This window comes from Leucoraja erinacea, chromosome 29, assembly GCF_028641065.1.
Source record: "Leucoraja erinacea ecotype New England chromosome 29, Leri_hhj_1, whole genome shotgun sequence".
Lineage (NCBI taxonomy): Eukaryota > Metazoa > Chordata > Chondrichthyes > Rajiformes > Rajidae > Leucoraja > Leucoraja erinaceus.
Genome location: NC_073405.1, coordinates 4,248,548 through 4,369,526, shown reverse-complemented (window position 1 = coordinate 4,369,526; position 120,979 = coordinate 4,248,548). Strand labels below are relative to the sequence as shown.

At 42.4% G+C, this 120,979-nt stretch overlaps 2 protein-coding genes across 2 annotated transcripts; both read left to right on the top strand.

Moving 5' to 3' along the window:
* Window positions 1-6,155: 6,155 nt before the first annotated feature.
* Window positions 6,156-38,908, top strand: LOC129711021 (heterogeneous nuclear ribonucleoprotein M-like). The gene is made up of 18 exons (XM_055658368.1): window positions 6,156-6,355; window positions 7,444-7,628; window positions 12,462-12,514; window positions 14,461-14,468; window positions 18,466-18,559; window positions 18,876-19,076; window positions 20,484-20,637; window positions 20,928-20,977; window positions 21,566-21,626; window positions 23,755-23,871; window positions 26,443-26,496; window positions 27,208-27,303; window positions 27,893-27,955; window positions 32,488-32,619; window positions 33,305-33,367; window positions 35,379-35,737; window positions 36,990-37,041; window positions 38,317-38,908. The coding sequence occupies exons 1-18, from the start codon at window positions 6,246-6,248 to the stop codon at window positions 38,478-38,480; spliced, it is 2,016 nt and encodes a 671-aa protein (XP_055514343.1). The 5' UTR covers window positions 6,156-6,245; the 3' UTR covers window positions 38,481-38,908.
* Window positions 38,909-42,048: 3,140 nt separating this feature from the next.
* Window positions 42,049-110,315, top strand: timm44 (translocase of inner mitochondrial membrane 44 homolog (yeast)). The gene is made up of 13 exons (XM_055658367.1): window positions 42,049-42,206; window positions 52,355-52,462; window positions 54,984-55,154; window positions 55,233-55,313; window positions 58,632-58,772; window positions 67,657-67,796; window positions 70,253-70,338; window positions 70,450-70,542; window positions 77,804-77,928; window positions 87,206-87,256; window positions 92,282-92,371; window positions 104,697-104,807; window positions 109,942-110,315. Exons 1-13 carry the CDS (start codon window positions 42,051-42,053, stop codon window positions 110,059-110,061), a joined length of 1,473 nt encoding a protein of 490 aa, XP_055514342.1. The 5' UTR covers window positions 42,049-42,050; the 3' UTR covers window positions 110,062-110,315.
* Window positions 110,316-120,979: the final 10,664 nt, after the last annotated feature.

The window sequence follows — 120,979 nt, the reverse complement described above, 5'->3', positions numbered from 1 at the left end:
TGGAGGCCAAGTCTTTGGCTATTTTTAAAGCAGAGATCGACAGGTTCTTGATCAGTAAGGGTGTCAAAGGTTATAGGGAATGGGGTTGTAATGGAAAGATAGATGCCACAGTATACACAATGGGCCAAATACCCTAATTGTGCTCCCATGACTTATGACTTCTTAATCTTTTGCAATATCCTGGCATCAACTTCTCTAAGTAGATAGTTTTAGTTTATTATTGTCACGTGTACCAAAATACAGTGACAAGCTTTTGTTTGCTTGCTATCCAGTCAAATACTATCCGTGATAACAATCAAACTCTCCACAGTGCACAGCTAATGGATAAATCTAACTCTCTCTTGATACTTTCAAGGGAGAGTTAGATAGAGCTCTTAAAGATATGGGGAGAAGGCAGGGACGGGGTACTGATTGTGGATGATCAGACGTGATCACAGTGAATGGCGGTGCTGGCTCGACGGGCCGAATGGCCTACTCCTGAACCTATTGTCTACAAGACCAAGTGGGACCCGTTGGGCCCCATCCCCTAACGCGGGGGGACGTCGACACGGCGTCACACAGGTCTGGTCCCCGAATGCGGCATCGGCGCTCACCCCGGAGACAGGCGCCCCCCGGAGCCAATCACCCCCATTACCCACTCCTCCAACGTAACCCGTTCGCCTAACGCAATATTCCATCATTCATCCATAAGCCCCAACTGTGCAGGCGCGGCTCATTTCCCCATATCCTCCAACACTCCCTCCCCCTCTTCACGGTCACTCTTCTCTCCCCTCACCTCCTCCACTCCTTCGTCTCTCCCTCCCTCTCCTTTCCCCTACCCTCAGTCAGCATTGGCATCGGTGCTCCCTTGAGCTAACAAATCCTTCCCAGGGGGGGCTTCCCGGAGCCAATGAATGGACTTGACTTTTGGGTTGGCATTCCCTGGAGCCAATCAACCCTTCCCACGTGGAGGTGTGGGGGGCAAAAATCTCACTCTATCCTTACTCCCCTTGAAGCTGCTGTTCCCATTGTCTCTCTCCCTCCTTCTCCTTTTCACTACCATCAGTCACTCCCTCTGTCACCTCTCCCCTTTCGCACTCCCCCATTAAAGACAATGTTTAAATAACATTTCTTCTCTTTCCATCCCTCTTTCCGTCAACTCTTATAGCTTCTGTATTGGCAGCAGAGATCACATTGTGATGTAATTTTTGTTTTTTAGAATCTTCATGGCAGCTTGTCTGAGATCCCATTGAGATTGGACGACTGTGAGATGCCATGGTGACATCACCACTGGAAGCTGCTAGAAAAGTCTCACTCTCACAGGCAGTTATTATTTTCAAAGATGGCTTTTTAAAAACTTTAAATATCAATAACTTGTGAAATATAACGTAAAATATGAAGAAACTTGATACTAACAACCATGAGAAAAAGTTGAGTAAGGTTCTGCAAACATTTTTGCGCTATTGTGTACCGTTTTGGAGTCGTTCCTTGATCTCAGACAGACAGACAGACAGGCAAACAAGCCAAAACATTTAGTATAATATAGATTGTCTTTAAAGTCAGATTGAGGATCGTTGAAAGGGCCCCAATGAGGTATATGGGTCAGGGCCACACTACAACTGATGAGGGGACCATTTAGTTTCCTGATTTTTATGGCGCATCTTTACAGGTTGGTGAGGGTTGTTGGGGACATGTTGAACTTCCTAAGCCTTCTAAGGAAGTAGAGGCATTGGTGTGCTTTTTTGGTCATTACTTCGATATGGCTGGTTCCGGACAAATTGCTGGTGATATATATTACTCAGAACTTGAAGCTTTTGAACATCTCTTTTGACCGTTTTTTAATCGCTGGGTGGCACAGTGGTGCAGCAGTAGAGTTGCCAGAGACCCAGGTTCGATCCAGGTGCTATCTGTATGGACTTTGCACATTGTCCCTATGGGTTTTCTCCAGGTGCTCCGGTTTCCTCCCACACTCCAAAGACGTGCAAGGTTAATTGGCTTCTGTAATATTGCCCCTAGTGTGTAGGATGCTATCTGGGATGACAAAGAACTCGTGTGTTGGTCGGCATGGACTCGGTGGGCCGCAGGGTCTGTTCCCACGTTGTATCTCTAAACTAAACTTTGGCGCCAAGAATTTGTTCTTCGTGAGGGGAGGTAAACAGCCGTAAGTAGTTGTGCATGTAGGCACAAATGACGTAAGAAGAGGAAGGAGGTTCTGCAGCGTGAGCATAGAGAACTAGGTAGGAGGCTGAAAAGCATGACTTCTAGGGTGGTTATCTCTGGGTTGCTTCCAGTACCCCTTGCCAGTGCGTGTAGGAACAGGGAATTAGGGAATCTGAATGTGTGGCTGAGAAGTTGGTGCAGGGGGCAGGGTTTTGGATTTCTAGAACACTGGAATCTCTTCTGGGATAGGGGTGACGTACAAAAGGGATGGGTTGCACCTTAATCGGAAATGGACCGACATTCTGGCAGGCACGTTTGCTGGTGCTACACAGGTGGGTTTAAACTAAAAAGTGGGGAGGCCGAGTCAAAAATGTGGACGCGCATCCGTGCAGCTAACGGGAAAGAGAGTGTAGGAAAGGTCACGTTTAAACTAACAGGGCAGGGGGGTGGGACCAAATACAAGGAGATAGAGGGCCATAAAAGGAGAACAGAAACAAAAGGTAGAAGGGAGATAATTGGGCTAACCAAATTGGTAAACGTGCTGAGGAGGATTTCCTGGAATGTATACGGGATGGGTTTTTAAACCAATATGTAGAAGAATCGATCAGAGGGCAGGCCATCCTAGACTGGGTATTGTGTAATGAGGAAAGATTAGTTAGCAATCATGTTGTCAAGGCCCCTTGGGTAACAGTGACCATAATATGGTGGAATTCATATGGAGAGTGACACGGTTCTGAACTTGAATAAAGGAGACTTTGAAGGTATGAGACGGGAATTGACTAGGAGTGACTGGCAAATTATTTTTATTTTATTTACTTAAAGGGTTGACAGTGGCGATGCAATGGCGAATATTTAAAGACCACATGGATGAACTCCAGAAATTGTTCATCCCTGTCTGGCAAAAAAATAAAACTGGGAAGGCAACTCAACCGTGGCTGATGAGAGAAGTCAAGGATAGTGTTAAAGCCAAGCCAGAAGCATATAAATTGGCCAAAAAAAGTGGCGAACCAGAGGACTGGGAGAAATTTAGAACGCAACAGAGGAGGGTAAAGGGAGTTAATTAAGAGAGGGAAAAAAGCATGAAAGAAAGCTTGCGGGCAATATAAAAACCTGACTAAAAGTATCTTTAGGTATGTAAAAAGGAAAAGATTAGTGAAGACGAATGTACTGTAGGTCCCTTAGTCAGAGACAGGTGAATTTATATTGGGAAACAAGGAAATGGCAGAACAGTTAAACAAATATATTGGTTCTGTCTTCACCAAGGAAGACACAAACAATCTCCTGGAAATACTAGGGGACCGAGGATCTAGTGGGAGGGAGGAACTGAAGGGAATCTATTAGTCCAGAAATGGTGTTAGGTAAACTGTTGGGACTGAAGGCAGATAAATCCGCAGGGCCTGATGGTCTGCATCCCAGAGTACTCAAGGACGTGGCCCTAGAAATTGTGGATGCATTGGTGATCATTTTTCAATGTTCTCTCGACTCTGGATCAGTTCCTGTGGACTGGAGGGTAGCCAATGTAACTACACTTTTTAAGAAAGGAGGGAGGGAGAGAGGAAACGGGGGATTATAGGCCAGTTAGCCTTACATCGGTGGTGGGGAAGATACTGGAACTGATTATTAAAGATGTTATAGCAGCTCATTTGGAAAGTAGTGACGGGATCGGTCAAAGTTAGCATGGATGTATGAAGGGGAAATCATGCTTGACTAATCTTTTGGAATTTTTTTGAGGATGTAACAAGTAGAATGGATAAGGGAGAGCCAATGGATGTGATGTATCTAGACTTTCAAAAAGCCTTTGACAAGGTCCCACACAAGAGATTAGCGTGCAAAATTAGAGCACATGGTATTGGGGGTAGTTTATTGACATGGATTGAGAACTGGTTGGTTGACAGGAAGCAAAGAGTAGGAATTAACAGGTCCTTTTCAGAATAGCAGGCAGTGACACAAGACTCGGTGCTGGGACCCGATGTTTACAATATATATTAATGATTTAGACGAGGGAATTAAATGTAACATCTCTAAGTTTGCAGATGACACAAAGCTAGGTGGATTTGTGAGCTGCAAGGAGGATGTTATGGGGCTGCAGGGTGACTTGGATAGGTTGGGCAGAAGCATGGCAGATGCAGTAAAATGTGAATAAATGTGAGGTTATCCATTTTGGTGGCATGAACAGCAAGGCAAATTATTATTTGAATGGTATCAGATTAGGAGAGGTGCAATGAGACCTGGGTGTGCTTGTACATCAGTCACTGAGAGTAAACATGCAGGTACAACGGGCAGTGAAGAAAGCCTTCATTGCGAGAGGATTTGAGTTTAGGAGCAAGGAGGTCCTACTGGGGGTGTACAGGGCCCTGGTGAGACCGCATTGGAGTATTGTGTGTAATTTTGGTCTCCTAATTTGAGGAAGGACATTTTTGCTATTGAGGGAGTACAGCGTAGGTTCACCAGGTTAATCCCCGGGATGGCGGGACTGACGTATGATGAAAGAATGGATCGACTGGGCTTGTATTCGCTGGAATTTGGAAGGATGAGAGGGAATCTTATAGAAACATATAAAATTATTTGAGGATTGGACTGGGCAGATGAGGAAAAATGTTCCAGATGTTGGGGAAGTCCAGAACCAGGGGTCACAGTTTAAGAATAAGGGGTAGGCCATTTAGGAATGAGTTGAGGAAAAACGTTTTCACCCAGGGAGTTATGAATCTGTGGAATTCTCTGCCACAGAAGGCAGTGGAGGCCAATTCACTGGATGTTTTCAAGAGAGTTAGATTTAGGTCTTTGGGTTAAGGGCTACAATAGTCCATTGGTTAATACAATAGTTGGCTGGGGACGAGGTGGTAAAAAAGGAATACAAACAGTTAAATTAGCAAGAGGACTAGGGGAGGGACAGAGAAAGAGGGAATGCAAGGGTTACCTGAAGTTAGAGAAACCAAAATCAAGGCGGAGGTTGATAGATTCTTGATTAGTAAGGGTGTCGGGGTTATGGGGAGAAGGCAGTGGGTTAAGAGGGGAAGATAGATCAACCATGATTGAATGGAGTTGACTTGATAGGCCGAAGTAATTCTACTCCTATCACTTATGAACGTTCACACACATACCAAACAAGTTATGGTTGTGTAGGATGCTGGGTTACACCAAAGATAGACACTCTGATAGTTACTCTGGCAAAAATGCCAGAGTAAATCAGTGGGACAGGCTGGAGAGAATGGGTGACGTTTCGCGGCGAGACCCTTCTTCAGACTGTTGTGTCATGTTACCAGTCTCAAAATCCTCAGCTATGTCCCTCCGCAAAGGAAGAAAGCAACTCCGTGATAATTCTAAAGGTATAGACACAAAATGCTGGACTAACTGGGACTGGTACCATCTCTGGAGCAAAGGAATGGGTGATGTTTTGGGTCTAGACCCTCCTTCAGACTTAATTCTACCTACGGGAAGCCTGCTTCAGTTGACTACATCTGAATCATCCTACCACAACCAGTGAGCAGTGCTCAACTATCTATCTCTTTGGTGACCCTCGGACTATCCTTGATTGGCCTTTGCTGGCTTTGCCTTGCACTAAACGATATTTGCTTATCATGTATCTATCTATACACTGTAAATGGGTCGATAGTAATCATGTATTGTCTTTCAGCAGATTGGTTAGCACGCAACAAAGGCTTTTCACTGTACCTCGGTACACGTGACAATAAACTAAACAGTTCAAGAAGGAACTGCAGATGCTGGAAAATGGAAGGTGCACAAAAATGCTGGAGAAACTCAGCAGGTGCAGCAGCATCTAAGATGCTGCTGCACCCGCTGAGTTTCTCCAGCATTTTTGTGTACCTTCAATAAACTAAACTGAACAGACTGCGTGGCGGTGCACTGTGGAATCCGCACCTGGTGCCTCCCCTCCGGCCCCCTCAGATCGACAGCGGGCGGGCGGACGGACGCCCATAAGATGGACGACGCGGCGGTTTGGCGCCCAAACCCCACCCCTGTGTGTCGTCACGTGGGTGACGGCGGGGCGGTGCTTGTGGCAATACCCAGGATCCTTCACGCGTCACTACGCGGCGGCCATTTGCACTTCAGTGGACAGGCGCCCGTTTAGTCGTTTCACTGCACCCATGGCGGATTTGGAGCCCACGTCCCAGGAGCCGGCGATCACAAACCTCGAGCTGGAGGAGAAGCAAGAGGATAATATCCCAAGCGGCGGCGATGAAGATCAGAACCAGAGGTGCGGGGGTGTGAGGGAGTTTTAGGTGGGAGAAGGCCGTGTGTCTATGGCAACGCAGTAGGCTTCAACAGGCCTGTAGGCCGCAGCCTGCGCGCCGAACAAAAGGGCGGCGCGGCCGGCTCGGAGTACACCGCAGGCCGGCCTTCGGAGCCAGATAAATTGTTTATTTTATTCTTAATGGGCATGGTATTGGAAACAAATAGATTGGGGATCGCCAGAAGGATTTAGTTTTATATATTTATTTGCTAGTCTGATTGTTAAGAATATTTTATTTTTTGAGCACTTTTAGTCCGGATTATCGAGACACATCTACTTTTTAAGCAATTAAATATAAATCCCTAATTCGAAGTATAATCATATTACTGCTTTATTCTTTGCCCTGTCGGATCTTATTTTTTGCCTCAAAATTCTCGCTTAAACCAAGACGGTACCACCACACGCTAAATGTTCTGTTTTTAGCATTCAATTTGTATTTCTTGGTCGATTCCTATATTCCAAATTCGGTGTGTGTTCACTTTCCAAACAACAAATGGTAGCACGCGATATTTTTTCACCTTGGTGACTTGTGCCTGTTCGCACGCCATCCCTGCATATCTCTCGTGAGAATCCATCTCATTCCCACTCTATTTAGAACCATTCCACCTCACCAGGACTGTGGCATCTTATCTCGCACTCCCAAGGAGCACTGTTGCCCCCTTTCCCACTGCAAAACATTCTCTACTCGCCTTTCTTTCACTGAGCTGTTTCCATTCAAACATGCCTATACCCACACTGGATATAAAATCCTTGACGCTTGTCATGGCACTGTCAATCAGTCAATATTTTAAAGATAATTCAACTTTTCTGTTTAAATATAACGTCAAAAAGCTTTTTGTCAAAAACCTTTATGCACTACAATGGCTCGATTGTAATCAGATATTGTCTGTCTGTTGACTGGTTGGCATGCAACAAAAGCCTTTCACTACCTCGGTACATGTAACAATAATACACTAAACTAAACTTTTTTGTAAACATTTTTTGGAGGCTGGATGGAGCTGTACCTAAGCATGTAAATTGAATTATTAACATTGAAACTCATTTCTTTACAGTGAAACAAATGAAGCTCCAGTTAAGAATGAGAAAAATGATAAACTAAAAGAAAAAAGCAGCAAGCGTGGAGGAAACCGTTTTGAGCCTTATTCAACAAACCGAAATGCAAGATTCCGGGTTTTTGTGAGCAATATTCCATTTGAAATGAAATGGCAGACCCTTAAAGATTTAATGAGAGAGAAAGGTAAAGTTAGGTGTAATTGTGCTCATTGGAAATTAAACTACTGTTGAGTTACTTCATTGCCCAATATGATACGTACTAACTAAACTTGTTTTCACCTTCAATCCCTGGCGCCAAGTATGGATCATCTTGAAGAATAGCCTTTTCTACTGAAGAAATGACGTGCAGAATTTTGATTGAAGAATTTTTAATTACATGTCTTCACAGCAATTCTGAAGTATATTTGTGAACAAATTTGATATAATATTATTGGGGGCAAATGATCTGGGATCAGGAGTATGTGACCTGACGAGCCAAGCCTCCTCTGCCATGTGTGTAAAATCATCGCAGATCTTGTTATCAATTCACTATTCCGGAAGGGAAGAACAGGACTTTGAGTCGAATTTGTAATGTCACTGAAAGTTTAGGATTTTCCAAAAGGGAAGAAATGATCTGGTCAAACATCACAATATTTTTAGTAGTGTGGACACAGATTTGTAGGCCATACATGCATGTAGGATGCATGCTCTCCTGTTTTCATCTGAGTGCTCCTGTCACAGTTATTATGATTGAGGGAGAGCATGGAAACCAGATGTCATCACTGTTGTGTGAGCAGGCCAATTTCTTAACCATGAAGGAATACTCGTTAACGTCTCGCATTTCTTCTGCATGGATTTGCATTTAATAAACGATTTGTATCCTTGGTATAAATTAGATGCAAAATTTGCCGTCTTTTGCCAGCCAGGAAAAATAAAATTTAGAGCTCCGGCCAATAGTAATTAGTTGAGCGATTGAGAATTAGTAATTGAAATCGGGGACCACAATGTTTGTGAGTTTTAAGGACTGCTGCCCAAATTGGCCGCAGTTTACCTCATGGTAGTAACCAACTCCGAGGTACCTTCTGATGCTGCTGTTTTGGATGTGTACAGCAATTTTATGTCAAATGTTTTTGTGAGTACAGAAAATCTTGATTTTTCTGTATAAATGTAACTTTACTGTGAGAAAATTACATTCAATACTTGACTGAAAATAATCAAACGTTGATAGAACTCAAACTGTTCTAATATTTGATGTTTTTATTTGTGCATTGTAATGCCGGCGTGACAAAACTATTGGAAACTTAAAAGAAAACAGGTGAAGCATGACAATCCGTATCTGCAGAGAAGACACACTTATGAGATTATCCTGTTTCTTCAACCACTCATTCTGTTACTTCTTGTGTTCAATATCATTTAGTTTTGAAGGTGCACACCTTCTGTCCTGACTTAATACACCTGACAGTTGGTGTTTTTAAGTTAAGAGGGTTTGATATCTTTGTTCCATGTAATGCCCTATAATATTCCACTTACTGTTCAATAACAGTGTTTGGATAGAACCACAATTTTGCAATCTTGTTTTAATGCCAGTGGGCTAGATTGTGGTTTGAAAGTTGTGCATTGAAAGTGAGATGTGGCAAGCCTGGACAGAAGCCTTCAAGAATTGAATCACGACCACTCACTATAACTTGGCACGCAAAATGACTACTTGTGCATATATTGCAGCAAGATGCAATTTAACAATCTTACTACCGTTCCACAATTTTTATTTTTTAAGGCTGGCTGTATAAACGAAATACTGGAAATAACCCCCAGGACTCAATCTTTTTCCATTACTTTGGGGAAATAATGTGGAGTTGATAGAGACGTTTCCACTTTTTAAGGAATTAGTCCTTTAAAGAACATTTCACACAATGGTCTTTGTACTGTCACACACGCACACATGGCTGTACCTTGTTGGAGTACTAGTGTTGAATTGTAACTCCAGAATAAGTTTATTCTGGTATGGCTTAGGAATTTCAATCCTGTAAGTGCAAACACCTTGAAGGCTGTGTTATGAAATTGTTAGGGTTAGATTATAATGGAAGAAATCGCACCCTATGTCTGTTAGAATGTTCAAAGTTGATTGGTTGGGATCTTTTATCCTGCAAAAGTTGATTCTCAATCCCCATTAACAGCGAGGATCAGTGATGGCAAAGTGCCTTTCAATAACTTTATTGTTAAAATTATCATTACTTTAAGAGTAAACTGGCTACACATCCTAATTACGTGATTGTTTTGCACATTTGGAGTTTTGTTAACTTGCAACTTTTCTGAAACAATAGCAATGTTGAAGAAAATATTTTGTCTTTTTTTCAATTGAGTTGAAGGTCAGTGAGAAATGCCAGCATTTCGTAAATTCGCAAATTTGGTAAGGAGTTGGTGTGTTATATACAAAGTGATGCATTGAATGCTTGGTAACCTGACTAGCCTGACACAACGGATATTGTCTTTAAATTGGTGAAGACATGTTTTAGATCTGAATATCTGAAACTGTTTGAAATTAAGTTGGACATATTTCTGAGCATATGTCCTTAAATTGAGGGAAGATCGTGGAAACATGGCTCATTAAGGTATGAGTTATCACTACAGCAAGAACTTTAATTATGTGAAACCGCATTACTGCACCCATACAAGAGATAGACAATTTCTATTGTCTCCTCTACCACAACCACACTTTATTCCCTGTCCTACCAACCCAATTAACATCCGATCTTTCACACAAGAGGTAGATAGTGCACGCTTACTAAATTGTGGACAGAAGTCCATTTACTAGATTATGCAAAGTTTTCTACTATAACTTTTTTAAAAATCTGTAAATTAATTGCCTAATTTTTGGTGACAATTCTATCATCTGATTCACTTGACTCTGGAAAACCATTCTTGATAAACTTTCCTAGAGATTGGCATTCAATTGTGTGTTCAGTATCTGAGTGAAAAAGGATTATTGGTCTTTCAGAACAGAAGTGAACAGTCCACCATGGTGCATGCTGCTGCTGCTGAATAGGACTACTTGATGTTACCAGTATTTAGTAGTCTGACAGGAAAGAAACATCAGCAGACATTGTTTTACATGTGAAACCACTAAGTGTCATTTTTAGGTTTGTGTACGCTCCTGCCTTTCTTGATGTAGTGATGGCTTCAAGCGGTAAGACTCAAAAGTTGGTGGTTTAAAATTAGTGTAATACTGGGAATGTGCCCATGCAGATTCACATGTCTTTGGTTTTGTAGAATACTGACGATGTCTTTAAATGATTTAGATAGTAGAATGCTGGGATTATTGTGGTACAGGTGTGTAGGGAACCAAACTCGGTATTCAGCCTAAATGTAGTCTTTGTGTTGCACTAAGCCAAGTTAAGAACAGTTGAAACTCACTGCCCAGGGCTGAAGAGTTATAGAGTACAAGCAGTTCTCCTTAAGAGCAAGTTTTACCCCACACATTTTCTCAGATGAGAAATATTTCTAAAATTTTATCTTTACTGCATTGTGGTGCAGAGTGGGATTTTGCTTGAGACTCAGCTCCACTATATTGGTACGAGTACACTAATTATAGATGTTTATCAAAAAGAAAGTGAAATTGAAGAAAAGTCACTTCAGGAAATGTTTTGCTATTTAGTGCCCAAATACTCTTTACACCAAACATTAAGATGTTTAAAAAAAAAAAAAAGCCTTTTGGTTACATATATACCATCCTACGTACCCAACACTATCATCTTTCTCTCCCATTCTTGCTCCTGCCTCTTTCTCCTGCTCCCCTCACTCCATGTTAAGTTCTGTTCCCTTTTAAGAGTGACAAACATTGCATGTGTAACAATTAATATAATACCAACAAAATTATGCCACACAATTGTGAGCCAGTGCTGAAAATATGCTGTGAGTAGTATCTCAATTGGGTGTACAATGTAGACAATGCAAATTACTTATTCCAAGTTTTAAAATTTGCAAATCAGAATTCTTATCTTACACAAACAGAAAAAAATCATTTTTCATCTGTCTTAAAACAGAAGAAACCCTGACAGTACCAATTGTTTGCACAATTGAGCTTAAAGTTTGATTGTAGCAATGTTTCATCTCCGAGTTTTTTTCTGCACAAGCAAAAGATTGGCTTCCTTTTTTTTGTTAGAATAACAATTTTGAACTATAATGAAATTGGAAAGTCTTTTTTGAAATCCTGTGGAGCAAAGAAAAAAAAATCACTTGAGTGTTAGCTATGGGGTTAGAGGTAAAGGACCTTGATGGCAGCAAACATGAATCTTCAGCTTGCTATTAACGAGGACTGACTGTTAAAATTGTCTTGGCTGATGGCTTAGTGTTTTGTATATGTAAATGGATACTAGTCATGTAGTAGGTGGGAACTCAAGATCAGATCTAATTTGTTTTTTTTTAAAAAGAACTTGGTCATATAATGGTTTGATTCATTCACAGTTGATTAACCGGTACATGGTGATCTTAACTGAAGCAGACTCTGCTGCTTATGGTGGTTGCTGGTGGGGATGTCACAATATATAATGCAATAGCTTGTTTAACAACATTATAAATCTTAATTTGTAGAATGTTTATGGTTTTCATGTTTGATTTTTTGATCACTTTGTTTTGTAATTTAATTGGTTGTGGTCCAGGGAGAGAGGAAGATGTGAATTTTGCATATTATAAAGTGACATCCTTATTGGCTGGGAACACTTGAGAAGCGCTCCAGTTTGGGAAGTACATGTTCAGTACACTGGGTAGATGTAAAAGGGCTGTTGTATGTAACATTGTTAGTAACTGGTAACAATGATTTTAAGGGTTGTGGTTTAATATGACCATTCTAGGTTGGGTTAGACTTGGGATCACTGCACACCTGTACATAGCATAGTAAGAAGGTTTAGGAATGTGGAATGATATTCTGGGCTTTTAGAGGGCTCAGGTTACTACATAACGTTGTCAATGTTTTTGCTGAATTCCAATTGTTTTCTTGGCTTTTCTCCTTCCGTGTATGTTTCGTCTGGGATCTGGTTTGTAGTTGGTGAGGTTACTTACGTGGAACTCTTTATGGATGCGGATGGAAAGTCGAGGGTAAGTGATAAAGAATGAGTTCTTCTGTGGTTTCATTGCAAATGTAAAATACACAGGATGTGGAATACTGGAAGTGGGCCTTGTTAGACTTTGAAATTTGAAGCTTAGAAATGTGGATGTGGCTAGGTGGGGTGGGGGGAGAGAAGAGGATTGAATGTAAAGTTATAGATTATAGCAGGCATATTTGGTGCTATTTTGTCAAAGTTAATCTAATTGGTGAATTTTAATATTTTTGTTGTCTTTGACATGGGTGTCCCATGTTTTTTCAAAAGTACATGAAAATGTTGTACAGTATGTTAAGTAGTCAGAAGTTTATGCATTGGATTTCATTTTTTTCTCAGCCCCACATTTGCTCCTGTGCCTCCTGAACGTAGTGACCAGTAGGATACAATTTTGTTGATGCTGACACTGATCTGGTGCATGCCAAAATTGTACACAAGTACACCTTAAAGAACCAGCCATTTGATTGGGAAGCATCACGATGGAGTCTGAAACAGGCATTGTATCATGTCTACACTTTTCAGCTGAGATTGCTCTAGTTATCAAGAATTGACTACTTTTTTTCCTAACTTTTTTGACACGCTCCCCTCAATATTGCTCCTCCAGTTCAGTTCAACACTGATCAGAATCTGGACGTTCATGTCTGTATGGCAGTATTGTGCCATATTCACCTTTTTAACCCACCACAGAGTATGTGGTTTATGTACCATACTGATCTTGTAATTCTAGGTTTGATTTCATCCTTTGTATGCTTTCATAGAAGACCCCTGTGCCTTAAATTGTAATGTGAATGAATTATCCAAAATGTTGGTTCTTGCCCTCTGATTCAGGCACGTGATTTGATGCTCTGCTTTAGATTGGGACGATTAGAGGATGTTCACTTTGTAAAAATAATGTCAAAAAATAAACTTTACCAAATATATCTGCTATATAACTTAACCAAGCAACTGTTCGGGGGTAGTAAATATTTTTGTCTTTCCTAAAGCTCTGCCAGGCAGGGTTGTAATTGTCAAAAGGGGGAGAATATTTTGATTCTTAATGGTGTTAAACATTGTAAAGGACGTTGAATAAGTTGTCAATGGAAATGTGAAAGTGGATGGATTTTAGAAGCATGGTTGAAGTGATTAAGTTGCTGTAAGGTTTCTGAAAAACGTAGATTTATTTTGGTCAGTTAAATGGTATAGAGCTGCCACGTTAGTAGCGTTCTCCCTATATTATCCAAAGTGGGTGAAGTCTTGGAATAATTTTAAAAGCATGTTAGTTTGACAAGATGTAATCTGGATTTTTTGTCTACAGTCCCCATATTGAAATAGCTTCTGGGTTTAGATGGGAAAAACCACGACAATATTATTTTATTTCAATCGGTAATTTTATACACACAATACTGCACTTGTTCTCTGAATTTACCCACAGGTCCTAGTAAATTGCAGGTTGGAATGGTCAAAGAGCCTGGCAGTGAACCATGATTTATTTTTGGAGAGATCATTTAGCATCTCGCTTTCTGAGCTGCATGCAAATATTAGCATGTGACCTACACTCAGGCCTCTTGAATCAGCCGCTGGCTGCTTTAAAGAATGGCCTGTGGCAGTCACTTTACAAGATTCCAGCTCTGAGTGGTGATGTCCAGCTTCTTTGGTATGTCCCACTTGCTATGCCCAATGTTGGGAATTCAATAGGGTTGTATCGGTTCTCTGGAACCTCTGTTCCTTGTGCATTGTTACTGGCTCATGATCCTTCATTTGCGCTATTCCATGCAAGGACAAATTTTTAGAGGGTAATGTGTAATACAAACAGTTAGAGGACTGATACTTAATCATAAATGGGGAAAGCATTGTACTTTCCTTGAAATGTAAATATTACTATTTCAATTTTGGTATTGATCTCAAAATTCTTTAATTAATTTTTACGTTTTCTTCTTCTTTACATGCTACCAACTATGACCAAAGGGATGTGGGTAAGTTTCTTTACCGTTCACTAAAATTCTATTTTTGCGTTAGATTAAGGTGTAGCAATAGCGTTCCAGATAACAGGAATACTCAAACCAAGTTTATTGCATATTTTGTGCGAGTGCCTTTGAACTATGTGGGGGGAGGGGAGGGGTTGGCTTCAATTAGTCTCCACAGTCCCGTTTTTATGATTTTCTAGTGTTGGTGCCTTTTCATTGATTGCTGCCTAAAGTGCATGTTTATATAGACATTGCAAATGGGTGTGATTTGGGCTTTGGTATGAAGCTCCCAGTATATAATTCATCACAAAACGTAATTTGATGTGAATGGGGATTTGGCAGATGTGAAAGTAACAGATATCCATGGAAGTTTAATCTTAACGTAGCGTGGTGAGTAACTTGGCTTTAGAAATAGAAAACGGCTGGACAAGATGGAAAAGTGACTGCAGAGGCTGGAATTTAGAGCAAAACAAACTGCTGCAAGAACTTTGGGTCAAGCAGCATCTATAGAGGTAAAGGGATAGTTGTCGTTTTGGGTCAAAACTTGTATAAAGATTGAGAATTGAGGGAAGATGGGCATCATAGAGGGAAGGTACAGAGACTGATATGTGGAACCAGATTTTGGAAGGATGATGGGTAGATGCAACCAGGTTTGTAGGAAGCAGGAAAGGTGAATCATGGGAGAAGTAACTTTGGTGGATAGGTATATGTGTGGTGGGCAGCAGGAACCAGGTGGGGTAGGGTAATGAGTCTGGTTAATGAGGGGGGATGGAATAGAAAATATAACATAAAGGAGGGAGAAGCTGAGTGGGACTGGCAAAGGAACAGGGAGTGTGGCATATTTGAAATTGGAAAATGTAACGTTCACTCGATCAGGTTACAACAAACGCAATTGGCATTTGAGGTTGCCCAGTTTATGTTGGTCTTGCAAATCTAGAGGAGGTGCAATGGCACCTTTGCTTTGCCTAGAAGGGCTGCTTGGGTGGAGGAACAAGTCTTGCACCACTTGTGGTTACAAGGGATGGGGAGTAATGAGTAGGAAAGGATGAGTGGAACAGGGAGCCACAGAGTACAATCTCTGGAAAGAGGGGGGGGAGGGGGGAGGGCTGTGTATGTCTCACTTGATTGTACAGTTGTACTATCATGCCCTCCACAATCTTGATAATTTTAATTTTTTTTTAAGCTCGGACAGAAATCCACCCCTTCCTGGTTTTCCGCTTTCTGCAAGATCCACTTTCTTCATGACTCTGGTTTGCTTGCCCTTTCTTGACTCCCCTGACCCCTCCTCTTCCCTCTTCACATTCCCCAGCGACTGGAGGGAGATGCAACACCCGTCCCTTCACTTCCTCTGTCACCATCGTCCAAAGACCTGAGCAGGCCTTCCAGGTTAGGCAATGGCTTGCGTGCACTTTCCCAACCTCATCTATTCCATTCAGCGCTGTGATTTGACTGATCATTTTGTAAAGACATCTTGAGTTTCCAGTTACAAGCCTTGCAACTCTCCATTCCCATATCAATTTGTCTGTTCTCTGCCTTAATTACCAAGATGAGGCCACACATTAGCAGTATACCACCTCATGCTTTTCTTTTGTAACATTCTATTGGATAATATTCAATGGATATTAAATTATCTAAATTTAGTTAAACCACGTTTTTTAACTCCTCAATCCATCCAAGTTCTTTTGTTCATCTTTTCCATTATCTCTCAAATAGCTCTCTTCTGCCTTGTTCCTTTTTCCTTCATCCATGTACCTAACCACCTGGGGTTTTCCCTTGGTTTACCTTTGCTATCTTCTGGACCTCCTTTGTCATCTTGTTTCACCAATGACCTTCCAGCCTCTGCCTTACCCCTTCCTATAACTTCTACCTAATGGCAATCTTCGACGCTCTCTTGATGCAGGGTAACCAACCAAAACATCGACCATCTCTTTGCCAGAGCTGCCAAGTAGTACGGATTTTCAGTATTTTGTATGCGATAAGAATAGGGATGTATGGATTTGCTTTGTAAAATATGGATTTTTTTAAAAATCGGCCCGACTCTGTTTCAACTTGCTGCCTAAAAAATGCAAGGATATAAAAAGTCATACTGTAACTCTAAAGATTATAGCAGATTAAATCTATTAGTATTAAAAAAATCTCAAAATCCAATGATTATTTTTGTAAGCTTTGATCGGCCTGTCCCGCTAATGGTTTAAACAACGCTGTCAGTTTAATGCGTGGGAATTTAAACGGACAACTATGGGTTCTAATTATAGCGCTACCAGCTGGGGCGCTATTGCCTTTGCACATAGCGCAATGGGTTTTACACGTAGTGCTATGGCCACAGCGCTATGGGTCACAGACTGTTCAGGGGAGGGAGGGAGAAAAAAGGAAGGAAAGGGAGAGCAAGCGGGAGGCTTCCAAAATGGCTTCTATGATATGATATGCCATTTATTGTCACTATACATGTACAGTGAAACTGAAAGCTGCTCGTACTCAGTGCATACATACAATTTTACACAAAAAACAAGAAACAGAAAAACAAAACAGAAGGGAGATGGGGGGGGGGGGGGAAAATAGGTGCACAAATTCTACGGCGCTACATACATATATACATATATACAGATGGAAGTCCGTGTTGGGCGGTGTAGTCAGTGCATGTGTGGATTTGAATTTATGGTAGATATAATTCTCGGGAAGCAGCTATTCCTGAGTCTGTTTGTCCTGGATTTGATGCACCTATAGCGCCTTCCAGAGGGCAGCAGGTCGAACAGTCCAAACGCAGGATGGGAGCTGTCTTTGGTGATCTTCTTTGCCCTGCTAAGGCAGCGGGAGGTGTAGATGTCCATCAGGGAGGGGAGAGGGCAACCAATGATCCTCTGCGCTGTCCTGGTTACCCTCTGAAGCCTCTCCCTGTCTGCCATGGTGCAGCTGCCATACCATGCTGTAATGCAGTATGTCAGCAGGCTCTCGATGGACGAGCGGTAGAAGGTCAGCAGCAGGTTAGAGTCCAGGTTGTGCTTCCTGAGGACCCTCAGGAAGTGCAGCCGCTGCTGAGCCTTCTTGATGACCGCCGTCGTGTTGTCCGTCCAGGAGATGTCAGCAGCGATATGGACGCCGAGAAACCGGAAGGTGTTGACCCTCTCCACACACTCGCCGTTAATGTGTAGGGGGACTAAGTCGGTGCTGTGCCTCCTGAAGTCGACAATGAGCTCTTTTGTTTTCCTGGTGTTCAGAGCCAGATTGTTTTCTGAGCACCAGGTTGTCAACTTCAGGACTTCCTCTCTGTAGGCTGCCTCGTCTCCCTTTGAAATAAGTCCGACCACAGTAGTGTCGTCAGCAAATTTGACGATGCGGTTGTTGTTGTGGGCCGGACTACAGTCGTAGGTGTAGAGACAGTATAAGAGGGGGCTTAGCACACAGCCCTGTGGGGAACCGGTACTCAACCTGCGAGTGGAGGAGAGGTGGGGGCCGAGTCTCACAGTCTGGGGCCGGTTTGTGAGGAAATCCTTAATCCAGGCACATGTGACAGTGGGGAGGCCGAGAGTGACCAGTTTACCAATGAGGATGTCCGGGATGATTGTATTCTACATCATCATCTGGTGCTAAAAGCAGGAAGCAGCCGTTCAAACAGAAGTATGGCAATGAATGCACTGTCAAGTAACGTGTGTAGAAGACGTGTCTTATGGTATGCATTCTTGTACTCTTACATGGGTATGGCTGTACATTTTCAGAAAAAGCACCGTGTAAAAATACTGATTTCCTCGGCAAAATACTGAGGTACTAGAATACTGAAATGCTCTGACAAAACTTGGCAGCTCTGCTTTGCCTTCATAGATGCTGCTTGTATTTTTTTTTTTAACCACATTAAAGAAAAAAAAAGATACTGCTGCATATTGTATTGTTAGAACAATACGGGTCAAAAACACTGCATTAACAGGCAGTGATGGGATGAAAGGTTGGTTGGATGTACAACTTCAAACAAAGTATTACCTGGAGGTAATTGTGTAATGTGCATTTATTTTAGTGTTGTGGAGTTCAAAAGTGAAGAAAATATGAAGAAGGCTGTGGAGGTTATGGACAAGCAGAGTTTTAGCGGAAGGCCTCTCAAAGTAAAAGAGGTAAGACAAATTAATTATGCAGTAGATTGATTAACTTTTAATTTATTTTATAGAAAACTATGCTGTTTACCTGTTCTACCTAAAATGAACCAATCATTGGAGCCTTCAACTCATTGCTTTGAAACTGATTGGCCATTTTTGTGTGCAGAATAGTACTGCAGTATATCTATTTATTTGCCTTGATTATCAATTTCATGCGAATATTGTAATACAACTCAAGGCCGTGGTGGTCTAAAATGACATAACAATCTGTTAATTGGCTATCTTTTAGATGAATATTGACAGTATTTATATCTGGAATTATAACTTTGTGTAGGATCTTGATGGTGAACATGCAAGACGGATGATGCAGAAGTTTGGTGGCTTTGACAGGATGGGCATGGGTGGTGGAGGTGGTATTGGTGGTGGTCCTGGAATGAATATCCCTCCTGCTCTCATGAATAATCAAAATGTCCCAAGGGATGTCCTCAATGCTCTACAAGCTGGCAGGCTCGGAAGCACCATCTTCATTGTTAACGTGAGTTTATAACTACTATGAAAATCTGTATCTGCTAAAATAAATTGTAGGTACAAACAGTAAAATGAATTTTAGAAATGATTAGCCTTAAGTGAAATGCGTACAGAAGTTAAAGCAGAATTGGTTATTTCACGTAACTTAAGCACAATGCAGTAAAATGATTAGAAGAAAAAGGCACTATTTGTGATTGCATTTTGTAAATGGTAGAGTTAAATATAGATTGTAATTGTATTGTATTGTATATCTTTATTGTCATTTCCTGAGTATTCGCATATCCAGAGGAAACAAAAACGTTGCTCAACCAGTGTCCATTCTATGTCCATAGATTGTAATTAACACTAACATAAAAACAGTAATCTATCTTTTAAAAACGTTGCATGTAATTTGAAATGTTTGAAGAAATGTTGGGAGGCCTTATTATTTCCTAAAGTGTGATAATTGGCTTTCTTTGGCATTAAAGAGATTATTTCCATTAGACATAAGATTTTCAGAATCTTATGTCTAATCTCCATGAATCTAGTTTGTGAAAGGTTGAAATGGTTTCCTTTGTGGCTGAGGAGGTGGGAGCATAATCAATCTGACATCAGATTCATATTTCAAAGTTGTAGACATTTTAACGATTCTGTTAACTTTGATATTGATTTGCTGTCTGCATGAAAACTAAGCCATGGAAGATAAAAATACAGTAATTTGCAGGGAAATTTTGCTGGCTTGATTGTCTTCATAATTTAAGCATATAAAATATATGGTAGTATATTGCATATACTGTACTAACAATGAAGATTGAAAAGCAGATGATTACTTATTGTTAACTGAGTATCATACCATGCTGTTCAAGATTGACTTTTAAAAATTATTGGGTGCGTTAGAATCTAGGGAACATTTATTCACATGGGTTTTGTCTGTCGACTGAAATGACTCCCTGGCTAAATCGTATCAAATTCTTGTGGCATTTCAATATAATTTACTTTTTCAGTCAGACTAATCCTCTCACTTTGAATTTCTACTAAAATGAAATCAGAATTGGCTTAAGTCATTGTGATGTTTCGGGGTAAAAGCTGCATCATTAATTAGGTTCCGTGTTCTGCTTCTATAATACTGAACCCTATTCAGTGAAACCTTTGTGAATGCGCTGTTTAGTTTTCCAATAATCTTTGTATTAGTGTTGCTGGTGGAAAAAAAAAAACATGTTTTTGATATTGTTTAGATTGCATCCAATTAAAATGTTGATTTATAATTTTTCAGACTACACCATCCTCCCCCCCCCCCACCCCCCCCCCCCCCCCCCCCCCCCCCCCCCCCCCCCCATGCTTTTGCTATGGGACAGAAAACTGATCTAGGTGGGAAATGTGCAATTTATAGAGTGCCTGCAGAGAGGTATAATAATTTAATGATATGTTTTTACAGCTTGATTTCAAAGTGGGATGGAAGAAGTTGAAAGAGGTTTTCTCCATGGCGGGCGTTGTGGCACGGGCTGATATTGTAGAAGACAAAGATGGAAAGAGTCGTGGAATGGGAACAGTAACCTTTGACCGTCCGATTGAATCAGTTCAAGCTCTTTGTATCCTTTATGAATCAAAATAGGTCGTCAGTTAATCAGATTTATTAGGGTTTTAGAGAAGGGCATCATTTGAAATGATTTCAATAACGTGTTCTGCTTTCGCATTCCTGGTTTCTTTAAAAAAAAAGATATATCTATGTGCTGCAATCTCAGTTCACAGGGTCTTAATTCTTTACCAAGGAACAGTCTTCATTTTTAGTAAATGGTTCTCATTTTGGAAATCCTTTTTGGTCAAACCAGAGTATTCTCAAGGCATATGAAATGTTGAAGATTCCTTAATTGTTTTCCAGCAATGTTCAATGGACAGCTTTTGTTTGATAGACCAATGCATATTAAAATGGTAAGTTTGATTATGTATAAATAGGAATTATTAATTTTGCTTTTCACAGTATTGAAATTAGACCTGACTTTTGGGTTATCTATGAAGGTTGTTTTTAAAATGTCACAGATTAATAATTAATTTAAACAAAATTAACCATGTTTCTTGATGTTTGATTTCGTTTTATTCATTGTTTTCAAACATAAGGGGTTACATTTGCTTGTAAAAACTTGATGGACCCTGGTAAACTGAAGTGTTGCAATTAGGCTTGCTCCTTGCCTTGTCTGATCTCTGGTGCCAAACATAGAAGGAAGAACTGGTCCAATTTATCTGCATTAAGAAGCTGCAATTTTGTTAGGGTTAGGGCCTAGCTTGTGGAAACAATCATTTGTGCTTTATAACGTGTTTTACTGAGTTGGGCAGATCAGCATAGTTCAGTAGTTAATTCCTGATCATAGAGCAGCACTGTCTTGTGTGGCAGGACTGCATACATGGATTCTGGCAGTTGAATCCATTTCAATTTATTGTTTTGAAGCTTAATTAAATGCTGGCAAAAACCACCTGATGTTAAAATTGATTTCTTAATTTGACACTTTTTTTCCCCTACAGGATGACAAGTCAATGCCCAAGAATAACTTCTATGCTGCAGATCGTTCTGCGCAACTTCCTAGTATGTAATAATCTTCTTAATGTATGCAATAACTGCAATTTTAGCATGTTCAGCTGCTAACAAGCTAAACAATTAGTTTTTAAATATATATAAAAATTGCAACTTATAAACAGTTTCCCCACTTAGGCCATAGCCAAAAACAAAGCAAAATGACCTATTATTATTTTCCTTCAAATATTCCCACTCCCGTAATATTGGCATGTCTTACTCGGGTCAATCTTGGAAGTGATTTCATAGGGCCGACCAGATCCTACAGCCCATCGTGTCTGCCAATCACGGTGCCATATTAAACTAATCCCTACTGCCTGCATACAATCCATAATTGCTCACGTCACACATGATAGCTCTAGAATCTCGGGTTGCCACACTTGAGATTATAGTGATTTTAAAATTGAGATCTTGGTTGGATATAGTCCTTGCATGTGTTAATTAATTCTTAATGTAATGATCATGACTGAATTGCACATGTCTGTAATTCTATGTGCAGTAACTTGGACATAAATGGGGTGCATATCAAAGGGTTTACAAAGACTGATACAATTGTCCAAACACTTGGGTTCAATAACTGAAGTATAACTGAATAACATATTCTAGCATGCACTACACCTTCAAGGAGAGAGTGTGCAATATGGGCTTAAAATGAGTATGTTGTTGTTCCCTTACAGATCTTTTGTGTTATTTTCTAAAATGGTCCCATTGCCCTAAGCTAAAGGGACTAATTTGTAGGGTAAGAACAAAATAATGTAGACTGAATTCCAAATCTTGGTTTAAATTTTAAACATTAGGTTCACTTTAATGTTTGCAATTATGAAACACCAGTGAATGTGAAATTGGGGAAAAATAGAATCTCTTAATTAGCAAATGCTGTTAGTGGCCTCATACATATATATGGAATTCATCAATAATCCAATGTGTCACTGTTGGGCAATGCAATTAGTAGTTTAGTGAAAAACAATTTGGCAAAATGTATCAGAGTAGCAGAGCTGCCAAGTAGTACGGATTTTCCGTATTTTGTAAGGAAATGCGATTAGAATCCGGATGTACGGTTTTGTGTTGTTAAATACGGATTTTAAATACGGAGTTCAGTTCAGTCTGAAGAAGGGTCTCGACCAGAAATCTCACCCATTTCACCCTTCTCTCCAGGCTGCCTGTCCCGCTCCAGGTTTAAACAGAGCGCTGGTAGTTTGGCGCGTGGGAATTTAAACGAGGAGCTGTTGACTGCGCGCTGTGGGTTCTAAAAAATAGTGCTACCAGCTGGAGCGCTATGGGCTTTAAAAATAGTACTATGGGTCACAGACTTCAGGAAAATTCTCGTATAACAATGAGTCTTTGGAATTCTCTGAGCTTTTTCGGGCAGTGGTAGAATTCTGGATAAGTCTAGTGGTGAAAGGTTACCAGTGGGATTGCAGTTACATTGGGATTAGCCTTGATTTTACAGAACAGTGGGTGGGCTCAAGGGGGAGAGGGAGGGGTGGAGAGGGAGAGGATGGAGAAGGGATGGAGAGAGGGAGATGGAGGGAGAAAAGAAGGGAGGGTGGAGGGAGGGAGGGAAGGAGGGAGAGGGAGGCTTCCAAAATGGCTTCTACATCATCTGGTGCTAAAAGCAGGAAGCAGCCGTTCAAACAGCAGTATACAAAAAGATGGCAATGAATGCACTGTCAAGTAAGGCGTGTGGAAGACATGTCAATTGGTAGCAAAGTTATGCATTCTTGTACTCTTACATGGGTATGACTGCACATAAAACAACATTTTTTTCAGCAGAATGGCACCGCGTAAAAATACTTGGCAGCTCTGGAGAAGGTGCTTGGATCTTATACGTCAGCGAAGCTGTAAAATATATTGCAGCAAAGAATTTAAAATGCATAAATTAAACATGTTTAAGTCAAATGCTGCTACGTAAGACATGATTTGGCAAATAATAAACATACAGATTTTAAGTGTTGTGAATCATGTAAGTAATAGGATTTGCATTTTTGCTAACAGCAGAATATCCTAATACAGAGGTGCTGTTATTGTTTCACATTTGCAATACTTAAATCTGATGGTTAAGGTTTCCATAAGATTAGTCAGTTACTGTATATTGTATTTGAAAAATAAATTGTGTTCTTTTCTTTTAAACCAAATGTAGAGGGACTTGGTGGGGTTGGTATGGGCCTGGGACCAGGTGGCCAGCCTATTGATGCCAGAGAAATTAATACAGGAATGGGAAATGCTCGATCAAGAGAAATGGGTCCCGGAATGGGAGGTAAGAACAAGTTTACGTTTGTAGAGGTAATTGAAATTGAACATGGTGCTGATCTTTTTGAACCTTTTTAAATGGATAGGTATGATTTAACCCCCCCCAAAAAAAAACTACTTGTCATTCCTGAGATGTACTGTTAAATTATGGGAAGTGGAGAATTGGGTGGGACAAATTTGTAATTGTATAAGCGTGCCTATACACAAAGCTGAAAGGGTAGGCCAAGAATAATTTGTTCTGCAGTCTCTACAACATCATCGGGGCTACTTTTGCCCAACACCCAAGGGTCCATCGAAGATAGACACAAAATGCTGCAGTAACTCAGCGGGACAGGCAGCATCTCTGGAGAGAAGGAATGGGTAACATTTTGTGTCGAGACCCTTCTTCAGCCACATTCACAACTTTGATTTATTTCTATTGTGTGAGATGGTTGGAGACACTTGTTTGTAATGGATGGACACTTCGAAGCAGGGATTGGATGTCAGCAATATTTGGAGCTCTGGAGAAAATTGGTGTTGCAAGCAGAATTTAAGGACAAATGACTACTTTCACTAAACACCTGGCTTGTAACAACTCCACTGGACTATGTCAACTGCAGACATAGCTGAAAAATAATATAATGTCTCAATTTTAATCTTGTTAAACTTGCATTTTCCTTCATCATTCCAAGTCCAGACTATTGACTTAATAAAATAGAAATTTCTTCCACACGATGACAAAAAATAATTTTATTTTCTTGACCCGAAACGTCATCCATTCCTTCTCTCCAGAGATGCTGCCTGTCTCGCTAAGTTATTCCAACATTTTGTGTCTATCTTCGATTTAAACCTGCATCTGTAGTTCCTTCCTACACACAAGGGTCCATAATCTGCAGACTGATTTTGAAAAAAATGAATGCACACCCTAATCAAAAATAAATCCAGGAGATCAGATACGGTGTCGCCTAGTGATCCAGCTATCTTTTAACACTTAAAATGTGCTCTTTCATGGGTGGTTAATTTTCACAAAAGGATCAAATTTGATTCTACTTTCAGATGTATGATTTCCTTGTTCTGCTCCTTTATGTTAAATTACAGCTCCATTTTATCTAATTTAATTTCGGCAATCTAGTCACATTTTTTCTAATCTGTTGGGTTGAATCAACTTGTGTTCCTTCAAACCTCTTCTAGATGGACTATCACGCTCCTTATGAGGGGCCTAAAATGTAATATGGCATAAGCGATATTATCCAAGGATATAATAAACCTTCAGGTTTAACTTCCCACATTGCTTTAATAATAGTCTTAAAGTCATAGTCATGCCGCATGGAAACTGATGATGTCTATCCAGCTAGCTCCATTTTTATCCAAACTTTTTCAATCCATGTTCCAGTTCAAATGTCTTTTAAACATTGTAAATGTACCTCATTCTATGTACCCACCACGTTTCTGTTTGGGGGAAAATGTTGCCCTTCGTCCTTTTAAAATCTCTCCTCTCTTCCTCCCCCCACCCGCGTTTTAAATCTGTTCTTTAGTTTGGAATTTTCCTACCCACCCTGGGAAAGGCCTGGCTATCCATCTTATCTGCTCCCCTTTTGATTTTGAATACCTCTGTATAGTTCCTCTTCAACATCTTGCGCACCAAGGAGAAATGATGCGTCAATAGGTCAGCCTATAACATCCTGATATCTTTTCTGCATCCTTTCAAGCTTGATGACATCCTTCACCAGCTGAGTGATCAGAATTGCATACAATACTGCTGCCGTCTCACCAACCACATTTACACTTGCAAAGTTATATCTTAACACTGTACTCGAGCCCCTGACAGATTGAAATACCTGTCCTGTGTCTCATTGTGTTGCCATATTTGGAGCACTCTGTATCTGTATTCATGGCTCTGTTGTACTACAAGACTCTTCAGGGCCCTCTGACATTACGGTGCAATTTTTTGCAGCCATTGGAGATGTGCCGAATTCCCTCGAATCTCCTGTGGAAGGGTGCCTTCTTGGCTGTTGTACTAATTAGTTGTGTTTTTGTAGTTTTTCTTTGGGGACAAAAATTAAATAATAATAAATACTTTATTGATCCCCTCGGGGAAATTCAGATGTCCAGAAGCCCCCAACCAACAAACCCACATTCAAAACGAACGCAGACAGAAAATACATAGAATACACTGTGAACACTACCTGAGAGCAATAAATACTTAAAAAGACCAATAATTAACAATTAAAAATTGCAAAAATGCATCCCCCTACAACCTAGCGGTCTGAATTATAAAATCTAATGGCTCCAGGGGTGAAGGATCTCCTGAACCGCTCCGTTCTACAGGGCAGGGAGAGGAGCCGGTTGTTGTTCTGAGTGCTCTTTTGACTCTCCAGAATTACATGGAGGGGATGCCTGGGGTTTTTCAGGATGACCTGCACCTTGTGCCTCATATGCCTCTCAAGCACATCCATCCCAGAGTCTACTGTCGCCTCCAGCACTGAGCTAGCTCGTTAACCAGTTTGACCAGCTGGTTAGATCTTTACGGTAAAATGAGTAAGCCTTTAAAAATATAAAGTTTTCATTGATCATTAGAATCTTTCTTCCTTCTTGACAGGCATGGGAATGGATGGAATGGGATTTGGAGGAATGAACCGTATGGGAGGAGGCGGTAAGTGTCCATATACCTAAGGGATAACTACTTTGTGATCTGGAAATCTGAAATGGTTAATTGGCAACATTTTGTAGAGTTAAGAATTCTTGCAGATATTAAGAGCAATTCTTAAGTCTGCTTCAGTTATTTTAAATAACCTGAGATTTATATGCATTTTGTAGTCAATAGCTCCCAATTTATCAAAGCTGCCACTGAGCAATTTAAGCATGAATTACATGCAGAACTCATGTCGCAACTGGTTGATTTGATTTAGAATATAACCTTTTAATCTGTTAGTCTATGTTCAAACCCCATTTAAAGCCAGTTTTTAACATTTCATTTGATATATCATGTAATGTGTTTTAAGCATCTATTGTACCACTTTGAATTTGTGTGTCGCTTTAAGGAAAAACTATCATTCTTGAGTTTTTCTTCTTGGCTTTTTACCGAGTGCTGTGGTGACCTATTTGTACCTAATACTCTTTCTTCATATTCAATTGTTAGGTTGTATTTTGTGATGCCTATCTTTTAGCCCCATAAGCAAATTAATGGCGATGCTGGAATTTGTATCCATTGGGAAGAAATTGGGCTGCGATTGGTGTTTTTTTTAATTGATTTGTAGGCCTGCTGTGAACAATACTAGAGGTAGCCTACTGTTTGCTGAATTATTATGGCTGTATAAATAATCCAAAACCTAAAAAATCCTTAAAATCTGGACCTAACTTTCAGGCATGGATGGTCCATTTGGTGGTGGCGGAGGTGGGATGGACAGGATGGATAACATGGGGAGATTTGGCCCAGGAATGAACATGGGGAGAATGGGAGGTAAGAATTTTAGTGTATTCATTTGAATTTTGAGCAAAGTAAAGTTCCTTTCTACCTGGCTATGCTGGCCTGTAAGGATTATATGCAGAAAGAGATGCGAAGTTGCCATATAATCATTAATGCTTCAAAATGGCACAGCCGACACTTGGCAGTAGGGTCCTGTCCATCCTGATGCTTTGGGGAAGTTTTTTCCAGAATCCTTTTTGCAGATTTTGAAGCTTGCCCATCAGGCTGTAGGAGAGTAAATATAGGATATGATTATCACAATTGAAAGATGTCTGACGTGAAAGGGGTTACCATTAGTGGTTTTAATTCATCCTTCAGCTTTAAGTTTAGCTTCCAGAAGTAGGTTTTTATTTATGAGCCAGAGCTCTAGTGTGTTACCTTGACTAGCAATGAAATAGGATTCGCACTGGAGATTGCCATTACATTTTTGACCAAGTGATCCTGTATGTGAGGCTCTGTAATGGTGAACAGCTCCATCTTGGGGATGGGAAACCGTGGACAAGTTCGGACTCTTGGCCATAATATAGATTTGAATGTTTTGAAAAAGCCTCCAATGCACGTCTTCATGTAACTTTCTGCCCAGGATCAGGAGGCATGGATGATTACAGAGGAGCTGGTGGAGGAGGAATGGGTGGTGGCATGGGAGGTAAGTTGAACTGGGCTATAAAATCTGTGAAATATACATTTATTGACGTCTTTGCGGCAGACATGGGATTCGTATGCAATACATGGTTAGCCTGTTGCAATAAGCTACTTCAGTATTTCAACTGCACATGCCCAGGTCATAGGTCATTCCGGATAAACATTCTCGCCAGCTGAGCTGTGTGTGTACGGACCTGCGTATTCATTTCAAACACTCACACTCTGGAAAACTACTGCTTACGTTTTTATTTCCCAAAGAGCCAATGAAATTCACCGGTCAGCATCGGCTACGACCTTCGACCCCCTGGCAACTCACTACTCTCCATGGCGGCTTCGTTCTGGTCGCCGCTCATTTTTCAACATGTTAAAAAATTTGTGGCAACCATAATGAAGCCGCGACTAGTTCCCACAATGCGGGAACTCTTCACGAACATGAAGGCGATTACCCGGCAACGACCTGCAAACGTGACCGCCTAGTGTACTGCAGTCGTCTAAACGCTCAGGCCCATTAGTGTCCATCAGATCTGTCAGCAGTAGGCCACAGTGTACTGCAGGCTGCACAAATCCACAATTGTATCTATTTAAATTATTGACTCAGTACAGCACCAGCCCTGAAAACACAAGAATGCCTCGAACGAACCGTGTCTATTATATCCCTGGCAATAGCCTGAGTCGCATTCAAATTCAATATTAATTTACATGAATTGCAAGTTGTGTGGTCAACCAATTTCAGACATTCCTTGCATTCCTATCTAAAAAACCTTCCTGGATTGAAGAAAACTAGAATGTGCTGTGTGGGGGTTTAGTTGGAAAGTTCAGATTGGGTTTGAACAGGCTGGTTAAACTTTCAAAGTGGGTTGGCTTAAATAAAGATGCTGTCGCTTTAACCTCTGGTGTTGGTCCCAATCTGTCAGGGCACACAGTTGGGAGCCAGGTCCGGGTGACTGGGTGGTGATAATTATGGGAATTTGCAGCCATTTCAACCGCAGCCAAACTAGAAGCTTCATTCAGGAGTGGGTCGCAGCTCCCCAGCTGACGGGACCTGTTCTCACTCTCTTTGAAGGAGGTGCCGCCCACCCCAGCGAGTGAGCAAACGTGGAGCCAACCTGTAATATGAGTGGGAGTATTTTCTCAGTCAGACTTTGTCAACAGTTGGGGGATCTGGGAGAGAGAGAGAGAGAGAGCTGGCGATGCCTCACAGACGGAGCATAGAAACATAGAAAATAGGTGCAGGAGTAGGCCATTCGGCCCTTCGAGCCTGCACCGCCATTCAATATGATCATGGCTGATCATCCAACTTGGTATCCCATCCCTGCCTTCTCTCCATACCCCCTGATCCCTTTAGCCACAAAGGCCACATCTAACTCCCTCTTAAATATAGCCAATGAACTGACCTCAACTACCTTCTGCAGGAGAAAATTCCAGAGATTCACCACTCTGAAAAAAGTTCTCCTCATCTCGGTCCTAAAAGATTTCCCCCTTATCCTTAAACTGTGACCCCTTGTTCTGGACTTCCCCAACATCGGGAACGATCTTCCTGCATCTAGCCTGTCCAACCCCTTAAGAATTTTGTAATTTTCTATAAGATCCCCCCTCAATCTTCTAAATTCTAGCAAGTACAAACCGAGTCTATCCAGTCTTTCTTCATATGAAAGTCCTGACATCCCAGGAATCAGTCTGGTGAACCTTCTCTGAACTCCCTCTTACTCCCAGCCTGCAGTACGCTGTGGAACAGTTTAAACACAACCCATTAAAATCTGCCCTTCGGCCACTCGGCAACCTGGGCTGATCTGATCTGACAGCCCTCTCGCCAGCTCGCTGCATGCCGATCCTAACGCAGAACCTCCACAAACCCTTTGGGCTTCGGGTAACACCTGCACAAAGAGCCTCTCTCCTTCAAAGTACCCCGAGATGGCTGGGGGAAATGCACCGCAACCGCCGCAAACTTGGAACAGCACAGACCCTCCACTCACCCAATCTATCCAATACTAAAGGGCAGGCATTTCGCAGTTAAATATCTTATATTGGATTAGCAGCTCCGTCACAGGGCCAACCCTGTACTCCGTTTTCCTCGGAAATGGATCTTTGCCTTAACCAGAGCTGCCAAGTAGTACGGATTTTCCGTATTTTGTACGGAACGCGATCAGGGTACGGATTTGCTTTTTAAAATACTGATTTTTTAAAAAATCAGTCCGACTTCCTCTTTCATCTTGCTGCTTAAATGCAAGTATATAAAAAGTCATACTGTACCTCTAAAAATTATAGCAGATCAAATCTATTTGTATATTAAATTTCAAGATCTGGAAGCTTTAATCTGCCTGTCCCGCTCCCGGTTTAAACAACGCTGTTAGTTTAATGCGTGGGAATTTGAACGAATAACGCTATGGGTTCTAAAAATAGCGCCCCCGGCTGGAGTGCTATTGCCTTTACACATATCGCTATGGGCTTTACACATAGCACTCTGGGTCGCAGTCTGTTAGGGGAGGGAGGGTGGCTTCCAAAATGGCTTCTACATCTGGTGCTGGAAGCAGCCGTTCAAACAGCAGTATACAAAGAGATGGCAATGAATGTACTGTCAAGTAAGGTGCGTAGAAGACATGTCAATTGGTAGCAAAGTTATGCATTCTTGTACTCTTACATGGGTATGCCCGCACATAAAAAAAAAGAACACTTTTTTCAGCAAAATGTAAAAATACTGATTTCCTCAGCAAAATACTGATTTTCAGGTACTAGAATACTGAAATGCTCTGACAAAACTTGTCAGCTCAGTTTAACATTACATTCACACCGCTTGTAGGTAAGCATCAGCCCACATCACACTGATACAGTCGCTGCCTGCCTCAGATTAAACATTTTTAGACATAAATTATGAATAAAGATAAGAAAATGTTTCAAACACAAGTAATATTTTCTTATTCCAGTAGCAAACTCATTAAGGATTAAATGAAAATAATAAATTCTTTAACTTTTTGAATATCTCATAATTGCAGATTAATGAACTGAACTAGAACTGGGACTAAGTAATGTGTAAACAGCAGAACAAGAAAGGAAGCTATTGAGTTGATAGAACTCTAGATTAATTCCTTGGTAGAATAGTTAACAATTTGTACACAGTTTATACAGTGCTGCGTTCGCTTTTTTTTTTAATAATCGTGAATGACCTTTGACAAATCCCATGATTCCTTGCGTTTATCGGAATACCGAACTCGCATATTGACCTCTAACTAATTACATCTTGATGTAGATGACTGACCAAACGCGTGTTCATGTGTTAACATACGTCCAGCAATGAAAGATAACTTTTAAGTGTGGATCTGGAACAATGTATGAGTATTATTCTTGAAATGAGTCTACGCTACGTCCAATTGTGTGAAAGAAGAGCTGTTTTTTAGGTGTTATAATGTATTTGAAGAGATGTATCGAATATTGCAGCATGGTTTACTTCCAAAACAATTGCATGAGAATTAATTTGATAGTTTCTCCTACACTTAAATATATGGGAATAGTAAGACCTTTTAATATTAGTTGGTGGGGGTGTGATTCATCACAGCCTAATTAGGAATTGTAATTAGATCAGTTTTTGGAGCCCTGAGTAACCCATACTAATTAAAGCAACTTGCTACCTTGGCTGAGATCACCTAGTTCTCCTCTTTTAAAGCTTTTAAAAGCTTTTACTTTTACTCGGCACACTAGGGGCTTTGGTGCTGGGCGGCAAATTTTCAAGATTATTGGATGTCACTATTAAACCCCCAATGATTTATTTTTTTTCTGCTGTGAACTTGGTGTGTCTTGGTCGAGTGGAGGGACAAGTCAAACTTGGGTGACTGGGGAAACTGCCTGCTGAGCCAGATATTGGGCCATCAGGATTTCAAAATAATTGGATGGTGGATTCTCATGGATTTGCTGTGCTTGGAAACCTATCAAAATCTATTGCAAACTTGTAAATAAACTAGATTAGCAAATGTATAAAGGTCTGGGTTAATGTTTGTACTGAGAAGACCTTAATGTACGATAGGGAAATTGTGAAGACTTGCATATTAATGTTCAGTTACATTCATTTGTAGATGCACACAACTAAGGACTAGCTGGGATAACAATATTGGTGTTAAAGGGATTCTATGATAGGCCTTGAGTGTATAAGATGAATTAGTGGATTGTGGGTGTGAAAAATTAGAGCATTGATGTGATACCAGCTTATGTTGAAAATATACTGATTAACAATTGGCCTTTTACCTGGATAAAATGTTAAATTAACAAGCTGGTGTATAGAATGTATATCCTCTAACCCATTATAGTTACCAGAAAGCACTGGAGTTAGAATAGAAACACCACACTAGAAACACTCAGGAGGCTAGACAGCATAATCAACAGGGAATGTCTTTCCACACATGCTGCCTGGTTTGTTTTGCGCTTCCAGTATTTTCTGTTTTTGTTTCAGATTTCCAGCATCTGCAGTTTTGTTTTCCAGTATAGAGGTTGATAATTCAAAAATGTGTACCCTTTCACCTCGTCATCATTTTAAAAATCTTATTACAGATATGTACCAAGGCGGAATGTACGGGGCTGGCAGCGGTGGAGGAATGGGTGGCAGTGGCTTTGATCGAGAGTTTGGTGGCAGAAATGATATGGGGATGTCACGTGGTTATGGCGATTCTTTTGGAGGAATGGGTAAGTTGCATTCTTTGCAAAGCAGTGCAGATACTTTAAGGTTTAATTGTTGCACCCTTAAACGTGCCAACGTGCTTATAGAATCAGGCTTGTTCTGAAAATCCAGCCCAAAAATTGTTTAAATTCATTTGTAGCACCTGTTATAAGGTCTATGTTTTCTAACTCAGCATTAAACACTCATTCCTTTTTTAATTGCATACATTCAAATTGCTGAGGGAAATAATTCTATGCTTCAACAGTTTAAATAGTGCTTTGTTATAAATACCCTTAAATTACTTTAAACCATTTTTACATTCATTGTCACCTTTTGATTTCTGCTTTTGTACACGTAACTTGTATAACGCATAATTACACATAACTGCCAGATTTCTGAAAACGTGCCCTTGAAATTTTACAGATTTTTACCATGAGTGAAGTTGGGTCACTTAGAGATGCTTGAATTTATCTGATTCTTGCAGATCACTTTTATTACAAATGTTATGCACTCTTGATTAGATTCCCAATTTTAGATGCATTGATTTGATTTAAAAAAAAATAAAAAATTAGGCAGTTCCAAGTCAAAGTAAACTTGTGGGATATTTCCAACATAAATCTTGTAGATTTAAAACTCCAAATAGGTTCCTAAAGTAGCACTTAATTTGGAGAATAGTGTACATTAATTCTAATTTGCACATAATCTATTTAGCTGGCGGAATGAGCGCTGGTGGTGGAATGGCTGCTGGTACGCCAGGCATGGCATCCGGAATGGGTAAGAACATTTGTGGTATTTGTTAGTCCGTGTATTCGAGAGGGAGTTAGATACAGCTCTTGGGGCTAACGGAATCAATGGATATGGGGAGAAAGCAGGAATGGGGTACTGATTTTGGATGATCAGCCATGATCATATTGAATGGTGGTGCTGGCTCGAAGGGCCAAATGGCCTACTCCTGCGCCTATTTTCTGTTTGAAAATTCAAACTAGGTAAGCAGCTATATGATTTGGTCCCCTTTTTTTTTATGTTAGTATTGCAAATATCGTGATATGGATAGTGTAGAATAAAAATTGGATACATACCAGCTTTTCAAAATGAGAAATTAATAAGTGTGCAAGTCCAAGTGTTTTTCCAGGCTTCTATTTCAGTCAAAGAAGGGCTTGTAATATCTGATTTTTTAAAAAAAACCTTGAATTGAAGTAATTTGGATGCCAGTAGCAGATCAGGATGGTGATAGAAACCCTGTAGGCGCTTTTATTTGAACTATGCAGTTAACATTGTTGACAAATGTTATGCCATCATGCAGAGTTGTAGAGGTTGGCTTGGGTGCAGAATTAAAACCTGATCCCTTTCCTGATCTGAAATGATTATGGTGACTTTTTCCAAGAAACCCTCACACATACTGTGAAACCATTTGGTTGAGTCACCCCAACATTTAAAATCAGATTCTACAACTCATGATCACGAGTTTGTTTCTAAAGAACCAGCAACTTCCAGTCTGAGGACGAAGATCCCGCCCACCGCTGACAAAGTTGACTCATTTGAACCTGATGAGCTAACTAACACATTGGGTTAGACAAAATGCTGGAGTAATTCAGCGGGACAGGCAGCATCTCTGGAGAGAAGGAATGGGTGACATTTTGGGTCAAGACCATCCTCACATTGGGGTTGACATCTGTAGTCTGGCTCTACAGTACAGTATTAGTGATGCATTAAATATTGATTTTCTGCTTTGTTATGGATTAATGTTACATGTTTGTAGGAATTATATTCTTGTATTATATTATTGTGAAATGCTAGAATTCAGGATGTGAAATGTCAGATTATGTAACTACATTCATCTTCCGCTTGGTGGAGCTTCAAGCTCCAAAACCTACAGCAGGGGTCAGCAGCCTGTTCTGCATGGGGGCCAGGACCCGTGTCTGAACAGATGGCGGGCCACATCCGCGCTGTGATTAGCTGTTTAGTGAAAGAGGGGGGTTTTGGTTGGAGGATGGCAGAGAGGGGGCGGGAGAGTAGGGACAGAGCCGACAGGCGCATGTGCGCGCACACACAGTTGATACAAATACTAGAAACACTATGAAGCAACTGTACATGCTTATCACTCAACACTCACCCAAATCTGCGGAATCTGAAAATGGCAAGAGCACCAGTGGCTGAGGAGAACGTGCAGATGAGCCAGCCGCAGGTCGTGAAATATTGAGAAGCGCGCCACTCTTGTATAATATTTTGAGCGGCTGATGCAACGCGAGCTGTGGTGTCACATACAGAAAACAGGAGCTATGGAATATCTGAACTAACAAACACGCATTGGGGGAACAGACCCAATGGGTCTGCACTTGGTCTAGTAACTAATAAAAAGCACCACTGATTACCAAATATATTAGTATTCTAAATGTTTCTTTTAGTTCTTTTGTTTTGGATATTTCTTTGTGTTTAACATATAAATACATTTGTAGACTTTTATAAGGTTTTTTTATAACATTTTTGATTGACTGCCTTGTAACACCGCTGATACAAAAAAAAGTAAGCGATCGTAGTTTTGCTGCGCTCACTGTCTGCGCTTGCTCTAGGATTCTAGATGACTGAAGTCCTCAGAAAATAGATAATACGCCGTGGCCCGTGGGCTGTAGGTTGCCGACTCCTGACCTAAAGGTTTCCATTTGGATACCAACAGTATAATTGTGCTTCATCCTGACATTTTGTGGCCCAAATCATTTAAGAGCAGACATTTACACCCAAATTCCCTTTTCAAGTTAGGTTTTTTACCCTGTTTTTCCCTTTTTAGGTATTGGAATGGGTGCAATGAATAAAATGGGTGGAGGTATTGGCATGGATAACATGGATCGCATGGGACCCGGTATGGATCGTGCTGGTCTGGGAATGGACAGGATTGGATCCAATATGTCTTCTGGGATGACATCAAATATTGATCGCATGGGAGCTGGAATGGAATGGATGGGCCAAAGTGCTGAAAGAATGGGTGGTGGTGGTGGTATGGATCGCATGGGTACTGGAATGGGCGGCGGTTTCGACAAGTCAACAGATATGGATCGCAATCGTTTCAGTGGGAACTATGGAGGTTCCATGGGCAGTGCTGCAGGAAATATTAATTCCAGGAGAATCTGTCAAATATTTGTTCGAAATGTGAGTATCCTATCCATTTTTAAGAATGTTGAAAGTAACATCATGGTAAAGAAGCTTGTTTCAGTTGTGTAACTTGGTCAGATTGGAAAGTTATAAAGTGCTTTAAAAGTGGAGAAGGCTGAAGAGATTTCAGTTGGGAATAGGATTTTAATAAATTGATTGACTACCTGGTACCTCCTGGGTTTTGACACTCCTATCCAACCCAACATGAAGTCATTTCACACACCAATGACTGGTTATGGAATGGTTCTCTGAGCTGTGAAGTTAAACATCCTCTTCCCCAAGTCAATGGCTTCTATTTATTGGTTCACTTCTGCCTGTTATGTTTCACCCAGATCCATAATCTAAACTATTTTCTCTCCATCTCTTCACCACACCCCAGTGATTTAAACAACATGACCGACCGGTAATTCCTGGTCTGCTAGCCTTATCCTTCCAATTTGAACAGGAATATGAAATGAGGGACTGTCTAGTCCAGTAATCACTATTTTTCAAGTGCGGTCCACTTTCACTGCACATGTTTACATACTTAAGGCTGCACTCGAAGGCTCATCTTGCTTAGTGCCTTTCTCCTTGCGTCCCACCCTGCAATCCATGCAGTGCTGAACCCCTTGACATAATTTTCTCGCATTTCCTCATCGTTCTCCAAGATCTCCTGCACTTCTGGACACGCCTGCCTGAATTCCAAGCCACAGTTTGATCTCTTGTTCCCAGCAACACACCCCATATTCTCAGGTGTGCTTTAGCTTTCAATACTCATGGCCCTATTAGTGTTTCATCAATATACTTCACTTCATTCCCAGCTGCACATTTGGCCCTTTGATTAGTTATAGGTACATGGCCCCAAAATGTTGCTTTGATGACTTTCATTTGAGCCAATTAATTTCATAACTGTAATCTTTATAGTATTGAATCAAGAAGGTTCTCTTAAATGCTTCAACATTTCCCACCTTTCTGACTTTAGCACAATCACTGCCCCTGTGTTGGGATAATTAAACTCCTGACACTTGGATAATTTCCGTGTTGATTTTCTCCCAACTCCTTCCATTTGTAAAATGTAACCAGATATTATGTAGCACTTTTGTTTCCCCTAGAGCGTAAAGTGTATATAAAATTAGATGAGATATTCTGGCTAGTCTAATGTTGGGACCCTTTTCCAAACTTTTAATTGTTCAAGTTATGTGATAAAATCAAGGGCAAACTATACAAACTCATTTATTTTTCTTCTCTCCTTTCACTTTATTTTCTTTAGCTCCCATATGACATCACTTGGCAAATGCTGAAGGACAAATTCAGTGAATTTGGTAAGTTCATTGATTTTTAACTTTAAAAACACAGTGACCTTGTGGGAAATCAGTTAATTGAATAACCCCTTTTAATTCACCCTCGACTCTGATGAGGGATTCAACTGGTTAAGGAGACGGGAAGTGTCTATAATCTTATGGATTGTTGGAGGTTATCGCATTTGTCAGTATTAGTTTTTGTACTAAATCCAAAGTGTTTCAAACAAAGTGCCCAAGTGGTGCCTATGTTTGCCAAAAAAACAGTCAAAATATTTGAACTCCAGTTTCACTCCAGAATTTGAGAAACTTGATTGCTAAATTCTCCTCATGGGGAAAAAAGACAGTAACTAAGCGGGTCAGGCAGCATCTCTAGAGGAGGTGAATAGATGGCGTTTTGGGTCATGACCCTTCAGATTGATTGTAGTAGGGCAAGAAAGCTGTCAGGGAGGTGGGGGCAGGACAAAACTAGGCAAATTATAGCTGAATACAGGTGAGGGGGGTTTGATTTGCCAGATGGTTGGACAAAGGCCAGAGATGAAATGGGTAAAGGGTGCTATGTAACAAGATTAGAGGTGTGAAAATGTGAGACCAATAGAAGGGAATGAGTAAACATAGGTGCAGGAGTAGGCCATTCGACCCTTCGAGCTAGCACTGCCATTCAATATGATCATGACTGATCATCCAAAATCAGTACCCCATTCCTTCTTTCTCCCCATATCCCTTAATTCCGTTAGCCCTAAGAGCTATATCTAACTCTATATCTAACTCTTGCATACATCTAACGAATTGGCCTCCACTGCCTTCTGTGGCAGATAATTCCATAGATTCACAACTCTCTGGGTGAAAAAGGTTTTTCCTCATCTCAGTCTTAAATGGCCTGTGTCTTAAACGATGACCCCTGGTTCTGGACTCGCCCAACATGGGGAATATTTTTCTTGCATCTAGCCTGTCCACTCCCTTAAGAATTTTGCATGTTTCTATAAGACACCCCTCTCATCCTTCTAAATTCCAGTAAATACAAGCCCAGTTGACCAATTCTTTCATCATATGTCAGTCCCACCATCCTGGAAATTAACCTGGTGAACCTACGCTGTGCTCCCTCAATAGCAAGCATGTCCTTCCTCAAATTAGGAGACCAAAACTGCACACAACACTAGGTGCGGTCTCACCAGGGCCCTGTACAACTGCAGCAGGACATCCTTGCTCCTATACTCAAATACTCTCGCTATGAAATCTTCACTGCCTGCTGTATTGACCTTTTACTTATGTTTTTTTTTTGTTTTTTTTTAAATCTAGGATATGTACATTATGCAGACATCAAGATGGAAAATGGCAAGTCAAAGGGCTGTGGTGTGGTTCGTTTTGAGAGTACAGATTCTGCCGAGCGTGCCTGCCGGATGATGAATGGAATCCGACTTTATGGCAGAGAAATTGATGTTCGACTTGATAGAAATGTTTAGAATCCATTTTTAGTAGAATTTTAAAGACCAAACAATAAAACTCCCTTTTTAGTGTTTTTTTTGTTCCATTCATAAAACAATTGAATGGACAGTTTAACAATGTGCACATTGCATTTTGTTTTTTTTAGGTGGAAATACACATTTGCTTCTGTATTAGTGATTCATTAATAAATGTGATTTGAGGAAAATTTGAGTTTTGTGATTTACATTTTAGTACAAATTAAATGTGAAAGTTCCTGCCAAGTATTTTGCAGTAGTTAATGAGTGTATATTTTGAAGTGCATCACATTTAAACTTTACACTAATTGAAGTCTCCGCAGTTAAATTTGTACAGCACGTTTAAATTCCATTTACGATGTCTTTAAAATCCATACATTTTGGCATCAATTATAGGATTCATGGATCTTTAAATAAATTCTGTTCAGCTACATCTTGTATGATGCGAGTGATGTTTTATTTTTCCTTTTGCTGTTAGAGTTTATTAAGTGGGGTTTTGTGGAGAGAGAGCTTGCTCTAATCCAAAATCAGTGGGAACAAGCCGCAGAGAAACTGCAGTGGTTCCAATACACAGTGGCTCGAAACTGCCTTTTAGGAATGCTGGCGGGTCAATGGGTTTAATGTTAGGTTGACAGCATGTATGGATAGTGTAAATTGTACATTTGCTACTTTAAGGCAATGTTGAGATTAAACTGATTTTCCCCACTACAACAGTATCTCTAATATAGTGCAGTTATGGCATAAAAACTGGTGTATTCTGAGGGTACTGGAGTCAGTGGACATTAGGCTCAATTTTGAAGCATTTTATTTCCTTGGAAATATTGGGAACTTTTCCTATGTTCCTCGAGTTTTTGCAAAATAACTTATTATAGAAGCAAGCATCCACTCAACATTGAAATGTCTACTTGACAATGTGGAGAATATTGTTGGGGATTGGTACCACCTGCTCCAAATGCTTCCTCACTTCCTTTTGAATGTGATGGAAAGAGTTAACAGCCCATGCTTACCAGAATGCTTACCGACTCACCGGATATTAAACTTGTTATTGCGGAGAAATCACTTGGCTATGGGGGGGGAACTACAGCAATGAAGGAGACACAGTGAGAACATTTCCAATCGGAGAAGATGAGAGAATAGGATCCAATATGATCCGTCACCATGTGGTGCAGTCGTTGTTCAGAAACACACTGTCGGTCAGAATGTAACAATCACAATGATAACCCTGGCGTGTTTGGTACCAGCTTTAATGAGCAAGACTAGGGCATGGGCAATTTATTGCTGTAGGAATGTGAACGGGGAATATTTGCGCCTTTATTGTATTGTGGTTCCTATTAGCAGCAATTACTTTGCTCGCTTTACCTGAAAATATTGTGACTAAAAACAAATGATAATGGAAACACTCGATATCTCGAGAAAGGAACAGAGTTCTGACTGATTTATCGAAACCTGGAGGAACTGCACCTGCTGGAATCTTTGGTGAAACACAAAGTGCTGTAGTAACTCAGCCGCTCAGACATGGATAGGTGACCCTTTAAGTCTGAAAGTAGTCTGTAGGGTCCCAACCTGAAGTCACAGATCTACATCCTCCACAGATGCTTCATGACCCGCCGAGTTACTCCAGCACTTTGTGTTTTATCATCAGGATCTGTTAAATTTTGTTTCCCTGCCACCATTAAATAAAATTTGTCTTTGTGTATACACCCTTTCATAACTTTCTCTGATATTTGAAAGCGTTAGAATGCAGTTAGTAGATAAAATATTTAGGTGGCATGTCTTTCATAGTTTAACGTTAGTTCTGTGCATGAGCAAACAATCTTGAACCAAAAGATCACCAATCTATATTCCCCAGATATGCGACCTGCTGAGTTACTCCAGCACTGAGTGTCTTTTTTTGTAAAGCAGCATCTGCAGTGCCTTATGAATAATCCAGGATACGCATCCTGGATGCGTTTCATTTACGGTCATTCCCTTTTCTGTCCTTTCCCATCAGGCAAGAGATACAACAGTCGGAAAACGCCTAGCTCCAGCTTCGGGGAGTTTCTTCACTGATGTTATCAGGCAACTGAACCATCCTACCAACAACTAGAGAATAGTCCCGAGTCACCATCTACCTCATTGGAGGCACTCAGACCATCTTTAATCTGACTTTATCTTGCACTAAACTTTATTCCCATTATCCTGTATTTCTATATTTTTGTTAGATGAGGCAGAGGTTCAATTGCATTTCAGGTGAGGTAATGGTTCGCTTGCACCTCCTCCAACCTCATCTACTGTATCTTCTGCAGGGGTGAGACCAAGCGCAGGCTCGGCAATCGTTGCTCTGAACACCTCCCCTCAGTCCATCTAAATCTACTTGATCTCCCGGTTGCTAAACACTTTAACTTCCCCACACTGACCTTTCTGTCCTGGGCTTCCTCCATTGTCAGTGTGTGGCCCAGCGCAAATTGGAGGAACAGTACCTCATATTTTCGCGTAGGCAGCTTACACCCCCGACGGTATGAACATTGACTTCTCTCTAACTTCATAGAAAATAGGTGCAGGAGTAGGCCTTTTGACCCTTTGAGCCAGCACCACCATTCAATATGACCATGGCTGATCATCTAAATTATCGCGTTTGCTCACTGCATTTCATCAAAACATCAATGATGCCTTAGTTTTGATGAAATGCAGTGAGCAAACGCGATAATTCCCGATATTTTCGATCTTTATATCTGCACGGCCAACAACTTCCGCTGTTATTTTCCCTTCAGCTCTCTCTTGTCTTTCTGGACTCTAAAGTAAGATAGCTGTGTCTCACGGTCACCCCGACTGGCACAGTTATTTACAGCTCAAAAACGGGCCGTTTTCGCGGTTTTTAACAGGTTTGAAAGTTCGCGTTTCTAGCATCAATAACATGTACTGGAAGTGACGTTTGTACCCCAGTTAAATGTTGCGGTCACGTGGGTGAGGATCTATGATCCAGTAACCTTTCGTGAAATCACCCTAATATGCTTCGTTGTCACCTGCTCCTGGATAAGAATGATTTTCTCAATATCTCCACCCCCTTTTGATGTTTCGTTCTTGCACCTTACACTTCCTTATCTCTGTATCTCCCTCTCCCCTGACTCAGTCTGAAGCATAGAAACATAGAAATTAGGTGCAGGAGTAGGCCATTCGGCCCTTCGAGCCTGCACCGCCATTCAATATAATCATGGCTGATCATCCAACTCAGTTGGGGTGGAAGATTGCAACCTTCACGTGGTCCGCCCTGTTTCGACTAATGCAATCAACTAGACGTGCACAAACAGAAGATCAAAGAGAACACGTTGTCCTACAACTTTAAGCTGTGTAATGCCACACGAAAGAAGATCCAACTCAGTATCCCGTACCTGCCTTCTCTCCATACCCCCCGATCTCTTTAGCCACAAGGGCCACATCTAACTCCCTCTTAAATATAGTCTGAAGAAGGGTCTCGACGCGACCCGTCACCCATTCCTTCTCTCCAGAGACGCTGCCAAACGCGCTGAGTTGCTCCAGCATTCTCGTGTCTGGATATCTGCAATACGAGGTACTGTAGCAACCTTTGGTTGCAACATGGGAGATTTGGCGCCAACCCGTGACGTCACGTCGAATTCGAACACGCCCCAACCCCCCCCCCCTCCCTCTGCTGACGTCACGCGGCTGCGTCATTTCCGCTGTGGAAGGTCATTCATCGGTAACATGGCGGCGTCCGGGAGCCGCAGCTACCGGGTAAGATGAGAGCGTTTCCCCAGCGTGGTTCCATCTCCCCTTCAGCCGCCACAGGCCAGCGCCCCCCGCATTCCCTCACAGGCAGCCTGACCGTGGACATGAGGCCGATGGCAGGCAGGGCCAGCGCCGGGGGGGTCGGGGACAGAGAGGAAAGAACTGCAGATGCTGCTTTAAATCGAAGGTAGACACAGAATGCTGGAGTGACTCAGCGGGACAGGCAGCAGCAGCAGCAGCATCATCTCTGGAGATACTCTCTGCCACAGAAGGTAGTTTGAGGCCACAGTTCATTGGCTATATTTAAGAGGGAGTTAAGTCAAGTCAAGTTTATTTGTCACATACACATACGAGATGTGCAGTGAAATGAAAGTGGCAATGCTCGCTAGTTAGATGTGGCCCTTGTGGCTAAAGGGATAGAAATTAGGTGCAGGAGTAGGCCATTCGGCCCTTCGAGCCTGCACCGGATCAGGGGGTATGGAGAGAAGGCAGGTACAGGATACTGAGGTTACACAGAAAAGCTGGAGAAACTCAGCGGGTGCAGCAGCATCTATGGAGCGAAGGAAATAGGCAACGTTTCGGGCCGAAACCCTTCTTCAGACGGGTTTCAGTCTGAAGAAGGGTTTCGGCCCGAAACGTTGCCTATTTCCTTCGCTCCATAGATGCTGCTGCACCCGCTGAGTTTCTCCAGCTTTTCTGTGTAACCTTCGATTCTCCAGCATCTGCAGTTCCCTCTTTAACACAGGATACTGAGTTGGATCTTCTTTCGTGTGGCATTACACAGCTTAAAGTTGTAGGACAACTTGTTCTCTTTGATCTTCTGTTTGTCCACGTCTAGTTGATTGCATTAGTCGAAACAGGGCGGACCACGTGAAGGTTTCAATCTTCCACCCCAACTGAGTTGGATGATCAGCCATTATTATATTGAATGGCGGTGCAATCTCGAAGGGCCGAATGGCCTACTCCTGCACCTATTTTCTATGTATCTATGTATACTGCATGCCCCGCTGAGTTACTCCAGCATTCTGTGTCCATCGTCGGAGCAGAGAGATACGGGAAGGTACATCACAAGGGTCTGAACATGACAGCCGGAGGTTGTCTCGCTTCCATTCCAGGGCCCAGACCATCTACTGTCTCGGTCATAGAGTGATACAGCATGGAAACAGGCCCAACTTGCCCCCCACCGCCCACATGCCCCATCTACACTAGTCCCACCTGCCTGCATTTGGCCCATATCACTCTAAACCTGTCCTAGCCATGTACCAGTCTAATTGTTCTTAAACTTTGTGCTTGTCCCTGCCTCAACATACCTCCTCTGGTAGCTCATTCCATACACCCACCACTTTTTGGTGTGGAAAAAGTTACCACTCAGATTCCTATTAAATCTTCCCCTTAAACCAATGTCCTCTGGTTCTCGATTCTCCCTTTAGGGCAAAAGATTTGGTGTCCATCCGATCTATTCCTCTCATGATTTTATACAGGGTGGTCATGTGTTTCTATCGGTGTGGGTCTGAACATCACCACTGAAGAGTGGCGCACTTCCTTTCCAGGGCCCCGACCATTTACTGTTTCAATCATAGGGTCATACAGCGTGGAAACAGGTCCTCCAGCTCAACTTGCCCACACTGACCAACATGTCCCATCTACACTAGTCCTACCTGCCTGCATTTCGCCTGTATCCCACAGTTCGGGTCACTGTTGGTATCAAAAAAGCCCATGTCAGCCTGCAGGATCAAACATCCTACTGATTCGGTAACTACATTCAAACATCAAGAGAGTAATAATGTACAGTATTGACAATAGACAATAGGTGCAGGAGTAGACCATTTGGCCCTTCGAAAAAGCACCGCCATTCAGTGTGATCATGGCTGATCATCCCCAATCAGTACTCTGTTCCTGCCTTCCCCCCATATCCCCTGACTGCTATTTTTAAGAGCCCTATCTAGCTCTCTCTTGAAAGCATCCAGAGAACCTGCCTCCACCGCCCTCAGAGGCAGAGAATTCCACAGACTCGCCACTCTCTGTGAGGAAAAAAAAGTGTTTTCTCGTCACCGTTCTAAATGGCTTACTCCTTTTTCTTAAACTGTGGCCCCTGGTTATGGACTCCCCCAACATTGGGAACACGTTTCCTGCCTCTAGCGTGTCCTTGTGAAATAAGCTCTTTCTAATTTAATCAAGCACACTCACCCAGCATTTCAACAAAGTACTTGAGGTTAATTTTGCTGGCAAGTTGGTTCACTGCATTTTTCAAAGTAACTTGTATTGACCACTGGTTGGACATTTTGATCAGCAGTAAGAACTGTGGTGTTAAGGCCAGTGGTATGCTATCACTTTTCCTTCAGTTTAGTTTACGGATACAGCTTGGAAACAGGCTACTAGAAACTTGTGATTTGCATTGGTGACCATTAACTTGGGCACAATTGGTATCCAAAATTAGAGTAGTTGGTTCTCATCTGCTCCATGAAAAACAAACCCAGTCTCCCCTCATAAAGGCAAAGCTCCATTCAAACCAACATTCTAATGGTACTCTCCGTATTAATTGACAGAACTAGCTCAAGGAACTGTGTAACTTGCTCTTGCTCTTATAGTTTATTTGTCGGTGTGTATTTACCTTTGGTGCTGATTTTGATGTCGCTTGCAATTTTTTTTTAATTGTACCCTTTGGTAACTCATAGCGTATGTTGTTACTTTTTGTCCTTTGTATATCTCCCAGTCACCAGGATCTTTGTTAAAGTTTATCCCCCATAAAGAGAACTCTTCGTTTGTGTATATCCCATAGATGCATACGAATGCCAAGTTTACTGTCTGTGTCTATGTGTCATTTAGCCTTTAAAGTTAGCCTGGAATAGAACTAGTGTGAATGAGTGATTTCTGGTTGGCATAGGCTCAGTGATCTGAATTAGATGATTAATTTCTTCTAAACTGGAACAGTACATTACAAGTACCTACCAATCATCATGCAGATTTCACCAATAATTGACCTTGGGGATGTGCAACTATTAGAATAATTGAAATAAAAAGAAACATGGCAACTTAAGTACAGCTATGCTTTAGCACAGAACAATACACTATAGGACATAGAAGAGTACAGCACAGGAACAGGCCCTTCGTCTCACAATGTCTGTGCCAATTATGATGCCAAGTCAACCTCTGCCATTACATGAACCATATCTTTCCATTCCTTGCAAATCCACGTACCTATCTAAAAACCTCTTAAACGCCACTGTTATATCTGCCTCCCCCAGCCAGCGTGCTCTAGGCACCCACCACTCTCTGAGTAAAAGAAAAACTGGCCCCGCACACCTCCTTTAAACTTTCTCCCTTTGACCTTAAAGTGATGCCCTCTAGTATTTGACCCTGGTGTTCTTTCCTCTTGCATTTGATTTTCCAAGGGGCAACACCTCACACAGTTCAGATTAAACTGCATCTGCCATTTCTCTGCTATATCTGTAAATGATCTAAATCACGATGTATCCTTTGACAACCTTCCTCACTGTCTGCAACTCCACCAATTCTGTTTTTTTTTTTTCCAGCAAATTTCCAACCAACTCATCTACATTTACATCCATATCGTTTATATATCACAACCAATAGAGGTTCTAGTAGTCTGAAGAAGGGTTTTGGCCTGAAACGTTGCCTATTTCCTTCGCTAGATGCTGCTTTTCTCCGGCACTTTTGTCTACCTGAGGTTCTAATACAGATCTCTTCGCAACACCACTGGTCAGAGACCAGCAGTCAGAATAACACCCCTCCACCACAAGCCTCTGTCTTCTATGGGTAAGCCCACAATCCAAATTACTAAATCACCAATGATCCAATGCATCATCATCTGCTGGATCAGCTTACCAGGAAAAGGACTTTATCAAATGCCTTTCTAAAATCCATGGAGACAGCATCCACTGCCATATCGATCACATTGGTCATCTCTTCAAAAAATCTCAGTTAAATTAGTAAGACATGATTTGCCGCAACAAAGTGGTGAAGGCAAGCATGCCACCTTACTGCACATCTCATCAGGCCCTGTGGGATTTATCCACTTTTATGGTTTTCAAGAGTCCCACATGATCTCAAACTGCCCTAGCCTATTATTATACCCCCACTGATATCACTGCCATCCATGTCACTTGGCAAGGCACGAGCATGAATAGATGGGCAGTCACGGTGGCACAGCGGTAGAGTTGCTGCTGCCTTACAGCCTTTGCAGCGTCTGAGACCCGGGTTCGATCCCGACTACGGGTGTTGTCTGTATGGAGTTTGTACGTTCTCCCCGTGATCTGTGTGGGTTTTCGCCGAGATCTTCGGTTTCCTCCCACACGTCAAAGATGTACAGGTTTGTAGGTTAATTGGCTTGATAAAATGTTTTAAAAAATTGTCCAACTTCCCGTGCTTCTAGCTTTTCAGCGTATTACATCCAGATCCAGATGGATAGAAGATTGGCTGACTGACAAAAAGTATGAAATTAAGGGGCCTTTTCTGGTTGCCTGCCAGTGACAAGTGAAGCTTGCAGGGGTCGTTGTCGTGTCTGTTACTTTTCACGTTATATGATAACAAACTGGATGATGGAATTGATGACCTTGTGGCCAAGTTTGCAGATGATACAAATATAGGTGATGGGGCAGGTAGTTTTGAGGAAGTATGGAGTCTGCAGAAGGACTTGGGCATTTTGGGAAAGTGGGCAAAAAAGTGGCAGATGTAAAATACAGCATAGCAAAGTGTAGGGTAGAAGGAATAAAGTCGTCAAGTCAGTTTTATTTCTATAGCACATTTAAAAAAAACAACTCTCGTTGACCGAAATGCTTTACATTGATGGAGGTACTAACGTTATACAACATCGGTTCATAGATTAAGTACATACATAAATGCATACATATAGCCCTCCCTCAGAGGACGTCACGAAAGGCTTGAGAGTAAAGATGAGTTTTAAGTCTCGACTTAAAGAGTCGATCGAGAGAGCAGTTCTGATGGGAAGAGGGATGCTGTTCCACAGTCTAGGAGCTGCAACCGCAAAGGCACGGTCACCCCTGAGCTTATGCCTAGACTGCAGGATGTTCAGTAACCCCAAGTCGGCCTTGAGGTGGTGTGGTGGGCAAGGACTATTTTCTAAATGGGGAGAGGATTTAGTAATCAGAGGTGCAAAGGGAATTAGGAGTGCTGGTGCAGGATTCCCAAAAAGTAAATTTGCAGGTTGAGATGGTAAGAAGAAAGGCAAAAGCAATGTTAGCATTCATTTCGAGAAGGCTAGAATATAAAAGCAAGGATGTAATGCTGTGGCTTTGAGAGGCACTGGTCTGACTACATTTGAAATATTGTGAGCAGTTTTGGGCCCTTCATATCTGAGGAAGGATGTGCTGGCGTTGGGGAAGGTCCAGAGGAGGTTTGTGAGAATGAACCCGGGGATAATTGGGTTTACATATGAGGAGTGTTTGATGGCACTGGGCCTGCACTGGCTGGAGTTTAGAAAGATGATGGGAGATCAGCCATGATCATATTGAATGGCGGTGCAGGCTCAAAGGGCCGAATGGCCTACTCCTGCACCTAATTTCTATGTTTCTATCTCATTGAACCCTACCGAATAATGAAAGACCTAGATAGAATGGATGTGGAGGGAATGATTCCAGTAGTGGGAGAGCCCAGGACCAGACAGCACAGCCTCAGAATAAAGTAACCTAGCTTATGATCAGCCATGATCATATTGAATGGCGGTGCAGGCTCGAAAGGCCGAATGGCCTGCTCCTGCACCTAATTTCTATGTTTCTATGTTTAGAATGGAGATGAGGAATTTCATTAGCCAATGGATGGTGAATCTGTGGATTTCATTGCCACAGATGGCTGCAGCGGCCAAGTCTTTGGGTATTTTAAAGCGGAGATAGAAAGGTTCTTGATTAGTAAGGGTGTCAAAGGTTCAGGTGAAAAGTCAGGTGAATGGGGTTGACAGGGAGGAATGGACCAGCCATGATTGAATGGCAGAGCAGTCTCGATTGGCTGAACAGCCTAATTCTGCTCCTATGCCATAGAAACATAGAAAATAGGTGCAGGAGTAGGCCATTCGGCCCATCGAGCCTGCACCGCCATTCAATATGATCATGGCTGATGATCCAGCTCAGTATCCTGTACCTGCCTTCTCTCCATGCCCCCTGATCCCTCTAGCTACAAGGGCCGCATCTAACTCTGTCTTAAATATAGCCAATGAACTGGCCTCAACTACTTTCTGTGGCAGAGAATTCCACAGATTCACCACTCTCTGTGTGAAAAAAAATATTCTCATCTCGGTCCTAAAAGACTTCCCCCTTATCCTTAAACTGTGCCCCTTGTTCTGGACTTCCCCAACTTCGGGAACAACCTTCTTGCATCCAGCCTGTCCAACCCCTTAAGAATTTTGTAAGTTTCTATAAGATCCCCCCTCAATCTTCTAAATTCTAGCGAGTACAAGCCGAGTCTATCCAGTCTGTCTTCATATGAAAGTCCTGCCATCCCAGGAATCAGTCTGGTGAACCTTCTCTGTACTCCCTCTGACAAGAATGTCTTTCCACTGATTAGGAGACCAAAACTGTACGCAATACTCTAGGTGTGGTCTCACCAAGGCCCTGTACAACTGCAGTAGAATCTCCCTGCTCCTGAACCATATGGTCTTATATTCTTTTCCTTGGGGAACACAGATGCAAGGTAGTTTAGTTCCTTGCCAACATCCTCTGACACCTAGCATAAAGTACCCTCCTTTATCTTAGAGTGGCCCTCCCTTTTCTCTCGTTACCCTCTTGTTTTTCCTGTATTTATAAAAAGCCTTGGGATTTTCTTTAGTCCTACATGTGGAAACATACTTCTTTCCTCTGGTTGGTAAACATTGTTATCTTTGAACTCTCAGTCAACAACATAATGAAACATTGCTGGTTCATTAAATAAGCCTTTATTCCTCCAAATAAATTATATATATTTATTTATATATCCTTCCTGTTTTGGAGTTTTGCAGATACTTCAGTGCAGTGAAAAAAAAAAAGACAAAGTGCTGGAGTAACTTAGCAGGTCAGGCAGCATGTATGGAAAACATGGTTAGGTGAAGTTTCGAGTCGGGACCCTTCATCAGAATGATCCACGCTATGATTTATGCTAATTCAGTTTGCAGAAGAGTCCCAATCCGAACATTGCCTATCCGTGTTCTCCAGAGATGCTGCCTGACCTGCTGAGTTATTCCAGTACTTTGTGCCTTTTTTTTGTTGTAAACTAGCACCTGCAGTTCCTTTTGTGCTGTTGCCCATTCTTGATCCTAAACGATATGAATTTAATAAGTAATACATATAAGACAGAGGAAGCATTACCACCAAACCTGATCTTGTCCATGTTTGATGTTCACAAAGATGCATTTTGGATTTCAGTTGGATATCTCCTCACTTGATTTCTGATAAGAAGACTTGTTTCATGCTCATTGAACAGAGTAATTCAATTCTGACTCCATTGGTATGAAGTTGACTTTCTAGGCGATGAAAATGCCACAATGCTGTTAAAATAGATTTTAGAGTCATGCAGCACAGATACATACCCTCTGGTCCAACCCTTTCACGCTGACCACAATGGTCCCATATGCCTGCGTTTGGCCCGTATCCTTCTAAATCTTCTTAGAAATGAGGAACTGCAGATACTCGTTTACAAAAAAGACATAGAGAGCTGGAGTGATCCATTGAGTTACTCCAGCACTTTCTGCCCCTTCTAAATCTTTTCGATTCATGTACCTGTCCAAGTGTCTTTTATGTGGAGTGTTAATTAGAGTGAGTCACAGCTAATAGATTTAATGAAAAGTGATGTGTTTTCACAGGGCATGCTGAACGGTTTAAAATGTTAAAATGTCTTTGAGAAGTGCAGCTTTTCATCACGCCATGTTCTTTGTCCCTTAATGAACTTGGTGAGGTCTTGAAAGTAAATATGTTATTGAAAAATTCAGAGCAGTAGCGCAGTCCTGAAGAAATCGATTGAACGTTAAGATTTTCTGTCAGCGTTTTGGCATCTGGCCATCTCGTCTCGCCTTCCAAATCCATTTGTGTGAATTACATTCAGATCTGGCATTCAGTTGTGGTCAGCCATGTCCACCATGGCATTGATGAATGATACAAGTTTGAGGGAAGGATTGACGACAAAATTTGATTATACTGTTGCAATAAAATAAAATAAATTCTCTTCAGCAAAAGGATTATATATGATTTTTTTTTCATTAGCCAGAACAAACGATGAAAAGGCTTCAAATATATTAGGCTGCCAGGGAATAAGACCCCTTTAAAAAAATAAAATGCCATAAATGGATCATACCAATTTAACTTTGGATCATTAATGGAGGTACAAAACTTTTCAGCCTGCCCATGCAAGAAAATATAGGTGACTGATGAACAAGGACTCCCAGATCTTGTCGTACTTCCTCTTTTCCCAACTTGGCACCATTCAGATAATAATCTGCCTTCCTGTTTTTGCCACCAAAATGGATAACCTCACATTTATCCACATTAAACTGCATCTGCCATGCATCTGCCCACTCACCCAACCTGTTCAAGTCACCTTGCATCCTCATAGCATCCTCATCACAGTTTACATTGCCACCCAGCTTTGTGTCATCTACAAATTTGCTAATGTTACTTTTAATCCCTTCATCTAAATCATTAATGTATATTGTAAACACTGAGCCTTGCGGTAACCCACTAGTCACTGCTAGCCATTCTGAAAGGGACCCGTTAATCCATACTCTTTGTTTTTACTGTCTGCCAACCAATTTTCTATCTATGTCAGCATCCTACCCCCAATACCATGTGCTCAAATTTTGCCCACTAATCTCCTAGGTGGGACCTTATCAAAGGCTTTCTGAAAGTCCAGGTATACTACATCCACTGGCTCTCCCTTGTCCATTTTCCTAGTTACATCCTCAAAAAAATCCAGAAGATTAGTCAAGCATGATTTCCCCTTCGTAAATCCATGCTGCTGACTGCTATTCAAATGTGCCGCTATTTCATCTTTTATAAATGACTCCAGCATTTTCCCCACCACCGATGTCAGGTTAACTGTTCTATAATTCCCTGTGTTCTCTCTTCCGCCCTTCTTAAAAAGTGGGATAACACTAGCCACCATCCAATCCACAGGAAATGATCCTGAATCTATAGAACATTGGAAAATGATCACCAAAGCGTCCACGGGTTCTAGAGCCACTTCCTTAAGTACCCTGGGATGCAGACCATCAGCCCTGAGGATTTATCAGCATTCAGTCCCATCAGTCTACCCCACACCATTTCCTGCCTAATGTGAATTTCCTTAAGTTCCTCCGTCACCCTAGGTCCTCTGGCCACTAGTACATCTGGGAGATTGTTTGTGTCCCGGCCTGAAACGTCATCTATCCTTTTTCTCCAGAGGTATTGCAGGACCCGCTGAGTTACTCCTGCATTTTGTGTCTATCTTTGCTATAAACCAACATCTGCAGTTCTTTGTTTCTACAGACTTGGACTTCTGAGTGATTTGTAATGTGACTCTATCCTTGCTGTTTGGGTAGGAGTATGTGCAGGATCAAGCTCTACATTGCAAAAGAACAGTCTATTTTAAAATAACTAAAAACCCAATGAAAAAACACTGCAAGCCACAATGTACAGATATTTAATGTTCTAGAACCAAATTGTCAGGAAATGAAATGTGTTTCTAACATCTGAATTGACAGTAAAATGTTTAGTTACAAAATAGTTGCTGCATTTCTCTGCAGAATACGGGTAATTGAAACTAATGATAATTCAGTTGCAAAGCTTTTGATACATTTTAGCATCATAAGAATATGTGTGCCTTCTTTAGGTTTGTCTTGCATTTCCAAGGTTTATTTATTGGGACACTTCCTCCATAGTAAACACAGTGGAAGTAGGAGTTTCCTCAGTGTCATGAGGTCATTAGTGATAGGTGCAGAATTAGGCCATTTGGCTCATTGTCTATTCCGCCATTCAATGACCCACTGAGTTACTCCAGCAATTTGTATCTATATTATGCTCTTTTACGAGCATAACCAGTTTCCATGTTTTTTTTCACGTGACAGTGATTAGAAATCTAGTAATTCAATAAAAGTTAAATACTTTTGGGTGTCTTGAGGGATATAAGATGCTGTGACATGAAACCATTCGTTTTTATTATAAATCTTTTATTTGCAGATATGTCTATCAACGAGTATTAAACTATTATCCACAAGATCTCAAGTGCCAGTGCCCAACAGAACACGTATTTACAGGATATGCAATCGTTCTGCAGAGCAGTGTCAGGTAATGTAAACATACATCAATACCAACGCTTAAAATGTGGATTGCAAATATGTTGGACACCGCACATCTTGGGGAAATGCAATTCCTCCTAATGGATAAATCAGCCCAATTCGTAACGAGTTGGTCTCCATTTGTCGTCTTCTTGGAATCATATGGTGCAACACAATTGTAAAAACTAACTGTTTCAGGACTGGACGAGGGTCGGTCAAGATTATAAACAATGATCTTTTTTTTCTTTTCTTTCTTTTTTTTTTCTTTATGTCTTATTCTCTTTTTTCTATTTTCTTTTCCTCAACTTTCTTCACTCATTCGTCTTTCTTCTTTTTCTTCACACACAATATATCTCACGCTTTTCTATCCTTTACTATCCAATTTATTTTTCTTATTCTAATCTTTCTTTAATATAACAAAAAAAAAAGAAGCTGTACATAAAATGTATTATGCAAATATATATTAGGCACTTTGGTGCCATATGATTGTACTTACTTCTAATAAAATAAAACATTAAAAGTAAAAGGTGATGTAAACATTGAAACCAAAGAAGGAAGGTGTAATAAAATTCATGTTGTATCGTGTGCAACCCGAGAGTGGCCAGTTATAACTGGGCAATCGGTGGTCATGCTGGGGAAATGGTCGGTGTCCCGATAGCTCACTTGGAATATACTGTTCAGCTGCTCCTAGACCTACGATGGGGTTACGTTTTCCGATAAACCCATCGTAAATCGAAAATACCGTGTCGAAAACACATTTGATACCATTTGGTCACGTGACCGGAAGTGACGTGCGTGCGGCTCGCTGCCATTGCAGAGCGTTTTCACCATCGCAAAGTCGAAATATCGTAAGTCGAAGCATCGTAAATCGGGGAGCATCTGTATAGAAAAACCAAGTCACGTCTTTTGTATTACCGGCAATGGGTTGTCTCTCACCTGTTCTCTTTCTTGCTGCACCAATTTGCACCGAAAACTCCACGAGTCATAACCCTGAACCAGTGAGGGGATTACCTGCCATTTACAGACTCTTCATCTCCATTCCTTTTACAATTACTAATGCTTTTGCCTCTTCCACGGTAGGAGTGCCGGATTGGAAACACATATATCTCGTTGAGCTTGTTCCAGTATTTTGTTTGATAAGGTCTGTTCTGTGCCTTTGGTTACCAATTTTCCATCTTTAAACCTTGATAGCCTTGTTTTAAGAAGGGTCTTAACCCAAAACGTCTCCCCTTCCTTCTCTCCTGAGATGCTGCCTGTCCCGCTGAGTTACTCCAGCATTTTGTGTCTACCTTCAATTTAAACCAGCATCTGCAGTTCTTTCCTACACATGGCCTTGTTTTATAATCCATCTTGAAAATTGCAACCAATTCAAACTCCTAACAATTTATTTTTGATAAATAATAATTCCTTTACTTGCATTCTAAATTCGAAAAGATACTCTCATTACATTTTTTAAATGCCTAGTTTTTATGATGGTGCCTTATTCTGGATTCTCCCCTCCAGTTGAAACATCTGCTTTATATTCTGTCTCTCTGATGCTATTACCACTTTAGTTTAATTAGATGGATCTACAAAATTCTAAATGCAAGCTAATATATGTCAGGGTTATGCATCTGCTCTCCGAATTTAATCCTTGGTATTATTCTGATCATCTCTGTGTACATTGCTCTAGTAGTCACTAAAACCAGATGATGTTTCAGAGTTTAAACAAGACTATGGTAGTTCAGTAGAAGGTTTTCCTCCACTGTATTGATTATTTGCCTGTGCATTGTTAATTCTTGCCTTAATATTCTTGCCTTAGAGGGAGTATTCTTGCCCTAGAGGGAGGACAGAGAAGTTCACCAGACTGATTCCTGGGATGTCAGGACTTTCATATGAAGAAAGACTGGATAGACTCGGCTTGTACTCGCTAGAATTTAGAAGATTGAGGGGGGATCTTATACAAACTTACAAAATTCTTAAGGGGTTGGACAGGCTAGGTGCAGGAAGATTGTTCCCGATGTTGGGGAAGTCCAGGACAAGGGGTCACATTTTAAGGATAATGGGGAAATCCTTTAGGACCGAGATGAGAAAAACATTTTTCACACAGTGAGTGGTGAGTCTCTGGAATTCTCTGCCACAGAAGGTAGTTGAAGCCACAGTTCATTGGCTATATTTAAGAGGGAGTTAGATGTGGCCCTTGTGGCTAAGGGGATCAGGGGGTATGGAGAGAAGGCAGGTACAGGATACTGAGTTGGATGATCAGCCACGATCATATTGAATGGCGGTGCAGGCTCGAAGGGACGAACGGCCTACTCCTGCACCTATTTTCTATGTTTCTATTATTGGTAATATCCAATATGAACAGATTCTCAAATGGCAAAGTCTTCATATCAGTCCCAGGTTCTGTAGCTGCCTCCACACCATCCCTGTACCTTTAAGAGAAGCAAATGAGAGATGGATGCCACCGGTGGCAAGACTGAGTGTCCAAGCTGATTGTCCAAAAAGCTAAGGCAGTGGAGTTTGTTTCAAACTATCTCATTTCTTTACAGGTTCGAAGCTATGCATCAGAAGGGAGAAGGGGTTTTCTCGGTGGTTTATTGGACAATATCAAACAAGAACTAGCAAAAAACAAAGAAATGAAAGATAGTATTAAGAAATTTCGAGACGAAGCAAAAAGGTTAGAAGAATCAGACGCTTTACAAAGCGCAAGGAAAAAATATGTAAGTTTTTTTTAATTCTTCATATGTTAGGCACAGTCATAAATTTTACTGTGATTAAGTATTGTTTATTTTTTTCAGAAAACCATTGAATCTGAAACAGTAAAAACCTCAGAAGTTTTAAAGAAAAAACTGGAAGAGTTTTCAGAAACAGTAAAAGAGGTGAGTTTAGCTCATGAGCTAACTGACAATATCAGAGAACTGTTTTCAAAGTTGGTAATTTTCTCAATTACTGCTTCTCAACTGTAAACATTTACAGCACACGTTCTGTTGTATCGGGTAGCATGGCACTGATACCACTAGTGTTTCTTGCCTTACAACCAATGGCATATCATGCTGCATCTTGACTCTTGCCAATTCCTAGTTATGGGAACAAAGGAGCAGGCAGCCAGCCATTTACGTTCTTCATTTAATTCTATCAGATGATGGCTAATCTGGGATCTAAATCTCCAAATCCAATATTGGTTAATAAAAAAAATCATCAGCCTCAATTTTAAAATTAACAATTGATGTACCATTAGTTGCCATTCACAGAAGCAAGTTGCAAATTGTGACCACCTTCTTTCTGTGGTTGTTTCTAACTGTTTATGATGAAAGACCAGCTTCTAATTTCTAAACCATGCCCTTTAGCTTAGGTACTTCAACTAGCATAAATAATATCTCCCTGTGCCCAAGAGAAGGCATTTTATTAAATTAAATTATAAGATTTAAATAAAACACAACTAACCATTGTATCATCTTACTCTACATCAAATACTAGCCCAAAGTATTTATTAATTTAATGTCCCTTGCTTGTTTTCACTTTTACTCTATTTTCAAGTGTCTACTTTTGCATTTATTTTGAAATCTCTCGCAAGAGGTCAAAAGCCAGGGACTTTGATTTTGAAGTAATTATTGAAAAGATTAGAAGGGATTTCAACAGAATTTATTCTCGGCAAAAGATCTGGGCCTTGCAGCCTGAAAAGTAGCGGTGGAAACTTTCATGGTGTTTAGTAGCGCAGGGATATAGGCCAAACCTAGGCAGGTGAGACTAGTGCAGTTGGGACATGATAGTCGGTCTGGGCAAGTTGGGCCGAAGGGCCTGTTTCCACGCTGTACTGACTCTATGACTCTTGTATGTGCAGTTGAAGAGCCACGACCTTGATTCATGATCTAAAGGCCTGTGTTGGAAGGTAGCGTTGGAATGGATAATTTATTTTTGTCTGTTGCAGATTTGACCGACCAAATTTCTACCTGTACATTTCCTGAGCCTCTATTCTCCTTTATATATCTCATAGTCAGCAGGATCCATTTAAGTTTTTACTTTGAAGGTAGACTGTAAAATGCTGGAGTAACTCAGCAGGACAGGCAGCAACTCTGTAGAGAAGGAATAGGTGATATTTCGGGTCAAGGCCCTTCTTCAGACTTGGTCAGAGTCTGAAGAAGGGTCTCGACAGGAAACATCACCCATTCATTCTCCCTAGAGTTGTACCTGCCGCTGAGTTACTTGCGCATTTTGTGTCTACCTTCGATTTAAACCAGCATCTGCAGTTCTTGCCTAAAGATAGGTTTTTACTTTACCGTATGCACTGGTTTTAACTTATCATCCATTCAAGTCGATCTTATCTTGCCCTTAAAGGATAGAAGTTGGTTTTTATGCTTTAACAGAATTGCCCCGTGTACCGTGAAGATTCTGTATTTCATTCCTTTGAAACTAGGCTTATTTAAATATACAATAGAGTAAACCATCGCAGTAGCAGACCGGGTGGGGGAGATGGTGTCCGTTTTGCCGATTGTCCACCATAACTGAGAGAGGGGTGTAAACTTTAACCCAAGGCCAGGAGGGAAGAAACGTGGCGTTGTGGAGGGGAGGGATAAACAATTCACAGGCCAGGGAGCTGCAGAGTCCCGGCTACACACGCGGTGTGCAGGGGACGGGCTCAGTACTCACGCCCCTTCATGCTGCTCGCTCTCTCCACTCCCCCCAAACTTGTAGCTCCTGTCACGTGGTGCCAGCGGAAGTGGGTAACTGGCGGAGGTGGGGAGAGGGCGTTGCGACGGAAGCTTCGGTCCGCTGTAACCGAAATTTGTTGTATAGAGGTCCGTTAATGCGAGGGTTAATGTCTTTGTAGTTCATTTCACGTTTCTCCTTTTTGAGCGCGATGTTGAATTCAAGTATATTATGCAATTATATAAAGGACCACTCACCTTTGGGCTGTTAACTACATAAGTCCTTTTAATGGGACAAATGGCCTAATTTCTGCAGAATTGCTTGGTATCAGTGTTGAAACTCAGGAAACCCATGCAAAGCAGAGGTCCCTAATTTCCATGTAGCTGATTGCCAAGGGTTTCCTGCGTGCGTTCTGATGTTGAACACTCCATTGTCCCTTCCAGCAGCATTTACCTGGTAACTCAGGCGCGCACACAACATTCAACTATTCCAAGGGAGAAACATGCTTTTTCTGCTTTAATTGAAGGAGTGTTTATCGCTAAAAATATTCGATACCTAAAACACATGAAACAGCAAAAAGTATTTTCTTGTAAACCCTCCAGTCCCAGTAACATCTCCTGAATCTTCTCTGCGCCCTTGCAGCTTAATGACATCCTCCTTTTAGTTAGACAAAAATGCTGGAGAAACTCAGCGAGTGAGGCAGCATCTATGGAGCGAAGGAAATAGGCAACGTTTCGGGTCGTGACCCTTCTTCAGTCTGAATGACATCACGAATAAAGATACGAGACAACATTAAAGAATTTAACAACAAACATAAAAACCTTAACAACAATTTAACTTAATTAACAATTTAACAACAAACATAAAAACCTAAAATATCCATTGACTTGGCCGCCACAGCTTTCTGTGGCAAAGAACTCCACAGATTCACCACCCTCTGACTAACGAAATTCCTTCCCATCTCCTTCCTAAAGGAATGTCCTTTAATTCTGAGGCTATAACCTCTAGTCCTAGACTCTCCCACTAGTGGAAACACCCTCTCCACAACCACTCTATCCAAGCCTTTCACTATTCGACACATTTCAATGAGGTTCCCCCTCATTCTTCTTAACTCCGGTGAGTACAGGCCCAGTGCTGTCAAACGCTCATCATAAGTTAACCCACTCATTCCTGGGATCATTCTTGTAAACCTTCTCCAGGGCCAGCACATCCTTCCTCAGATATGATGCCCAAAATTGCTCACAATACTCCAAATGCAGCCTGACCAGCGCCTTATAGAGCCCCAGCATTGCATCCCTGTTTTTGTAATCTAGCCCTCTTGAAATAAATGCTAGCATTGCATTTGCCTTCTTTTTTGAGACCAGTAAAGTGAACACAGAGCTTTCAGCACCTACAGAACCGTATCTCTGCACGTGTCAGCACTGGGAAGAGAATTAATCTGCCCGGTTCACATGCGTCTGACGTTAGTGGAGTTTGACTCTTTACCTCATGAGCTTTTGAAGATTGTTGATTATCATATGTTTACTCACGTGTTGTTTTCTGCACCACAGAGCCTCGATGAAGTTGGCAAATCTGATATCGGTAAAAAAATCAGGGAAGGAGTGGAAGAAGCAGCGAAACAGTCTGCAGAAACTGTCAGCAGGAGCGGGGAGAAAATTGGGAAAACGACTGCTTTCAAAGCAATTTCTCAGGTAAATAATTCTAGCTACAGCAAATTGCTGCAATGAATCTGTTGACTGCAAGATACACCCATGTTCAAACTCAACATAGAAAATAGGTGCAGGAGTAGGCCAACGGCCCTTCAAGCCAGCACCTACCGCTATTCAATGTGATCATGGCTGATCATCCAAAATCAGTACCCCGTTCCTGCTTCCTCCCCATATCCCTTGATTCCGTTAGCCCTTAGAGCTAACTCTCTCTTGAATACATCATAGAATTTATACATTATAGAATTTATCTATATAAAATGAAATTTAGGCCATGTAGGTTAATTGTATACATGTTAATAGTAGGAAACTGCTTGGGTTTCCTCCGGTTGCTCTGGTTTGTCCCACATCCCAAAAACAAGCAGGTTTGTAGGTTCATCGCCCTCTGTAAATTGCCCCCAGTGTGTTGAGGGTGGAAGATGTGAAAGCTGGATAACATAGAACTAGTGTGAATGATGGCTGGAGTGGACTCGGTGGGCCATAGGGCCTGTTTCTATGCTGGGTCTCTAACTAAACTAGGATATTGCTGCTGAAAAGCTTAATCTTGTAATAATTTGGTTACCACAGCTGTCTTTGTGGCCCATATAGAAGTGGAGTGTGGAGTCTTATGACACCTACAAAGTTTAAATCCATCTTTGCTTTACTTGTAGTTCATTTCCTGAAATAGTTCATTTAAGATGAATCTATAATTGGATTCTTAGGCCCCCTTCGGTCATGGGCTGACCATGGGTGTCTCCAGGGTGCTATTCCCTATATGGAGGACGCCTGTGCGTGACTTTGGTTAACGTGGGGAGACTGGTGTACAGACAGCCACCACACGGTCCTTGACAGATCTGGGTCAGGATCCAGTGGCATGGAGTCCAAGACGACCGGAGACCCTTTTCTGCTGCAGCCTTCATCCGCCTTCCCAGCCGTTGTGACGCTCCACTGAGGTCAGCCATCGTCCTCCGCCTGTTCCACCGTTGAGGTCTTGGTTGGATTGCTCTTTGTCAGGGACCTCCCCCTCGACCGTACCGCCATGGGTGGCCCTACCAGGAGCATCGATAGCTCCAGACGGCATCACTCTCAGGATCTCAGGTCCACACAAGCTTCTCCACCACGACAAGGTGACAGTCCACGGAATAATGATAAATGCAGTCTTCCCCAATTCTGACAACAAACCAGAGATCAAGATATTGAGATCAAGATCTTGATCTCTGGTTCGTTGTGGTAAATTGCAAAAGCTGATATGCTTTATCCATAAGCACAGTGTTAAACAGAAACAGGCCCAAGGTTAGATTGGCACAGAAGAAATGCAACTTGTGTTTCACAGATGAGAAAACAAAATCAATGACCAAAAAATACCAACTAGGAAAAAATTGCTTTTAATACTCTTCCACTTCTCCTCCACACCATACTCTTGTTAGATCACTACTCTTTAGTTGTAATGTACCTCTAACATTTCATTGCCCATCCAGTATAGATAACCTATGCTAAAGAACATGACAGATATTTAGACTATGGATCATCATAAATGAATTATTGTTCACACAAGGATATTGATTAGTACGGGCATGAGGGGTTATGGGGAGAAGGCCGGAGAATGGGGTTAGGAGGGCGTGATAGATCAGCCATGATTGGCTGGCGGAGTAGACTTGATGGGCCGAGTGGCCTAATTCAGCTCCTATCACATATGACCTTATGGTATTTGATCGGAACCACAGAAAAGGAAGTTCCTAAATTGCAATCTTGATGATTTAGGCAGTGTTTGTGTTAAAACAAATACATCAATGTACTGGATTAAGACAAAAAAAAAGTATTTCCCTTAATCCAGCATATTGAAATATTAATGTTAACGCCAACAGCACTGCCTAAATCGTCCAGAATGGAATTTAGGAACTTCCCATTCTGTGGTTCCGTTCAATGTCGAGTGGTTCAGCACACACTGTGCACCAGGGGGCACTAATGCTCTCTTTAATTGCGAGATTTAGTTTTCATTTTGAACCGTCGAACTAATATATAAGATGCTTCAGTCTGAAGAAGGATTTCGGCCCGAAACGTTGCCTATTTCCTTCGCTCCATAGATGCTGCTGCACCCGCTGAGTTTCTCCAGCTTTTTTGTGTAACCTATAAGATGCTGTTTCTTGCCATTATTCCTAAACTTCACCACTGTGTGGTTTAAATCCATTCTCCGCTCTGCATTTGTTGGGTGTGCCTTGTGTTGATATATTTGTTGCCACGGCAAGTTCTTGTGACTCTAAGTGGAGATAGATGTGTTGAAGCACATGCCCAGTTCAGGGGTTAATAATGTAGCTGTTTCATTGCTGTGGAAGTGTGCTCTCCTCAACATCGAGCATGAGATGGTGATGGAAACCTTCAATTTGATGTGTGTAGGAAGGAACTGCAGATGCTGGTTTACACCAAAGATAGACACACAAAATGCTGGAGTAGCTCAGCGGGACAGGCAGCATCTCTGAGTAGAAGGAACGGGTCGAGATCCTTCTCCAGTCTGAAGAATTACTCCAGCTTTTTGTGTCAGATTTGAAATAGGGTATCGACCCGATATGTCACCCATTCCTTCTACCCAGAGATGCTGCCTGTCCCGCTGAGTTACTCCGGCATTTTGTGTCTATCTTCAACTTGATTTGCATCTCGTCGGTGCCACTTGTGAAATTTGTTGTGTAGCCTCCTCCTCCTCCCCTTTCACCACCATCATTAAAAGGCACGACTTCCTGGGATATGGGTTCCAGAATTGACAACTCCAAAAGAAGCTATTTCAATTTGTAAAGTACCTATAAAGTAGCAATATGACCTACAGCACCATGTCTCAATTTAGGCAGCAGCAATAGACCTGTGGCTTTGCGCTGTCCACGGGCGCCCTGGGGGATTTCCGGGACCGCTGGGTACCGCGGGGGGTTGAACGTATAAAATAGTTGTATAATAATTTATCGTTCGTCGTGTATTATGGTGGTGGGTTCTGTTTTGTTTTTTTCTGTATTGTATCATTTTAATTTTTGAATACATATTTTTGATTAAAAAAAAATAGAGCTGTGGCTCCAGCTTCTGTCCTGAACTGAGGGAAACACAAATATGATATTTCTCCTGCTTTAGAACATGTTAACACACTGAAAAGACTCACTGTGATAAAACAGTGATTGTGGAATCAGACTCAATATATGGATAGGACAAGTTTGGTGGGATATGGACCAAGCGCAGGCAGGTGGGACTAGTGTAGCTGGGACATGTTGGCCGGTGTGGGAAAATCGGGCCGAAGGGCCTGTTTCAACACTGTATAATTCTATGAATCGATATTGTCACTGTGTAAACAAAATCCTGGCAATTGCATTAAACAGAAAATAAATGGGATTTTCGCCTAGGCCGTGGACAATTTATTTCCCCTGCATTTTTCAGTAGGAGAACACAAATTGCAGCTTCAATCAAAGATAAAAATTGGAAAGGTCCAATTATCCAGCAGTGAATTTATCCTGACAGTGGTGTGTTGACCTTTCCTGTTTGAGCATTTCAGCTGCGCAATTTTTTAAAATATAAGAAATCATCTTTAGTATTCAGTTGACTGGGGCTGCAGGCTCTTGGAAAGACATGAAGTCTATTTAAATGAGGATTACCTCCCACAGATACAGAAGCAATAACTTGTTGACTTTATATACCACTTTATGGTTTCTGTACTTGTTGGTTTGTGCAGCCACAGGTGTTCAGGGGAATTGGTCATTAATGGTTTTGCCAAGGCTGCAGATAAATCTGCCGATCACACAGAAGTAGTTTCCGCGGAAGAAGAGATTGATTCATTGAAATGATGTGCTGAGATTTCGTGCAATAGTTTTTCTTACTGTGAAGTTGACTCGCATGACAGAACAATTGATAGATGGATTAGATATTGTCTCAGTTACCAGGGGAAACGTCCCAATTTTGGGAAAGTCTCATGGAATCTTTTATTCCCATCTGAAAGGGCAATCAAGCGTCAGTATGTAGAAGGTTCTCGACCCGAAACGTCACCCATTCCTTCTCTCCAGAGACGCTGCCTGTCCCGCTGAGTTACTCCAGCAACTTGTGCCTATCTACGATTTAAACCAGATCTTGCAGTTCTTTCCTACACAGGGCAATCAAGGACAGCATCTTGGGTAGTGCATCATTCCCCCATTACTGTGAGGAGGTGATTGTCTGGTTTGTGTGCTCATCTTTGAAGAGAGCATAAATCCACCTTCGACACAAACTATCCCAACAGCACAACTTGCGAGTTGAGCTAAATAATGATTCTCCTAAATAGACACAAAATGCTGAAGTAACCCAGTGGGTCAAGCAGCATCTCTGGATAAAAGAAGTAGGCGACGTTTCGGGTTGAGACCCTTCTACAGACTGTGTGTCTGGGGAGAGAGAAACCAGAGGTATGAAAAGGTGCAAAGAACTAATGAATGAAAGAATAAATTAATATCTTTCATTCATTTGCATCGACTACATCACAGTATGGTATGGCAACTGCTCTGTCTCCGACCGGAAGGCATTGCAGAGGGTGGTGAAAATTGCCCAACGCATCACCGGTTCCTTGCTCCCCTCCATTGAGTCTGTCCAAAGCAAGCGCTGTCTGCGGAGGGCGCTCAGCATCGCCAAGAACTGCTCTCACCCCAACCATGGACTGTTTACCCTCCTACCATCCGGGAGGCGCTACAGGTCTCTCCGTTGCCGAACCAGCAGGTCGAGGAACAGCTTCTTTCCGGCGGCTGTCACTCTACTCAACAACGTACCTCGGTGACTGCCAATCACCCCCCCCCCCCCCCCGGACACTTATTATTATTTATTCAAATCGTTTGCTATGTCGCTCTTCCAGGGAGATGCTAAATGCATTTCGTTGTCTCTGTACTGTACACTGACAATGACAATTAAAATTGAATCTGAATCTGAATCATTTGTTCCGAACCGTTTCATACCTCTAAGCTCCCTCTCCCGTGTCTCTCTGTCTGAAGAAGTGTCCCGGCCCGGATCATCACCTACTTTTCTCCAGAGATGCTGCCTGACCGGCTGAGTTGCTCCAGCATTTTGTGTCTATCACCGGTGTAAGCCAGAATCTACACCTCCTTCCTGCACATAATTATTCTCTCTTTCTTTCCTGACACACTCCAGTCTTTGTGGCTGCCGTGATTACTGTGCCTGACTGGAACCAAGTAGCCAATAGTCTGGGCATTTTGGGTAAACTGCAATGTTTGATAAAAGTAATGTGCAACCAAGATTGAGTGTAATAGCATTTAAGAAGGAACTGCAGATGCTGGAAAATCGGAAGGTACACAAAAATGCTGGAGAAACTCAGCGGGTGCAGCAGCATCTATGGAGCGAAGGAAATAGGCGACGTTTCGGGACGAAACGTCGCCTATTTCCTTCGCTCCATAGATGCTGCTGCGCCCGCTGAGTTTCTCCAGCATTTTTGTCTACGTTCTTATTTATTTGTCAGTTTGTACCGTGCTTTCTTAAAATATGTGCAGAATTATGTGTGATGTTTTTTCAACCGAAGGAGAGTAAACAAATATGTGAACATAAAGTTTAGTTTACTGTCACGTGTACCGAGGTACAGCGAAAAGCTTTTGTTGCGTGCTACCCAGTCTGCAGAAAGATAATACAATGGTTACAATCGAGCCATTCACAAGTGTACAGATACATGATAAGGGAATAACGTTCAGTGCAAGATAAAGCCTTTGCTCCATAGATGCTGCTGCACCCGCTGAGTTTCTCCAGCATTGTTGTGTACCTTTTAAGTGTAATAGCAAATGACCACAACCCAAAACTATCAGCAAAAAGAAATTAACATTTTGCAACCATCTGATAGACTTTAGAGATACAGCACGGAAACAGGCCCTACGGCCCACCAAGTCCGTGCTGACCAGCGATCACCCTACACACACCTACACACTAGGGACAATTTACAATTTTACCAAAGCCAATTAACCTAAAAAAAAAACTGTATATCTTTGGAGTGTGGGAGGAAACCGACGAAAACCCACGTGGTCACAGGGAGAATGTACAGACAATGTCCATAGTCAGGATCGAACCTGGGTCTCCGAAGCCATGCAGCAACTCAGGGCGCCACAGTGCTGCTCATTTGCCATTCTGTGCCCCCGCGCTTCAGCTGAGGCAGTGTTCCAGAAATGAAAGTGACAGTGAGACTTTACAGCAGATTTGTGCGACTGCTCCTTCAGAAATCACACCAAAGATGTTGAGGCAAGTAAATCTGGATAAGTCTCACAGGAAACATGAGTGCCGGGACATTTAATCGCCTCTGGGAATCATTGCTATTATCTGAGTTGGCTGAGTATCAATGCCTGGATTTGAAGTACTTATGGAAATTGGGACTTGAGTCACATAGTCAGAAGTTAGCCTTCCTGGGAAAAGTACCTGGGCAGGCAAAAGTAAATGGAAATTCAGTTCAGCTATTATATTTAAATCAAGGGTGTTTTAGAAGTCTTTAAGTATAGGAGCAGGGAGATTCTACTGCAGTTGTACAGGGTCTTGGTGAGACTACTTGATTGCCACTTTCATTTCACTGCACATCTCGTATGTGTATGTGACAAATAAACTTGACTTGACTTGACCACACCTGGAGTATTGCGTACAGTTTTGGTCTCCTAATCTGAGGAATGACATTCTTGCCATAGAGGGAGTACAGAGAAGGTTCACCAGACTGATTCCTGGGATGTCAGGACTTTCATATGAAGAAAGACTGGATAGACTCGGTTTGTACTCGCTAGAATTTAGAAGATTGAGGGGGGATCTTATAGAAATTTACAAAATTCTTAAGGGGTTGGACAGGCTAGATGCAGGAAGATTATTCCCGATGTTGGGGAAGTCCAGAACAAGGGGTCACAGTTTAAGGATAAGGGGGAAATCTTTTAGGACCGAGATGAGGAAAACATTTTTCACACAGAGAGTGGTGAATCTCTGGAATTCTCTGCCACAGAAGGTAGTTGAGGCCAGTTCATTGGCTATATTTAAGAGGGAGTTAGATGTGGCCCTTGTGGCTAAAGGGATCAGGGGGTATGGAGAGAAGGCAGGTACAGGATACTGAGTTGGATGATCAGCCATGATCATATTGAATGGCGGTGCAGGCTCGAAGGGCCGAATGGCCTACTCCTGCACCTATTTTCTATGTTTCTAGAGGTCTTTATGGTGCAATAGTTTTGAAATCATTTACTATAATACTCATACGGTATGACTGATTTTTGTCCAAGTGTTGGAGCAGTAAATAAGTATGTAAATGTTATTGAAACTGACTCCATCTAATGATTTTCTATTCACTAGTGCACGTTTCTTAAAGTCAATAAGCATTACAGAATTAAACACACTGATGCCGCCACTTGCCTCAATGCAGTGTATAAAGACGCCATCTGGCAAGGAGGCTAAATAACTGAAGAGAGACACTAGACACATTAAGACAGAATTGATGTTTAACGCTTTGCTCCATCTCCTCGAGGCAATCGACTTGCATGAGATCTGTGTGGGACGTGATTCTGTAGGGACTCGCGACACAGAATTACTTCACTCGTTGCCATTCATCATGCTCACTTTAAGTATCATTAATTTGTTCAAAAATGGGTAAACCGCGCTTGTCCAGTTCACTCGGATATTGACTTAAATATTCCAGAATCTTGGGGCAGCAACCAGTCGTCGGAGCAGACACTAATTTTCTTTCTCTTTTGTTCACCCTGGGGAACTGCAGGCAAGTGACCTTCTCCTACTTTAGATTCATGAACTAATCACTTGGTTTAGAACATAAATAAATTGATATCTATTATGAAACACATTTTTGATAAGCTGTGATGGAGTTTTGAATTATTTACTGTGAGACATGGTGCATTGGAGCATCTGCTAACACTCCAAATCTAACTCATTAATGTTCAATGAGAACAGGCAAGGGATCACCTGACGCAGTGTCGTATCATTTATTTAAAATCCAGTTTGCAAGCAAGGAGGAAGGAACCTTCATCGACATTCTAACCCCTCGAGTAGAGCAAAAACGATTTGAAACTTTCTTTCAAATTGTGTAATTTCATTCCACAATGTCATAAATACCACAATTCATCACTATCACTAAATAATAGTTGCTTATCACTAAATCATAGAACAGAATCTCATAGTCTAGTATCAAATATTGTTTTGCTTGTTTCTTGAGCTGCCTGAAGGTTTGTGTACTCATATTCAGCCGTGGATATCAATAGTTTCTCACTGAATAAGATGCATCTGAGCAGAAGAATGATTGTTCCGAAATTTGACTTTACAATATAAGTATTGACTGACGTATGGGTTGGATATAGCCTGTGTGTATTTAATAGCTGAGGGTGAGGCTAAGATAGCTTCTTATCATGCATACTGAGGTACAGGGAAAAGCTTTTTTGCTGCATGCTATCCAGTCAGCGGAAAGACTATACATGATTCGTCCACAGAGTACAAATACAAGATATGGAAATAATGTTTAGTGCGAGATAAAGTCCAGTGAAGTGAAGTCCGATTAAAGATAGTCCGAGGGTCTCCAATGAGGTAAATGAGAGGTCAGGTTGGTGATAGGAGAGCGATCATGACCTACCATCTACCTCATTGGAGACTCTTGGTTTATCTTTGATGCAGCTGGTCCAGTTTGCTCTACCATAGTGCCCTGCTACTGTGTTGTCACTTCTTCACATTCAATATCATTAATTTAGGTAAAATGTTGGTAAACCCAGATAACATGCACCTAATTCCCGTTGATGCCTTGCTTTCTTATGCTGCTATTTTTTATTTATTGATGAGACTAGAAGGGAGGGACATGGCATGGAAAATTGTGACAGTGAAATGTTTTTTCTGCTGCGATTGTTTCGCACCATCATCAGTTTTACTCCTTTGCTTCCTGCAGAGTGTTGAATCTGTGAAGAAGGAACTAGATGAGAGTGTCCTTGGCCAGAGTGGGACCTACCGGTCACCGTCATTGCTGAGGAAAAGAAGTGACTTTTTAAAAGATAAAGACAAGGAGGAAAAAATATTTGAACCAAATGAGTATGTGATGCTTTGTCCACCTTTATCTCTCGACGATTTTCACTATGTGCTGCTCAACCTCTGGTAACTCATCCATGTGATCATTGTTAAAGTTTGAGCCATGGAAGTTTGAACAACCCTTTCACCCGCACAACAAAACAAGATCACCAGCTTTTATAAGCCTCACCAGTTCAGTTTAGTTTATTGTCACGTGTACCGAGGTACAGTGAAAAGCTTTTTGTTGCGTGCTAACCAGTGAGCAGAAAGACAATACATGATTACAATCGATCCATCTACAGCAGTGGTTCCCAACCTTTTTTTGGCCATGCCCCACCTAATCACCTCTAAAATCCTGATGCCCCCCCCATGTGGTGATATATAATTCTTATCATTTAAAATAAAGACCTTTTTTACCCAAAAAAAATTATTTACTCAAAATAACATCTGAAACATAAACTACCTGATGGAAAATCCAAAAAAATAAAAATCGAAAATTTGGACCCAGACCTCCTCAGTCGCGCTCAATTGCCCCCCCTTAAAAATCAAATTGCCCCCCTGTGGGGCGTACGCCCCACGTTGGGAACCACTGATCTACAGTGTATAGATACATGATACAAGACTTTTTGCATTCCATCACAGTGAGGAGGTGCCTGGTGAACTCACTGTGGTGGATGTTAATTTGTGTTTATTGTGTGTTTTTGTCAATTTTATTATATGTATGACTGCAAGGCAACGAAATTTCGTTCAAACCGAAAGGTCTGAAAGACAATAAAGGCTACTTTGCCTTTGAAGGGAATCAGGTTTAGTGCAAGGTAAAGCCAGCAATGTCCCATCAAGGATAGTCTAAGGGTCATCAAAGAGGTAGGTAGTAGTTCAGCACTACTCTCTGGTTATGGTAGGATGATTCAGTTGCCATATCAGCCCTGCATCTTAAGAGTAATCGGGGCTATTTTTTTACTCGTGGACCTTTTTCATCATGCTGAAAAATCGTCCCGACTTACCTGATGCCCTGAGTACCTAAGGCTGGCATAACGAGCCGCTACGATATATCCACGGACTCCTACGGACTCGTTACGAACATTCTGCGAATTTGAAAACTCGGGAGAATTCGTGAATAACAGGAGAATTTGTGAATACATTTCATTTTCATTTTCATTCAATTCATCATACAAATTCATTTCACTTGCACTTTATGTGCAATGTGACGAATAAAACTGATTGATTGATTGATTGAATAACTCGGGAAAGTGGGACAGGCCCTTTAGCAAAAGGATTGGGAGTAGGGATGAGGGTGAATTGGGAGATCCGTGGGTAAGACTGAACAAATGATTTCAGAGGATTTTTTTAATGGGTTATAAATAGGGAAGAGCAGGTAGGTTTCATTATCATTCCCAACAAAAGCGCTGCGATGAAAAGAATAGTTGCGAATAGTGGGTCAAAGTTTTCAGATAACCTGAAACTCGGAAACGTCGCGACTGATAAAGATCTTAACAACTGACTTCACAAGGAAATTGACTCGGTGAAGTGGGGAAAGATGTGGCAAATGAAGTTGAACAAAGCTTATGATGCGATTCATTTTGGAAGAAGTAATGAGAGTTGCAATATAATCTCAGTAACATGGATTGAATGTGGTAAGTGCAGAAAATGGGTGTTTATACACAGCAATCTTAGAAGATGGTATCGTAGGAGGAAATCAATGACCATATCTCAAAGTGGAGGTGATAATGATGAAAAGAAAAACAAATACAGCCATTGTGGATTTTATTTGTAATCTTGAACACAGCAGACCCAAACATTTGTGATCATTAGATGCCAAGGACTCATTAGGAAAAATGGCAAGGAAGGCTGGGTCAACAATTTGTTTCGGAACTCCTGAAGGAAGCGAACCGCCTCTATTGCAGAAAGTACGGTCAATGGATTATTAATTCAAAATATTATTTTGTTTAACTGAACTGACTTTCAGCAAACCAATGCGTAGGAAGTAACTGCAGATGCTGATTTAAACCAAAGAGAGACACAAAATGCTGGAGTAACTCAGCAGGACAATCAGCATCGCTGGAGAGAATGAATGGGTGATGTTTCGGGTCTAGACCCTTCTTCATACAGTCACCCATTCCTTCTCTCCAGAGATGCTGCTTGTCCTGCTGAGTTACACCAGCATTTTGTGTCTATGTTCAGCAAACCATTGCTCAGTATCAAAGGGCACCATCCTTAATGCTGTGGCTAACTGGTTGCACCGACTAGCGTCTAGCTGACATCAGCTAGTTCAGCACAGGCGGGCACCTACACATTGCAACCGTGTAAAAACCTAACCCTAATCCTTTCAATCTACACAGAGACTTTTATAGACCAATCCATCCCAATTGTGAAGAATTTGCTATTCAGATGTTGAATTGAATTTATAGAGTTAAATAGTTATTTGTCATCATTAACCACACTCCAAGCAAAAATGTTAAATGTTAATGATTGTTTTACAGAGAAGCGATGGGAATGGTGCTGCACAAAGACTCAAAATGGTACCAGCAATGGATGGAATTCAAGGATAATAACGTTGTCTTTAACAGTTAAGACCAATTTCTTTGTGTTCACTTATTTTCTCCTGACACTATTTGGATTTATCAAGCTATCAGTTACTTACAGCGATATAAATGTAATGTTCTCTCTTCCCTTATAGGGTTCTTTGAAATGAAAATGAAATACGATGAAAGTGATAACACTTTTATTCGAGCATCGCGAGCCTTAACTGACAAAGTGTCTGATTTGATTGGTAAGTGGGATGATGTGGGAGCTAACTCTGGTGTGGAGGTGGGAGCTGAAAGAAATATATCAGACCTAGAGATTTCAAAAATAAAGGTCCCTGTCTAAGATCAACAAGGAAGACCGTACCAGACTATAGGGCGCACAGAGGTAGAGCTGCTGCTCTAGAAATCCAGGGTTCAACCCTGACCTTGGGTGCCGTCTGTGTAGATTTTCCACGTTCTCCCTTTGGTTGTGTCCAGATACTCCAGTTTCGTCCCACTTCCCAAATATGTGTTGGGGTGTATATTAATTGGCCACTGTAAATAAAAATGCCCCTAGTAGACACAAAATGCTGGAGTAACTCAGCGGGTCAGGCAGCATCTCTGGAGAGAAGGGATGGGTGACCTTTCGGGTCGAGATCCTTCTTCAGACTGATCAGTCTCGACCCGAAACGTCACCAATTCCTTCTCTCCAGAGATGCTGCCTGTCCCGCTGTGTTACTGCAGCATTGTGTGTCTACCTTCGATTCAAGCCAGCATCTGCAATTCTTTCCTACACAAAATGCCCCTAGTGTAGGGTATAAATGTAAAAGTGGGATAACATAGAACTAGTGTGAACGGGTGAACAATTGTTGGCATGGACTCGAAAGGGATGAAGGCATGTTTTATCTCTAAACTAAACTAAATGTGTAGCAATTCTTCTCAAAACACCAGAATGTAATAACATTTATCTTGGAATTTGCAACCTTCATTCCGCTCCATTACATCATTTCCTAGTAATAGATATTTAAATAGTTTGCCGTTGTATATTAAGATACCATTTGTTCTGGGAAATGGATAAAAACAGACTGGAGATGTGACTGAAGAAATGGTGTTGTTGCTAGATTTCAGGCAGGATTTTGAAGTTAGAAATTAGAAAATGCATCTGCGAACTATTTTAGTTTCAGTTCAGTTTATTGTCACGTGACCAAGGTCACAGTGAAAAGTGTTTTGTTGCGTGCTAACCAGTCAGCAAAAAGACAATACATGATTGCAATCCATTGATTTGCAGTGTTTAGATACCCGATGAGGGAATAACGTTTAGTGCAAGGTAAAGCCAGCAAAGTCCGATCAAGGATTGTCCGAGGGTCATCAAAGAGGTAGATAGTCGTTCAGCACTGCTCTCTGGTTGTGGTAGGATGATTCCGTTTCTTGATAACAGCTGGAAAGAAACTGTCCCCGAAACTGGTAATGTGCGTATTTACACTTCTATACCTTTTGCCCGATGGGAGAGGGGAGAAGAGGGAATGGACGGGGTGCGACTCGTCCTTGATTACGCTGCTGGCCTTGTCGAGGCAGCGTGCAGTACGAATGGAGTCAATAGAAGGGAGGTTGGCTTGTGTGGTGGTCTGGGCTGCTGCGTCCACAGCCCACTGCAATTTATTGCTGTCTTGGGTGGAGCTGTTCGCAAACCAAGCTGTGATGGATCCTGATAAAATGCTTTGTGTGGTGCATCTGTAGAAGTTGGTGAGAGTTGCAGGGGACATGCCAAACTTCCTAAGCCTTCTAAGGAAGTAGAGACGCTGGTGTGCTTTCATGGTCATTGCTTCAATTGGGATCTATGTTGTAGATATAGCAGGGGACGTTGACAGAAAGTGTTTTGGGTGCTGGGAGAGTTGTAGGGGGACTTTTGATTATGACCATGGTTGAACAAGGGAAGCGGAGGAGGAGGACTGTCTGAACTGTATTGCCTGCCACTACAGTGGAGAATGCTGTGGTGGATGTCTGTGTTGAATTATGTTGTGTATTATGTCCTTTTTTTAATTGTAATGCAGCATGGTAAATTACATTTCACTGCACCTTATGATGAAAGTGACAAATAAATTTGAACTTGAACTTGGATAAGTGATCCTGAAGTTGATGTTTTTTTGGATCAGGAGTTGGTGATTTTTGAGAAAATTAATGACAAAGTTGTGAAGGTATGTTGCAGTTAATATATCTTTTGATAGGGTGTTGTCGGATGCAATTTAATAGGCTGAAGTGGAAGATATGTCAGCCTTTACAAAGTACTGTATACATCTTTTTATTGTGATCGGTATCGTGGCCAAGGCCACGTCACGAGTCCTTAAATAATATTACGCCAGAGATGAAAGGTTTGAGATGATGCCACACTTAACTTTGTGACGTGCGATCTATGAATAATTGATCAAAGAGCCCATTGATTTTCTTGGTGGAATACTGGTTGTACAGTTTTTAATCGACACATTGATTGAGCTGAAGCAGTTCTGAAGACTGAGATGCCTTAACCAGAAAGGAAGGAAGGAAGGAAGTCCTGATGCAGTTCACACTATGACTGGAGTCCTAACATGGAACTCATCCCTCAGCAAGCAAAGCAAGAATTTCATTGTCCTGCCAGGGACACATGACAATAAACTCTCTTAACTCTAGTAGGCCTTTCCCTTGACATTTCCCACCACTTTGTCATACAGTAGTCGTTTTCTTCATCTGCTGGCATGGTGTATGTTACTGGTTGTCTCCCGTGTCCCAGCGAGACGTTTATCAACAACATTGGATAAAGAAAGGATTTTTTTGTTGAAGTGACTTGTATTTCACTGTCTGTTGCTCCTCTCAATCATCTTTTTTTATAGTCCACTGGTTGCCACTTGATGCTGTTTGCTTTTGTTTCTCAAATGTTCTCTCTCTCTCCCCTCTGTTCCATCTGTAAACTGACCTCATCCACTCGGTGTTCTGCTATTCTACTGATTATTTCACCCTACTGCACATTACTTGCTCTTAGTGTTGACAGAACTTCAGCCAGCGTGCAGCTCTGTGCCTACATCACTATGTCCTGATTTCCTCTGTAGATTGATCAAATCAAATCAAATCCAATCTTATAGAAACGTACAAAATTCTTAAGGGGTTGGACAGGCTAGATGCAGGAAGATTGTTCCCGATGTTAGGGAAGTCCAGGACAAGGGGTCACAGCTTAAGGATAAGGGGGAAACCCTTTAAAACCGAGATGAGAAGAACTTTTTTCACACAGAGAGTGGTGAATCTCTGGAACTCTCTGCCACAGAGGGTAGTTGAGGCCAGTTCATTGGCTATATTTAAGAGGGAGTTAGATGTGGCCCTTGTTGCGAAGGGGATCAGGGGGTATGGAGAGAAGGCAGGTACTGGGTACTGAGTTGGATGATCAGCCATGATCATATTGAATGGCGGTGCAGGCTCGAAGGGCCGAATGGCCTACTCCTGCACCTAATTTCTATGTTTCTATGTTTATTGTCATCTTGCAAAGCAACAGTTGTACAGTGTAAAATGAGAAGACGTTTCCCAGGGAATACCGGAGCATCGCACATGAAAGTTAAAACATTTCACACATAATAACACTAAAAACAATCCAGTCCCTGATGAAAGTATAAATAGTTAAAAGCAGGTAAAACAGCAACATTAAAATACAGTAAAACCAATCATTAAAATGCCCAGGGCAGCTGATTTGAGTGGCCAGTGCCAGAGTTATTAAAATGTCAGTGCAAAGCCGCAGAATCAGGTGACTGAGTACAGAGTGACTGTTTAGCAGCCTCTCAGCCTGTGGCAGGAAGCTGTTTAGCACGTAGCCCGCCCGGGCTTTGATGCTACGGTATCTCTTGCCTGATGGTAGGAGATCCAGGTGTGTGTGGAGGGGGTGCAGTTTGTCCTTAGCTATTCTCAAGAGCTTTTTTCAGACAGCGGCTCAGATGATGGCAGTTTTCCATCATCATTTACAACCTCTTCCCTTCGATTAATTTACCTTTAGTGGTTCATTAATTAATATTCATGATATTATTGTTTCCCTTATATCTATTAAAGTTCTCACTTCCCTGTTTAGTTTAGAGATACAGTGTGGAAACAGGCGCTTCGGCCCACCGACTCCACTCCGACCTGCGATCCCCGCACACGAACACTATCCTATACACACAATTTACAATTTTTAACAAGCCAATTAATCTACAAACCCGTACATCTTTGCAGTGTGGGAGGAAACCGTTGCTTCCGGAGAAAATCCACGCAGGTCACGGGGAGGAATTCCATACAGGCAGCACCCATAGTCAGGATCGAATCTGGGTCTCTGGCGCTGTCAGGTGGTAGCTCGACCGCTGCGCCACCGCGCCTCCCACTTCTTCAGAATGCTTCCAAGAAGCTTTGCCTCTTCCCCTGTGCCAAACAACTTTTGCTTTGTCTTAATTTCATGTAAACACTGCTTACATCGGGAAGCTGCTCTTGCACGTTTTGTCCATCCACGTCTATGATTCAGTCACTGAATGAACTCCAGGAAATTACCATTGAGCCTACAATTTCGTTTTTAATTCTCACACCATGTGAAAAGTTTCTAAAGTAATTATCTTTCACTGGCAGGTTGTTCTCTCATTTACTTTCCCCTCACCTTTAAATCCGCAGGATATTTTTGATTCAATGTTTTAGCACTGTGCGAGTTGGATTCCTCTTGCTGGTGAAATAAATCTTTTGTAATCCTTTTGGATGATCTCCACTTCCCTATTACTATAAACTAAGCTTCATAATTCTGTATAATCAGCAAATGGAGTTTTATTGTAGTTAATAAAGAATGAAAATAAGGGCTTGAGAAATGAGTCTCCGAGGAATTCTGAGTCAGCATTACAATACGCGAGTCACTTCAAATTAATGGGACTCAAAAATGCAATGTCTATATTCATTTTGTCATTCAGAAGGGGTAAGGATTCTTTTGTTTATGGATGGTGTGATACAAGATGTGATAAGATGGTGTGATGTGGTTGGCACCGTGGCTCAGCAGTAGAGTTGATGCCTTGTAGTGCCAGTGACCCGGACTATGGGTGCTGTCTATATGGAGTTTATACGTTCTCCCCGTGATCTTGTGGGTTTTCCCTGGGTGCTCTGGTTTCCTCCTACACTCCAAGGACGTACAGGTTTGTAGGTTAATTGGCTTCGGTACAAGTGTAAAGTGCTAGCAAATAGGGATCGCTGGTCGGCGCAGACTCAAAGGGCTGAAGGGCCTATTTCCGTGCTGTATCTCTAAACAATACTAAACTAAATAACACCTTGAAATTCACAATTTTAAGTTGACATGAGCATCCTGGAGTTAGAGATTAACACTGTGACGTACATTTTCACTCTCGTGAAAGTCCGGGGAAAACATAATTATACACAATTGAGCTACCCTCCAGTAGCAAGTGACTGGAAAACACAAGCTAGTTGTATTCATGAGGAATGACTGCTTAGGTAGACTGTTATGTGAAACTGTCCCAGTTTCACACAACAGGAGGAGAGTTCGTAAGTCATAGGAGCCGAATTAGACCATTCGGCCCATCGAGTCTACTAGGGTTGTGGGGAGAAGGCAGGAGAATAGGGTTGAGAGCGAAAGGTACATGAACCACGATTGAGTGGGGGAGTAAACTTGATGGGCCGAACGGCCTAATTCTGCTCCTACAACCTATGAATAGTTAAACCAGTCCTCAAACAGTTAAAAAGTAATTTAACTTCACAGCTGAACCCTTGGCTTTGCATTATCTCCGCAAAGAGGTAGCAGACCACATTTTGATTTACTTACATTATTTTGTGCTTTCTGAGAATTTATTTCTCCATTCCTGCTTGTGACCTTTTAAAAGACATGTCCCTGCTGTGCCACTTTATTTGTGTGTTATTTCCGACCAGCTTTAAAAATGATGTAGTCTCAACCCAGCCCTTCCCTTTGATAGCTCCCGGTGTTTTGTGTGATTAATCAGCAGACAAGTACTGCTGTCTGAATCGAGCGCTGCTTCATTTAATCTCGGAATGATTGAATGTTTATATGTTTAAAAATGCTTACAGTATATTAACCTCTGGAGAAGACTAAGCTAAGTAAAAAACAAACCAACAAAATAATCTGTTTTAATTCTGTAGGGTAGTGGTTGTTACTACTGATGAGTGGAAGGACATGATCACAAGATCATAAGTTATAGGAGCAGGATTTGGCCTTTTGGCCCATCAAGTCTACTTTGTCATTCAATCATGGCTGATCTATCCTTTCCACTCAACCCCATGCACCTGCCCTCTCCCCACTAACCACTGACACCCTTACTAATGAAGAATCTGCCAATTTCTGCCTTAAAACACCCATTGATTCCTCCACAGCTGTCTGTGGCAATGAATTCCACAGATTCGCCATCCTCTGATTAAAGAATTTCCTCCTCATCTCCTTTCTAAAAGTATGTCCTTTTATTCTGAGATGATTGCCTCTGGTCCTAGACGCCCCCACTTTTCATATCCACTCTATCCAGCCATTTCACTGTTTGGTAACTTTCAATGAGCTCCCCCTCATCCTTCTGAACTCCAGCGAGTACAAGCCCAGTGCCATCAAACGCTCATCATTTGTTACCCCAATCATTCCTGGGACCATTCCCGTAAACCTCCTCCGGACCCTCTCCAACACCAGCACATCCTTCCTCAGATATGATGGAGGGAGTGTGGTCAAGCTTGTGATGCAGCCTGACAAAAGATGTTTTATGTAATTATTTGCCTCTGTACTCCACAATTTGAGATTTGTAATAGAAAATATCACACGTGGTTAAAGTCCACAAAGTCAGATTTTATTAAAGGCCATTTTTATACATTTTGGTTTCACCATGTAGAAATTACAGCAGTGTTTATACATAGCTCCTCCATTTCAGGGCACCATAATGTTTGGGACACAGCAATGTCATGTGAATGAAAGTAGTCATGTTTAGTATTTTGTTGCATATCCTTCGCATGACACTGCTGTGTCCCAAACATTATGGTGCCCTGAAATGGGGGGGGGCTATGTATAAACTGCTGAAATTTCTACATGGTGAAACCAAAATGTATAAAAATGGCCTTTATTAAAATCTGACAATGTGCACTTTAACCACATGTGATTTATTTCTAATAAAAATTCTCAAATTGTGGAGTACTGAGACAAATAAATGAATGACGGGTCTTTGTCCCAAACATTATGGAGGGCACTGTATAACGAGGATACCAATGGGATTATTTATCAATTCATTTTGAATTAGTCCATACTGTGTTGGATAGAACTAGTGTACGGGAGTAATAGTTAGTCAGCATGGACTCGGTTGGCCGAAGGGCCGGTTCCATTCTGCATCTCTAAGCTAAATAAAAATTGCAGCGATATCTGTAGATGAAGCTGTGAGACACCTTGTTTTTGGCGTTTAGTTCGTGAAAGGTTGCAGTCTAGACATCTGTGCTCATTTGCTCGATTTAGAAATAATCTTGTTTTGATCAAGTAAATCTTTGCTGATTTTGAGTTTGTTCTTTTCCCAGGGGGGCTGTTTTCTAAGACTGAAATGTCAGAGGTGCTGACAGAGATTCTGAAAGTGGACCCCAGCTTTGATAAAGACACGTTTCTAAAGCAGTGTGAGAGGGACATTATTCCCAATGTTCTGGAGGTACCTGAAGACCTTTCATTTATTGTTTATAACTAGAGGGGGGGGGGGGGGGGGGGTGACTCTGCAGAAAATGTAATAAGAATTATAAAAGATCAGTAAATTAAAATGTAGAAATGTTATGACACTGAATATCACTCAGGCACTTACTTACTGTCTTTGGGGGTTTTTTTTTAATACCAAATATGTTTCATTTTCATGTAATTCATTTTATTTCATATTGCACTGATGGTTATGACTATATTGCTCCTTGGCAGTCATGTCACACAACATTGAAATAGGCCCTTCGGCCCAATTTGTCCATGCTGAGCAAATCGGCATTCTGGGCTAGTCTCATTTGCCCGCAATAGAGCCATGTCCTCTGGCGTATAGAGCAGCATCCAGCATGGTCCTGAGCCAAATGGACACACTTGATCCCTGGTATGTAGTGAAGTGGCTAATTGTAGCAAGAGAAGTTCTTCCATCCTGGATGTAAAAAATACCCAACCAGTGCCTGATGCTTCTTTCAGTACCTGTTGTTTTAAAAAAAAGTCAGTCATGTCCTGCTGTTCTTAAAACGTATCCTGAACACACTTTGATTTATTCCTATTTTTACAGTCGACAAGTAGAATAAAATCCCCTGTGATTAATGCTGTACTTTTCCGACAAGCTCCCATCGATTCTTCTATTATACGTTGTGTGGTTATTGCTTGTACATCACTCCTCACAGACACAAATTCTTGCCGTTACTATTTCTCGGCTCCACCCGTATAGCCTCTGCAATCTGGATCCCTGAACCAGGATTATCCATCTTCATGGTACTACGACAATAATTAATTAACAGCTACTCCTCTACCTTTTGCCAGCATTCGGTCCTGTCTTAATATACTTTGCGTGGCGCAATGGTGCCGTGGTAGAGTTGCTGTCTTACAGCGGAAGAGATCCGGGTTCAATCCCGACTAAAGGGGTGTTGTCTGCACGGAATTTGTACATTCTCCCTGTGACCAGATTGCAAAGACATACGGGTTTGAAGGTTAATTGGCTTCAGTAAACAAAATTGTAAAAAGTCCCTAGTGTATAAGATAGCGCTGGTGTACAGGATGATCGCCGGTCGGCACGGGCTCGGTGGGCTGAAGGGCCTGTTTCTGCGCTGTATGTCTAAAGATACTTTTCATAGTTCAGATACAAATCTTTGTCACCTTGCACCCATATCTTTACAGTGACTATCAGATCATATTTATTTATAATTGTGTTCTTTCATGTGCTGGTATATAAATGCTACATGCTTGTTGATAAAGAGCCTTTCAATTTTGTTATTTTATTTTTATAGCATTTAGCCTCATCAACTGATATAGATTCATGCTCTCCATCACTTCCTGTCATAGCCTGTTAATCACTTCCCCTTTTAATATGTTTCTCTTTAGCCTCGTCTCTGGTCTTTGATTTATAACATCTTCATTTGTCTCTACTAGTTAATTTAAAATCTTTATTTCCCTAGCTATGTGGTTTATTTGGACTCTGGTCCCAGCATGGTTCATAGAAACATAGAAATTAGGTGCAGGAGTAGGCCATTCGGCCCTTCGAGCCTGCACCGCCATTCAATATGATCATGGCTGATCATCCAACTCAGTATCCCGTACCTGCCTTCTCTCCATACCGCCTGATCCCCTTAGCCACAAGGGCCACATCTAACTCCCTCTTAAATATAGCCAATGAACTGGCCTCAACTACCCTCTGTGGCAGAGAGTTCCAGAGATTCACCACTCTCTCTGTGAAAAAAGTTCTTCTCATCTCGGTTTTAAAGGATTTCCCCCTTATCCTTAAGCTGGGACCCCTTGTCCTGGTTCATGTCTAGACATTCCTAAAGGTAAAATTCCCACTCCCAGTGCCCCTTTAATTGAAACCCACTTCTACCTTCAGTCTTTGAGACACATGTTTTTATTTCTCCTGTGTGCATTGTTCAGGTAAATATCCAGAGGTTATTATTGTAGAGATACAGCATGGAAACAGACACTTTGGCCCACCAAGTCTGCGCCGACCAGCAATCACCCATACATTAGATCCATCCTATACACCAGGGACGATTTACAGAAGCCAATTAACCTAACAAACATGCACGTCTTTGGAATGCAGGAGGAAGCCGGAGCGCCCGGAGAAAAACACACGATCACAGGGAGAATGTACAAACTCCGTCCAAACAGCACCCATGGCCAGTCAGGATTAAACCCAGGTCTCTGTCGCTGTGAGGCAGCAACTTTACTGCTGTGCCACTGGGCCACCCACTAAACTAAACAAAACATGCTTCAAGTATTAATAACTAAATTATTTCAAATGATCAGTTATTTCCTGTTTTATGTATTTCGTTACCTTGCCACCTAAACATTTGAGAGTGAAGAGACCCTCTTACCAGACAAACACCAACAAATATTTCACTAACTCCTGTACTGAGAGCTTGTAAGCAAGGATTTATCAACAAGACAAGAACCTCTTCAGCTCCTCTGCGATTACTCCGACTTTCCAGCTGATGCCTGCATTGAGCCATTGTTACTGTCCCTGCTCCATATCGCTATCCACAACCTCCCACAAAGCTGCTTTGTTGAAACTATGCTGTGCTTTAGGGGCCTCCGTTTTTAATCGCCGAAGCTGAAATTGTCAATTAACTGGTCCCTAACGATAACAGTGGAATTCCTAATTACGATGGGGCCACCTTCCAAGCTTACTCGGCTAGCTAAACTAAAAAACCACAGCTAAAAACAGTAAGTGAAAAGAAATAATTCTAGAAAATAACTCGATGCAAACTTTTGCAAGCAACGTTCTGAGGTTCCAATCATAAAATCTAATACAAAGGGCAAGTGCTGAAAACACTTAACCGGTCAGGCAGCATCGGTGTAAAGCAAAACAGAGTTAATGTTTCTGACAAGCATCTTTGACCTGAAACATTAATTCTCTTTCTCTTTGCACATGAGCTGCCTGACCTGCTGAGTGCTGCATCATCCACCTTTATTTCAGACTTCCAGCACCATCAGTTTTTACTTTTGTTTACGGCTGTTTATTTAAAAAATTCCATTTGGGATCATACGATGTCAAGAATATAATATATTTTCCAAGTCAATGCATTGCAGAGGTCTCTCATTCTCAGTTACAGTGACCCAGTACACACAGAATAAAGGGCAGTTAATGTTATTTCAAAATGTTCTCATTGGATGTGGACCAATGCAGGAAAGGTCAACGTTTAGTGCCCGTTCAATAATGGCCCTGAGCAGATTCTCCGCAGCGGTGAATCTTTGTACAGCGTTTGCACGTTCTCCATGTGACTGCGTGGATTTTCTCCAGGTGCTCTGATTTAACTTCCACACTCCAAAGCAGGTTGTCGGTTAATTGGCCTCTGTAAATCGTCCCTAGTGTGTAAGATAGAACTAGTGCACAGGTGATGGTTGGCAGGCATAGACTCAGATGGGCCGAAGGGTCTGTTTCCACACTGTATCTCAAATGTAAACTAATGCAATGTAAATCATATGATGTCAAGAATCTAATATATTTTCCAAGTCAATGCATTGCAGCGGTCACTCATTCTCAGATGGGAGAGAGTGGCTGTAGCTTCATGGTGACAATTTGCTGACCCACCCTAGGATTACAGCATTTATTTCCAATCTTTGCAGGTGTCTTTTTGTCTGTCGCCCACCTAGCCTAGAACTCTACAGTTCACAGGCTGGTAATGAACTCTTATAGTCTTATAGTCTTGTGTAGCACGATACAGAAAACTGCTTTTGTTTGCATGCTATCCAGTCATGTCACATCATACTACACAAGAGTACAATCAAGCCAACAGATAGTGCAAAGAGGAAAATGCCAGAGTACAGAATATTGTTTCATAGTATTGTCCTGTTACTGTGACGGAGAAAAATTCCCACCTCATATGTCTGGAATGAGGTCGGCTGGTAGATCAGGACTGCACCCTAGCTTATTGGAGGATTGTTCACTAGTCTGATAATGGAGGGGAAGAAGCTGTTGGTAGGAATTGTTGTAGACATACCAAACCTCATTAGTCTGCTGAGGAAGTAGAGGAGTTGCTCTGCTTTTTGCTGTAGCTTCGATATTTAAGTCTGGGTACTTGAAGCTTTCGACATGCCCACTTCGGCTCCATTAATGCTGATTGGGACACGTATTGCACCACGCTTTCTGAAGTCGACAACTAACTCCTTCGTCTTGTTGACATTGAGGGGGAAGTTATTGACACCATGTTACTAAGGTCCCTATTTCCTTCCGGTCTCTCCGTTTCGTAATAGTTTGAGATCCGACCCACTACATCTGCAAACTCATAGACGGAGGTAGAGCTCAGTTTGGTCACATATTCGGGATTGTTTGTGGAGTACAGTTGGGGGCTAACAACACATCCGTGCAGGGCTCCCAGTAGGGGGCTAAGAACACATCCGTGCAGGGCACCCTTGTTGTGAATTATTGTGGAGGTTGTTCTGTCGCCTAGCCTCACTGATTGTGATTACATGTCAGATCCTGCAATCTGTCGGATTCCTTCACAGCTCAGAACTGCTCGAAATAGTCCTCCACGGGGCGGCACGGTGGCGCAGGGGTAGAGTTGCTGCCTTACAGAGACCCGTGTTCGATCCTGACCACGGGTGCTGTCTGCATGGAGTTTGTACGTTCTCCCCGTGACCTGCGTGGGTTTTCTCCAGGTGCTCCGGTTTCTTCCCACGCTCCAAAGAGACGTACAGATTTGCAGGTTAATTGGCTTTGGTAAAATTGTAAATTGTCCCCATGTGTAGGATGTGCTAGTGTGTGGGGGATCGCTGGTGGGCACGGACTCGGTGGGTCGAAGGGCCTGTTTCCGCGGTGTATCTCTAAACTAAGAGCGTGCAGACGGGGTCACTGAAAGTCAATATCTTCCAGCACCCATTACTATCGTTGAAGGATTTGTGTATTTAACCATGGTCTGCCACTTTGGCATTACCAGTAAACTGTAATTGTTCTCCTATAATTCCTAATTGTAAATGTTTTATTTGCATAGTAAACAAAAGCAGTGACAGAAGAATCCAGCGATGGCCTTCTCAAGGGTGCATGCATTTCACATTAGAAGATATATTTCGTAGTCAATTTTGTGTGAGATGAAGATAAATGTGTCTACTTTCTAAATGATGTAACAGTTATTTGGATGCTAAAGGGCAGCTGAGTGAAAATGATAAAGAACTCTGCGTAAATTGTGCAAAATTGCACGTCTCAAGGAGGGGGCAATGAGACGGCAAAAATGTTACATTTATCACATAAAAATGTAAATGGTGGTATTCTGAGTACGAGCTGCACTGAGTACGAGCTGCTTTTAATCTCATTGTACATGTATAGTGACAATAAATGGCATATCTATCTATATCTATTCTGAGGTGAAGCTGTTGTAAAAACCCTGCAATTTCCTTTGAAAATGTATTCCAGGAGCATGCCTTTATCCTTCATTTTACATTTCCAAAGCATTTTTCCTTCCAAGGGCCAATTTTCTACTTACCCTACATGGCACTTTCTTTACAAATAGTATCTTATGAAACAATACTTGAAAATCCATACAAAGCATACAACCATTACATTTTTATCATCGCTTAATTAACTTTTTTAAATCTGCGCTGTGCTTTTATGGGGTCTAAATGTATCCATTAAAAACTATAAAATTAATTGGTTGCTTGCTCCTCAAAGGTAATCCTTGTGATAGAGGCAGGTGTGATTTCTGTCCAGCAAGCACACCAACTGTAGCATTTGCAATATAATTATTCTTGTTGTAGAGTTGCAGTGACATCAATATGTACATGTGTATGCACACTGAATGTACATTGATTCTGTACATTGAGGTGGATTTGAGGCCATGTGTCTGTTTTCATGTTTCTTGTTGAACGCCAGGTTAGTCAAAGTTCATATGTATTTAAGAAGGAACTGCAGATGCTGGAAAATCGAAGGTAGACAAAAATGCTGGAGAAACTCAGCGGGTGCAGCAGCATCTATGGAGCGAAGGAAATAGGCGACGTTTCGGGTTGAGACCCTCCTTCAGTCTGAACGACACCACGAATAAAGATAAGAGACAACATTAAAGAATTTAACAACAAATATAAAAACCGTAACAACAATTTAACTTAATTAACAATTTAACAACAAACATAAAAACCTAAAATATCCATTGACTTGGCCTCCACAACATTCTGTGGCAAACAACTCCACAGATTCACCACCCTCTGACTATCAGAATTCCTTCTCATCTCCTTCCTAAAGGATCGTCCTTTAATTCTGAGGCTATAACCTCTAGTCCAAGACTCAACCACTAGTGGAAACATCCTCTCCACCAACCACTCCTTTCACTATTCGACACATTTCAATGAGGTTCCCCCTCATTCTTCTTAACTCCGGTGAGTACAGGCCCAGTGCTGCCAAACGCTCATCATAAGTTAACCCACTCATTCCTGGGATCATTCTTGTAAACCTTCTCCAGGGCCAGCACATCCTTCCTCAGATATGATGCCTAAAATTGTTCACAATACTCCAAATGCAGCCTGACCAGTGCCTTATAGAGCCCCAGCATTGCATCCCTGTTTTTGTAATCTAGCCCTCTTGAACTAAATGCCGAAACTTTGCCTATTTCTTTCGCTCCATAGATGCTGCTCCACCCGCTGAGTTTCTCCAGCATTTTTGTCTACGTTCATATTTATTTGCCAGTTTGCACCTTGCTTTCTTGAAATTTGTGCAGAATTATGTGTGATTTTTCAACCGAAGGAGAGTAAACAAACATGGGAACATAAAGTTTAGTTTACTGTCACGTGTACCGAGGTACAGCGAAAAGCTTTTGTTGCGTGCCACCCAGTCTGCAGAAAGATAATACAATGGTTACAATCGAGCCATTCACAAGTGTACAGATACATGATAAGGGAATAACGTTCAGTGCAAGATAAAGCCAGTAAAGTCCGATCAAAGATATTCCGAGGGTCTCCAAATGAGGTGGATAGTAGTTCAAGACTGCGTTCTAGTTGTGGTAGGATAGTTCAGTTCAAGGCAGAAGTTGGCAGAATCATATATAAAAATATGACACATTCTTTGCCACAGAAGGCTGTGGAGGCTAAGTCAATGGATATTTTTGTGGCAGAGATAGATTCTTGATTAGTCGGATGTCAGGGGTTAAGGGGAGAAGGCAGGAGATGGGGTTAGGAGGGAGAGATAGATCAGCCATGATTGAATGACAGAGTAGAGTTGATGAGCCAAATGGCCTAACTCTGCTCCTACCACTTATGACGCTCTTAAAAATAGCAGTGAGAGGATATGGAGGAGAAGGCAGGAACGGGGTACTGATTGGGGATGATCAGCCATGATCACATTGAATGGCGGTGCTGGCTCGAAGGGCCGAATGGCCTACTCCTGCACCTATTGTCTATTGACCTTAAAATAAGCAGTAATTTGGGCACCCTCGTTTTCTTTGAATCATTGGGTGATTTATGTTGCAGTGTAGCATTTTGGAATGACCAGCAGATTGGGGATAACAAGTGGTGCCCTTTGTTAACCCCAGGGGCACCGTCATCATTATTTTAACTGCTGCCTGAAAATTATTCTCAAGTTTGCCATTTCTATTTTGATATAAATAAAAATGTTTGCACTGTGAAGTTATTTGGGAACAGTTGTCTCTGTGTGCTTTAGTCAGGCTGCTGGGGCTGTGATTGTACACCACTGCCCTTCCTGATGCTTCACAGTTCTGGATTAAAAACAGAAATGCTGGAGACATTTAGCAGGTCAGGCAACTCCTGTCAAAGAGAGACACAAAATACTGGAGTAGCTCAGCGGGACAGGCAGATTCGCTTGAAAGAAGGAATGCGTGACTTTTCGGGTCTTCTTCTTCTTGCGTATAGCGTGCACAGCCTAAAGTTGTAGGACAACTTGTTCTATTTGATCTTATTTGATTGAGCACGCCAGGTTGATTGCATTGGATGAAACAGGGCGGACCACGTGAAGGTTGCAATCTCCCACCCCACTTTTCGGGTCGAGAAGTGGGGTGGGGAGACGAGTCAGGGGAGAGAGAGCAATACAGAGATAAGGAAGTGGAAGGTGTGAAGACGAGACAAAGGGGGCGGAGATCCAAGTACAACGTACCTCGGTGACTGCCAATCACCACTCCCACCCCCCCCCCCCCCCCCCCGGACACTTATTATTATTTATTCAAATCATGTGCTATGTCGCTCTTCCAGGGAGATGCTAAATGCATTTCGTTGTCTCTGTACACTGACAATGACAATTAAAATTGAATCTGAATCTGAAGTAAAAATGTAGAATAGATCATTGTTAGCTCGGAGAAGCTGACAACAAAGCAAACAGCGATAAAATGTAATCGAGGACAGTCAGACTGGCCGGAGAACAGGGAAGTGGAGAGAGGATGGAGAACAAGGGTTTCTTGAAGTTAGAGAAGTCACCCATTTCTTCTATCCAGAGATGCTATCTGTCCCGCTGAGTTACTCCAGCATTTTGTGTCTGTGGTTTAAACCAGCATCTGCAATTCCTTCCTACACACCTGTCAAAAGAGAAACGGTTAACATTTCAGGTCAAATTCCACTTCCCTTTCCACAGATATGCACTGATACCAATATTTTATACTCTATTTAAAAAATCCCATCATCTTACAAAATTTACATAATTATAAACTTAAAAAAATCTTAAGGGGTTGGACGGGCTAGATGCAGGAATATTATTCCCGATGTTGGGGAAGTCCAGAACTAGGGGTCACAGTTTAAGGATAAGAGGGAAGTCTTTTAGGACCAAGATGAGAAAATCATTTATTACACAGAGAATGGTGAATCTGTGGAATTCTCTACCACAGAAGGTAGTTGAGGCCAGTTCATTGGGTATATTTAAGAGGGAGTTAGATGTGGCCCTTGTGGCTAAAGGGATCAGGAGGTATGGAGAGAAGGCAGGGATGGGATACTGTGTTGGATGATCAGCCATGGTCATATCGAATGGCGGTGCAGGCTCGAAGGGCCGAATGGCCTACTCCTGCACCTATTTTCTATGTTTCTATCTGCATTTCATATTATTTTCCTTTACATTCATGAGATCAGTGAGCATTTTCTATGGATGACAACATAATATTAGAACACAGAACAGTACAGCACGGTATAGACATAATCTTCAAGTACAGGTCATAAATTTGAAATCATTTATTGGAGCAGATTTACGAGGAGCATGTTCCAGGTCTGATTGCATTGATTTTACTAATTGAGAAACTCTTAATATTGATGCAAAGAGAATGTAACCGGAAATCTCCTTTGTCTTGCAGGCTATGATGAGAGGTGAACTCGATGTTCTGAAGGATTGGTGTTACGAAGCGGTACGTATTTTAGTCAACCAAACCCCTTTTGTTCTACATAATAAGAAGGAGCTCCAGATGCTGGTTTATACCAAAGAAAGTGGTGGAGTTATTCAGGGGGGTCAGGCAGCACCTTTGGAGACAATGGACAGGTGACGTTTTGGGTCGGGACCCTTTTTTCAGACGAGGTGACATTTTGGGTTGGGTTCCATATCCATTTTTTCCAAAGATGCTGCCTGATCCCCCTGAGTAACTCCACCACTTTATTTGGTATAAACCAGCATCTACAGTTACTCCAGCAATTTGTGTCTATCCCTTTTGTTATATAATGTGGTGAACACACGCACACACACTCACACTCATACTGACACTCACTCACACTCACGCATGCGCACACACTCACTCACACATACGCGCATACACACACACACTCTCACCTACAGGAATGAGGAAATGAGGAAAACATTTTTCACACAGAGAGTGGTGAATCTCTGGAATTCTCTGCCACAGAAGGTAGTTGAGGCCACAGTTCATTGGCTACATTTAAGAGGGAGTTAGATGTGGCCCTTGAGGCTAAAGGGATCAGGGGGTATGGAGAGAAGGCAGGATACCGAGTTGGATGATCAGCCATGATCATATTGAATGGCGGTGCAGGCTCGAAGGGCCGAATGGCCTACTCCTGCACCTATTTTCTATGTACACACACACACACACACACACACACACACACACACACACACACACACACACACACACACACACACGGGCACACACACACACACACACACACACACACTCACACACACACACACACACACACACACACACACACACACACACACACACATTCAACAGAAGAGGTTTATGATTTAATCCTTGGACTAAAATGGTTCAACTGATCACAACTAGGACAACACAAAGGGTTCCCCAATTGACTCCAGAGGAAGTTAAAACTAAATAACACCTTGAAATTCACAATTTTAAGTTGACATGAGCATCCTGGAGTTAGAGATTAACACTGTGACGTACGTTTTCACTCTCGTGAAAGTCCGGGGAAAACATAATTATACACAATTGAGCTACCCTCCAGTAACAAGTGACTGGAAAACACAAGCTAGTTGTATTCATGAGGAATGACTGCTTAGGTGGACTGTTATGTGAAACTGCCCCAGTGTTACTTAAGAGAGTTCATAAGTCATAGGAGCCGAATTAGACCATTCGGCCCATCGAGTCTACCAGGGTTGTGGGGAGAAGGCAGGAGAATAGGGTTGAAAGCGAAAGGTACAATGAACCACGATTGAGTGGGGGAGTAAACTTGATGGGCCGAACGGCCTAATTCTGCTCCTACAACCTATGAATAGTTAAACCAGTCCTCAAACAGTTAAAAAGTAATTTAACTTCACAGCTGAACCCTTGGCTTTGCATTATCTCCGCAAAGAGGTAGCAGGCCACATTTTGATTTACTTACATTATTTTGTGCTTTCTGAGAATTTATTTCTCCATTCCTGCTTGTGACCTTTTAAAAGACATGTCCCTGCTGTGCCACTTTATGTGTGTGTTATTTCCGACCAGCTTTAAAAATGATGTAGAAATGACTAAAATGATTCAACTGATCACAACTTGGACAACACAAAGGGTTCCCCAATTGACTCCAGTGGAAGTTAAAAAATCAGACAAACACCCTTCCATCCCAGGATCACAAACGGTGACTCCCTGTAATGTAAAGGCAAAAACAGGAAAGCAGACTATTATCTAAATGGTGGCCGACTAGGAAAAGGGGAGATGCAGCAAGACCTGGGTGTCATGGTACACCAGTCATTGAAGGTAGGCATGCAGGTGCAGCAGGCAGTGAAGAAAGGGAATGGTATGTTAGCTTTCATAGCAAAAGGATTTGAGTATAGGAGCAGGGAGGTTCTACTGCAGTTGTACAGGGTCTTGGTGAGACCACACCTGGAGTACTGCGTACAGTTTTGGTCTCCAAATCTGAGGAAGGACATTATTGCCATAGAGGGAGTACAGAGAAGGTTCACCAGACTGATTCCTGGGATGTCAGGACTGTCTTATGAAGAAAGACTGGATAGACTTGGTTTATACTCTCTAGAATTTAGGCGATTGAGAGGGGATCTTATAGAAACTTACAAAATTCTTAAGGGGTTGGACAGGCTAGATGCAGGAAGATTGCTCCCGATGTTGGGGAAGTCCAGGACAAGGGGTCACAGCTTAAGGATAAGGGGGAAATCCTTTAAAACTGAGATGAGAAGAACTTTTTTCACACAGAGAGTGGTGAATCTCTGGAACTCTGCCACAGAGGGTAGTCGAGGCCAGTTCATTGGTTATATTTAAGAGGGAGTTAGATGTGGCCCTTGTGGCTAAAGGGATCAGAGGGTATGGAGAGAAGGCAGGTACGGGATACTGAGTTGGATGATCTGCCATGATCATATTGAATGGCGGTGCAGGTTTGAAGGGCCGAATGGCCTACTCCTGCACCTATTGTCTATGTTTCTATGTCATCTTTTGTGGGTGTTGTGTGAGAAAGGGATTAGACTCGGGGGGGATGCTCCTCTTTGTCAATGAGCTGGTTCGATGTACTTGGTCAAAATGCCAGTCGAGACAAAATGCTCACGGGAGTCACCTTCAGAAGGGGTGAAGAGGGGAGAGGATTTTTTTTTTTTAAAGCATGTAAGCCTTTAGTTATTTATCCCATATTTGGAATGTTTATGAAGATTTATTTTTAGTGCATTGGCACTTGAGTTGTTAGCTGATGCATATCATCAATTGAATGCAGTTTGTGTGAACGTAAAAACTGAAATACAGTTTGCACAATGAGCTTGTCAATTGTGAATCATTTTTGCTAACAAGATGCATGTTTCTGGTCCCTGCGGAGAGAGGAACTGTTCTGTGTTTTCGAGAGTGAGCCTGATGTAAGAGAGTTTGTGATTACTTCTTGATAGCAAGTTGGTCTCCAGGGAATGTTGACAGTTAAGATCACGCATCACTGTTGGCTGGGACTGTGCGATGGGATTTGATAATGAGGGGAAATGCTTAAAAGTAATTTACTTTTTACAGCTCATTTATTGTTACTCAACACTGAAACTCTGGAATATGCATTTATATCCCCATAATTAATTGGCTTGAGCTGTGCAGTTGTCTCTGGTCTGCTGTTGGGGATTATTTAAGGAAGCTGAGCAAATGGATTTTTCAAAAAAAAATATTAAGGGTTTTAAAAATCAGATTATTTTTAAATTTGAAACTAAACTAAACTTTTTCTTTAATGTGAGCAGTGAAAATGCAAGAAAAGCAAAAAGCTGCGTTCATATCATGCCTTTCATATTTTCTTGGCAAATTTCAACGTCCTTTCTTCTGAGACACTGAGGGGGGATTATATTTGAAGATATGAACAGCCAATTAGTTACAATAAAGCCTCACAAAAAAGAAATGGGTAAATAAATTGACCAATCTGTCTATGGGTAAAGATTTGATCTGATGAGGTATTGCTTGAGAAGGCTACATCGACCAACTCTACCAACTAGAATGTCCGTATGGTAGACCTACTTGTCATCTTAGCATTTCACCCAATCTCACAATGGCATCTAACTAGGTACATCCCTTCACATCGACAAAGCTGCCTTCTCACTGTGTAGTCTGAAGAAGGGTGTCGACCCGAAACGTCACCCATTCCTTCTCTCCAGAGATGCTGCCTGTTACTCCAGCATTTTGGAGTAACAGATACTGAGTTACTCCAGCATTTTGTGTCTCTCTTCACTGTATTCATAGATCCCTCCTAACCACTTTGATTTTTTTTTTCCTCCAGAAATCCAATCAGTTGTTAGGTTTCCTGGATTTGTGACCATTTAAAATTTAGGTCTGGTGGGTATTCATGCCTACGATATCCTGTTGTGCTGAAGCAAAGCAAGAATTTCATTGTCCTGTCTGGGACACATGACAATCAACTCTCTTGAATCTTGAATCTCTTAAATCATTGACTCTACCTCTTCCACAAACATCACCAATTCCTTACATATTTTAACTCCACACCCTCCAACTGATAAGATGCTGGCCTTCAGTCAACCAACAATTATCAACTAATCTGTTATTTGTGCTCTGTTGTCCTGCTCTGTCTGGCCACACTGCAGTGGCAATCCTTCATGGCCAATCTTATTCCATAACAAACCTAATGCAAACTGACCTCTTGTTTAGCACCTGGTCGAGGGAGAGCATGAGATGAACTGGATTCAGAGCGAATGTACCAGTTGAAGCTTGCCAAACATAATGGGAAGCAAAGAAGTGGTAGACATTGAAACATTACTGTTGTATCACACATTGCTGCTGCATCAATTGAATCGCATGTTATCCATCTGCATGTCTTTTATCACTTTTCCCTACCTAATGGGGTGTGGAAGAATTTAATTTTATTCAACAGAAACAATAAATCTAAAACCATGTCAACAGCACAACTAACTACTGATAACACTTGGGGCGTGACTGAATCCATTCTCTCTGACATTTATGGGTTTTGTTTTTCCCATGACTGAATAGGGAATAAACAGACAAATTGCGTTACGTACTGCAAGCAGTGAATGACATTGAGGGTGAGTGGTGTAGACAATGGTCTGAGTTAAAGCAGGGACAGAATGGTTCCAGTTTTGCTATCATGCTGATAGACACGAGGAATTGTTGGTGATGAGGGAAGAGATATTTTAGTTGACACATGAATTAAACTTTATGCCTAAAGTGTGAATGCTTGATAATGCGAAAACTGTTGGAAGCCTTAGCCTTCATTTAATTCAGGTTGTTAGCAGATCTGGGAATATTTAATGCTGACACTGAGTACTTGTTACTTGAATGATACATTTACAAATATATCTGTATATTTGTGCGCGTGTGTGTGTGCGCGTGTGCGAGCATGCGTGTGCGCGTGTGCAAGCGTGCGTGTGTGTGTGTGTGCGCGTGTGTGTGTGTGCGCGTGTGCGTGCGTGTGTATAGAGAGAGAGTTAAATGGATTGATATGTAACAATAACTGTTGCTATTTATTTTTCTCCCATACAGACTTACAGCCAGCTTGCACAACCTATTCAACAAGCCAAGGGCATGAACCTTCAGTTCCGATCCAAAATACTTGACATTGACAATATTGATGTAAGTTCCTGCCTTCATTAGCAATCTCTACCAGCACACTGTGCAGCAGTAGATCCATTGAGTATTGTCTAGCTTGCTGCTAGTGATCTGGTTATTGGATGTCTGGAATAAAAAGTACTTAATTTTGCTGTACAAAATCATGAGAGGGATAGATCGGGTAGACGTACTCTTGCCCAGAGTAGAGGAATCGGGAACCAGAGGGCGTGGGTTTAAGGTGAGGGGGGGGGAGATTTAATAGGAACCTGAGGGGTAACTTTTTCACGCAAGGACTGGTAGGTGTATGGGATGAGCTACCAGAGGGGGCAGTTGAGGCAGGTACTATGGCAGCGTTTAAGAAACAATTAGACAGGTACATGGATAGGACTGCTTTGGAGGGATATGAACCAAATGCAAGCAGGTGGGACTAGTGTAGATGGGACATGTTGGACAAGTTGGGCCGAAGGACCTGTTTCCACGCTGTAAGACTCTATGACCAAACTATAATTTCTCCCAGTTATAATTTTATTATAACATAGGGGGACAATTTAGGAAATACACAACAGATGATTTAGCTCCTAAAATAAAATTATAGTGGCTTATTGCATGGGACCTGAGTTACAAGTCAGTGAAGGGATGCATCCAACTAAATCTCTCAATGCACCTCTCTTGGTCAATCTATAGACCATCACTGAATTAATATCAACTGCCACCGTTTTTAAGATCTATTCTGAAAACCCCGTTTATGTCCTTGAGATTTGGCAATTGAGGTCATTTGTCATTGTCATCTAAACACAAATAGCATACAAGGATTGGGGCACAATTTATGTATGATGGCTGTTAAATTATTTCTGTCACTTGGCTGCTGATATTTATTACTTTAAGACAGTTGACTCGGGAGCATCCCCAGCTGCCTGTGACAAGACAGTAAAATGATTTCCAGGAATCAGGCTTCACCAGCACTGAAGTTACTGTGCATAGTAATTGAAAGTCAGACCCATTTTAAATGAATAACAAGCACGCCTTCACCGAATACTTGGCCACTTGGTGGCCGTAAAAGCAGACAATCTTTAATTGAATATTTTGTACTTAACTGAAAACATTTCAGTGGTAAATCTGTGGAATTAATTGCCTCAGAAGGTTGTGGAGGCCAAGTCAGGTTAATTCTCTGCCTCAGAGGACGGTGGAGGCCGGTTCTCTGGATGCTTTCAAGAGAGAGTTAGATAGAGCTCTTATAAGATAGCGGAGTCAAGGGATATGGGGAGAAGGCAGGAATGGGGTACTGATTGTGGATGATCAGCCATGATCACACTAAATGGCAGTGCTGGCTCGGAGGGTCGAATGGCCTACTCCTGCACCTATTGTCGATTGTCTATTGTCAGTGGATATTTTTAAGGCAGAGATAGATGAATTCTTAATTCGTACGGGTGTCAAAGGTTATGGGGAGAAGGCAGGAGAATGGGGTTAGGAGGGAGAGATAGATCAGCCATGATTGAATGGCGCAGTAGACTTGATGGGCCAAATGGCCTAATTCTACTCCTATCACTTATGACCTTATGAACATGAACAACTTTTCATCCAACATTCAAACATTCCATGACAGATTTTTTTAATGTACCTTGACCATATTCTAATTATTGACCAAATGCTCGGCTACATTTACTAAATCTTCAGTCATGCCTTAACTGAATGTCCTGCGCATGATTTGTATTGTCCCGTGTTTGGAAACCAACCTCTGATCATTATCTGACGTCTTTTGAAAGAAAGGCATTGGTGCACATTTATCTGATTGTATTGTCATGTTGTTGTGATAGATTTTTTTTTTAAACCACAGTAAACCACGAGAAAAAGAAGAAAGAGAACATCCATAATAAATGAAAGGAATAGTAACGGCCTGTCCCACCTGGGTGTCATTTGCACGTCACGTAGGTGGCGAGCGAAGATTTTGTGAATCCCAAAATCCTGGGGCGCCGCGCGTCACTGCCTACGTCACCACGCATCATGCGCGCGTAATGTCGTGCATTGTGACGCGTAAATGATGCCGCGTAAATGACGCGCACATGACGCCCAAGCGGGACAGTCCCTGTAAAGTAATGATAGACACAAGGAACTGCAGATGCAGACTTACAAAAAAAAGATACCGAGTGCTGGAGTAACTCATCGGGTCCGGCAGCATCTCTGGAGAACACGGACAGACGATGTTGTGGGCTAGGAGTCTTCTTCAGACCTGTTATAGTGGGGACAGAAAGCTGGAAGAGAGGTGGGGGTGGGACAAAGGCTGGCAAGTGACAGGTGGAAGATAGACACAAAACGCTGGAGTAACTCAGCGGCTCAGGCAGTATCTCCGCAGAAAAGGAATGGGTGACGTTTCGGGTCGAGACCCTTCTTCTGACTGGAAACAGGGGAGGGGAGAGATTTGATTGGTGGATGGTTGGACAATGGCCAGAGATGAAAAGACAACGAGTGTGAGATAAGGATCGAAGCGACGTGGAATGTGAAGCCAGAGGAGGGAATACTTTGAAGGAGATGGAGGGAAGGGGAAAGGGAGAAATGGGTGCACGTCTGGGTGGGGCATGGGGAAGAGAGGGGGGCGACGGGGTGGGGGATTAATTATCTAAAATTGGAGGATTCAATGTTCACGGCCTCAGTTTGCAAACTGCCAAAGCAGAATATAAGGCGCGGTTTGTAAAGCAATGATGATGTGTAAACCTGAATTTTTAAAATCTGGTCAGTCAGCGTGCGGTGGGAAATGAACAGGCGACGTTAGAGGTCGGGACCCTTCATCTGGAAGGAGCACAAACAATCCATCAGACTGTGTAGGAAGGAACTGCAGATGCCGGTTTAAACTGAAGGTAGACACAAAAAGCTGGAGTAACTCAGCGGGACAGCCTGCATCTCTGGAGAGAAGGAATGGGTGACGTTTTGGGTCGAGACCCTTCTCCAGTCTGAATAGTTATTCCAACTTTTTGTGTCTATCTTGATTCCATCAGATTGTTTGCTGGTTCAGTCTCCATGATCTATACTACAGTCTCTTGTACCTCCCTTATGTACACAGAGTTGATTAACAGGGTCTCAATTGCAATTAGAGTGGGAGCAAGAGAATGATATTGCTTTATTGTACATGCTAGTTGTCTTGTAAATATATGACCAGCAAGTGGTTTTGGATATTTATTTCTTCCAGTGTTTTAACTCAATATTTCTAACATAGTGCTTAAAAGATTAAACCAGAGGCTGTTTCTCCAGAGTACATTGTGTCTTGAAAAACATTATTGCCTAACCTTTAGACTCGTAAAGCAGTACAATTTATAAGGGCAGAATAGACAGGACTTTAGACTAACCAGCAATACTATGTGAAAAAGTTATGAATAAGAAAGGGCATTGTTTGCAGAAATGTGGAATTAGAGGATGTTAATAGTAAAATAAACAAGGAATTTAGAAGATAGACACAAAATGCTGGAGTAACTCAATGGGACCGGCAGTCTGAAGAAGGGCCTCGACCCGAAACATCACCCATTCCTTCTCTCCGGAGATGCTGCCTGTCCCGCTGAGTTGCTCCAGCATTTTGTGTCTGTCTTTGACTTAAACCACCATCTGCAGATCTTCCCTACGCAAGGAATTTAGAAGAATGGCGTGAACGAAAAATAATTGAAAAATAATTAGATGTATGAATTAAACTGCATTATAGTTAGCAACAAAAAAAGGCAATAAAAAGCAACTGCAGATGCTGGTTTACACCAAAGATAGGCAGAGAATGCTGGAGTAACTCAGCAGGTCAGGCAGCATCTCTGGAGAAAATGGAGATGCTGCCTTACATGCTGAGTTACTGCAGCATTTTGTGTCTATCTTAAGACGGGAAAAAAAAAGGATTTTGCTCTTACTGAACAAGGACTCAAATTTATGAAAAGGATGTTATTCAGCCCATCATGTCTGTGTTAGTGACAGCTCTTTATATATGCTGCCTACTTTAACATCATTTGTTGATTGATTGGTGACTGCATCCCTATTTTATTTTTGTGTGGAACAGTTTTTTTGATTGACTACTTCCTGCGTTTAATATAATGGATGGACAGAATTCTCAAGGGCCTGTCCCACTTACTCGATGTTGAAAATCCATGTTGAAAATCCAGCGGCGACCAGAAAAAGGAACGACATGTCGACACGTGACGCCTGTATGGTCATGAGTAGTCGGCCAAAGAGTCGTACCTTTTCCTGGTCGCCTCTGGATTTTCAACATGCTGGAAATGTTCGGTGACCTGCTGCGATTATGCCGGGGGCCGGCAGTAGCCGAAAAAATCGCGTAAGCGGGACAGGCCCCACATTATCAAAGGCAGGTTCATAGAAACATAGAAAATAGGTGCAGGAGTAGAGGCCATTCGGCCCTTCGAGCCAGCACCGTCATTCGATAAGATCATGGCTGATCATCCAACTCAGTATCCTTTACCTGCCTTCTCTCCATACCCCCTGATCCCTTTAGTCACAAGGGCCACATCTAACTCCCTCTTAAATATAGCCTCAATGTGGCCTCAACTACTTTCTGTGGCAGAGAGTTCCAGAGATTCACCACTCTCTGTGTAAAAAATGATTTTCTCATCTCGGTCCTAAAAGATTTCCCCCTTATCCTTAAACTGTGACCCCTTGTTCTGGATTTCCCCCACATCGGGAATAATCTTCCTGCATCTAGCCTGTCCAACCCCTTAAGAATTTTGTAAGTTTCTACAAGTTCCTATTTATTAAATCAAACTTGCCGCTTGCCCTATGGAGACTCCCAGCTCCCATCTCTCTCAAGGGCAAAAAAATGGGAATCCTCCCCTGTCTGACATGGAAGCTCACAAACTCTCTGCTGGGTATGTTGGGGGGGTGTCACAGTGGATTTCTTTCCCCTCCCCCCCCCCCCCCCTCACCCCCTAATCCTCCCCACATGACTACGACAACTTTTTTGCTTTCTCTATCTTTCACTAACAACCTTGGCAAGGCCAGCAGCATAATCAAGGACCAGTCGCACCCTGGCCACTCCCTCTTCTCCCCTCTCCCATCAGTCAAAAGGTACAGAAGTGTGAATACGCACACCTCCAGATTCAGGGCCAGTTTCTTCCCAGCTGTTAGCAGGCAACTGAACCATCCTACCACAACCAGAGAGCAGAGCTGAACTCATGCTGTGAAAACGGAGAGGATGAGAAGGAGTTTCTTCCCAGAGGACTGTAAACTCCTATCTCACCAGGGACTAACTTTACTGTACCTATTTACTGTTTTGTGGTGTCTTTTTAAAATTGCTATGGGGGGTTTTCCTCCCACAAATATGTAATATGTGAATATGTGATTCTGTTCCATTCTGTTTTGTAGTTATTTTGCACAATCAGCAAGCATTGCCACTTTTCATTTCACTGCACATCTCGTATGTGTACGTGACGAATAAACTTGACTTGACTTGAACTACTATCTACTTCGGACTATCCTTGACCGGACTTTGCTGGCTTTACCCCGCACTAAACGTTATTCCCTTATCATGTATCTTTACACTGTAAGTGGATTGATTGTAATCATGTTTTGTCTTTCTGTTGACTGGTTAGCGCGCAACAAAAGCTTTTCACTGACCCTCGGTACACGTGACAATAAACTAAACTGAGCCTCTGCTTCTCTTCTACGGGAAGTCATTTTATTTATAAAATGGGCTGCAGAAGACGAACATCAATGTTATTCTTACACCATCTCCTCCGAGGAAGATAAGTTGATTATTTTGCTACAGAGCGGCAGATGTGATTGACAAAATTAAGATCCCTGATTTATTTTCTGAGGTGACTTTTATTCAGTTTAGCGGTCACATTTCTCTTTTAATCTTCTTAATGGCCAATCTCCCTAGGTGCTTAGAATTAATGCTTTGCTTTAAAAGTGCTTTGGGAGGAAGCCTTAAAGGAATTTATCCATCAAGATTCAACCTTGAAGGCAGTGTCAAGCACTTATGGCGATCCAAAAGAAAGGGGTAGACAAAAATGCTGGAGAAACTCAGCGGGTGAGGCAGCATCTGTGGAGCGAAGGAAATAGGTGACGTTTCGGGTTGAGACCCTTCTTCAGACTGAAGTTGTGGTGGGGGGGGCGGGAAGGAGAAAGGAAGAGGCGGAAACTGGGCTGTGGGAGAGCTGTGGGAGTCCTTGCTTTCTCCCTCTTTCCCCTCCCCTTCCCTGCTCTCCCACAGCCCACTGTCTCCGCCTCTTTTCTTCTTCCAGCCACCCCCCCCCCCCCCCCCCACACCACTGAAGAAGGGCCTCGACCCGAAACGTCGCCTATTTCCTTCGCTCCATAGATGCTGCCTCACCCGCTGAGTTTCTCCAGCATTTTTGTCTACCTTCGATTTTCCAGCATCTGCAGTTCCTTCTTAAACAAAAGTAAGAGGTGGTGGTTTCTGCAGTACACCATTCACTGCAATATAGCCCCTCCAGCACCCAACCCCCGTCTGCCACATTAGAATCCCCTTCCATTGACTCCACCTTTACGCCTCCTCGGCAAGGCCACCAGCAAAATCAAGGACCAGTCTCACTCTGGCCACTCCCTCCTCCCCTCTTCCATCAGGCAAGAGGTACAGAAGTGTGAAAACGCACACCTCCAGATTCAGGAACAGTTTCTTCCCAGCTGTCATCAGGCAACTGAACCATCCTGTCAACAGCTGGAGAGCAGTCCAGAGCTGCTATCTACTTAATTGGAGACCCTTGGACTATGTTTAATTGGAATAATCTTGCACTAAACGTTTTTCCCTCTACCATGTATTTGCACACTGTGAATGGCTCGATTGTAATCCTGTACAGTCTTTCTACTGAATGGTTAGCGCGCAACAAAAAGCTTTTCACTGTGCCTCGGCACATGTGACGATAAGCTAAAGTAATTAACTAGAAGTCGGTTCCCAAAATGAAGCCAAGTAAAAATAAATTAAAAAAGAAAACGTTAAGGCCAAAGGGCACTCAACTGGTAAAGTCCCATCTGCAGAAATTCAGAAGTTGGTTCTTCAGCATTGAAGGGAGGGTCTTCGAGAATCACTGACCTAGATTTATGCAGATAATAATTTACACTTGTACATAAACCTGCTCAGCATGTGGAGCCTTTTTGGTTTCAAATCTTCAGTATTTTTAGTGTTTTGATTTTTATTTAGTAACCACATTGAAGTAGGGAGCTGTGAGCATTATGTGTATTTATAAGCTCATTGTTAATTAGCTATTTTAAAGTAATTGCAGTTTTCCCAGTGCCTTTGTTAAACCCTGGCTTACTGTGCGCGATCAATCAGAAGTTTACTCAGCGTATAATTGTCCTTTGACTCTGTTGTCTTTATTTTGTTCAGGTTATTGTTTTCCCTGGCTGAAAATAGTTTCCCTCTCCTTCTCTCCTTCTACCGCTTTCACCCACCATAAACAATGTTAGCTCACTAAATCTGACACATTCTGGAATTATTTATCCTCAAATTCTTCTCTATTAATTAAACATAAGTATTTCATTCTTCAATCAGAGTACAAATTGCTGACAATCCAAGTTATGTCAGCTTCCTCTTTCAAAGGCAATGATATCCTGCAGCACTGTGTGCCGAATACTAGTCGGTGGTTCAGAGTAATATCTTTTGTAGAGTAATTCAGATTCAGATTCAGATTCAATTTTAATTGTCATTGTCAGTGTACAGTACAGAGACAACGAAATGCATTTAGCATTCATGCATTTAGAGTAATAATATACCACTCAATGGTGCTATATTGTCACCTGTGCAAAGTGCAAATGCACAGTGAAATTATTTTCTTTCAAACAGTCCAGCAGAGTATCACTAGACTGTCCCAGATTAGCAATTCTACAGAGATAGTGTACTGAGCCCGCATGCAAGAGGTGCCATGCTTTGGAACCATTTTCCAAGAGTTGTTATGAGCGGTGCCCGATCCAGCCGAGCCCCAGACCGCTGTGGGCCACCAGCCGTCGCCCTCCTTGTGTTGACCAGCAAACAACGTCCCTCTCCTCGCCCGTCCTCCTTTGTTACCCGGGAGTGTCTCCTGCAACTGACCTCAAGGAAGGTGTAGACCAGAACTTGGTTCCCTCTCCTCTCCAACCGGCCTCTTCCTCCTGCTCTCTGGTCTTCGGGGGATGAACGGCGACAGCTCGGTGGCTCCCCCTGCAGGCCGTGATCCACTCAGTCCCCACCCCCCACCCCCCTCCCCCCTGCAGCCACGGTCCGCCGGGTCTTGCGTTCGGCCACCGTCTGTGCCGGCCACTTTTCATGCAACCTTTTCCAGGCTTACAACTGTCCAGGAATTCAATGTTCTTCTAAGTCTTCATATTCCTTCGCGCTAACATGAGTGCGTTCATCTCGCCTGCCTTTGAGCTTTGAAGTTGCCTTCCTTTTAAACTTCTCAATCTCCCCACTCTCAAGAAGCGATACAGCTCAGTGCCAAATATTATTTAATTTGACATTTATGAAACTCTTTGGGGCATATTGTTACACCAGAGTCCTCCATAAATGCAAGTTCCTCCTATACGCTGAAACATTACATTTCAGTGGTGTAGCAGTAGAGTTGCTGCCTCACAGCGCCAGAGACCCGGGTGCGATCCTGACATGGTATTGGGGGTAGAGTGCTGACATGGATAGAAAATTGGTTCAAAGAGTAGGGATTAACGGGTCCCATTCAGAATGGCAGGCAGTGACTAGTGGGGTACCGCAAGGCTCGGTGCTGGGACCGCAGCTATTTACAATATACATCAATGATTTAGATGAAGGGATTCAAAGTAACACTAGCAAATTTGCAGATGACACAAATCTGGGTGGCAGTGTGAACTGAGGAGGATGCTATGAGAATGAAGTCAATGTTCATACGGCGGTATGAACATTAACTTCTCCAATTTCAGGTAGTCCTTGCTTTCTCCCTCCTTCCCCTCCCCTTCCCAGCTCTCCTACAGCCCACTGTCTCCGCCTGTTCCTTTCTTTACCCCCCGACCCCCCCAGACAGTCTGAAGAAGGATCTCGACCCGAAACGTCGCCTATTCCTTCGCTCCATAGATGCTGCTTCACCCGCTGAGTTTCTCCAGCTTTTTTGTCTACCTTCGATTTTTCCAGCATCTGCAGTTCTTTCTTAAACAAATAAGCAGGAGCTTGTTCTTTACTTTTGTTCTTCGTAAATATGGCTTATTGAGCAGAAAGGATACATTGGCAAATATCCAGCTGTGATGAAAGAGTTTCCAGCGCTCAGCAGTTTATTTGACAGTCACGTTCCAAACATTCTTTGCATCCAAGTCACCAAATAAACGACAATAATAAACATGATCACAGCATTCATCGGTGATAATGAGCCTGCTATGACATCTCCCGCCGATTAAGGCGCTCTGATCTAATATTCTAAAATGGTTTGCAGCCAAATTTCAGTAAATCGTTGCTTTATCATTTTGTGGGTTATTGTGAGCTTTGAGCGGGTTGTCTGAAGTGGCTGAATATTACGACTGGCGATAATATGACCTTTAGTAAACCTGCTGAGGTATTCCCTGCATGTCATGCACTTAATATTAATAAGAATGGGCTGACAAAACAGCATGAATACTGAACCCATATTTATGAGAATGATATGGTCAAGAGAAATGAATTTTGTCCACAAAGAAAAATGTAAACATCTGAAATGGGCAGAGTGTTCTGAAAATGCACTGCTGCATCGGTATCTGAGAAATGATAGATTACTACTTTAAATAGTTTTCTGTTGAAATGCATCCATCTGAAACGTCTCTGTTATTGTATTTTTCAAATTTTCTCCTCGGATTACTGCTTGCGTTCAATTAGGTTCAACTTCCTTCTCATACATAACATGGGCTAAACCAGAGGTTCCCAACCTTTCCTGTCCCGTTTACCCCAGGCAACTTTAACAGCACATAACAATGCTATTTCACCTATTTATGAACAACTAATGATGGACAGATACCGGTATACCAGAACCAAACACAGTCAGTCAATGAGAAAAACATACGTACAAATCCAGAATCAACAAATTTACCCCCTAGGTAGGTGAAATGTACCTCCTGGGGGTATATTTATTGTCTACAGGTCATTGAGAACGGGATTACTCCTGGGGGTAAATTCTGAAGAAGAGTTTCGGCCCGAAACGTTGCCTATTTCCTTCGCTCCCCTAGATGCTGCTGCACCCGCTGAGTTTCTCCAGCATTTTTGTGGACCTTAAATTTACCCCAGGTTGGGAGCCCTTGGTCTAGAGCAATATATAGTCAGAACTCATAAAGATTCATCTACTCAGACTTGGACTAAAAAAACAAAGTTAGAATTGAAATGGGTGGATCGTTTTGCTGTACAGTACTGAATAAACGTAGTATTCCGAGTTTAAATTGACAAAAGGCAAACAAATCATTAACAATACATTTGCAATTAAAGATAATGATACTGCCTTACATGAGTAATACAAAAGGTCCATTCATCACTGTGATAAAGAATAGATTACAGCTTTCCACAGTGGGTTCCAGGAGTTATAGAAACATAGAAAATAGGTGCAGGAGGAGGCCATTTGGCCCTTCGAGCCTGCACCGCCATTCAATATGATCATGGCTGATCATCCAACTCAGTATCCTGTACCTGTCTTCTCTCCATACCCCCTGATCCCTTTAGCCACAAGGGCCACATCTAACTCCCTCTTAAATATAGCCAATGAACTGGCCTCGACTACCTTCTGTGGCAGAGAATTCCAGAGATTCACCACTCTCTGTGTGAAAAATGTTTTTCTCATCTCGGTCCTAAAAGACTTCCCCCTTATCCTTAAACTGTGACCCCTTGTTCTGGACTTCCCCAACATCTTCCTGCATCTAGCCTGTTCAACCCCTTAAGAATTTTGTAAGTTTCTATAAGATCCCCCCTCAATCTTCCATGAGTTGTCACACATTGCCACCTGTCCCAGACTGAAGAATTCAATTCTTACTTGCAGCAGCACAACAGAATATGTAAACATAGTACTCTGTAAACAATATAAGAAACAGGGAAAAAAATAGTGTTAGGAGATGGGAAAATGTAGTTTAAAGAGATGAGGATGGGGGGTGGCAGGCAACTGGTTGGATGGAGAGGAACCACAAGATGTGGATTTAAATGCAAGGTACTTGAAGACATCTAATGACACGTTTTATTTTTAACCTTCTTGAAATTATCTCCAGGATGCCCACTCCAAGTCTTATCCCCAGCAGCGTTCCATTCTGCAATCTGGATTCATTAGATATTTAGATTTTATTTCACTAATTTTCCACTCGATGCTGCTTGGAAACTAGTTCCACAAAGTGTCACTGCTCTCTTAACAAGTGCAACCTGTAGACAATGAACATCAGCAGCCAGTGACTCCTTCAAAGGCCAAATCATGTTCACAAATTATAGCAGCAGAATTAGGCCATTCGGCCCATCAAGTCTACTCCGCCATTTAATCATAACTGTTCTATCTTTCCCTCTCAACCCTGTTCTCCTGCCTTCTCCCCATAACCCCTGACACCTGTACTAATCAAGAAATCCTCCCATTATTGAATGAGTGAATAAGTTTATTGGCCAAGTATTCACATACAAGGACTTTGCCTTGGTGCTCCGCCCGCAAGTGACAACATGACATACATTGACAGTTAGGAATGACACATAAAACATTAAACATTAAAAATAAAACATTATTGATTAATGACAGCTCAATGCAGTTATCAGCGGGTACCTTTGCATAGTGGCGTGTGGAGACTCTTACAGATTTATTCTCCTTGTTTTTCCCCAATCCACATGCTAATTGAGGTACTCCCTGATAAAATAGAAGTCTGCTAACTCGACACAGATTTGGAATTCCATCTGAAACTTCTGGGTGATGTGGCTAAATGTCTCATTGCAGTCGGTTGAGACAGCAATAAATTAGAGAAATGATATTGGAATCGCATTGTAAAGAGTACATCCTGCTCTGTACAGTGTGCAGCACACAGCGTTATGCTTTATAATCACTGAAGAAGAACCTCATTCGGTGCACTGATTGATTTACTCTGTACTGGTGTCACCACAGTGAAAATGTGTTTCCTGCTACATCCAGTGCCCTCCATAATGTTTGGGTCAAGGATTTTTTTCTATTACAAATCTCAAATTGTGGAGTGCCGAGGTAAATAAATATATGATGGGTCTTTGTCCCAAACATTATGAAGGGCACTGTCACTGCAGCAGCCATTCCAACTAACCTCTGCAAACTGATGATTGAATTGAACTGTCAGGGGTCCTTCCTTGCTGTTGATGTGTTGATGATTTGTAGGTCTGTGGGAGTGAGTGGTCCATTCTGACGCACTGATCTTTGTTTTTAATAGTGTTTTGTTTTGTGACTGACATGTTTCTCTTTGCTTGCAGCTGGCAATGGGGAAAATGATGGAGCAGGGGCCTGTTCTAATTATCACCTTCCAGGCTCAGTTAGTCATGGTGATCAAGAACCACAAAGGGGAGGTGGTGGAGGGAGACCCGGTATGTATACTTAGTCTCTGAAATCATGAAAGTGACGAGTGTCGTGCAAATTTCATCTTTGCGCAGTATCCATTAGAGACTCTGTTGCATCTTGTGAAATGGGGTTGTATGACACGCGTGTGAGTAACTTTCCTTTGCTGAAGGGTCAGCAGTTAGTTCACAGCTGATTTTGTATAAAAAAAGATTAACTAGTTTCTCTAAAGTGGCGCAGCGGTAGAGTTGCTGCCTTAAAATGCCAGAGATCATGACTACAGGTGCTATCTATGTGGAGTTTGTACGTTCTCGCTGTGACTGTGTGCGTTTCACTCAGGGTGCTTCAAGAACCTGCAGGTTTGTAGGTTAATTGGCATCTGTAAATTGTGTTAGTCCTTGCTGTCTCCTCCCCTTCCTCAGCTCCCCTGCTGTCTCCTCCCACCCTCCAGCCTTCTGGCTACTCCTCCTTTTCCCTTTCTTGTCCCCACCTACACCCACCCCCGATCAGTCTGAAGAAGGGTTTCGGCCCGAAACGTTGCCTATTTCCTTCGCTCCATAGATGCTGCTGCACCCGCTGAGTTTCTCCAGCTTTTCTGTGTAACCTGTAAATTGTCCTTTGTGTGTTGGATACTGCTAGTGGTGATCGCTGGTCGGCGCAGACTCAGTGGAACATGGGAAAGGGTGAAGGTTGAAAGGGAAGGAATCGCAACAGAGATTAACGCTCAGTCTGCCTAGAAGAAGGTGACAGCAAAACATACAGAGATAATCAGGGGGACAGTCAGATTGGTCGGAGAACTAGGAAGGGGGAGGGATGGAGAGAGAGGGAAAGCAAGGGTTATTGGAAGTTGGAGAAGTCAATATTCATACCGCTGGGGTGTAAGTGGCGAAGCAAATTATGAGGTGCTGGTCCTCCGATTTGCGTCGGGCCTCACTCTGACAGTGGAGGAGGCCCAGGACAGAAAGGTCAGTGTGGGAATGGTAGGGGAGTTAAAGTGTTTAGCAACCGGGAGATCAGGTAGGTTTAGGTGGACTGAGCATTAATCTCAGTTGCGATTCCTTCCCTTTCAACTTTAGTCGGCCAAATTGACATTCAGCGGGTAGACGGTAACACAAAAAACGGATTGGGCACCAGATTCTTGGGCAGTTCCTTAAACGTGAGAGAAGGGGAAAGAATCAGAAGTCACGCTTTCACCTTGAAAGCCTCCGAGACGGAAAGATGTTCACGTTATAAATAAACTAAGGAAACTGGGAACAGCAGTGATGAGCGAATCCTCACACAAAGAGATGTTTGAGAAACAGATGAAGCTGACATGAACTGTGGTCTCCCACGATCAAGATTTATTTGTCATTTGCACCACATGCGAACTGCAACGATGAAAATCTTGCTCGTTACAGGCACGTTAATTATTAATTATTATTCAACATTATCCTTCTTTCTTCTCTAGTTTTACCCATTATTTTTCCCCTTGATTTCTAATTATTTGTCAGAGGAAGCCGCCTCTTCGCACTCCTGCTGTTATCAATTTGGGTGCCAGGTTTACGGCCCCCAATTAGCATTTTATTCTGCACCAAGAAGGAATTTCATATTTGTTCAAAGAACCTGATCTCAATTGTGTGGTTGGGGTTTGAAGTGGTTGGACCCATTGGAGGTCTGGCCAATGAGTCATTAGTAGTTGTGCTGGAAGGAACGGCAGATGCTGGTTTACACCGAAGATAGACGCAAAATGCTGGAGTAACTCAGTGGGGCAGGCAGCATCTCTGGAGAGAAGGAATCCCTTCTATCCAGAGATGCTGCCTGTTTCGCTGAGTTACTCCAGCACTTTGAGTCATTAGTAGTTTGGTTTAGTTTAGAGATACAGCGGGGAAACAGGACCTTCGGCCCACTGAGTCCTGTGCCGGCCAGCGATCCCTGCACATTAACACTGTCTTCGAACCCGTGTCTCCGGCGCTGTAAGGCAGCAACTCTACCGCTACGCCCATTAGTACTTCTACTGTTATTCCAAAAGTGAGAAGTAATGTGCAGAAATGCACAGGAACATCTTTCATTTATAAAAGGACTCGACAAGCTAGATGCAGGAAAAATGTTCCCAATGTTGGGCGAGTCCAGAACCAGGGGCCACAGTTTTAGAATAAAGGAATAAATTTAAGACTGAGGTGAGAAACATTTTCACCCAGAGAGTTGTGAATTTGTGGAATTCCCTGCCACAGAGGGCAGTGGCGGCCAAGCCACTGGATGGGTTTAAGAGAGAGTTAGATAGAGCTCTAGGGGCTGGTGGAATCAAGGGATATGGGGAGAAGGCAGGCACGGGTTATTGATAGGGGACGATCAGCCATGATCACAATGAATGGCGGTGCTGGCTCGAAGGGCCGAATGGCCTCCTCCTGTACCTATTTTCTATGTTTCTATGGAGCTGCAACAAACTGCGTGACTTTAAAAAATGTTGGTTCAGAACTTTTTACATCCACTTGCGTTCGTGTGAGAGATATGCTTCCCCACTCTCTATCTTGACACAGACTAATTGTACATGTCCTCCAGTCATTTTGAATGGAAATAAAATACTGGAGTCGTCAAGTTCTTAACTGATCATTCCATGAACACCCGTAGCTATATTTTCACCCTGCATATTCATTCCCCTTTTAGTGAACTAAACTAGTGGACTATAAAGAAACACAGCTTCACATTAGCAGCAGAATAATACATTGCACATTATAAACAGGGCTTGAGGTTTTAGACTTTCATTGCTAATAATTGAAAACAAAATATCCCTCTTAGATAAACACAAAAAACACTGGAGTAATTCAGCGGGACTGGCAGCATCTCTGGAGAGAAGGAATGGATGACATTTCGGGTCAAGACCCTTCTTCAGACCAACCTGAAAAGTTACCTATTCCTTCTCTCCAGAGATGCTGCCTGTCCCGCTGAGTTACTACAGTTTTTTTTCCCAATCAAAGATCGAGCAGTTCCTTCCTACACATATCCCACTTAGAACTAACTTCATTGAAAGTCTGTCATTATTTTTTCATGTTAATAACATTCGATGGTAATTCATTTATAATATTAAAATGCATTTTGCTTTCAAGATGTGATTTTGAAAATACAGGTGTGATCCATGGACTGTTGACTAATGCTTGTGGACTAGTAATAGAATACTCTAGTCAGTAAGTTGACTGGGTAATTCATGATGGGAATGTAATAAAACTCGTATTTGCAGAACATGAATAGCAGTATGTGCAGGCATGATTTACTGTCATTTCTTTGTTTGCAGCTAATAACCAAAAATATATATTTTTTGATTTTTAAATAGAAACCGTGCAGAAAAAGAGAAAACTACAACCATATTGTTTAGTTGAGCTGCATCATGTGGAATTCAACACATTGGCAAACAAGTTCAGTTTAGTTTATTGTCACGTGTACCGAGGTACAGTGAAAAGCTTTGGTTGCGTGCTAACCAGTCAGCGGAAGGACAGTACATGATTACAAACGAGCCATTTACAGTGTACAGATACATGATAAGGGAATAACGTTTAGTGCAAGGTAAAGCCAGCAAAGTCCGATCAAGGATAGCACGACGGTCTCCAATGAGGTCGATAGTAGTTCAGGACCGCTCTCTAGTTGTAGAATGATTCAGTCGCCTGATACCAGCTGGGAAAGAACTGCCCCTGAATCTGGAGGTGTAATAGTATAGGGACATTTATACAAGGAAATTGATATAATTGTGGAAATGCTATTATTTTTTTTTAAGTATTTAGGTATAGGGTGAAGGGGAAAAGATTTAATAAGAATTTGAGGGCTAGTTTTTGCACACAAGGGGTGGTGGGTGTATGGGACGAGATGCCAGAGGAGGTAGTTGAGGCAGGGACTATCGCAACGTTATAAGAAACAATTAGACAGATAGGAATAGGAATACGTTTTTGCCACATGTGACTAGGCAGAGCGAGATTCTTTGCTTGCAAATGTACACAAATAGCAGCCACCTACAGCGCCAGTGAATGGATAGGACAGGTTTGGAGGGATATGGGCCAAACACACAGGCAGGTGGGACTAGTGTAGCTGGGACATGTTGGCCGGTGTGGGCAAGTTGGGCCACAGGGCCTGTTTCCATGCTCTATCACTCTGCCTCAATGACTATATGTAATGTAATAACAGAATTTGACAGATGTCCCTAGACATAAATCCCTAAATTATGGATGCAGAATTAGGCCATTCGGACCATTAAGTTAACTCTGCATTCAATCAGGGCTGATCTATCTTCCCCTCCCAACCACGTTCTCCAGCTTTCTACCCATAACCCCTGACCCCCGTACTAATCAAGAATCTGTCTATCTCCGCCTTACAAATATCCATTGACACAGATTCACCACCCTCTGAGTAAATAAATTCCTCCTCATCTCCTTTCTGTAGGTGTATCCTTTAATTCTGAGGCTATGCCCTCTAGTCCTAGACTCTCCCACTAGTGGAAGCATCCTCTCCACATCCACTCTATCCAGGCCTTTCACTATTCAGTAAGTTTCAATGAGGGCCCCCTCTCATCCTTCTAAACTCCAGCAACATATGCTGATCTCCAAAAACGTTTGATACCTTTAGCAACTTGAGTTGAGCTTAAATTAATGAATTTAAAAATTGATTTTCAATGTGATGTTCGGGAAAGTTGGATGAGTGTACAATGCTGACTGCCAGAATGGAAGCTATTTACTTTTGTTAAATTTTAAACAAAATAACCAAATACATTCAAGAACAGTTGCAGGCATGAATGAAATTAGTTAGAATTCACCTGAGAGGGCAGCAATATTTCAATTTGAACGTGTTTGTTGTAATTTATCAATATTTAATAATTATGAGTAGTTTTAAAGCATTTTCTGGAAGCCTGTGATTTTTCAGTAATTGAAGAGGAGGGTTGATTTGATTTACAGTTCAGGATATAGGATGTCTGCCTTAGGACTGCTGTGTCAACCTTTAATATTAGATTAGTCGTCTCTTAAAAGGGCGCTATTGATGAAGTCGTCTTAAGATCGTATACAAGGTTCCATTTATGTTCTTCTTTCACTCGAATGTCAATAAATTAGCAAATTGGATGAGCCTTACTGCTGTAATGTTTTAGCCGTGTGCCCTGTACTCATTTGTTTCTCTCTGTCCCAACTCCCCTATTTGTGTCTCCCCCAGGACAAAGTATTGAGGATGCTTTACGTATGGGCTCTTTGTAGGGATCAGGATGAGCTGAATCCATATGTAGCCTGGAGGCTGCTGGATATTTCGGCTTCAAGCTCGGAACAGATCCTATAAGGGAAGGGTCGAGTTCTCCGGATCATCGCACAGTTCTGACATGAACTCATCTCTGGGTCTCCATCACAAAGTGAGCCGCATGTTGTCCAAGCCGGCAGAGCCTTAAGACTCTAGGTGCTAATGTGTCAAAACACTGAGGAGGTTTAGATGCCATGGTCGACCATGTATGAACAGATGAGGCGTGGAAGTGAAGCATGGCTGCTGTCTTGTAAATAATTTATATTAAACAGTGGAATTGGTATTTTCTACCAACACGACCCGAGTATGTGCCTTTTTTAAACACATTTTTATCGCATCTCCTCTAACACTGTACTCACAAAATCTAATGTTTGCAGCCAAGATCATGGTCGGTTGATAGACACAAAAAGCTGCAGTAACTCAGCGGGTCAGGCAGCATCTCCGGAGATGCTAGATGATGTTTCGGGTCGAGACCCTCCTTTAGACAGAGTTAGAGGAGAAAGATACTCGGGATGTGGAAACCTACAGAACAAACCAGACCTGGCCCGATGACCCAGGGGAGGTGGAGCCCACAATGGTCCTCATTGCAGCATACAGAATAGTGACAGGCTTGGATAGAGTAGATGTGGAGAAGACGTTCCTACTAGTGGGACAGTCTGGGACTAGAGTTTATAGCCTCAGAATTCATGGATGTTCTTTTAGGAAGGAGATGGAGAAATGTATTTAGTCACAGGGTGGTGAATCTGGAATTCTTTGCCACAGAGGAGGCCAAGTCAGTGGATATTTTTAAGGCAGAGATAGATAGATTCTTGATTAGTACGGGTGTCAGATGTTATGGGGAGAAGGCAGGAGAATGGGGTTAGGAGGGAGAGAAAGATCAGCCACGATTGAATGGCATAGTAGACTTGATGGGCCGAATGCCTTATTCTACTATCACTTATGATCTTATGAATGTGAAATTGAAATGGTTGTATTGGAGGGAGAAACATATTCACTGGCAGAAACATTCCCGGGATGGTCGGACTGTCATATGCTGAGAGAGTGGAGCGGCTGGGCTTGTACACTCTGGAGTTTAGAAGGTTGAGAGGGGATCTCATTGAAACATATAAGATTGTTAAGGGCTTGGACACGCTAGAGGCAGGAAACATGTTCCTGATGTTGGGGGAAGTCCAGAACCAGGGGTCACAGTTTCAGAATAAGGGGTAAGCCATTTACAACGGAGACGAGGAAACACTTTTTCTCACAGAGAGTTGTGAGTCTGTGGAATTCTCTGCCTCATAGGGCAGGAGTTAGATGTGGCCCTTGTGGCTAGAGGGATCAGGGGGTATGGAGAGAAGGCAGGTACAGGATACTGAGTTGGATGATCAGCCATGATCATATTGAATGGCGGTGCAAGCTTGAAGGGCCGAATGGCCTACTCCTGCACCTATTTTCCATGTTTCTCTGGATGCTTTCAAGAGAGAGCTAGATAGGGCTCTTAAAGATAGCGGAGTCAGGGGATATGGGGAGAAGGCAGGAACGGGGTACTGATTGGGGATGATCAGCCGTGATCACATTGAATGGCGGTGCTGGCTCGTAGGGCTGAATGGCCTACTCCTGCACCTATTGTCTATTGTCTATTGATGGGGCAAAGTGAGATGAAGGGATATGTGATATCCCACAGCTATAATATAGCAACCCTCAATTTTCTTTAAATAAATGTCATTGAAATATAAATCTGCCAGGCTCATTATTTATCCTAAAATTAACTTTTGGAGTGTTTGTGATAATAAAAAGCAGCTGACTGCAGGGAGAAATTGTGTAAATTATAGACTTTTGTTATCACCTCACTGGTGGTGTCGAAGATGGAATTAGTCACCTTCCAAGCCGGTTCTAGTTTAAGCTTGTGAAAAATGCAAAGCATTTTTCACAAGCTTGAACTGGAACAGGCTTGGAAGGTGACTAATTCCACCTTCCGTACAATTAAAAGGACAAATCCCACTGGAGCGTTGTCAGGTACATATTCACAGCCACCAGGCAGGTGATGGAAGAAGGGTCTTGATCCGAAACGTCACCCATTCCTTTTCTCCAGAGATGCTGTAAGCCCTGCTGAGTTAGACAATAGACAATAGGTGCAGGAGTAGGCCATTTGGCCCTTTGAGCCAGCACCGCCATTCAATGTGATCATGGCTGATCATCCACAATCAGTACCCCGTTCCTGCCTAATAGACAATAGGTGTACGAGTAGGCCATTCGGCATTCAATGTGATCATGGCTGATCATCCCCAATCAGTACCCCCTTCCTGCCTTCTCCCCATATCCCCTGACTCTGCTATCTTTAAGAGCCCTATCCAGCTCTCTCTTGAAAGTATCCAGAGAAAGTACCCTGTACACTTGCACTATCCTACACGATAGGGACAATTTACAGAAGCCAAACCTGTAACGTCTCTGGAGTGGAAGGAAACTGGAGCAGCCGGAGAAAACCCACGCGGTCACAGGGAGAAAGTACAAACTCCATACAGACAGCACCTGCAGTCAGGATCGAACCCAGGTCTCAGGTGTCGTAAGGTACCATCTCTACCGCTGTGCCACCCTGAGTTCTTCCTATCAGTCATCTAGCATCTTATAATTACTCACCAATGTTTCTCTAGGGTGTCTTCAGAACCATTTATTAGCCTGTGCCTTTCCAAATACCAGTTACATTTGGCCGATGTCAATGCAGTTTAAAAGCACCCCCATCTCACCTCACTGCCGAATGAGATGACTGCTGAAGTTTGGGTATTCTTAACTTTCTTAAACATGGGTAGTATTATTTGCTGTCCTGCAAGCCGGTGGCACCAGCCCCACATCCAGTGATGGTGGAAATAACGTTTAAGAAGAAACTGCAGATGCTGGAAAATCGAAAGTGCTGGAGAAACTCAGTGGGTGCGGCAGCATCTATGGAGCGAAGGAAATAGGCAACGTTTCGGGCCGAAACCCTTCTTCGGGTTGAAAGAATGTTGTCAGACCCTCTTGAATTTCTATTCTTGTCTCCTTCAAGACCCCAAGCCTGAGCGGACTCCAATTTGTAGTCTGTGAGTTTTCCACTCTGGGGATTGTCAACCTTTTCCACACCTCCTTATATCATCAATACATCTTATCAATATTACCACAACCTCACGTACCACTGCACTGACAGCATCTTCTATAGTCAAGTAAAAGTTATTATAGGAAAGAACTGCAGATGCTGGTTTACACTGACGGTGGACACAAAATGCTGGAGTAACTCAGCGGGGCAGGCAGCATCTCTGGAGAGAAGGAATGGGTGACGTTTCGGGTCGAGACCCCAGCTTCAGACTGAAGATGGGGATCGCTGGTCGGCGCGGACTCAGTGGGTCAAAGGGCCTTTTTCCGCGCTGTGTCTCTAAACTAAACTTAACCTCATGTTCATTGTTCCAGGACAAGGGGTCACAGCTTAAGGATCAAGGGAAAATCCTTTAAAATCGAGATGAGAAGAACTTTTTTCACACAGAGAGTGGTGAATCTCTGGAACTCTCTGCCACAGAGGATAGCCGAGGCCAGTTCATTGGCTATATTTAAGAGGGAGTTAGATGTGGCCCTTGTGGCTAAGGGGATCAGAGGGTATGGAGAGAAGGCAGGTACGGGATACTGAGTTGGATGATCAGCCATGATCATATTGAATGGCGGTGCAGGATCGAAGGGCCGAATGGCCTACTCCTGCACCTAATTTCTATGTTTCTATCTTTCATTGTTCCCTAACATAATCTGCCTGCTCAACTTCACCTCCCATACTTTGACCCAACACTCCTCCTGCTTCATTGGATTGGAAACATCTTTATCAGAGAACTCCTCGGGTGCACATTACAGGAACTAATTCACTTCATCGAGTTGCCATCCCAACACGTATTAGGATAATTGAAATTGCTCCTGCATTATCAACACTGAAAGCTCTTATTCTGCAACACTGGCAGCTTTACTAAAGAGAGATAAAAAAATACTTCCTGCATCTTTCCATAATTTAAGTGCAAATTTTCTCCTTCATATCTTTACCATTCTTTGTTGATCTGCTACAGTTTAAAAAACACATTAATGTTACAGCTCTGCTATTTTTCTTTAATTCAGCCAAATAGATTCAAGCTAATGAATTCAACTAAATCATCTTCAGTGCTTCAATATGGGCTGGTATTACATAGAAAATAGGCGCTGGAGCAGGCCATTTGGTCAATATGATCATCCAAAATCAGTACCCCGTTCCTGCTTTCTCCCCTTATCCCTTGATTCCGTTAGCCCTAAGAACTAAATCTAACTCTCTCTTTGAACATCCAGTGAATTGGCCTCCACTGCCTTCTGTGGCAGAGAATTCCACAGATTCACAACTCTCTGGGAGATTTTTTTTTTCCTCATCTCAGTCCTAAATGGCCGACCCCTTGTTCTTAAACTGTGACCCTAAATATCCCTCATTGACCCTAAATCTCTTCTATCTTTATCTTCCTAAGTGCAGTGCAGTGCAGTGGTGCAGCTGGGAGAGCTGCGGTCTCACTGCACCAGAGACCCGGGTTTGATCCTGACATTGTGTGCTGTCTGTGTGGAGTTTGCATGTTCACGCCAGCGTTACCCCCCCGGGCGCAAATATGGGCGGGTTTGACTATAAGTTGCCTGAGTGTGTAGGGAGTGGATGCGGAAGGGGGAAAACACAGAGCTGGTCCGGACGGGCGATCGGTGAGTTGAGGAGTTGTGTGGGAAGTATCTGCAGATGCTGGTTTAAACCGAAGATAGACACAAACATGCTGGAGTAACTCAGCGGGAGAGGAAGAAGGGTCTTGACCCAAACCATCGCTCATTCCTTCTCTCCAAAGACGCTGCCTGCCCCGCTGAGTTACTCCAGTGTTTTGTGTCTAACTTTGGTGCTGAGGAGCCAGTTCACAAGCTCTATCTCCAAGCTAAACTAAACTGAATGGCAAGCATATGGTGGTGAATCTGTTGAATTCTTTGCCACAGGAGGCTGTAGAGGCCAAGTCAGTGGATATTTTTAAGGCAGAGATAGATAGATTCTTGATTAGTACGGGTGTCGGAGGTTATGGGGAGAAGGCAGGAGAATGGGGTTAGGAGGGAGAGGTAGATCAGCCACGATTGAATGGCGGAGTAGACTTGGGTCGATCGGCTAATTCTACTCCTATCACCTATGACCTTATAACCTTAAGAATATTACGGTATCCAATGCTCCCAATCATTGATCCTGATCTCAGTTGCAATGATGTTGTAATTCCAGGTGACAAGTGCTCGAGACACAATAACTAGTGTTTACCACTGTCCATTGTGCACAGGCATTCCAAATCCATCCAAGATTTGGTGGAGGCCAATATAGGCCCGACTATGGGTGGACAGGGGGATGGGGACTGGACTTTGTGCCTTCCCTCACAGTGGGAACCATTGTGTGTGGGGGGGGGGGGGGGTTTTGTATGTTTACATTTCTTTATTAGTGTTATGTTTGTATTCTTTTTGTATGTGCTGCAATGGCAATACGCATTTCACGACACCAATTGGTGTATGTGACTAATAAAGAACCTTTGAACCTTTGAAGGCTCCTGACCAATTCCTCCCACTCACTTTGTCTCTTCCAGTCATTCTCTGTCAGTTGAGTTTAGTTTGTTGTCACGTGTATCGAGGTACAGCGAAAAGCATTTTTGTTAAGTGCTATCCCGATGTTGGGGAAGTCCAGAACAAGGGGTCACAGTTTAAGGATAAGGGGGAAAATCTTTTAGGACCGAGATGAGAAAAACATTTTTCACACAGAGAGTGTTGAATCTGTGAAATTCTCTGCCACAGAAGGTAGTTGAGGCCACAGTTCATTGGCTATATTTAAGAGGGAGTTAGATGTGGCCCTTGTGGCTAAAGGGATCAGGGGGTATGGAGAGAAGGCAGGTACAGGATACTGAGTTGGATGATCAGCCATGATCGTATTGAATGGCGGTGCAGGCTCGAATGGCCTCTACTCCTGCACCTATTTTCTATGTTTCTATCCGGTGAGCGGAAAGTCAATACACACGTGATTACAGTCGAGTCGTCCACGGTGCACGGATCCAGGATAAATGGAAATGTTGCTGTCAGGGTAGAGATTTAAACGAGTGGAGCGATTGTAACGAGTGATTGCAGATCCACGCCCGTGACCAGCGCACAGCGCGGCTTCTGACTGGGTTGGGCGCCATCTTGGATTACTGACTGACGATTCTTACTGCTGTAAATCACGAGGACATTGAACAGTGCAGCACAGGGGGTGTTGTTCATTCACGGCCATTGGCTCTTTAGTCCACCACTGCAGGTCGGAGCAGGGGCAGAACAGTGGCCTTGGTAGTCAATGGTTGAGGGTGATATATTGAGCTGGTCCTCGTTTCTCCATCTCCTGCTGCCATTGTGAGTCTGTCCCGTTATTTAACATCAGTGGGAAACGTTGATTCCGCTTTGTGGGGATGTTCATGTTAAACTCTATCGCGTATTCAGAACGGAGACGAGGAAACACCTTTTCACACAGAGAGTTGCGAGTCTGTGGAATTCTCTGCCTCGGAGGGCGGTGAGGGCCGGTTCTCTGGATACTTTCAAGAGAGAGCTAGATTGGGCTCTTAAAAATAGCGGAGTCAGGGGATACGGGGAGAAGGCAGGAACGGGGTACTGATTGTGGATGATCAGCCATGATCACATTGAATGGTGGTGCTGGCTTGAAGGGCCGACTCCTGCACCCGTAGTCAGGATTGAACCTGGGTCTCTGGCGCTGTGAGTCAGGGGATATGGGGAGAAGGCAGGAACGGGGTACTGATTGGGGATGATCGGCCATGATCACATTGAATGGCTGTGCTGGCTCGAAGGGCCGAATGGCCTATTCTTGCACCTATTGTCTATTGTCTATTGTATTGAGTTCTTTTCATTCGTATGGCTGTATGGTAACACAAATCTCACAGTACCATGTGCTGCATGTGACAATAAATGTAACTTGAACTTGAACTTATTTCAGATAGACACAAGAAAGCCGGAGTAACTCAGCGGGGCAGGCAGCATCTCTGGAGAGAAGGAATGGGTTGACGTTTCGGGATCAGGAAGAAGGATAGTGGCCAAACTCAGGCGGGTGGGAGTGACGCAGAGGAGAGATCTTGGTCGGTTTGCAGGCAAGTTGGGGCCGAAGGGCCTGTTTCCGCGCTGTGTGACTTGACACATGCCCTTCTTAGAGAGCAGCAAGCACGGTGGGTTTAGGAACAAGTGCGCAGTGGGGGCCCTGACTTGCAGCTTCCAAGATCCTTAACAACCAGACACCATTATCCTTCTGCTAAACTTCTGGTATATTCTAATTCTGAACACCCTTCAGAATCTGAGAGGAACATCTTGATCTCTGCTTGCCGACTAGTTTAATTGAAAAGTTGGGCCAACGTACACATATTCTATCCTGAAGAGTTTAATTTTAATGAGACTTTCTGCTAAATTAAATATTGAATATTGTCGGCAGCTGGAGTAAGTCACAACTTTATATTGCTGTTTAAGAAGAAACTGCAGATGCTGGAAAATCGATGGTAGACAAAAATGATGGAGAAACTCAGCGGGTGCAGCGGCTTCTATGGAGCGAAGGAGATAGGCAACGTTTCGGGTCGAGACCCTTCTTCAGACTGACTGATGCGTGGGGGGGGGGGGGGGGGGGGGGGGGGGGGGGGCGGGAAGAAGAAAGGAAGAGGCGGACGCAGTGGGCAGAGGGAGAGCTGAGAAGGGGAGGAGAAAGTCGGAACTTACCTGAAATTAGAGAAGTCAATGTTCATACTGCTGGGGTGTAAACTGCCCATTAGAGAAGTCAATGTTGTTCATACTGCTGGGGTGTGATATAGCTGATGAGGTTACTTATTTATTGCAGCGAGGAAGGCCATTCATCCCATCAGGTCCATGCCAGCCCCTAGCAAAGCAATCTCATCAGTCCCATTCCACTCTCACCACCTCCCCCACCGTCAGTATTGAACCTGAGTCCTTGGAACCTGAAGAAGGGTCCCAACCCGAAACGTCACCTATCCTTTTTCTCCAGAGATGTTGCCTGACCCCACCGAGATACTCCAGCACTTTGTGCCTCTCACCCCTCAGCCTCCTTTGTCGGAGGAGAATCTGCCCAGCCTTTCAAATGTCCCCTGACAAACAGTGCCCTCTCATCCAGGTGCCATTCCAGTGAATCTCATGTTCATAGGAGCAGAATTAGGCCATTCGGCCCATCGAGTCTACTCCGCCATTCAATCATGGTCGATCTATCTTTCCTTTCCCAGCCCCATTCTCCTGCCTTCTTCTCATAGTTCCTGCCACCCATACTAATCAAGTATCTGTTAATCTCTGCCTTAAAAATACCCGATGACTTGGCCTCCACCGCTGTCTGTGGCAATGAATTCCACAGATTCACCACCCAACACTTTATCTCTGTCTTTGACATAAACCGGCATCTGCAGTTCTTAGTTTCTACTACTAGGACCTTGCTGAAGAAATAGAGCGTTTGTAACTCTAATCTATAACTACAGGTGTTAACCACTGGAATTTAGAAGGATGAGAGGATATCCTATAAAATATATAACTTTCTTAAGGGATTGGACAGTCTAGATGCAGGAAAAATGTTCCCGATGTTGGGGGAGTCCAGAACCAGGGGCCACAGTTTAAGAATAAGGTGTTAGGCCATTTAGGATTGAGACGAGGAAAAACTTTTTCACCCAGAGATTTCTAAGCCTGTGGAATTCTCTGCCACAGAAGGCAGTGGAGGCCAATTCACTGGATGTTTTCAAGAGAGAGTTAGATAGAGCTCTTAGGGCTAACGGAATCAAGAGATATGGGGAGAAGGCAGGAACGGGGTACTGATTGGGGATGATCAGCCATGATCATATTGAATGGCGGTGCTGGCTCGAAGAGTTGAATGGCCTACTCCTGCACCTATTTTCTATGTTTCTATTTTTCTACAATGCAGAAGAAATGCAGTTGGCCCCCGGAGGAAGTGCTGGCTTTATGTCCGAGTATTTAGTTAGGCAAGTTCCCAGGCTCTTCTCCCCAGTACTTTTTCTCCTTTTTGGAACTCACAACCAAATCTGCTTCCAACATTCCTTCATTTTATTTTTTGGTTGGGGCACAGCGTGAAAACAGCCCTCTGGCCCACCGAGTCCGCGCCGACCAGCCATCACCCCATATGCTGCCACTACCCTACACACTAGGGACAATGTTACAACTTACCAAAGGCAATTAACCTGCAAACCTGTACGTGTTTGAGATGTGGGAGGAAACCGGAGCGCCTGGAGAAAACCCACGCCTTCACAGGGAGAGCGTGTAAACTCCACATAGACAGCACCCGTCGTCAGGGTTGAACACGGGTCTCTGGCGCTGTAAGGGGCAGCAACTCTGCCTCTGTGCCACCATGCTGCTCTGCTTCCGCCATTCCTGCAGGCGGTGCATAACTACACAACGAATAAAAAACACCTCGCTCTGTCTGGAATTACAACAGAAATTTTTACTGAACTTATCAATAAAATACCATTTGTTGCCAGACATGATTAATACATAACAAGTTCTTCATCTTATCTGTCTGTTTTGCAGTGTTGGATATTCCACCTTGAAAATGTTTTAAGAACAAAGAGCTAAGGGCAGCACGGTGGCACAGCGGTAGAGTTGCTGCCTTACGCCAACAGAGACCCTGGTTCAATCCTGACCACGAGTGCTGTCGGTGTGGGGTTTACACATTCTCTATGTGACCACGTGGGTTTTCTCCTGGTGCTCCGGTTTCCTCCCACACTCCAAAGATGTACACGTTTGTGGGTTAATTGGCTTGGCATAACTGTAAATTGTCCCTAGTGTGTGTAGGATAGTGTTAGCGCGCGGGGATCGCTGGTCGGAGCGGACTAGGTGGGCCGAAGGGCCTGTTTCCGCGCTGTATCTCTAAACTAAACTAAACTTTGACCTGAATTCCCAATTTAATTCATTTGGCTCTATGCATGGACCTGCCTTTCCACTCAGCTGGGATTATCCACAGCATTTGGACAGGTACATGGATAGGATGGGTTTAGAGGATGTTGCCAGAACTCGAGGGCCTGAGTTATAGGGAGAGGTTGAGCAGGCTAGGACTTTATTCCTTGGAGCGCAGGAGGATGAGGGGTGATCTTATAGAGGTGTACAAGATCATGAGATGAATAGATTGGGTAAATGCTCAGTCTTTGCCCAGAGTAGCAGGATCAAGAACCAAAGGACATAAGCTTAATGTGAGGGGGGAAAGATTTAATAGGAACCTGAGGGATAACATCTTTACACAAAGGGTGGTGGGTGTCTGGAACAAGCTGCCGGAGGTGGTAGTTGAGACAGGTTCTATTACAATGTTTATGAAACATTTAGACAAGTACATGGTTAGGACAGGTTTAGAGGGATATGGGCCAAATGTAGGCAGGTGGGACTAGTGTGGATGGTACATGTATGTCGGCGTGGGCAAGTTGGGCCGAAGGGCCTGTTTATTTCCATGCCGTAAGACTCGATGATTTGTCTATCCATTCTCATAGAAACAGAAACATAGAAAATTGGTGCAGGAGTAGAGGCCATTCGGCCCTTCGAGCCTGCACCGGCATTCAATATGATCATGGCTGATCATCCAACTCAGTATCCTGTACCTGCCTTCTCTCCATACCCCCTGATCCTTTTAGCCACAAGGGCCACATCTAACTCCCTCTTAAATATAGCCAATGAACTGTGTGGCCTCAACTACCTTCTGTGGTAGAGAATTCCAGAGATTCACCACTCTCTGTGTGAAAAATGTTTTTTCTCATCTCGGTCCTAAAAGATTTCCCCCTTATCCTTAAACTGTGACCCCTTGTTCTGGACCTCCCCAACATCGGGAACAATCTTCCTGCATCTAGCCTGTCCAACCCCTTAAGAATTTTGTAAGTTTCTATAAGATCCCCCCTCAATCTTCTCGTATGATATGTTACTGCCACTAAGGGTCTCG

What these genes read in the sequence shown, in the direction of transcription:
- timm44 (XM_055658367.1), top strand. Translation starts at nt 42,051, where the DNA reads ATGGGAGATTTGGCGCCAACCCGTGACGTCACGTCGAATTCGAACACG. An exon ending in CCGGGAGCCGCAGCTACCGG is followed by an intron (nt 42,207 to 52,354) that starts GTAAGATGAGAG and finishes TTTTATTTGCAG; the next exon opens with ATATGTCTATCAACGAGTAT. An exon ending in TTTCAGAAACAGTAAAAGAG is followed by an intron (nt 55,314 to 58,631) that starts GTGAGTTTAGCT and finishes TCTGCACCACAG; the next exon opens with AGCCTCGATGAAGTTGGCAA.
- LOC129711021 (XM_055658368.1), top strand. Translation starts at nt 6,246, where the DNA reads ATGGCGGATTTGGAGCCCACGTCCCAGGAGCCGGCGATCACAAACCTC. An exon ending in GGCCTCTCAAAGTAAAAGAG is followed by an intron (nt 18,560 to 18,875) that starts GTAAGACAAATT and finishes AACTTTGTGTAG; the next exon opens with GATCTTGATGGTGAACATGC. An exon ending in AATGGGTGGTGGCATGGGAG is followed by an intron (nt 27,956 to 32,487) that starts GTAAGTTGAACT and finishes ATCTTATTACAG; the next exon opens with ATATGTACCAAGGCGGAATG.